The sequence below is a fragment of the Cavia porcellus genome, unplaced genomic scaffold (assembly GCF_034190915.1).
Source record: "Cavia porcellus strain 051 isolate PalLab524CR breed Dunkin Hartley unplaced genomic scaffold, mCavPor4.1 scaffold_18, whole genome shotgun sequence".
NCBI lineage: Eukaryota > Metazoa > Chordata > Mammalia > Rodentia > Caviidae > Cavia > Cavia porcellus.
Window position 1 is genome coordinate 70,570,969 of NW_026947501.1, and position 140,019 is coordinate 70,710,987.

Here is a 140,019-nt window from a genome sequence, read left to right on the forward strand (position 1 = left end):
TTTAGGTGCACACGAGGCTTCTACTATCCTGGAAGATTCTGTCCCCTTGTCCGGGTAGCAAAAGCACAGACACTAATTTTCTAACGTTTCTTAAGCTATGCAGATGGATTGCAAACATCAGGCAAAAGAGGGGAGGGTGCAGGACAGGCAGCACACACCCAGGAGGCTGAGGCAGGAGGGTACCCGTGAGTCCAAGGCCAACCTGAACAACATAGTGAGAACCTGTCTCAAGAAATAAAAAATCTTAATGTAACCAAAGGCCAGCTGCCCCTGCGGGACTGAGAGCAAAGCCGTGCTCAGGACCCCGTGCCCAGCATCAGGAGGACAGGGCAGCCTTGCTCCCCTCACCTGGGGCTCCGTGCAACCTCAAAGTTCATGGGATGTCATCCTTCTCTTCCTGAGATCTACCTTGAGCAGAAAATTTTCAAGTCTCTGGAATGAGCGACCTCCAAAGAGTGGGCAAAAAGTGACTCAGTGACCCCAGCCTGACCACGAATACACACTGCAAAGATGCCACTATAGGGACCGAGGCTGGGCCGAGGCCCAGCTCAGCAGACAGCAGACGGCAGGAGCCTGGGTCCGGCATCATCAGCAAACCACACCACTGACCCACAGGTCTCCAACTTCTGTGCCCGACAATCAGCACCATCTTCCTCAGCTCTGGCTGGCAAGGTTGGAGTCCTTCTCTCTCTTCCCTGGGGCCAAAGGCTTCTCCTACATCTAAGCGGGTTTGTTTGCACACAGAGCATGAGGGAGAGGCCAGAGCTGCCTTCCCGAGGCACAAAGGGCTGAGCAGGGAACGCCTTTCCCCATGGTCTGCAGGAACTCAAAAAAAAGTCTCAAAAGCTCCCAGAGGCCAACAGCTGGGAACTGTGTGGGCCACCACCCACTTGGGGGGATTCCAGGTGGATTCTGTGTTGTTTCTACTGATACATAATTTTGCAGCTGCTGTCTTTAGGCAGACAGATTTAGAACCTTTTATAGGTCATTTCCTCAGGCTACATCACCTCAAACATAAACGCAGTGTCCGGCAGTGACAGGGGAATGAAACGCCCCACCTACTATACTTCTGTACAAGTTTGTCTTGTCTAAAATTGAAGACTGAATTTCAGGAACAGCGGAGGTTAGGAGCAGAATTTATTTACTGAGAGAAAGGAAGCTTCTGTCTGAGAGACAGAAGGGGTCCCGAGCGGGCTGCCAAAGACTCTGTCTTTTCCAGGGATTTTTATAGAGCAAACCATGAGGTGAGGTGGGTCTGCGGTGGCGAAAACCTAGGAACTTGAAAGGCAGGCAGGCATGAGGTGGGCCAGGATGTGGTCAGCAGTAAGGTTAACCTTTCAGGTAAAACTGACCAAATCAGGGCCAAATGAGGAAGTGAGTCCCTAGCAAGCCGGCATGCTCAGCGCAGAGAGTCTTCCTGTAGGTGAGGATTTCTCACATTGGTGTCCCTGATGCTTACACTTAGGGTGTGGCTGCGTTTGTTTTGCCTTTTGTCCTGAGATCTGGCCCTTAGCAGAGGTGTCTGTCTCCCCCACGGTTGCCAGGTGTCTGGGCATTTGCACTGGCTCCTTCCAGGGCCCAGCCCCATCTGACTGCCTGGAATATTTCCAGCTCACTCAGCTGCCTTTAACCGAGGATGAAGATGCCTCCAGTCCCTGTGACCTAAGCACGCAGGTTCCCATAGGTCAGAGCCTGCGGAGGGGCTCTCCTGGCTGACCCTGCCCAGGCCCGGGAGGGGGCGCTGACGAGGCAGATTCCCGGTCTCCTACAGTGTGCTTAGAAGGAAGCTCCCAACCACCCCACCCACCTCCACACCCTTTTATGTACCAGGAATCAAACTCAAGACCTCATGCTTGCCAGGCAGGCACTTATGCCCCTAGCTATATCCCCATCCCTCCTATATTTAATAAACCATGGAACCGTATCTTTTATCGTATATACACTTGCATAATTATTTCTTCAATACCCCATACACAGGCAGAAGTAAGCTCGCTGCTTAACATACTGAAAACCGCAAGCCGAATCACCGGCTAGAGAAGAGGAAATTACCATCCTCAGCGCCCATGCCACTGAACCTGGAAGCCGATGCATCGCTAACCCAGAAGAACGTTGAGCGCACCACGGCCCATAGACTGTCCCCCTCCCGCCGGGCCTCCCTTAAGCACCGCTCCAGACCCTTCTGCAGGCCGAGGTGAGACCAACCACTGGAGAAGGTTCCAGAATGCTTTCACCTTGCTCTCCGGCTGCAGAATTGGAGTGTTTAGTGTCAGCAGAAATGTGCTGGGTGTAGGGGACCCGTGCGCAGACAGTGGCCCTGGTCACCTCAGAGGTGATTTTGGTGGGGGTTTCCTAGAAGCCGACCTTCCTGGAGCTGTGTCACTGCCAGGCTAGATGACCCAGGCCCTGGCATCTCACCTGCCATCTTGGCCAGGCCAGGGTAAGAGTGGGCAGGATGGAAGCAGAGGGGGTGCCCAGGCTCCGCCAAGCCTGTGCGGAGACCACAGATGGCACCCGGCTGAGAGAGGTCACATTTTGAAAGAATCCGCTCATAACCAACCTCAGGAAATCCCCATCCGCTCACCGGTGCTCCCACAGACGCCCGCTAACAACATGATACTGAGGCCCCACTGGCAGCGCGGCTCAAAATCAGTAAAGCAGTTCGCTGTCATTCCCAGGTGCTCAACGGGGGGTGCAGATGTGAATAAAATCAAATTCTGCAATGCACAGCCCGGGCTGCTCCAGGAAACCAATGGCCCCAAGTCTGAGGGCAGAGACAGCCAGGCGCCTTGCACACAGGCACCAGGTGCAGAGCTGGGCTCCCGGAAGGGGGCGGGCTGCGCAGCACCAGCTCCCACGCAGGCAGACGCCCACGGAGAGCCCAGGTCTCCATGCACTCCGAGGGGCAGCTTGCCTGGCGTTTCACTCTCAGGGCCTCAGTGTCTTTCACTGTAAATTGGGCACGATAAGCCTCGTCTGCCACCTGCCCTCTGACACGGGGGTTCATTGGAGACCTCGGAGCAAAGCCCAGACAGCTCTGACAGGCTGTACTGAGGGGTGGCAGAGCCACTGGATGCAGAGGCCCAGCGCTGGTCCTATCATCCCACCCAGAAGCGCAAGAAACAGAGGGACCAGGATGCAGGGCCTGTGGCAATCCTCCTGCCTCAGCCTCCCAAGTGCTGGGATCACAGACATGCGCCACCACACCCGGCTTTGAGAGTTCAGTGGAACCATCCAACTTCTCAAGGTCAGCCTATGGCCAAGGGGAGGTCAAGGTCAACAGTGGCTGTAGGTCGCTCAGGGTCACCTGGTGGTGGCAGCTGAGGCATGGCTGGACCGGATGTCGAATCCTCCCTGCTCCAGGAAAGCACGCTAGAGGTTCGGGACACAGGGACTTGACCGGCGGGTGTCAGGGCGGACCCAGAGGCAGACCTGAGTCACAATGAGAGCCCGGCGCGGTGGTTAAATTCCCGCCACCTGCCTAAGGCCCAGACGCTCCATCTGGACTCAGAATTCAGCACCACGAACAGCGGCCGCTTGGACCCCGGCGCCCTCTGGTGGCCGTAATGAGAGAGGGCAGGAGGTGAGGCGGGGTTCAAGCCCCCATGCAAAGGGTGGGGATCAACCTCCAACCTGGGGAAGATGCGGAGGGACAACTGGTCTTCCCCGAGGGGGCACCTACCCCTGAAACGCTCCGACTGGCCGGACCCGAGTCTCTGCGTCCCCAGCTCTGAGGATGGTGGACAGTGCCAGGCTCACTTCACCTCCCTGTTCTCTCCTCTCACCTTGCTCTCCTCCCTGGAGGGTTTTTTGTTTTATTTTGTTTTTGTCTTTTTGACACAGGGTCTCACAATGCAGCTTAGGTTGGCCTTGAGCTCACTGGTCCCGAACTTGCAATGACCCTCCTGTCTCAGCCTCCCGAGTGCTGAGACTACAGGCGTGCACCACCATGCTTAGTGAATCTGGAGGTTTTGAAGGAAAATCACCCTCTGGGTCCTCTCTAGACCCAGAGCCTCTGCACACCCCTGAGCCCCCTGAGCAGCACCAGCTCCTGGCACCTGCCTGCACGAGTCCCCACACTCCTGGTGCCTCAGTGACACTGCAGGAAGAAGGTGCACAAGGAAAGGTCGGCCAGGCCCAGTCAGTGCAGCCAGTAGGTGCTGGTGTCCATGGCAGAGCCCTGGGAGACCCCTGCCCTGCGGACGCCAGGTTACAGAAGACCTGGCTCTGCTCAGGCTCATGGCTGGGGTAGAAAGTTCCCCTTTCCAACCCACAGTGCGGAACCCAGCAGTAGCGCTTTGCCAACACAGAGGAACCCAAACCTGGACGTAAACCTCACACCTCATAGGAGCAGCTTTCCAGGTAGTCCACAGACTGACACGTAAAATCTACAATTGACGCTTAAACATCTCAGGGGCAGGTGTGGTGGCACCTACGAATAACCCTAGCACTTGGGAGGAGGCTGAGGCAGGAGGGTCTCTGTGAGTTTGAGGCCAGCCTGAATGAGGTAGTGAGACCTTGTCTCAAAAAACCAAAAAAAAAAAAAAAATAGTCCCACATAAGCCCATCAAAAGATGTTCAACAATTTTAGCCATGAGAGAAATGCAAATTAGAATCATAATGAGAACCCCCACAGCTGCAGGAATGCCTAGAAGTTATACCCTGTGGCTTCAGGTGACACCCACATCACCTGGTCTACTGGGGCAGCACCGAGTTCCCAAAAGTGCAGCTGTGACCTTGTGCCCAACCTTTGGGCTCCAAGTGGACAAGCAGGAGGGACCGGCCAGGTGATACTGCAGAGGAGCCTTTAAAGAGGGACAAAACCAGTCTCCCGCACCCAGGGGGCAGGAGGCCACGAGGCTGTTGTATCTTGTCACCATAGAGGCTGCTTGTCACCATAGCGCAAGTGTATCTTGTCACCATAGCACAAGATGCAGCTGGTGTTGCAGCAGAAAGGGCAGGCAAGGCCTGGGTGACCGAGTGGGGGGGGATCACTCAGCTCCTGCGCCCCCACTGTCCCCTACTGGCAAAATGAGGCTCCTCCCCCACAGAGAGCCCTTTCCAGTCCTCCTCAAGGTCCAGGAAGTTTCCATTCATAATCCCAAAGGGCCGAAGGGCCATTACTGCCAGCCGGCCACCTCCAGTGCGGCCCACAGCGAGAACAAAGGCACTGAGGTGTATCTACGGTTGTGGGGAGCCGAGGGGTCCTAAGTCCAGCTGGGGTGAAGGCCTGGAACAAAGGATTCAACCCAGGGCAGAACCCAGATTTTATTCATTTATGAAGAGGGCAGTGGCTTGGGGATGAGTGACCGTGAGAGTGACGGAGATCACTTCTGCAAGATGCAGAGAGGCCACCAGAGACCAGTCTGCACAGCACAGCTCCAGACAGTACTGGGGCCCATGCTTCAGGCTGGTGTGTGACCCCTTCTGCCCTGGGGAGTCACAGCCTCTTCTTTTGAGACTCTGTCCAGCCCACAGCTTGGAGCTTGGTTCTCCCTCCCACCTGGCTCACACAGGCTTTTGCAGAGTCACGGGTGGGGAAACTGCCCTGTCCCTTGCTTCAAAGACTCCACACTAGCACCTGGCCAGACTAACTTGTACTGAGGGGATCAGAAGTCCTGGCCAGCTCCCAGCAGTACATGGAGATGGGGCCAGGTTTAGCCAGGATGGAGAGAATTGTTCTCTCCAGGTGTCCCCCACACCCCACCTTCCCAGAGTGCACATCGGTCATTTACCCCTTGCTACTTACGCGCCCACCCAGCTGACCCCTCTCACGCCAGTTTCCCCAAGAGCTGCCAGGCTGCCCCCTGCCCTTCAGGAACCGTGTCCCCATGTCCTTCCTCACAGGCACTGCACCTTCTCCTCTGGGCACCTCCCAGAACCGCTGCTCTGCCTCCTCCAGGGGCTCCAGGACCACCAGGACAGCCAGGCTTTCCAGGACCCGGGGGTCACTTCAGTTCTAGGCTCACAGCCCTGGGTAAGAAGCGGCTCTCTGGAAGAACCAGGGACATCTTGACAGCCAGATCTGGGAAGCGGCAGGTGTGGCCATCGGCAGAGGAGCAGGGACTGAGGGGGTGGTGCTCACACGCTGTGCGGCACTGCTCTGCCATGAAGGGGGTGACCCCGAGTCACGTGTAGGGAAACGGATGCACCTGGAGGCCACAGGCTGTGACATAAGTGAGACACAGGCCTCAGTGTCACAGGGCTGCATAACTGCTACCATGTGGTCCAGGTCAGGATGGCAGCAGGTCCCCTGGGCAAAGAGAAGGGGACAGCTGGCATGGGGGCCACTCAAGCAGGGGGAGCTCCTCACCCCACCTGCAAAGCAGCACTGCTTCCCACTTGGCTGCCCTGAGTGCGAATGCACCGTCACCCCAGCGGGCAAGGTGGCCAATCCAGGAGCCTGGGACCTGGCCCCAGGTCTTCCACCAGGCTGCAGCCCGGATGCCACTGGGACTGCTGGGGCCCCACCACGGCGGCTCCAAGGTCCCCACGGCTTCCTCCAGAGTAAGAGCCGTTGGGTGGGGCCCAGCGTCACTAGGCCAAGGTGACGGAGGTACAGTGCAGGCCTGGGCCACACCACGCACTGCCTGAAAGCTGTTAAGGCTAGGCCCCAACCAGAGACACCAGGGGTCAAGCCAAGGTCACAGGACCAAAGGATTGGAGGAGGAGTCAGGTCTCGACCTCCCTCCCCGCAGGGCAGGCGGGGCTTCTTCAGAGGGAGGAAGCTGCCATCAGTGAAGGCCGCTGCCACCCCGGGCAAGTGGGCTACTCACATCAAGAGCAGCGGGCACAGGGTGGCCTGGACCCTCTGTGGTGGCACAGATGATGAGGCCAGCTCCCCTCAGCGACTCTGGCCACTCCCTGGTCTGATTGGGACAGTAAGTGGACAGTATGGCAAAGTTACCTCGGAGCAAGCAAAGTTAGAAGTTTGCCGAGGTTTCTGAGTTACCCTGTGAGAGGAGCTAGTGGAACGGGTCAGGCTGTGGTCTGTGATGCACTCTCCCGGATCAATCCACTGCCTCAACAAAATAAAGTTGATTTCTTGCCAGGCATCTCTGTAATCCCAGCACTCAGGAGGCTGAGGCAGGAGGATCTCTACAAATTTGAGGCCAGCCTGGCCTGGACTACATAGTGAATTCAAAGCCAGCCTGGGCTATGCAGCAAGACCCTGTCTCAACACAAAATAAAGAAAGCAAGCTCATTTCTCTCCGCTACAGAGTCGTCCCACAGGGCTCCGTGGAAGCCTACTCCCAAAGCAGCAGGAGTGGCAGAGGGGCGGCGCCTGGGCAGCACCAACCCTGCACACACTCTATTGGCCCCGTGGCCATGGTCACGCAGAGGCGGCTGGGAAGTGTAGTCCAGCCCTGAGCCTGGCTAGCGACGGGCACAGGGATGGATCCGCCCGGTGCACGTGGTCTGCCCGGGCCTGTCCCTCGAGGCTGGACCCCGTGGCTGCAGGCACCGTGGCCCCCGGCTGCCTCCCCGGGGGAGTTTCACACTCCCGTCCCGCTCCCTGCTGTCCTCGGTCGGGGGGCGGACACTGAGGCGCCCGCCCGCACCATCTCGTGCCCAGGTCCCCGATTTTTCTTGCTCGCTTTTATTTCACGGGCAGTGTTCGCAGTACAGGCCTCGCTCGCGGGGACTCGGTGCCCGGCCACCGCCCGCCGGGAAGCACGGCCGAGGCCGACGCAGCGGCAGCACCCGGCGCCTGAGGAGCGGAGGGCGGACTCCGCGGGCCGCGGCGGGGTCACAGAGCCGGGGCGGGGCCGCAGCCGGAAGTCGCCGCGCGCATGGCGCCCCTGCGCTGGCTGCCGCTGCTCCTCGGGGCCCTGCTGCTGCGGGGGTCCCGGGCCGCGGGCCCCATCCGGGCCTTCGTGGTGCCGCACAGCCACATGGACGTGGGCTGGGTGTACACCGTGCAGGTGGGTCCGGGCTCCCCCCAGTGGCGGGCCGGCGAGTGGCGGACTCCGCGCTGGGGTCCCTCCCTGCCTCCGAGACTTAGTTTACCTCCGCGGGGCGGCGCGCTGGTTGGGTGGGGTCTTGCATGGGAGGGTGGGCGGGGCTGAGGGCCCCTGTGGGGTGGACAGGGGAACCCAGTTCAAAGCTGCAACCGGCTGACGGGTGGGTCCCCGCCTCCCCCTCCCAAAAACAGGTTTGGTGTGGGCCTGTGGTCACCTCATGATTCTGCGCGGGGCCTTAAGCCAGGGGCTCTGGTCCCCGAGCCTCAGTTCTCAGTCAGGAATCCCTGCCCAACTCCCAGGGCGCCTGCGTGGTCCTTAAGTGGTCGACCTGGGACTCAGCCCAGGCTGCTGGGGCCCAGAAGGAGCCGAGCTGGGGTTGGGGGCAGCGTCTCGGCCATCAAGCCTGTGACCCACACCAGTAGGGGTTTCCCAGGGGAACCCCTGAGCTCTGAGGAGCGCAGTCTCCCTGCTGCCATAGCCCTGAAGCGTCCCTGGTCTCCTGCCCCAGGGCCTTTTGCACAAGACCTGCCGCCCCAGTCTAACTCACCCAGTCTGTGCCAGTGTGGCCCTTCCCACAGACCCCTCCCTTATGGCCCTCTGTAGCACTTGTCACCCTCCAACAGCCCACGAGTTTTACCTGCTGGCTTCCTGATCCCGTGTTTTCCCTGGGGCTCCATCTGCACCCACTGATTGAATGAATGAATGAATGAGGGACACTGGATGTCTTTCCCCAGGCCTCTGTGTGCGTATTTTTTGGGTGAGACAAGACATCCCTAAGAAAATCCATAAAGCTCTTCCTGTTTACGATGGACAGAATCACTTCACAAAAAACACCCATCAGTGAGCAGTGGCGTCTCTTTAATTTTTTGTCTTTCATTTCTGAGACTTGGTTTTCCTCGGTAGTCCAGGCTGGCCTTGAACACACAGTAGTCCTGCCTCAGCCTCCCCAGTGCTGGGGTGGCAGGTGTGCATCCCTACTCCCAGCCTTGGTGCTGAGTGTCAACTCGGTCCTGGGTGCCCTGGCGGGCTGTGGAGAGCCCCCAGGTGCAGTGGAGCCCCCTGAAGACTAAGGGGGTGTGCTCTGCCCAGAGCTCCTGGCTCCCGGAAGACGAGACCAAGGCCCAAAGAGGTTGCACCCTTGCTGCGGCCACCGAGGTCCAGCCTGGGCTCCTGCCCTTTCCACCCCATCCTCCGTGCGTGCTCTCTGCTGGCAGTGGGGCAGCCCCGTGCCTGGGGGTGGGGTGGGTCCGGGGCCAACTGCAGCCCCTCAGGGACACCCAGGACGCCAAGGCCCCCGAAGCACGTGCTGGGAGTCTCGTGGACAGGTTGTGGGATGTAGGGGACCAGCCCTTCACAGCCGCCTCTGGGGCCTGCAGAGCTTGGGGATCCTGAGCTGACGCCCCCGGCCTTGGTGTGACCCCCAGGAGAGCATGCGGGCCTACGCAGCCAACGTCTACACGTCCGTGGTGGCGGAGCTGGCGCAGGGGCAGCGGCGGCGGTTCATCGCTGTGGAGCAGGAGTTCTTCCGGCTGTGGTGGGACCAGGTGGCCTCTGGGCAGCAGAAAGCACAGGTACGCAGTGCCGGGGACATGGCTTGCCAGGGCCCTGGGCAGCCCAGGCTCACAGTGCCGGGGCAGGGCTAGTGTCCCTCCCTGGCCGGCCTGCCTCACGCCCTGTCCCCTCCCTGCACCAGACCCTGTAGCCCTCGGCAAGGATTGAGCAGGGTGGAGTACCTGGTGCCTGGCACTGGGTCCTGTCTGTCACCGTGGGTGGCTGTGAGCAGGGTAGGGAGTCCCCTTCTCTGAGACGCCTCCCGGGTTCCAAGCCCCATAAACATGGCACTGTGCAAATCTCAGGAGCCGGGCCCCTCGCGTGTGTGGAGGCCCAGCAACTTCTACAGGCGGCAGAGCTAAGGTGGCAGTGGTGGCACCATGTGCCGGGTCCCATCAGGGAGGGGAACCTCCTGCAGCAGCCCGGGGGTCGGGCCTGGTGGGCTGCAGCCAGCTTCCTTTGTCTGGCTTAGGAACAGCACCCTGGGTGTGCAGAGCTGGGGTCCACAGGGAGGAGGAGACAAAGCTCCTGTGTGCATCCAGGGCAGGGACGAGGCCCCTTAGCTGTGTGGGTCACTCCTGCAGCTTTTGCCGGGTCTGAAATCGTTCCAGAATAAAAACTGCAGTTATCTCAGACACCGCCATGGGCCAGGCGCCTTCGGGGCGTTGGCCCCTGTGGACAGGTTGCCCAAATTTGTGGAATCAGCTGGTGCGGAGGTCAGTGGGGGCACTGCAGGCCCGGTCCCCGGCCCCAGCCTCGGCCTGGCCCGACCATGTGACCTGGCCGCCTTCTGTCTGCCCCCCACACTAAGGTCCATCAGCTCCTGGCCCAGGGCCGCCTGGAGTTTGTCCTCGGAGGCCAGGTGATGCATGATGAGGCTGTGACCCACCTCGATGACCAGATCCTGCAGCTCACAGGTTTGGCCCTGCCCAACACCCGGGATCTGCAGCAGGGAGAGGGGGACTCCAGCCCCCAAGTTCTGGGCTCTGTCTGTGTCTTATGGGGCCCTGGCAGGTGGGGACGGGCTCACAGGCTGAGCTTGCCTGGCTGAGGGAGCGGAGTGGAGGGTTAGGAGTGTCGGTCCCTGTGGCCCTTCCCAGGCCTATTTCCTGGTTCCTACCTCACAAGGCTGTTGCAAGGGTTAGACACCTCAAATAAAGCACTTTCAGTAGGATGTGCTGGTCCCTGTGAATCCTCAGAAATGTCACGTGGCTTCCTGTCACCCAGGTGCCGTGGCAGGCTAAGGAGGAGGCCTGGTGACACTCGGTCCCATTCTACAGCTGTGGAAACTGAGGCCAAAGAAACAAAGTGACTCTCGAGGGCCGATAGGAGGGCAGGACTCATGTCCAGACCTGTGCCAGCCACTATCCCCTCCTGTTGCCCTGGAATCTTCCTGCCCTTCAGCCTAAGTCTGGGCTTCAGACATCCTGGGCTCCCCACGCCAGCTGGAAGCTGGTGTAGACACAGCCCCTGTGTGTGCATGGCTTCTGCTGGCAGCACCAGGCTCATCCCCTATGCTCTGGGGCTGGGCCTGTGGCCCAAATGACAGGGGCCAGAAACAGCTGAAAAAGAAGTCAACTCCAGTCCTGTCCCACTGTCTCCGCGGCAGCACCCACACTGCCGAGGATATGGTTCTAGGGACCCCACTCTGGTCCCCACAGTTCCCATTGCTGCCCTGCACCGCATTCTACAAGGTCCCCAGGTGACTCACTTGTGTGTGCCCAGGCGTGGCAATTGGGCTAGGCAGGGGCTCCCAGCCTGGGATGCTCACAGGGGCCCACCTGCTGCCACATAGGGGCCTGCAGCGTGACAGCCAGAAGCCCAGGCAAATGCGGGGGTCCCTACCATGAGTGAGCTCTGAGACCTCATTTCTTTTCTTTTCTTTTTTGGTGGTGGGGGGTACCGGGGATCAAACTCACAACCTCTTGCTTGTGCCACAGAGCTAAATCTCCAGCCCTGAGCCTTCATTTCTAAAACCATCTGAGCTCACAGGGCCCTCAGAGGACAGACACTAGGGTCTCTTTCACCTTGCTGTAGGGACAAAGCAAACCATTATATCAGTCCTCAGGGCAGCCCCTGTGGTGGGGGACCTTAGAGATGTGTACAGGAGGAAACATCTGTTTCCTGAGACAGGCTCCTGCTGTGTAGCCCAGCCTGGCCTTGAATTGACTGGGTAGCCCAGGCTGGACTCCCAGTGACCCTCCTGACTCAGCCTCCCTAGTGCAGGGATTGTAAGTGTATACCACTGTACCCCGCTCTGTAGAGGACAGATCTGTGCCTCTCAGCCCCTCCCAGTGGCCAGCCCAGGCCTGTCCTGCTGTCGCCTGTGAGTGCTGCTAGTGGGTGGTGCCCTCAGCAGCCACACTTTACAGCAGAGGAAACTGAGGCCCAGAGACACAAGGATTAGAGCCCAGGTCTGCTTGGGTCCTACTGGCTCAGGGCACCCAGGACGGGGGAGACTCTGGTGCACTGGCCACCTTGCTGCCCCAGTCCTTCCTCTGTCCCTGGCTCACCTGTGGATGCTGCCAGCTTGGCTGCCCCAGCACTCAGGGCCTCTGCACTGGGGTCCTGAGCTGTCCATCTCTCCCTCCCCCCACCGCGATCCTGTAGTCACAGGGACGCCCAGCGGCATTTCTAGCCAGAGGTGACCCCCTTCCCGGCTGGTCATTCTGTGGTTAGAGGCAGGTTGTGGACAGTTGTTCTTGTACAGGAACTTTTGTTCCCTCCTAGCAGGAAGCTTCCCTGAATTCCGGAAGAGCAGCCCTGTCCCTGTCGCGTCCCTGTCCTGAGCTGGCCTGAGGCTGGGTACCTGCAGCCTGTGTGAAGCAAGTGAGAGGTTCAGACTGGGGCGAAGGGGACACCTGGTGCTGTCCCAATGGCCATCATCCTGCACTGTGGAACCCAAATCCGGTCCTACCTACAGCTTCCTCCTGCCCTCTGGGCCCCTCTGAGGCCTGGGCTGTTGGCCCCTGACCTCCCAAGAAGTCTCCCCGGCAGACCAAGCAAGAGCTCTGACAAGAGGGAGCAGGGCCCTGCAGCTCGGGGCAGCCGCAGTGTAATGGCCCCATCTCCCTGCCCTATGCCCTCCCCTCTGCCCACTGTGCTGGTTCTGCTGCCTAGCTGAGACCCGATGCAATGGCTCCAGCAAAGGGAGGATCCAGTCCTCTCTCCTGCTAGAGCCTGCAGGGGTGTGCCCAGGGGGTGGCCCCAGAATGGAACCCAGTCTTTTCTGTTCCCGTTCCTAATGGCCAGAATTTAGTCTCCAGCCTCTCATAACTTCTGTTCCAGCCTCATTGCGCAAGACTGAGTTACACGGTCTCTAATGGCTGCAGGGCAAGCTGGGAAGGGTAGTTCTACACTTCTGGGCATATCTTATTGGCTACAAGTTAGTCAACATGGCTTTATCTGCTGCAGGGAAAACTGGGAAATGTAGTTCCTCATTTCTGGGCATATCCTATTGGCTGGGGATTAGTCACATGGCTTTACCTGCTGCAGGTGAGGCTGGGAAGTGTAGTCCAGTGCTTTGCTCACTATCTGGTAGCCAGAATGGAGTTGTGACCTCTGTGGGCAGCATGAAAAACTGGAGAATGTGGTGTTTAGCTGGCATTTCCCCTGAGAAATAAGGGAAGCAGTTCATTTTTGTTTACCTGGAAAAACCAGTTGAGCATGAGGAAGTAAATCTACATAATTAGGTGAAGAATTCCTATTTGTTCTTAAATGGGGATTTGTAACTAAGGCATTATGTTTCAGTTACCCAAAGGAGAGGACTCCACTGGGGGTGCTTAGCAGTGCCCTGCATTAGTAACCTCTTCCTGCATTTGGCTGGAAGGTCGGAGAACCTGAGGAACAGTAATTGGAGTCTTGAGTTAGTTTACCGTTTCCCTAGTAAGATAAGAATAATTTAGAGGGTGCTTTGGGGGCCAGTTAGACAGATCCTAGACCCTCATGGTCACAAGATGGCTGCCACGGCTCCAGGCATCATATCGCCATACAGTTACATTCAAAGCAGTACAAAGAGGCAGAGAACCCTTCTTCTGAATCTTTTTATTTATGGTGGGACATTTTCCCCTGAAACCCAGCAGGGTTAATCCACACATTATTGCTATATCCACAGTCCATGCTCTTAAAAGATTCCTGAGGCACACTGGAATTGTAGAGTTTATTTGTGCCAAAGCAGTTCATGGGTCCGGCAGTGGTGTCAGGGACCTGTGGACTCTTATCATCGAAGGGCACTGGGCCTCCAGCTCCCCATGTCTCCGCTCTCCATTCTGCAGATGCAGCTCGCAGTTGCGTCTCTCTGGGGCTCTGAGGACAGCATTCAGGTTGGGACTTGGGAATCTCTAAGCGATGCCTCATTCCAGTCAGGTCTCCTTTTTCTCTGCAGCCTTGAGCCCAGGGCCTGGCTCATGTGGGGTGCCTAAGGGGTGAGGGCTGTGTGGCCACGTGCCTGCCTTCTTCCCTGAACTTAGCTTCCAACAGCAAACCCTTGGGGGCACAGTGTCTGTGGGGGCACATTCAGGAGGGGCTTGCTCAAGGCATTCTGGCTTTGGGGAAGTGGCCGCCCAGGGTAGGTGGGGCTCAGAGTCTGCTGTCTAGCTTGTGCACCAGGGGCTGTCTGGAGCCCTCTGGCCTCACTCTGCATTCTGCACAGCTGGGGTTCCCGGAAGAGGGGACCATGAGAAGGAGAAGCAACCATGGTGGCCCAGTCTCAGAGACGCAGGCCGGTGCTTGTGTCATCCAGCCTCATCCAGCCTCACCTCTGAGGGAAACACAGTAATTCCCAGGCAGCCTTGAACCACCAGAGCCTGGACCCCAGGCCTAAGCCCCACAGCAGCCTTCAGAGCCGTGCAGTGTCAGGGCCCTGATGGACCCTGTCCTTGGCTTGCTGCCACCCAGATGGACCCCGAGGACCCTCAGAACCTGGTAAATTATCTGCTACAAGTGCTTCACCACAACTAAGACCTAAAAGTGGAGGACATCGTGGCACAGGCCTATAAATTCAGGAAGCTGAGGTGGGAGGATTGCTGCGAGTTTGGGGTCAGCCTGAACCGTATAGCAAGATCCTATTTACAAAAAATATAGGGGCTGGGGATTTAGCTGAGTGGCATAAGCACCTGCCTTGCAAGCAGGCAGTCGTGAGTTCGATCCCCGGTACTGATAAAAAAAGAAAAAAAAATAAATAGAGAGAGAGAGAGCTGGGTGTGGTGGCGCACACCTGTAATCCCAGCACTGGGGAGGCTGAGGCAGGGAGGATGGTTGTGAGTTCGAGACCAGCCTGGCCTACAAAGTGAGCTCAAGGCCAGCCTGAACTGCATAGAAAGACCTGTCTCAAAAAACAAAAATTTTTTTTTGTTGGAGCCTCATGTCTGCCACCTGTGCCCCCTCAGCCTGGCAGCAGGCACTCGGCCTGCTGGGGTGCATAGTGTGTGGGCAAGGAGGGAAGGCACTACCTGGCACCAGTGAGCCCCTGTCCCTGCAGAAGGACACGGCTTCCTGTATGAAACATTCGGGATCCGGCCGCGCTTCTCCTGGCACGTGGATCCCTTCGGTGCCTCAGCCACGACGCCCACGCTGTTCGCCCTGGCAGGCTTCCATGCCCACCTCATCTCCCGCATCGACTATGATCTCAAGGATGCCATGCAGAAGGCCCAGGTGCGCAGGGCTCGGGGAGACACCAGAGGGGACTTCAGTGCCACTTCAGGGGGACCCATCTTAGTGGCCTCCTGCTGCCATGCTCACCTCTGTGAGGGCTCTGCTTTCAAAGGTGGTCACAGCCTCAGGGCCTGGGTGTCTTCTCAGTGAGTTCTGTTTGCACCATAAACTCGGGAGGAATTATAGTTCAGCCCATTTCACAGATGGGAAGATTGAGGTCTGAAGCATGAAGTATTCTGCCCAGACCCCCTAGAGGGCAGCAGTAGAGGGGGGTAACCCAGAATTGGCTTGGGGCACCACTGAACACTGAGTGCACTTCCCATTGGGCTCATTTCACCTGCAAATGGCCCAGAGGAGGCTGGGCAGGCCAGGGAGGCGTGGGGGGCCAAGGGGGAGGGAAGCCAGGACCTCATCCCAACCCCACCCTGTCCCCTCGGGCCTGCAGGGCCTGCAGTTCATGTGGCGAGGGTCGCCGTCCCTGTCCACGCAGCAGCAGATCTTCACGCATGTCATGGACCAGTTCAGCTACTGCACGCCCGCCCACCTGCCCTTCTCCAACAGGTGCGTCCCTGGCCGGCCCTGGCCTGGCCCTGTCCCGTCCTGGAGGAGACCTGAGCCAGAGCCCATCAGTGGCCAGGGCAGGACCCCGGCTGGTGAATGGGACATGCAGGACTCCAGCGCTGGGGTACCCTGGTCCGATGGAGGGTTATTTGGATTTTTGATTTGTTCTGTGGCAGAGTCTCACTGTGTGGTTCAGGCTGGCCTTGAGCTTGCTGTGATCTTCCTGCCTCAGCCTCCGAGTGCTGGTGTTGCAAGTATGTGCCGCCCCCAGGCCCAACGTCGGCTATTTAAGAATGCGGATTTACTCCCGAGAACATGCATCCCGGCCTGACTGGTGCTTGGCTGCCCTGGGCATCCCCACGGCAAGGAAGCCAGGCAGACCAGAGTGGGTCCATGGCGGACGTTCCCGCCCTAAACAGGGCCCCAGCACGCCAGCCCATAGGGTGGCACCTGCTCTTAGGGCACAAAGCTGGGGCTCACCAAAGCGAATCCCTGGTGACAGAGGAGAGAGGAGCCCTGATGCATGGCCCAGTTTGTCTTCCCCGTCACTCCAAAAACCCTCAGGGAGGGCCTCCGAATGTCTTGTCTTACAGGAGGAGAAACTGAGGCATGGCAACCCACCCAGGGCCCATGGCTGGTGAGATCGAAGCTAGCATTTGGTCCTAGCTGTCATCTGTCAGCCTCACTTCCGGGCCACACCAGGCTGCCATTTCTGGAGATGCTTGGCCCTGGGTTCAGATCCAGCTCGGAGGAGAAGAGCAGGCCGGGGTGGGGAGCAGGACACAGGCAGGAACTTACAGCCACCCCTGCCTGCTGGTCTCCCACGAGAGCCATGCAGAAGGTGACCCAGGACTGGGCTCTGAACAGGGTCCATACCCCGAGCCCTGTCCTTGGGGCCCAGGGCACCCCAAGCCAAACTGGAGCCTGAGGCAAAGGGGAGATGTGCTGGTCCTGAGCTGTCTTTACCTAAAACTCATGATAATGTAGTGACCATTGATTTTTATGCTTATTTTGTTTTTTTCATATTGCATTAAAATGTTATCTGTCAGGTGAGTACCAAGGTTCATACCTATATTACCAGCACTGTGGGAGGCTGAGGCAGGACAGCCAGATAGATAGACAGACGGACAGATTGTTTATGTGGACCTCTGAGATTTGCGGTGCCCCCTTGAGTTTTGTCCCCAGCCTACTCGGCTCCTGAGGCCGTAGCCAGCGGGCAACTAGTGTGACCCGAAGGAGCAGGGCCATCAAGGTGGGGAGCAGGAACTGCTGGCTCCAGTGGCCCCTAGAATGACCCAGGCGTGGAGGATGCTGTGACCCCCGTGTAAACAGGGTGCTGGGTTTGGAGTCTGCATATCTGAGTGCTGCCCCCCACCTCCCCTCTTCTCCTGCAGGTCTGGCTTTTACTGGAACGGCGTGGCTGTCTTCCCAGAGCCTCCCCCAGATGGGGTATACCCCAACATGAGCGAGCCCGTCACCCCGGCCAATGTGGAGCTCTATGCCCAGGTCCTGGTGGCGAACGTGAAGCAGCGGGCTGCCTGGTTCCGGACGCCCCATGTGCTCTGGCCCTGGGTAAGCCAAGTGGGTCCCCGGCCACCACTCACAAGGCCCCGGCAGCTCTGTCTCCCTCCCTGCCAGGGGAGGCAGATGTGGCTGGGGTCCTGTTTTGCATTTGAGGGGATGGGGGTCAGAGAAGTCAGGAACCATCCTGAGGACACACGGCTATGCAGCAGGGTGGCTCAGAAGGGATGGCATCAGGACTGACTGAAAAGGGCTTGGGGTCAGGAAGTGTGAGTCAGGCTGTGACCTTCACAATGTCACCAGGCACGGTGGTGCACACCTGTCATCCCAGCACTCGGGAGGGTGAAGCAGGAGGATCACTGCGAGTCTGAAGCCAACCTGGGCCCTGTAGTGCATACAAGGCCATCCTGAGCTGTAGAGTGAGCCCTGATCTCAAAACACAAATTTAAAAATCCCACATTGTTAGTTAGCAGATTGGTAACACAGGTATCCTGACCGCCTCCAGAGACCTGGGGGAGCCCACTGGCACCATGGACCCCCTGGGGGGGCTGGACGGGGGCAGCACTGACCATCCTGACCCACTGGGGGCTCCCGTGTCCCCCTGCAGGGCTGTGACAAGCAGTTCTTCAACGCCTCGGTGCAGTTCGCCAACATGGACCCGCTGCTGGACCACATCAACAGCCGAGCCGCTGAGCTGGGTGTGACGGCTGAGTATGCCACGCTGGACGACTACTTCCGTGCCCTGCACGAGCTCAATGTCACCTGGGGCGTCCGAAACCACCAGGACTTCCTGCCCTATGCCTCAGGTTCGGCCTCTGGATGGGGTGCAAGACTGCTCCCCTCTGGGCTCTTCCTGGGGTGCTCAGGCCTGGCACTGGGCCGGCTGCCTAATAGTTCCTCCCTGCCGGGCGAGTCCCGGAGCTGCGGCCACACAGGTGGCAACTGTCCTGCTGCTTTGTCCTTTGGGTCATCATACATGCTAAATGGGACAGGAAAAGCCCAGAGGAAGGCCCTGCACGTGGAGCCTTATAATTACGCTGTCGTCCATGGGCCCTGGAGCTAGGCTGGCCAAGGCCACCCACTCTGTGCTCTGGAGGTGCCTCCAGGCCTGCTGGCATTGAGGGCATGGGGGACAGGGCATGAGCACCAGCCCCAGGCCTGCCCACCTCCGACACCTGTGCCCCCTGCCCTGGCAGCCCTGCCTCTCTGCCCTCTGCACCCCACCCCAGGCTGCCTATGGCTGTCACAGCCAGCGCAGAACCATCTGTCTTTGTTGCAGAAGACATCACAGCCCCAGAGGGTCCTGCCCCCCTGGGCACAGATGGGGACAGTGCTGGCTGGCTCGCCCCCAGCCAGGACAGCCCAGGGACATGGGTGCAGCCACCTCCCAGGCTGCTCTGCCAGCACCTGTGGGTGCCCCACTGGAGGCCACCTTAAAGACAGGCAGGGAAGGAGCCACATGGCTGTGGCCATCCCCATCCGATGGGAGTGCTGGGGCCAAGGTTCACCAGGGCAACAGGACAGGAAGGCCTGGCTGGGACAGTGACTCCCAGCACCCTGGGGTTGGGTCACAGCTCTTCTCAGTCCAGGCTGTGGCTGTGGCAAGCCACACACCTGTGGGCTGGGTTTCTGCTGTGAGGGGGTTCTGGGGGGATGGGGGAGACCCCCCATGGGAAGGCTTGACATTGTCTCCTTCCTTCCCCCTCTGTGGGGCTCACCGCTAGGCCTTGGACTGTAAGACTGTGTGGCCCTCAAGGACCTTTGTTTTAGTGGGAGTGACTGCAGGGTGGGAGGCATAGTGTGGGCGTGGTTACCATCAGGCAGGAGAGATGTGGTTGTGGTTATCTGGTGGGTGTGGCTATTTCCATGTGGGTGTGGTTATGCCCCCAGTGGGCGGGGGCTTTGGCATGTGGGCGTGGTTACAGTTAAGTGGGATGATTGGCATGGGTGTTACTGGTGGGAGGGTTTGTTGTGGGCGTGGCTATTGGTGGGAGGAGTTTTCTGTGGCCGTGGATTCTGAAGCTGGAGTTGTGTCCTGCAGTGTACAGTGGGGCATTAGAGGTAGGCAGGACTGTGTTCAGGTGGGCCTAGTGATACTGCCATTAGACCTTGGGCCTTGGGGTTGCCTGACTTGGAAGCCCAACCCCACCAGTCACTCAGTTTGCCCAGGGAGATGTGGGGAGCCCTGTCTATCTGCTCCCACAACCTGTGGCCAACTTTTATGGCCTAGCCCAGGCCCTGTGGGCCCAAAACAGAGAGCAGAGGCACAGGCCTGCCCCAAGCAGGGAGTTGCCCAGCCCCACCGCACCTTGCCCCTAGCCTTCCCCTCTCTGCAAAGATTATGACCACCAGTCCCATCCACTCCCCGAGATGTTTCTGCTGCAGTGCAAGCCTGTCCCTGAGTCACCTGGGTCGGAGTCTCAGACTCCCCATCTTGTCTCTTAGAACAGCAGCAGGCTTGGACGGGCTTCTACGCATCCCGCAGCACCCTCAAGGGACTGGCACGGCAAGCCAGCGCCTTGCTGTACGCAGGGGAGTCCATGTTCACACGCTACATGTGGCCGGCACCCCGAGGGACTCTGGACCCCACTTGGGCACTGCAGCAACTGCAGCAGCTGCGCTGGGCTGTCTCTGAGGTAATGCCACATGTCTGGACTGCAGAGGGGCAGGGGATCTGCTGTGCTGTGGGCCTCCCACCCTGCCCTAGCAAGTCCTTTTGGCCCCAAGTTCTAGCACCCCGTTTTACAGATGGGAAGACTGAGGTTCCTTTGGTCACGAGCCTGGTTCATGGCGAGGCCGGGCCTAGGTCTGGTGGCGCCTAGCCAGTGGCTTCATTGATCTCTGCAACTGATTTTCTCTAAAGGAATAAAGGATAGGGTTGGGTGGCATCGGGGTCTGATGGGCCTGCCTGGGTCCAGGTCTCAGCTCACCTGTGTGACCTCGGGAATAGGGCCTTCCCTCTCCCAGCCCTGATTCCCTCCCCAGATGATGAAAGCGACTCCCTCCTCCCAGAGCAGAGGCCACGGGGTGCATTAGTCTTGTCCCACTCGTCGAGGTGGCTGCATGGGGTCCAGTAGTCCTGAAAGCCATTTCCACTGGGGAATGAACTCCCAAGAGGTCCCATGAGCTGGCCCCACCAAGAAGTGGCCACTTTTAGTCACCGAAGGGAATTTCCACAGGACCTGTCTTTTGTTTGGGCGGGGATAGGCGGACTGAAGTCTATCAGAGGGAGCAGTGGGCCAAGGTGGCTTCCCCAGAGCCTCAGTTTCCCCTTCTGCAAGATAATCTGGCCCTGGCCCCACTCCTTAGAGAAGGTGGAGCTGGTGCTGCAGGGAGGTCCCGGAGGGGAGTCTGGGTCCTTTCCAGATGTCACCAAGTAGGTGACATCAGCAGAGGCTGCACAAGGTCCTTGGCCACTCTGGCCTCAGTTTCCTGTTCGGCGAAGGAGAGGGACACACAGCTTCTCATGGGCTCGGTCCTGATCCACTTCTTCCCTGCGCTGGTGCACAGGTCCAGCACCACGATGCCATCACTGGCACCGAGTCCCCCAAGGTGAGCAACATGTACGTGGAGCACCTGGCCATGGGCACACGGGGGGTGCACAAGCTGATGGCCTCCATCACCCAGGACAGTGCCCAACACGTGGCCCTGGGGTCTGACTCAGGTAAGCCACCTGTGGGAGCTTGCAGCCTGTTCTCAGGAGGGAGCCCCAAGGGCCAGGGAGGAGACCACAGGCCAGCACTTCACACTGCAAGATCCCCGTCCTTGTGAGCTCCTGCCAGTGGCGTAACCTTGGTAACTCCAGAGCTGTCACCCTCTATGCCCTCATCCGTGCACCTAGAGGGGTTGAGATTACAGTCAGAGCCAGAAGAGACGGCAAGCACGTTTGGAGCATTGACCAAGCTCAGAATACTCTGCATGGAGGATTTAATTCACTGCCTTGCAAAAAGTCTCTGTAGGAGCCGATGTGGTAGCACAGGCCTGTGAACCCAGCTCTCAGGAGGGTGAGGCAGGAGGGCCACCTTGAGTTGGAGGCCAGCCTGGATTATAAAAACCAAACAGGACAAGAGCTATTATTATCCTCATCTTACAGCTGAGCGAGCAGAGCGGGGCTTTTCTCCTAACTCACACCCTCAGGTCAGGAAAGGAGCGGTGTTTGAACCTGTGACCCTGTGCTGCCCTGCTAGTGTCCCCAGGCCTGGCATCTGGGTCTCTCCTGAGCTTAGGTGGGGCACAGATCATAACCAGGCAACCTGCCCCTTTGGGGATTCATGTGTATAGTGACAATGCTGCCAGCTTTCTGCAGCCGGGATTCCGGAACCCAGAAAATCCTGGGTGGACCGAGTGACTTGGTCTCCCTACACGAGTGTGAGATTGTGCTGTGTGCAGGGTACCTGTTTATTATTTTGTTCTGTGGTGCTAGAGGCTGAACCTAGGGCCTTGGCACTGAGTTACATCCCTAGTCCTGTCCAGGCAGAGCTCACACTTCGAATCCTCCTGCCTCAGCCTCCCACAGTGCAAGGATTATAGGTGTGTGCCACCACTGTCTGTTGGTCATGTACTTCTTGATGACCTCCCGGGCAAGGGAACATTTCTGGTCTCAGTTTTCTCATCCTAAAGGGCAGGTGGGGAGAAGACATGTGAGGTCACAGGGACCCCAGCATCCCACCTCAGGACCTGCCCCAAGCAGACGAACTGTGCTGCATGGCTGAGCACTGCCAACCTGCTGCCCTCACCCGCTGCTCTCCTGCCTCGGTCTCCCTTGTATGGAGAGGTACCCGCAGGTGTCAGTGGGTCAGTGCCTCAGGGAAGGGCTGTGCACTGTGCATAGGTACAAGGCCCGAAGGACACCTTGCGTCTGTCTACAACCCGCTGGCCTGGACCGTCACCACCATCATCACCCTGACTGTCAGCTTCTCTAGAGCCAGCGTCACTGACGAATCAGGCCGCCTCGTGCCCGCACAGGTACGGGCGGGGCTCCCGCTGTGGAGAGGCCTGGAGCCCTTCAGGGGTCTGTAATGCAGAAGCGGGTGGGGTGAGCCCATGCAGCTCTCTCTGCAGCACCCAAACTTCCAGAGCTGGGTGGTCCACGCCCTGCCTTCCCCTGCCTGGGCCGGCTCAGGTTCCAGAGGGGATCCAGGAGTCCCTGGGCTGACGCCATTCTGTCATGCAGCAAACACTGCTGAACGCCATTCTGGGCTGGCCCTGGGGTGGGTGCTGGGTTTTCTCTCGGGTGCAGGGTCTCAGCATGGTGCCCAGTGACCTCTTCCACCCCTCCCAGCCAGACGCCTCGGACTGGCAGAAGTCAGGAGGGCCAACAGGAAACAGTTCCTCCAGGGGACACTTGAGGCTGGGGGAGGGCTGGCTCTGCCGATAGGAAGTGCTCCCCAAGCTGTACATGTGGGTCTCTGGTTCCAGAAAAGTTCAGATCTGGAGCGGGTGTGGTGTGCACATCTGCAGCACATCTGCAATCCCAGCACTCAAGAGCTGAGGCAGGAGGGTCACCATGAGTTGCAGGCCAGCCTGGGCTATATCACTTCTAGGGGTAAAGGAGACTGAGGGAGCTGGGACTGAGTTGGAGAGGCCTTGGGAACTCACTAGCCAGCCATCTTTGGGACGGAGAAGGGTTCTCCAAAGGCAAAGTGTGTTATGGGGTCCTGGAAGAGAACCAACAACCAGAAAGGGGTGTGGGGAGGGGCGAGGGGTGCAGTCAAGAGCCAGAAGGACACCTCTGCCTTGTGGGTGGTCAGCACCCTGTGTAGGCAGCGGTACAGGCCAGGGCTCCTGAGTGAGCTTCCGGCACTGAGGTCCAGCGTCCACTCTGTCCTGCTGCCTCTGCAGATCCAGAGGTCCACCAGGGACCCCTCTGCCTATGACCTGCTGATCCTGGTCACCATCCCAGGCCTTAGCTACCGGCACTACAGTGTCCAGCCCACGACAGGGACCCGGGCAGCTGCCACCATGGCCAGCACTGTCTGGTTTGGCCGCAGGCAGCGACACACCAGCAGGGGGAACAGGCGCCTGGTGACTGTGGTGAACAACTGCTACACGGTGCTGCTGGACCCAGACACCAACCTGCTGCACAGCGTCCAGGAGAGGTGAGGTTCGGCCCTTGCTGGCTCTGAGGCCGAGGGCCTGGGGTGGCCCCTAGCCCCCCAGTGTGAGGAAGGACTGAGTGGAGTGAAGCCCTTCTTGCCCTCTGGTCTCAGCTCAAAGAGGGCAGGCCAGGGCCAAAAAGCCCTCTTAGCCCATCTCCAGAGCCGTCCAGAGACAGGGTGGTGTCGAGGGCTCACCCTGGAGAAAGTTGGTATCCAACTCTCCAGGCTTAGAGAAACGTAGAAACATGATGTCTTCAGAACAGAAAGGGGCCAGAGTCATCTGTTCCTACCCCCTCACAGTCTCCCCATCCATCCACCCATCCGTCCATCCACCTGCACATCCATCCGTCTTCCCTTCTACCCACTCATCCGTCACCTTCCCGTTCACCCCTCCCTCTGTTCCATCCATCTGCCAACCCACTCACTCGCCCATCTACTCACTTAACCTGTCCATCCTCCCATATCCCTGCCACAACCCATGCAGCTCTTGAGTTCTTGGGGTAAAGGACCACAAAGAGAGGAGGAAATAAAGAAGAGATGAAAACTGACGTCAGGTGGAGCCTTCTTTCCTGATGGGAGGAGAGGAACTGCTCACCCACTGCAGCACGTTTATCTGTACACTCAGGAGGCTGATGTCACCTTCAGCCCCACTGCTTAGCAACTTGTTTGCCTGGCTGGCCTGGCCTTTGGAGCTGGAACAGCTTGTTTAGGTGGCTTGTTTTAGACTGTCTGTGTCTTCAGGGTTGCCCTTGCTTTAGCCCCACACATGTGATGAGTCTTGAGTTTCCCTTCACCCATCTCCTCACCCATATATGCACCCACCCGTACACCCACCTCTCCAGCCAGCAGCCCACCCACCATCTGTTCATTTGTGGATTCATTCAGCAGCTGTTTGTGGACAGCATCGAGGGCAGCTGACTGCGGGAAAGGGCCCCCAGAGGCTGTGGACCCAGTCCTGCCCTTCCTCTGGCCATGCCCAGTGCTTTTGTCCTCAGCCTCAGCTGCTCTGCAGAACACACATGGTGTCTTCCCTGAGTGGGCTCTCGATGGCTGGACACATGTGGCAGTCCAGAGTGAGGGACAGGAAAGGCGAGCAAGGAGATGGACGAGGCGGGGGAGGCCTTAGTGCTGGGGTTAGGACCCAGGCCCAGGGTGCTGTACACAGTTTGCACCCACAGAGCTCCTCATCAGGGCCCAGCCAGGGCCCTTCCTGGGATGGGCGGGGGGAGGAGCGCACAGCGAGAATGGAGTAGGGCCAGCGGGCCAGACACCTCACCAGCCTGGGAAAGGGCATCTGCGTCTGCTCCTTCACTGCCCAGCGCCCACTCTGCCAGTGCCTTGCAGGCCCAGCCCTCGCTGTCCCCTCTGCCAGGCCACACCCTCACCACACTGGCTAGAAGCAGTGACTTCCCTGTCACAGACACGGGACCTAGCACCCACAGCTTAACCAAGGAGAAGTTCATTTGGCTCATGGTTGGGGTCCAGACCACAGTCAGCTGCTCCAAGGCAGGAACATCCTGGTGGAGGAAAGCTGCTCGTGGCACAGCAGGCAGGAAGCAGAGGATGGGAGGAATAGAGGATAAGAATTCACCTTCCAGGTCATGCCCTAGTGACACTACCCAGCAGCCCCTTCTGCAGCATGTTCACCCTGAGCTCACATGGACAGGTCCACTGTCCATGGCCACTGCAGCAGCCAGATGGAAGCCGGTCTTTCCTCTCCTGTCACATCAGGGACTCAGCCGGCCCCCTGTTCCTTTCCTACCCAGCTGTGGCCCACAGAAATCCCCACGTGGGTCTGGCGTGGTCCAGTTGCTTGTCCTCCCCCACAGTAAGGCCAACCCAGAAACCAACAGCAGCGGCAGGTGTGTCTTTTGCTACCTTTACACCCAGCCTGCTGTGGTGGTGCAGGCCTGTAGCCCCAGCACCCTGGGAGGCTGAGGCAGGAGGACTGCAAGTTCCAGCCCATCCTGAGCAACTCAGCAAGACTGTCTCAAAAAATAAAAATGAGGATGTGGCTCAGTGTAGAGGCCTTGGGTTCAAATCCCCAGTACCAAAAACTCAGCACTCTGCATCTAGAAGGCTCTGGGGTGCCTGCTCCCTCCCCCCAGGGCCATCAGTGCACGATGGGACACAAGGCTGGTCTGGGGTCCCCCAGGCCTGTTGCTCCTGTCTGGGGCTCCCTGCAGGGCAGTTCTTCACCTCTGGCTCACAGCCGCCCCCAGGGGGAGCAGATGCCACTCTTGTCCCAGGTCACAGGACTGGTGCCTGCGAGACCTCGTCCAGGGTGTCCGAGATGCCGCATTTCTTCTCTTCCTGTAGACAAAGCAACCGGACAGTGCGCATGAGCCAGGAGTTCCTGGAGTACCACGCCAATGGGGACGCCACGCGGGGCCCTATTTCGGACAACTACCTGTTCGCGCCCAATGAGACGGCTGTGCCTGCCTGGGAGGCTGTGGGACTGGAGGTGGTGGCAGGAGAGCTGGTGACCGAGATCCGGCAGCGCTTCTACAGGTGCCTGGGGCCCCGAGGCTCACACCTGCGGGGCCTCCTCACTCCCGGGCAGTTGTTGCTTTGGGAGAATTTGCTGGAGCGGAAGCAAATTGCTCTAGGCTCCACGCGTGTTTACGAGGGTCCTGCCGGTCATCAGCAAGAGGGGTTCATGTTCTCACACCAATGGCCCGGGCCAGGCGTAGTATGCCGTGGTCTCAGAGACCTGCATGCTCTTGCTGTGCTTTTGTGTCCCTGGCTGTGCCATTGTCCTCTGTCCTGTGCCCAGAAAGGCTTCCTGGCTGCCTGCCCTTCCTCATACAGGAAGGAAGGAGAGCAGACAGAGCCTCCCGAGGCTCCTGAAACCTCACTCCCCCAACCGACCTTCTCCTTCAGGGATGCCACGGCCCAGGCTTACACATACGCCATTCACTCCCGACTGGCCCACGTGTCCCAAGGCCCTGGGGCAGAGCTGCTGTGCCACCGCATAGAACAGGAATACCGAGTGGGGCCCCTCGAGCTGAACCGCGAGGCCGTCCTGAGGACCAGCAGTGATCTGGACAGCCAGCAGGTCCTCTACTCAGACAACAACGGCTACCAGATGCATCGGAGGCCCTACAGGGCCTATGAGAGCAACACCATTGCGCGGGTATGCCCTGTGGCCTGCGCTGAGCTCTGGGCTGCTTTTCCTGTTCCCCCTGCTCCTTGTGATCCTAGGGATAGAACCCAGGACCATCATGCTGAGCTGAGCTATATCCTCAGGCCATTTCTCACTTTTAAATTTTGAGACTGAGTCTCACTAAGTTTTCCTGGCTAGGCTTGAATTTGGAATCCTCCTGCCTCAGCCTTCCAGAATGCTGGCTTTTCAGGTGTGAGCCATCACGCCTGGCTTGTCTGCATCTTTAACATCGGGTCTTAGGAGTAGAAACCTCTTTTAAAGCCACTTTGCTACATGCCTGTGCACCTGGGTCCGACTGGCATTGGGGTCCTAGTGCTGCCAGATAAGAATCCATGGTTTGTGCCTCAGTTTCCCTTTCTGTAAAGGAAGTGTTTTATCAGAGAGCCACTGTGAGGGTGGATGCAGTGAGGTGGGTCAAACACCGAGCTAGAGCCAGGCCTAGGCCCGCAGGAGCTCAACCCCGGTGTGAGTCTCAGGGACTAGGATTACCCCACGGCCTGTGCTGGCGACCTCTCTGTGCCCATAGAACTACTACCCCATGGTGCAATCGGCCTTCATCGAGGACAGCAGGAGCAGGCTGGTGCTGCTCTCGGAGAGGGCGCATGGTGTCTCCAGCCCGGGTAGCGGGCAGGTGGAGGTAAGTGGGCTGCTCTTGTCCTCAGCCACCCCCGACACGGCACGGCGGCCAGCTGCAGAGCCCTCCATCCCCCTCCCTAGGTCATGCTCCATCGGCGCCTGTGGAACAACCTGGCCTGGGACCTGAACTACAACCTCACGCTGAACGACACCTCCATCGTCCACCCCGTGCTCTGGCTGCTGCTGGGGTCCCAGGCGGTCACCACTGCCCTGCACCCACAGAGCGCGCTAGCGCTACAGCACAGGCCGGTGGTGCTGCTCAGAGAGCTGCCGGGACGTGGGACTCGCGCCAAGGGTACTTGGTGCAGCGGCTGGCTGCCTGCCCGGACCATGGGAGCCCTTGGGATCCGGGTGGGGGTGGGACAGGAAAGGCCTCGGTGTGCAAGCTGGGTCTGTCTGGATCTGTCCACGCTGTCACCAGGTACTTCTAGTCTGTGGTCCAACTGCAAGGTGGAAACTGACCACCTTGCAGTTACCCACCTTCCTCTCGCTTGGCCCCGCCCCCTGACGGCTCATCCACCTCCCAGTGGTGGCACCAGGGGCTGGTAACTAAGCCTCAATGTATGGCACTCCGGATGCAGAAAAGAAACCAAGCCCGGTGGGGTGATGCACACCTGCAATCTCAGCACTCAGGAGGCTGAGGCAGGGGAATCCCCTGGGCTACATAGCAGCAAGTTCAAGACCAGTCTCAAAAAGATCCCAACCAAAGCACCCAAAAGAGTCTCCCAGGGAAGGACTCATATGGATCCTGTTTGGGTCCAGTCTGAGAGCCTGGGCCATCTGTGTGGCCAGGGGAACTATGAGCCATGGCAGCCCCTGCTGGGTGGAGTGGAACTGAGGAGCTGGGAGTGGGCACCAAAGCAGGGAGGAGCTCACTGTGGGACCCTGCACGGGTGGCGCACCCTCCAGGTTTTGTATCCCTGTGGCTCTTAAGCTCAGTGACCTTAGCAGGAATGGGAGACAGCAGCAGTGAGGGCTGAGGAACACACAGCCAGGGCCTGAGTGGGTCTATGGCTGGGCATGCATGGGACTATCAGGAGAGGCGGGTGGGACAGAGGGCCCAGCAGGGAGCCTACAGGCCACAGGCAGTGCCACTTAAGCCCCTCACCACCCCCTGCCCTGCAGGACCTGCCTCAAGGCCCCAGGCCCCCCAACAGCAAGCCGCTGTGACGCTGCCCCCAAACCTGCACCTGCAGATCCTGAGCATCCCTGGCTGGAACTACAGCTCGAGCCACAGCGAGCACATGCGGGCACTGCGGACCAGTGAGGCACCGGGGCCTGGGCCCCTCCAGTGCTCCCTCCCTGGCCATAGACAGATAATGGGGGGAGGGACACTTCAGCCTTGTCACGGCTCTGCCCCCTTATCAGGACAACAGGGAGACAGTAGTGGGCGCCGGGATGAGCCGTCACTCAGCTGGGCAAGGTGGCCCTGCCCAGGACTGGCCACACTGTCCCCCTCGCCATGAGCTTCCTCGGGCAACCACATCCTGCCAATCCCTGGGAGCTGCACTGGGGTTATAGGCGGAGGCCCTCTGCCTAGGGCACACAGCTGTGCTCCCTCCCATGGGCAGGGCACAGTCCCCCAGCCCTGGCTTGCTGCCTGTCCAGGGGGGTCCCATCCCCTGCTGCTCAGGGCCATTGGGAATATGGGTGGAGTCACATGCCAGGCAGGGACCAGAGGCCCTCAGGGTGTTGGAGCAGAGCAGGTTCTCACTGCCGCCTCCTGTCCCCAAAGGCCACCGAGGGCAGGCCCAAGCAGACCTGCGCCGTGTCCTGCTGCGGCTCCACCACCTGTACGAGGCAGGGGAGGACCCAGTGCTGTCACAGCCGGTGACAGTGAATCTGGAGGTGAGCTGTACCCCCACCACCCCACCAGGAACACAGCACACCCGGTGGTGAACCCCTAGTGTCCAGCTGCCCAGGTCCCTGTGCCAGAGGGCCCTGGGCCAGTTTGAAAATGACAGCACCTTCTCCAGGCTCTAGGCTGGGACTCCCAGTCGCTGGACCAGCCACCCAACTGATTTAGTCTCTGCTCTGCGGGGACCCCAGAGGCTTGAGGAGCTCTGCTGCCCCTCTTTGTCCTTGCAGGCCGTGCTGCGGGGGCTGGGGGCCGTGGCGGCGGTGCAGGAGCGCTCGCTCACAGGGACCTGGGACGTGCACACCATGCAGCGCTGGAGCTGGAGGACGAAGCCTGGCCGCCAAACAGGTTAGGGGCCCTCCCCTCATGCTGGACAGAGCAGACTGCATTGGCCTCATAGTCTGTGGGCTCTGAGGATGGACTCTTTGTGCTCCCCAGGCCGCCCTGCCTCCCACTCATGGCCGCCCAGCAACCACAAGGTCACTGTCCACCCCAAAGAAATCCTCACGTTCTTTGTCCACTTCCGACAGCAGTGAGCTTCCAGCAGATGGGCTAGGTGGGGAGGAGAGGCTGCTGGAGGGGGCCGCTGGTGTTTTGCTCTCTTGTGATTTTTGAAATAAAAAGGATGTGGATTCCTTCCCCCATGTGAGAGCCATGCCTCCCCTCTTCTCGAATCAGTGTTCTTTTCCTTTCCTTCTCTCCCCTGAGTTAATAGCGCTTGAACTCAGGTCCTTCACCGTGTGCTCCATCCCCAGCCCTCTGCTCTTTTTTATTTTGAGACAGGAACTTGAAATATAGCCCAGGCTGAGCTTGAATTCAGACTTCTCCCACATTGGCACCTCTGACTTTTGGGGACTTGGGGGGGGGCATTTAATATAGCCTGAATTTTTAATAGCATCTTAGGAAACCAGAAACACCAAGAGCTGGGCATGGTGGTGCACACCTGTAATCCTAGCACACAGGAGGCTGAGGCGGGAAGATTGTTGCAAATTTGAGACTAGCCTGAGCTACAAAGTGAGCTCAAGCCCAGCCTGAACGACACAGCGAGACCCTGTCTCAAAAAGACAAAACAAAAAAACCAAGAATAAAGTCACACACAGACACAAGCACTTTGAGGTTGGACATGTCCTGAGGTCATGTGTCACACACCATACCCAACTTCATGTGTCCAGGACCCACTGGTGGGTACTTGCCTGCTACACATGGGGAATAGTTACTCACGCAAAATCCCCCCATTGGGTGAGCTTCTTGGTAACAGGAATGCACATTTTGTAAAAGGCATCTGTGTTCACACATGCTAGTGGGAAGCTGTGTCCCCACTGAATTACTTCCTGTGTTCCTAAAGTGCACAGGAAGGGCTGGGGTGTGGCTGACTGGTAGGCCAGTCTGGATCCCCACAGCTCGAGGCCACACTGTGCTACATGGTGAGTTCAAGGCCAACCTGACCTGGGTAGTGAGGCCTTACCTCAAAAAAGTAGCTAGGAACCCACGGGCCCTCACCCTGCCCTGCCTGCTTCCTCCCAGCCGGTGCGGCTGCCCGGTAAGCATTCCCTGACACAGCCCGGAGCAGTAAAACTCCACATCCAAGCTGCGTTTTTTTCTATAAAAAAAAGATCTTTGCACTCAGCTAATTCACTGGTGCTGCTTTTCATCACACGCTGTCACCTCGGGCATCTATAAAGCATAGATGTTTCAGAACAATGAACTTTTGTCTGCGGGATCAGACTGCATGGAAATGCACAGATAGCCTCTGGGAATCACAAAATGCAGCAGATGTTTTGTTTTTTAATTTTTTTTTTTTGTGGCAGAGACCCTCGGCCCTGAACCCCTGCTAAGCCCTGCCTCTCACCGTGAACTCGTGCCCACCACGGTGCTCTCGCCACTGTCCACAACAGCTGTGAGGTCCACCCCTGCAGTCCTGCACTCCACCAATGGAGCTGGGGAGGAGTCGCTGTGCGGCAGCCCTGGGCCTCTGCCCCTACTCTCCTGGCTGTGTTGATGTCCTGAGTGGACTAAAAACATGCTTGGCAAATTCTGCTAAGCAAATAACGATGGCCAGGGATTCAGCTCAGCAGCATAAGCACCTGCCTGGTAAGCACAAGGTTGAGAGTTCAATCCCCAGTACCAAAAAAAAAAAAAAAAAAAAGTCATGATGCTACCCCATATGTTTGCACATGACTGTAATTCCAGCACACAGGAGGCTGAGGCAGGAAGATCACCGTGAGTCCAAAGTCAGCCTGTACTACATGAGTTCAAGGCCAGCCTGAACTACACAGTGAGACCCCTGTCTCGAAACAACAACAAAAGATGAAGCTGGCAGCCGTGACAGTGTGACTGTTGGTGCCTCAGAGAAGCCAGGACATTCATCTACACAACAGCTGTGCCCATATGCAGCATAGCATCACAGGAATCCAAAAGTGAAAACGGCCCAGTGTCCATGGGTGGAGACATGGCTACATGTACCGTGGAATACTACTGAGCCATCAAAAGGAAAGGTACCTTGTTACCTGCTATGGCATGGGTGGACCTGGAGACAGCCAGACACTCAGGCCACTGATGTCCAGGACAGGCAGAGTTATGGGGACAGAGGACCATGTGATCTACTGCTGGGTAGCAGAGAGTGGAGTGATGGCATTGAGATGGTTTTCTTTTGGGGATGATGAAGTCACTTTTTTGAGACAGCATCTCACTATGCAGTTCAGGCTGCCTTGAGCTCACTTTGTAGCCTAGGCTGGTTTTGAACTTGCAATGATCCTCCTGCCTCAGCATCCCAGCTGGGATTACAGGCCTGAGTCACCACTCCTGGTAACAAGACCATTTTGGAATCAGGTAGTAAGAGGCATGCCAAACCATATGCTTTTAAAGATGGACTCTGAATTCCATCTCAGTTTTAAAGACTCTTTAGACAGTAAATTGAGATATGGGGAAATTACACGGCACCTGAGGCTGAAGCAAAGTCCATCCACCCAGGAAAGGACAAATGTGGAAAGTACGCTTGTTACTGCTTTTTGTTCCTGTAACAAATACCTGAGGGGAAGCAACTTAGTAAGAGAAAAGTGTGGTACAAAATGATAGTTATCAGAATGGCTTCAGGATAAGAATGGTTATGTGAGAAATAGGACAGTAGTCAAAATCAAAAAGGAGGCACTTGTGTCAGCCCTACTGAGCCATAACTACAGCCAGAGCCAGGAGATACGGCACACACCTGCATGCTCAGCTCTTCAGGAGGCTGAGGCAGGAGAATCAAAAGTCTGAGCCCTGAGATTGGGGCAAGGCAGGCTGGCTGGAGGTGGGCGTGGCCTGACGTCAGAGAGTCCCAGCACGGTACCACGCAGCTCCATGTCTTCTGCTCCTCTGGAGAGCACTAGAGCAGGCTGTCAGCCTGAGGAGTGGCCGACACGAAAGGAAGTCCCACTGAGTTCTCCACGGCCACTGCGTTCTGTCACACACACTGCAGGACGCACGTCCTTCCTTGTCTTGCCCCCAAACTCCTCCCTTCCTTTTCCTTTAATGCATGGAAAGCTACTATTTGCCATCATCTTGACCAACTATTTGCAAAGGACAGAAAGAACCTAGGAGTCACTAGAAGGAGACTTGAGCACCCCAAAGCCAGTCTCAGTGGCACACACCTATAATCCCAGCACGTGGAGGCTGAGGTGGGCCTGAGGACTGTCAGGAGTTCTAGACCACAGGAAGTACACAGACCCTGTTTCAAAAACAAGAAAAAAAAGAAGAAAGGGAGAAGACATTAATGGATTGAGGTTAAGAAATTAAATAGAAAATACATAGAGTAAACCATATGAAGTAGAAAGGAGATAATGAAGGGAAACTAAAATCAAAGCAACCCAGTGCTAGCGATGGGGCATGTAATGAACAGTGGACACTAGTCACCTCGGCGGGCGTGGTGGCGCACTCCTGTAACCCCAGCACTTGGGAGGCTGAGGCAGGCAGATTACTGCAAATTCTAGACCAGCCTGGGCTACAAAGTGAGCTCAAGGTCAGCCTGAACCTCACATCCAGACCCTGTCTCAAAAAACAGAGCCTGCACCTAGCTGGGCAGGGCCGAGCTCACCCCAGGGAAAGGCCAGTGCTTTACAGCTCATCCACAGGGTGGGAACCACTTGTCCTCACCTCCTTTTCAAACTGACTTTTTTAGAGTACATTTAGGTTTGTTCCAATATTGAGCAGAAGCATAGAGCTCACGCACACGCAGGCGAACACACAACATCAACACCCTTGAGCCCCAGGGGTGCATTTCTTACAGCTAGTGAGACTGCCCTGCTTTAATCTTATTAGTCTCAGCCTCAGGGTTTGCCGCATCACAAGGTGGTGTCACCGCCCTGCCATCTGACACTCCCTCCGGGCCAAACCCTGGTCTCCTCCTGTCTCCATCCTCCCTTTTCCAGGTCCTAAACTGGAACCTTGCGGGAGCCGCACAGATTGGCTTCTTTCACCATGTAATGTCCAGATTAGCTTCTCCCATGTCTTCTCCCGTGACTCATATTCCACTGTCTGGATGGCTGAAGTTGAGCCCTCTCCCCTACAAGAGGTAAGCTGCTTCTGCATCTTATCAATTATGAGAAAAGCTGCTATAAATACTGAGGTGAATGAGGTGAGGTTTCTGTGTAGGTTCAGCGCAACGGGACAAATTTCAAGAAATGTGATCACTGTTACATGCAGCTGAGTTAGAAAAACATTATAGGTGTTCAGACAGCTCTGGGCCCTCAAAGGAAGCAACACAGAAGCCCAGGTAGCTAGGGGCTGGGGATTTAGCTCAGCGGCGTAAGCGCTTTCCTTGCAAGTGTGCAGTTGTGACTTCGATCCCTGGTACTGATAAAAAAAAATGAAAAAGAAGCCCAGGTACTGATAAGATTATATCTAAAAGATGAGAAGTATAAAACAAAAGAGGCCTTTATTCTGAGAATGCGGACAGAGAAAACTAAAACAAACCCGACCACTGGAGTCCGGCTTCCTCTCTGGCGGACACGTGCATGGTGGGTATGTAAGTAGCCTCAGTTTGGGGTGGAACCTAAAGGGGCATCAGGGATTCACAGGTAGCCCTTTGGTCTTGGTTTGGCGCCATAGGTAAATTCCTAGGGGGCAGGGAAGATGTCACAGGTAAATTCTTAGGGGTGGGGGAGATAGGAGCTCCTTGGTTCCGCCTCTAAGACTTCACCAGCTACAGTGTCCTGTCTGGGCCAAAACCCTTTCATATACCCTCTTATGGTTATTATTATGAAAAGGGGCAAAGATTTCTCTCTTTACTTCCTGCTGGCAGAGGGCACTGTAATGGAGTCTAGGGGAGTCAATGGGATGACGGCTGATGCCCAGGTAGACGCTGGTGCCAGGTGTTTTAGCCAGAACAACTTCACTGGTGAATGCACGTATGTCAGACTGGAAAAACAAAGAGTCATAATGTTATGAGGACACATGGCACTGTCATATTTAGGGACCCAGGTGAGGTAGAGGGAAAGGTGCCTTTGATTTAGACATGTCATTATATCAGGATGACATTGAGGTAGGATCATTATCATGGTGAGGTAGAATTCTGAAAAATAAGTGTGAGGTTAGAAGGAGTGAAATTATGAGAGGTGATGACTCCCCCATCTGAAAGGGTAAAAGTTAGGAGGGTAGGTGTATAAAACTTGTCTCCAGTCCAGGAGTTGAACTGGAAAAAATAAAGGGAGCAAGGAAGGCAGTGGCTGTACCAGTATAGGGAAGGTAAGGGCTTAGCCTTTCAGGGATGTCACGTTTAACCAGACAGCTGAGGGTAGAAAGAACTGCATAGTCATCACATAGAACATTATGGAGATTATCTTACTCATGATGTGGGAGTCTCTAGGAAGAGTAAGTTGTCATGAGTAAGATGTCAAGAGTCTTGCTATAAAAATGATCATTAATAGAACATAAGAAATTAGGAACCAAAGTGGATAACAAAACATGACTTAGCCTGTTAACTGTGGCTGCGAGGCTTTCATGAAACAGAGATGGGTGGGCCACAGAAGATGAGATGAACACTCAGAATGATCAGATTTAGGGCTGGGAGGGCATCCCTTAGCCTGAGTGATGTGAAATCAGGATGGCAGTCCAGCAACTTTGACTGCTGTAGGGGTAGCCAAGTAGACCAGATGGGGGCCACTCCACCTTGGGTGTAGTCCTGTGGATTTAGAACATTTGAGATAAATTAGATCTCCTAGGGATAGGGGAGGATCTGGTTTGGCCTCTCCAGAGGGCTGTGGAAGGCAGAGATCAGCATGTTTTTGCAACAGGTGTCAGAGGAAGGAGAGGACTGGGACATAGTCAGTAAGGGGAGGGAGATTTTGGGGAGTAGGAAGATTGTGGAGTAAGAATGGCCTGCCGTAAATAAGTTCAAAAGGACTTTAGAAAGTAGGAGCCCGGGGGAGTGCCCTGAGCTTGGCTAAGGCTAAGGGCAAAAGTTGAGGCCAAGGTTGGTGTAGTTCTAAAGAGAGCTTTGTAAGGTGTGTCTTTATGAGGCCATTTGCCTTTTCCACTTTGCCTGAGGATTGCGATGGTATGGGATGTGTAAGCTCGAGGATACCTGTTGAGTGATCTGAGAAATAAAGGTGGGACCATTATCTGACTGAATACTCTGAGGTAGACCAAACCTTGGAATGATTTCTTGTAATATGACTTTGGTAACTACATCTATCTGCCAGTCCTGACAATGGGTGTGTAGACCCTGTATCCACGACTAGCAAGGAAATTAAGAAGACTGGCTGAGTGGCGTATGGCTAACATGTGGGATGGAGAACATAATAAGAGGTCATCTATATATTGAAGAAGAACACTAGGTTTGAGATCGAGTTCTGTGAGGTCAGTAGCAAGAGCCTGACTAAAGAAGTGGGGACTATCCCTGAACCCCTGGGGGAGTACTGTCCAAGTAAGTTATTGAGACCTGAGAGTGTCTGGGTCAGTCCATGTAAACGCAAAGAGGTTCTGGCAATCAGGGTGTGGGGGATAGTGAAGAAGGCATCTTTAAGATCTATAACTGTAAATTGAGTAGTGGAGGGAGGGATATGAGAGAGCATGGTATAAGGATTTGGCACCACTGGGTGAGTGGGGGTAACAGCACTGTTAATTACCCTAAGGTCCTGTACCAGGTGATAGGACCCATCAGTCTTGAGTACCAGGAGAATGGGAGTATTGTGGGGTGAATGGGTAGGTTTAAGAAAACCATTGTCTAAAAGGTGCTTAATTATGGGTTTAAGTCCCCTTAAATGTTGGGGAGCTATGGGGTATAGGGGGACGCAGAGAAAAACTGAAGGATCCCTGAGACAGATTAAAACAGGTGTGGCATGTGTAGCCAGAGTAGGATTGGATGTGTCCCAAATTAGGGGGTCAACCAGAGAAGGAGGAAGGGGAGGGAATGGCTTTGCGACACATTGTGAGGCTGTTTGGAGGATTAGGACTTTGGGGAGAGAGAAAGTCAAGGAAAAATTAAGCTTTTGAAGAAGATCTCTACCTAAAAGGAGTGTGGGACATGTTGGAATAACTAGGAAGTTATGGATAAAGAAGAGTCTGGATGAAATTGCTGTCCGCAGCCCAGTTTGCAAAGGCTCGGTAGGCTGGCCGTCAATGCCCACAACAGAAATCAAGGACTTACTACAAAGTCCTGAAATTTCAGGAAGTATACTATAAGTTGCCCCCATATCTACAAGCAGAGATATTATCTTACCTGAGACCTCCAGTGAGACTCGGGGCTCCAACAAGGTTACCAGAGTGGGGCTGTGAGCCCCGAGCCCCGTCAATCTTCCGCATCAACTCCGAGCAGATCAGTCAGTGATGAATCTGGCACTGACTGAGTCTCCTGTGAGGGCAAGGAGTTAGAAGATGGCTTACTCGCTCGCTGGCTGCTAGGACAGTCACTCTTCCAATGGCCCTTAAGGTTGCAGTAAGGACATGGTCCTAAAGGAATGCCAGGGCTGGGGCAATCTTTTGTCCAGTGTCCTTGTTTGCTGCATTTAAAGCACGGTCTGGGCAGGACTCGGGCAGCCACACCTTGTTTTGGATTTCTTGTCCTGGGAGCCCCGAGTGCCACTGCTAAGAGATCAGACTGATATTTAGCAAACTTTAATTTTTGATCTTGCTTTTCCTCTTTTTGAATTTTTTCTCTGTTGTTGAAGACATGGAAAGCTAATTTAAGTAGATCCCATTGCAGAGTTTGAGGGCCATGTTCAACCTTTTGTAATTTTGCACGAATATCAGGAGCAGACTGGGAAATAAAATAAAAGTTAACAACAATTATCCCTTCATGAGAGTCTGGGTTCACATTAGTAAACTTAATTAAGGTTTCTCGAAGCCAATTTAGGAACACAGCTGGGTTTTCATTAGCCTCCTGGACCTGTTCTGAAAGGTTGTTATAGTTAGTATGTTTGTGAGCAATCTTATTAAGGCCCACAATCAGACACTCAATCATTTTATGTAATTTTGTCAAACCTTCACCGTTTTGATAGTTGCGATTAGGATCTTATTCTTGCATAGCTGCAGGCCCAGGGTCATTATCAGCAGTATTCCCCTTATGTCTGAGATCAGCTTCTTCTCAAGCTGCTTGCCACAGCTGACTTTGCTCTTGTGAGCTGAGAGTGGTATGTAGAATCACAAACATCCTTAAAATGTAAATCATAAGGGTCAACAGAGAAGCTACCTAATTTATGGGTAATCTGAGATAAGTCAGAAAGGGAGAAAGACACACACACACACACACACACACACACACACACATATATATATATATATATATATATATATATATATATTTGGTCTTTTTTGAGACGGGGTCTTGCTATGCAGTTCAGGCAGGCCTTGAGCTCACTTTGTAGCCCAGGCTGGTCTCCAACTCACAAGGATCCTCCCACCTCATCCCCGAGTACTGGGATTACAGGCATGAGCCACCATGCTGGCAAGGCACATGTATATTAACAAGTCCCTTGGGGCCAGCTTGCTTCCGAAGTGGTAGCAGAGATTGAGGAGAAGATTGAAGAGTAGATGGCCATTGGGCAGCCCTCCGTCTGGTAGACGCGTGTGAGCAATCATCTGTAGAGCGGCTACAGAGCAGTTGCCAGTTAACATAGGATGAGGAAACAGGCAGTTGGCGCCTCACTGTGTGCCTTGCAGCGATGAAATTGCTGTCCGCAGCACAGTGAACCATCATGTGGTACGCAATAGGGTGGCTGTTGCTGATCACAAGAGGAGCCACAAGGGGCGGCCATTGACCGTGAGAACCGTCCCAAGATGGCGGCACCCTGTCACGTGGTGGAGGGCCACAACATGGCAACCGTTCCCGGTGCAAGCTGGAACAGTCACGCGGCTTGCCAGAAGGAAACAGTGACCCAGACCTAGTATGGTGGACTGGAGGTGAGAATGCTGTAGGGGACAGAGAATTCTCAGAACAATAAGAAGTCGGAGACTGCGAGGAAGTGCTAACAGAGGGATTGGAGCTGCTGAGAGAGTTGTGGGCTCCGGGAGATGGAGGGGAAAATGATTGAACAGCAGGAGATAACTGCCACACAGAGGGATTAGAGCTGCCAGGAGAATTAGGGTGAGGGAGGGGAAGATGATCTCATGGCAGGAGGTAATGGCGAGCAACGATTTTGGGGGTAGGTGGGCGGTGGCCAATAAAAAACTGGGGGTATTTCATCTAGCAGATCATGAGGGCAGGGGGGGAGAGTTTGCGGCGCAACAAAGTTAGCTAAAAGTACCTGGGCAGGGGAACAAGATTTAATGAGAGAGGGGTGTGTTCTCAGAGCAAGGAAAGCTTGTACATAAGGGATCTCTGTTAACTTGTCACCGGCCTGGCAGAAATCATACAGATTTTTGAGAAAATTGGGGTCGGACATCCCCTCTCTGGGCCAAGGGTTGCCAATAAGTGGGTAGGTTGGCCAAACCTCCTGGCAGTAAAAAGTTAATCATTTAGTTTTTATGATGCTTTTAATCTTAAGAGTATGTGCATTGGAAATTAGGTATTGTAAAGGCGTTTTTTAGGAATTAGAAAAAATGTTTCCCATGATTAATTCAGTCAAGAAATGAGCTGTGGTCCGGAGGGCGAGCCATCACTCGTCCTGTGGCACCAAACAGTGGTTAGGGTCCAAAAACTGGTATATTCCAGTCATCACTGAGAGATTTACCAGTGGAGTCCACATGGGGTCAGTAACAGTTCTGCCTGTGAGAGCCTAAAGCTCTGAGGGACGTGAGGGTCTTACAGTATGGGCAGTCCAGAAAACTCTGTCTTGGGCTATCCAAACCCAAAGGATGTGAGAGATTTTCGAGTGTGGATGCACATTGCCCAGAAAGACCCTGCCCTGGGCTGTCTTAAGGAGGTGAGAGTGTCACGAACCCATAGAAAGTCGGGAGAAAACCTGCCTGGGGCTGAGCCCAGCATCAAAGAATTCTCCAGAGTTTGCTCACCTGAGATTAATTGGGCTGGTATTGTGTGCAAGCGGTTGGTGATAAGTCAAGCAGGTCCCAGGAGAGGAAAAGCAGAGAATTAACCAAGGATGTAATCCGGTTCGTGAATTGGCTGGGGACTCAACTGGGTGTGTCCCAGGAATCAATCACCTGCCCATCAAGTCACGGCACCAAATGATAAGATTATATCCAAAAGATGAGAAGCATAAAACAAAAGAGGCCTTTATTCTGAGAACTTGTAGAGAGAAAACCAAAACAACCCCGACTGCTGGAGTCTGGCTTTCTCTCAGGTGGACACTTGGCGTGGGGGTATGTAAGTAGCCTCAGTTTGGGGTGGAACCTAAAGGGGCATCAGGGATGCACGCGTAGCCCATTGGTCTTGGTTTGGCGCCATAGGTAAATTCCTAAGGGGAGGGGGCTGGGGATTTAGCTCAGCGGCATAAGCGCCTGCCTTGGAAGCAGGCAGTCATGAGTTCGATCCCTGGTACCAGTAAAAAGGAAAAAGACAAAAAAAAAAATTCCTAGGGGGCGGGGAAGATGTCACAGGTAAATTCCTAGGGGTGGGGGAAGATAGGAGCTCCACCGGCTACAGTGTCCTATCTGGGCCAAAACCCTTTCAGGTACTTCGCAATTAAGGGAGACAACAAACACCTCCCACTTTAGGCCAGATCTCAAGACAAAAGACAAAATAAATACAGCCACACCTCAAGGACTGATATGCTAAATATCCATCACCTTGAGGAAGCCAAAAGTCACTAATCCAACCCATTACAGGCAAAGGCGGGTTCCTGTTTGCCACAGGACTTGCTTCTCTATTGGGTCCCGATTGAATCAATCTTTCCTGAGCAGTTACAATCTTACTGGTTGATCATAATTCTGTCCCATCTCATGCCCACCTTGCAAGGTCCCATTCTTCCCCACTTTGGATCTGCCACACCTCGTGGTTTTGTTCTATAAAAGACCCTAGAAAAGGCGCTGGTGATTTAGCTCAGTGGCATAAGTACCTGCCTTGCAAGGGAGTGGTCATGAATTCTGAAAGAGTTTTTGCCCAGACAGGACACTGTTGCTGGTAAACCATGAGGCGGAACCAAGGAGCTCCATCTCCCCCACCCCTTAGGAATTTACCTATGGCACCAAAGACCAATGGGCTACCTGTGCATCCCTAATGCCCTCTTAGGTTCCACCCCAAATCTAGGCTACTTATATGCCTCCACTCCACGTGTTCCACGGAGAGATTGTCAACCCTAGGGGGAGATGCCGTGCCCCAGGGTGTCGGGGGTGTCTCTCCCCACATTCTCAAAATAAAGGTCATTTATATTTCATACTTCTTATCTTTTCAGCCACCGCCAGTCCCCCACAGTTCTATCATATGGTTCCCTGACCAGGAACGGCAGATGAGAGACTCCTGGGGCTTTTTCCCAGTTTGAGTCCCCTGCCATGCAGGACCAGGACCAGACTGCATCCTGCATTAATTCCTCACTTCTACACTCGGGAGCTGTAAACTTGTTGCTGCCGGTTTGCAAACAACACCAACCCAATTTACCCCAGGTGAGCAACCCCCTGGAGATTGCCGCTGGGCCAGGCCCCAGGGGGGTTTTCTCCCCCTTTCCATGGGTTCCCAAGTGATGGTCTCATGTCCTTAGATAGCCCAAGACAGCATCTTTCTTGGCCAATCTGTGTCCACACTCGGAGACTCTCACATCCTTTGGGTTCAGATAGCCCAAGGCAGAGTCTTCCTGGTCCAGCCTATGTCCACACTGAAAGACTCTCATGTCCTTCAGAGCTTTTTAAGTTCTCACGGGCAGAGTTGTTATTAAACCCATGAGAAATCCACTCATATATTGGTGACGGCCAATTATTATGAATTTTGGAACCATATAATATACCGATCAGTCTATAAGTAAAGAGTGACAACTTACTCTTAGCAGACCACAGTCTGTTGCCTCATCTGGCTATAACTCCGTGGGCTAGACCTCACACCAGATTTTATCTTGGGGACCACTTCCTGTCCCTCCCCCAGAAAACCACACCTATCTATGGCTTTTCACACCTATGACAAGTTTACAAATCTCTCTATCTTTAAGCCTTTGTTTTGAGCATGTGTCCTTTCCCGCCAGCATCCCTGTCCCTATTGTTTCCTTGCCGCCTCCTCCCCTCTCCCCCCGCTGTGTGTGCCATCCCATTCCCCTCCGAGATAGGAAATGAGCCCAAACAGTGTTGAAAGATATGGGTGGCTACTTTAACCTCTCAAACACGTTCCAGCCCAAACAGTGTTGGGAGATACTATTGCTTTAGGCTTTCACACCGCCCCCCAACTCGTGCGTAGTATCTTGGCTCTCATGCCGTGCTCCAGGTCCACGCGGGTTGGCTTTAATGCTGCACCCTAATCTGCACACCCCGCGAGCAGTTTCAGCTCCATGTAGCGGCTCAACTCCCCGTCAGTCCACCAGCGTGTAAGGTCCCAGCTTCAAGCCACGTCCCAAATCTGCCACCCAGCTCCGCCCCCCATGTGCCACTGCCGACACCAGCACCACCTCCACCTTGCACGTTTCTGGGGCCTAGTCCTAGCCCACCCCACGTGCTACGTCCTGGCGCTCGCCCCACCTTCACTCTACATGCGCCACCCCAACATTGGCGCCCCGCCTGCCCTAAGCACCCCACCCACTCTGCATGTTCCACCTGTGCGCTGTGTGCCAGAGAGATCCCAGCCCCCACCCCCAAGCACGGGTACAGCTCTGTCTGCAGGTGCACTCTGTCTGCCAGCGCACAGACCGGTGCAGCAGACAATTGTGATCTGCTGTTCGTGTTTTCAGATATAAAGTTCAGATTGTTTCTGCTGCTTTTTTTGTGTTCCAGCCATGACAAATGTTTTCTTTTAGATCCACATATACACTTAGAGATGTTTAACAACTATAATTAAAAATAATTATAAATTCGTTTTGCTGGGAACTACTAGCTCTTTTCCAAAACAAGGGTTATATAATATATGCAAAACAGCAAAACCAGCACTGCGACAGAAGCTAAACTCAGAAGCTAAACTTAAACCTTTTCCCAGCCTATCTGCCTGCCCTGGCTCAGCCCTCCACTGAGCCATAATTAACTATATTCAACTGATATTAAATAACACCATAGCTGATTTCTCTCATAAATAAAACAGTAAAAAATTAATTAAACAGGCCATCCTCTAAAAATCAGATGCAGATGGCATTAGACATTTTAATAACAAAGATACTCATATATATGACATAAATAACATGTCAGTTCCTAAAATTCTCTGGACCTGTCCTCCTTATGTGAAGTCATTACTAAAATTTAAAATACCCTGTTGATTATATTTGACTCCCACATACTTACTTAATTCTACAGATACTTTCTACTGTAGTCCAAATTCCAAACAAAAAGGCAAACTTGACCTTCCAACCTCATAGAGACCTTAATATGGTTTTTCGTGTTTTCAACAACAGAGATAACCATAACACTTGTGACACTTGGAGTTCTGAGACAGGTAAATCGACACAAGGTGGAGCTGCCTGGGCCCCCCATGGACCATGCCTCAAATGCAGCAGAAGACATTGGGCAAGAGAGTGCCCCATCCTGGCGTTCTTTGAGACCTTACCCCAGGGCTACTGGACTGTCCTAGCCACCAGAGAGAGGGTAAGTCATCCTAACTTCCAGCCCTCACAGCAAATGCCAACACTGCCAGATTCATCACCGACAGATCTGCTTAAACTTGCTGCTGAAGACTGACGGGGCTCAGGGCCAACAACAGCCCCCTTTATGGGTGTCCGTCTCAGCGTCCAAGTCCCACTAAAAGTCTCAGGTAAGACATTCTCTATACTTGTGGACATAGAGGCCATATGTACAGAGTTCTTCCTGAGTTTTCAGGCCACTATATTAATTCCTCAAATCTCTAGCAGGTATTAAAAGACAACCTATGCCATTTACAAACAGGGCCTATTTCATGCAGGTCCCAGTCCTAAATCTTAAAATGCTTTTTAGGGGCTGGGGATGTAGTTCAGCGGCATAAGCACCTGCCTTGCAAGCAGGCAATCGTGAGTTCGATCTCTGGTACCGATAAAAACGAAAAAGACAAAAAAATAAAATAAAATGCTTTTCATTTCCTTGTGTTTATACAGATTGACTTAGACACACTGAGGCCTCAACAGCTTACACCTGTTATCGCTAGTATACCTCTCCTCAGTGATATAAGACCACCCCCTTCTTTTCTTATTCACCAATTTCTCAGGCAACTCTGGTCAAGACTGGCAGATAAATTTTGCCTTCTCACTTTGTTTATACTTTTTCAGGATACATAAAAGCCTTCCACACAACCAGGGAAATTGCTGATATACTTGCTAAAGTTCTGTTACAGAAAATCATTCCACGTACTACAACCAGGTTACAGCGACCCATACCTGATATTCTTGGCAACCTCAACAGTGATCAAAGTTGCTAGACTGCCATTCTGGTTTTGCATCACTCAGGCCCTAGATCTAACCATCCTGTTGCCTACTCTCTGCCTTACCAAGGCCTCATAGCTACGACTCTCAGGCTGTCATGTTTTGTTATCCAATTTGGTTTCTAATTTCTTATTCTTTTTACAGCAGGACTCTTAACAGTATTTCCTAAAGACTCCAACATCATCCATACCAGAGACAAGTTTTACCCAACTACCCTTTTAACTTTTATGCTTTCAGATGGGAGAGTAATCACCTCTCATAACTTCACTCCTCCTAACCCCACATTTAATTGTCATTTAATTTTACCTTACCGTGGAAATGTTTCTACCTCAACATAGTCTATAATGACATGTCTAAATCAAAGGCACCTTTCCTTCTACCTCACCTGGGTCCTTAAATATGACAATGCCATGCCTCCTCATAACACCTTATCTCTTTGTTTTTCCAGTCTAACATACATACATTCACCAGTGAAGCTGTCCTGACTAAAACACCTGGCACCAGCTTCTACTTGGGAATCAACTGTCATCCTGTTGACTCCCCTCGACCCCAGTACATCGCCCTCTTCCAGCAGGAAGCAGTTAAAGAGAGAAATATTTGCCCCTTTTCATAATAATAACCATAAGACAGTATATGAAAGAGTTTTGGCCCAGACAGGACACTGTAGCTGGTAAAGCCTCAGGCAGAACCAAGAAGCTGCATCTCCCCCACCCCTAGGAATTTACCTATGGTGCCAAACCAAGACCAAAGGGCTACCTGTGCATCCCTGATGCCCCTTTAGGTTCCACCCCAAACCTAGGCTACTTATATGCCTCCATTCCACGTGTTCCACGGAGAGATTGCCAACCCCAGGGGGAGATGCCGCGCCCCAGGCGGTCGGGGGTGTCTTTCCCCGCATTCTCAAAATAAAGGTCATTTATATTTCACTCTTATCTTTTCAGCCGCCGCCAGTCCCCCACAGTTCTATCAAGTTCAATTCCTGGTACCAGTTTAAAAAAAAAAAAAAGTCCCTAGAAAAGACAGTCTTTGGCAAACCAATGGGGACCCCTTGTCTCTCTTAGATATAAGCTTTCCTTCTCTCAATAAATATATTCTGTGCCTAACTTCTGGTGTTGCTAAAACTCATTCCACTGGGTCACATTAGGAGTCTGTCCAGTTTTATAAGGAATGATCTGTCTTCCACAGAGGCTGTGCAGTTTAACTTTCCCCCTCCAGAGGAGTGGGAGCCTCTACTGCGTCTCTTCCTCACTGGGTCTGTGCTGTGTACACTGAATGTGTGAACAGGCGTGTACTGGTATCTCACTGCTGTTCTAGCCATTTATTTTTATCCATGCAAGAAAATTATGAGGGGGTTGTATCTGATGGACCAGGAAAGCCCAAATGTCTTTTCGTTCTTAACAACAACCAAAATACATAGAATCTGGAAAGACCTAAATAAGAGACATGCACTAGTGAAGAACCTTACTACATGCCAATAACCCCAGCTGCAGGATGCTGAGGCAGAAAATGACAATTCAGAGCCCAGCCTGTTCAGTTTAGCAACCATGTGTCAAAATCAAAAATGTACAAACGGCTGGGAGCAGTGCAGGCGTGCAGGCCTGTGACCCAGCACTCCAGAGGCCAAGGTAGGATCACTGAGTTCAAGGCCAGCCTGGGCTATGGAGAGAGATCGTGTCTCAACTCTCTCTCCTTCTCTGTGTCTGTCTGTCTGTTTCTCTCTCTCTCTCTCTCTCTCTCTCTCTCTCACACACACACACACACACACACACACACACACACACACACACGCGCGCGCGCGCGCCAAGGATTTAGCTGTATAGTGGGGAAGGACATGCTTGTGCTTTACATATGTTCCTGCTCGTTGGTTACAAAGCATTCTCATGACTTATCTTTTTTGTGGGTATTTGGCTATTATTTCTTTCAATCCTTAAATCTGCCATATCCAAATCTGTGACTTATACCCCACTAACTGGAAAACAACTTTGTAATCTAGATTCTGAAATATTTATGGCTAGTTAGTGACTGGGTTAACAGAAACTTAACATTTTTCCTTAAAGTTCTGTGTTGAGGACCAGGGATGTGGCTCAGTGGTACAGTGCCCGTCTGGCAAAAAATAAAGTAATTTTTGTGCTGAGTGGATGTGAAAACAAACTTACTCAGTTCCATAAAGGGACGCAGAGCTGAATCAGTCCCACCAGCGCCCTCAATCCCTAGAAGGATGCAAAGAAGCAGGTCACAGGGCTGGGGTGCAGGGCGCTGGGGAAGCCTCAGCTGGAGTCCTTGCATAGCCGGGAAGAGGGGATAGGAAAAGGAAAGAGCGCAGAGGGGGAGGGGAGAGGAAGCCATCGTCCTGAAGACTGCTGAGGACAGTTCCTCCCAACACCCAACTGAGCTCGGAGCCTACGGGGTCCTCCGGAGGCACCCGACACGGCCTTGCACCTAAACCCTAATTTTTAAAAATTCATTCATTTATTTTTGGTACTGGGAATCGAACTGGGGAACTCGCAGTTGGCAGGCAGGCGCTGTGCAGCCGAACTGTACCCCGGCCTCGGGCCTATACCTAGAAACGCGGGAGCCGGGCCGGGTGCAAAAACAGAGCCCGGACACAGCTGACTGCAGCCCGCCAAGGCCACGAGGGGCGGGCTGCCGAGGGAGGGGCCGCGGCGGGAGCTCGAGGCCTCTGTCCCGGTGTTCCCTAAGTCCTCTCTTGCAGGACAGGAGACCCCTGAAAACGTGAGCTTCGTCCACGGAAACCCAGAACGAGGGCAGCAGCAGAGCAGCCACCCGCACCCTATGCACAACTACAGGAACGGGCGCGGACAGAGCGCGCTCCCGCAGCACCGCCCACCGCCTCGTTTGCGCTTGCGCAGCCCCAGGGCACGGCCCACCGCGCTCCTTTAAGTGTGCGCGCGCCAGCGCCTGGCAACGCGACCGTAAAGCGAAGCCAAACCGAGTCGTAAAAGCGGCTGCAACGCGCAGAACGCTGCTTGACGCCCAGGACACCATTTTGTTCGGCGCTTTGCTGCTCGCCAGTCGCCCTCCCGCGCTGTTCTCTTCGGAAAAAAGTTGGGAGGAGCGCGCAAGTCCGCTGAGGCCGTCGCGGGGCCCTGTGGCTGAGCGCGGCGAGCGTCCGTCCTGCCCCCGCAGACGTCGGAAGCGGCGGCGCGATGCGGCCCCTGGACGCCGTGGAGCTGGCGGAGCCCGAGGAGGTGGAGGTGCTGGAGCCCGAGGAGGACTTCGAGCAGTTCCTGCTGCCCGTCATCCACGAGATGCGCGAGGACATCGCGGCGCTGACGCGCGAGCGCGGGCGGGCGCAGGCGCGCGAGCGCGGCAAGCTGTGGGAGATGGACAATCTGCTCATCCAGATCAAGACGCAAGTGGAGGCCTCGGAGGAGAGCGCGCTCAACCACCTGCAGAGCGCGGCCGACGGCGCGCAGGCCCGGCCGGCGCCGCGGGGCGACAAGGCCGAGGAGAAGGCCCAAGAGATGGCGAAGATGGCCGAGATGCTGGTGCAGCTGGTACGGCGGATAGAGAAGGGCGAGTCGTCGTGAGGGAGCCGGCGGTAAGTGCGGCCGGAAGGGCAGGGCAGGGCAGGGCGGGCGGGCGGCTCACGGCACCCGGAAGGAGGGGCGCACGTGGCCGGGGAGGCTGAGGCGGGAGGGTCGCCGCGGAGTCCAGGCCCTGCTCAGAAACACGAAAGTCAGGACGCGCTGGGGTGGGGAGGGAGGAAGAGAAGGCGCTCAGCTTTTCACCCGGGAGGCGACCCGCCACCGAAATGGTGTTTCACGTTGGCAGTTTTGAAAAATTAGAGTCATGTTTTGACTGGGCACGCGTTTGGTTGTAACCCAAGGGCGCAGCCAGTGGGATTCATTATAGGATCATAAACTTGGCCGGGGATTTAGCTCAGCGGCATTAGCGCCTGCCTGGCAAGCGTGAGGTCGTGAGTTGGATCCCCGGTGCAAAAAAAAAAATCATAAACGCGTGCGGAGGTGCACTCCGACATCCCAGTACTCGGGAGGCTGAGGCTGGAGGATCCCTACGAGTTGTAGGCCAGCCTGGGCCACGAACTGGATCCCTGTCAGAAAAAAAGCAAATAATAACAGTAAACCTAAATGTTACCGATGGAGCAAAACCAGAAGGTGTAGCATTACGGTGGGAGCGTGGGGGGTATGGAAAGAGAATTGTCATGGGAGGTCTTTGGAAGATCCCAGATTCTTCTGGAAGATGGAAATGAGCCAGATACCCCTAGAAGGGGCGGCCTTCTACCGGTCGGGTGGGTTGTTTCCCCGCGGGGCCTGATCCCTGCTAACAGCTCTCTCTCCCCCGGTAGGTTTCCAGCCAATGGATTCTGGTCAAGCGATGGAGATTGGCTGACGCCCTGGAGAAGCTGAAACCAGAGAGCCTTTTGTTTTCCCTTTTCCTCTGTCTCCACTCTGTCCTCACTTACACTACGTTTCTGCTATGATCTGTGGCTGATGACCTCAATTTGAGTTTTGACAGTTAGATGTTTTTGTTTGGGGAAGTTACTTTTGTTTGGAAACGCTCTCACATACAGAATTAGGACCTAGATTGTAAGCTCTTGCGGCAGTCACATTGGTTTCTGGGCTTCGGTTGTTCTAAATTTTTGAGATGCTTTGCCTTCTCGTGTGACTTGAGAGCTCCCTGGAACTTTGGGTCTGTCATGCGTGAGTCTCAGAGGCCGTTGGTGCAGCGCAGCTCCGGAGTCGAGGGGCTTCGCTCTTTCTCAAGACTACTCTTCGAAGCAGCTGCCTAGGAAGGGACCAGACTTGAGCTGGGTACACCCACGGGCCTGAGTGGAGAGGAGTGGCGGACCTGAAGGAGAAGTGGGGGGTGGTGTTTGTACTGGGGACTTTCATTTCTGTGTGAGACCAAAGGAGGAGAGACGTATTTTGTTCACAAATTTAAATTCTGTGTGCTGCACCATCTGATGTGACCTGTCTGGAGAGTTTGTTTGGACAACCTGACCCAGCGCTGGTTCCATGGAAGCTAGCCTAGGAGAAGAGGTCCTGACCTTCTGGACAAGTCAAAGTACTGGGGGGGATTCTGGGCATCAACAGAAGCTATTTGCAAAGGTCTTTGAGGGGCTGCAGGAAAAAAGCATGGGGCTGGCTCCGAGGGTCAGCCAGGCCGCATCTTCACAATTCCTGTGTTATCCAGCAGTCAGTTAATTTGAGTAGCAGGCCTGATGAGTATTTGAGGTCAAAACCCTACCATGTTTAAAAAGACAAACTTAACCATGTTAATAAAAGTATTCATTTGCTTGAAAAAGACAAAAGTAGGAAGTTGTTAATGAGTTGTTTTGTTACTGGGGATTGAACTCACGAAGCTTTGCCTGCAGTTGCATAACACCACTGAGCTAAATCTGCGCCCTTGGGTTTAAGGCTGTACCTTTTCTCCTTGACTGTCCTGTCTGCTGAGGAGGGGAGCTGCCCTCACCCTGCAGAAGGCTCCCCACCCCCGCCCAATCTGGGGAGCCCCACTGGCCAGGGCAGAGCCTGGGCATCAGTGCAGGGAGGGACCCAGTGTGGTCCAGGTCCCACCTTCTGAGAGCCCAAGCACCTTCAGACTTTCACATGGGGGCTCCACTTGCAGTTCGAATCAGAGGCCTTGTTCTCTCCACAGGGATTGTACTAGGGTGGGATTACTTGTGGGGCCTGCTGTGCTGGGGAATCGTGTGAAGGGCACTTGCCTCGGCAGCACGTGGACTTGTGTAGCTCCTGCGCAAAGGTGGCACCTACATTGGTGCTTTAGAAAACATAGGGACTGGGGCTGGGGATTTAGCTCAGCGGCATAAGCACTTGCCTTGCAAGCAGGCGGTCATGAGTTCAATCCCCAGTACCGATTAAAAAAAAAAAAACATAGGGACTCTGGCTTATTATGGTAAACGATGCATTGGCACGAATACCCCAAGTACTCGGCTTGAAACGCGTCCCATCATCCTGCACTGCTTGAAATTGTGGGTCACCCTTGGGAGGCACCGACACCAACAAGAATGAAGGCTGGAGTCCCCAGGGGCTGGGGGCAATGGGCACATGCAGATGTGCCCTACTGAGCTGCACCCTTCCTGTGTGTCCAGCGCCAGGACCCTGTTTCCTCCACTGGGGGCAGGTCTGCTCCAGAGGGCCCTGCATTGGCTGAGGCTTCTTAGTCTGTTTGCCCTGTCTCCTGAGTGCCCAGCAGGCCCACTCCCGCCACTATGGATCCCTAAAAATTGCCCTGCATTCAGTTTTCACCTTGGCCTGCTTCCTGAGCAGCTGAGATGGTAGAAACACAGGCTGTGGGAAGCCGTGTGCCACAAGCTGCTGGGACCACTGTGACCTAGGGAACACGGAGAGGGCCTGGAAAGCTTCACAGAACAAGGAGTTGGTGAGCTGGCCTTGGAAGGTGAGTACTGCTTTAAAGCTCTGGAAGAATCAGTTTGCTAGCCAGTCATAGTAACATGCTCATAATCCCAGCACTTGGAGGCTGAAGCAGAAAGATCTCTTGGGTTCCAAAGCAACCTGAACTACACAAAAAGACGGGGAGGGCGGGGGGCTGGTAGCCAGGCTGAGCACCACGCTCTACATCCTTAGGAAGGAATATAAACTGGGCATGGTAGCACACATCTATGATCCCAGCACTCAAAAGGCTGAGGCAGGTGAATTGGCATGAGTTCGTGGCCAACCTGGGCTACATAGTTCAAACCCAGCCTGGACTACACGGTGGACTCTGTCTCAACCAAATTAACAAAAAAAAATTTCTAAAAGGTTTTGTAACTAAGAAGAGGCGAGATTCTGGTAAAGCTGGGACCCAAGAGCAGAGTAATGGCAGGAGCTTTACCAGGGGCAGGGAAAGGACAGGATCTTGGCTGCTCACGCGGCTTCTTAGTCCAGGTGCCTGCTGGACAGGGATGGACTGCAAAGGGGGGGGTTCTGTTTCCTGGGGTGAACCAGACTCTGGGGACCCCCACTTTTTGCTCCCTTTATTAGGGCACATGTGGAGACAGAGACGCCACCCCTCCATCCTACTCCTTCACCTGTAGGATCTCTGCAGCGCCCGGAGAGAATCAGCATTTTCAGCAGAAATGGCCTTTAGGTCCCCAAGAGACACCAATACCACACAACCCTCACAGCAGAGGTGCTGTCCATAGCCAGCAGGTGGCGGGGCAATAAGCTGTGTCCAGCTGTGACCCTCAAAGTCATTTTCAAGTCAGTGTGGGGTTAGGGAGCTGGAGGATTCGTGCGGGGTTTCCTCAATAGCATTGAATAAGGGGCTTGGCTGAGTGGAGGGAGGAAACTCCATGCCTCGATGTCCCCATTTTTCATATATATATATATTTGTTCTTGGTTTGTTTTTTTGTTTGTTTTGCTACTGGGGGTTGAAATCATAACCTCGTGCTTACCAGGCAGGTGCTTACGCCACTGAGCTAAATCCCCAGCCCCGTCTCCATTTCTCTATTTGTGTTTTCACCATGTTAAACTAAATGCTCAGTACCATACTTTAAGTCTTAGATAATGAGGTGCAGTTTTGTGTTGTTTTTTGGTACAATACTGAGAATTAAACCCAGGGCCATACCACCAAGCTAGCTCCCCAGTCCTTTTTACGATGTTATCAATGCTGAGATGTACAAGCTATTTTAATGCAGAGAAAATTTTAAAACTTATCTCCAAAACTAAGCATATTCTTTTTTTTATTTAAAGAGAAAAAAAATAAAGCAGTAAAAGAGTACAAATAATACAGAATTTCAAGGAAAAAAATACAGTAAGATATCACTAATTAATAGGTTACATATTGTCATCTTTGAAATAGTTGTCCAAATTATAAAATTAAAGCATGTAAAGTGAACATTCATACAATGAGATTGCAGACAGTGCCGATCAATGATCCAACAAAAGTTCAGTAATAGGGATTTTCATCCTACACACTCAAACATACATGCAGTTATATCCCTTAGACCACCTTCCTTTCTTCTCTTTTTAATAACAATTACACTTTTTGGGTTTTTTTACTCCCACAATTCTTATTATTTTTTTAGAGAGAATAAAACCTAACATGGCTAAACAAAACAGTTGGTTAGAACAAAAGGATGGGCATAGTACATGATGTAAAAATAGAATATCAGGTGATCTAAAATGGTTACCAAAAAACTAAGCATATTCTAACACAGCTCAAAGATGAGAGCAGCAGACACTCCCGTTCCCATGGCCAGAAGGCTGCAAACCTGATGAGCTCTGGCATTCAGGTGCCAGCTGCGAGATAAGTGTAGTCTGGCCAGGAAGAAATGTTTCTGTTGCTTCCGAGTCCCAGGGAGGTATCAGTGCAAGGACACCACTGCCCAGTCTCAGACAATGCTCGATTCTTCCTCTCCACTGTACAATAATAACCTCGTTTAGTTGCTGTTGTTGTAAGACTAATTCTACCTGGCAATTAATGGCAAAGATGTGTAATCAACCGGAATGCATTATGTTATCTGCCATTTGTACTTCCTTTTGGAAATATACATAAAATGATTGGAAAGCTCCAGTCACTGGTAGTGATTTGGAGCTGAGGTTCCGGTCAGCCTGAGAGCATAGTAAAGCAGCCTTCTAAAGTTCCTCGGGGGCCGTGTCTGCTGCAGTCTGGTCCGGGATTCCGCATTAGAGAGAGGGTCTCTCTAAGTGCCTAAGCTGTCTAGGCTGGGCCCAGATTTTCAATTTTCAATCCTCCTACCTCAGCCTCCTGAGTACTGGGGTTATAGACTTGTGCCACCACACCCTTCGTGCTTTTGGGTTTTTTTTTTTTTTTTTTTTTTTTTTTGGTATCTGGGATTGAACTCACAACTTCATGCTTGCCAGGCAGGTGCTCATGCTGCTGAGCCAAATCTCCAGGCCCCTTCATGCTTTATTAATACTGCATTCGGTTTGAAAAGGAACTTTTGATGAAACATTCCCATGTGGAGAATATGGCGCGGAATGAAGCTGTGGTGTGGCCCGTATTTGTTACTGCAGTTTCAATATGGTCTGCCATGCATGGGAGCAAAGGAGGAAGCTGGCTTTTGTTTCTCTTCCTCCTGAAGCACGTACCCGGCAGTGCACCTGGGGGGTGACAACGGAGGATCAGTTCTGAGCATGGCGTTTGCTGACTGTGGGTTAGGCTTCTTTTTTTTTTTTTTTTTTTTTTTTTTTTTTAAATAAATCCTTTTATTGGACACAGTAGTGAGTGGTTTTTTTTGTTTTTTTGTTTTGTTTTGTTTTGTTTTTTAATCGGTACCGGGGATCGAACTCACGACTGCCTTGCTTGCAAGGCAGGTACTTATGCCACTGAGCTAAATCCCCAGCCCCGGGTTAGGCTTCTTTCCTGTGCTGCCAGGCTCCAAAGGACAGAGGGGCTGGAGACACCCCATGTGGCTGGGAGTCAGGGTGCAGTTTCCAGGTGACATCCAGAGCCCCGACTTCACAGACATGGAGGCCGGAGCTGCAGCTGGCTGTCAGGTTCATTCGCATAAAAACAAATGCTGACCATCAGTTCTCAGAATTTTTATGACCTGGCCCAGAAAGGAAAGCTAAATACACTTTTTTCAGAATGGAAACAACACCTGGATTGTGGCTGTTGTCTAAGTGGTGATCGTACCTTCTGGGTTAGGTGTTCAAGGGCCCATAGTAGCCAGGCATAGTGGCCCACCCCTGTCATCTCAGCACTCAGGAGGCTGAGGCAGGAGGATGGCCATGAGCTCAATGGTACCCTGGCCTAAATAGAGAGACCTTGTCTCCAATAAGAAAGACAAACGCACGTGCGCGCGCACACACACACACACATACACACACACACACGCATGCACAAACAAAAATGGACTGTAGCAGTGGGAGGGAGGGAGGTTTGATCCACAGGAGGGCAGCAGAGAAAGGGCCTCCAGAAGCAGGTGGTTAGCTGCCCATCCCCTGACATCAGAAACCAGACTGTTGTGCAGTCAACAAGCTTTCTCTGTGTCCAGCAAGTTTGACCTTGAGAAAAGTTTTTTCAGAGCTGTGACTGGCACCGGGGACTTCTCGCAGGCCATCATGGGGTGAGACAGTGGATTTGATGAACAGAGTGCTTGCGAGACTGGATCTGATATTTGTAGGGTGCTTAGAACAGCGCCTGGCCTTGGGGAGCTACCTCAGTGTTTGCTACATGCCAGTGAAGCTCTCTGGGAAACAGACAGGACGATCAAAAGTTGGAGCCAGGCTGGCCAGTTTAGAAAGACCTTTTCTCAAAATACAAAGCTGACATGAGGCATCTAGGTAAAAATTATCCGAAGCAGGTGGAGCACAGGGGACCCAGGAGACAAGTGAACCTGTGGAGCTCAGAGGATGCAGTCTCTGGCCGATGGAGGCACAGGAAGCAGCAGCTCAGGGTTTCATAGAGTGACAGCCAGCCGCTGAGGCAGCCACAGCAGCCTGGGGTGGTGACTTCCAGGCAGGCTGGGAAGGAGTGGCCGGATGTGGAGAAGCCCGCTTGTTTGGGAAGTTCCAAGGCACCGTTAGTCACCAGAGACACCTCTGCAGGCCGGTGAGTCCAGGATGAGCCGTCACCGGCAGGCAGAGACTCGATGCCTGGTCCGTGTGTGACTGCTGTGAGCACTGACGCAGGGCCCTCACTGAGGTGGCCAGTGGGGAAAGCAGGGAGAACTGGGCTCCCTGGAACCGAGGGATGAAGGAGGGGTACGCAGTGTGCCTACATGCGGATGTGATTCAGTGCAAAGGCCCTGCCTGGGTTCAGTTCCCACTACAATGTTTAATGGTCCTAGCCGGGAGTTGTGGCCACACATGTAATCCCAGCACTTGGAGGCTGAGGCAGGAGGATGGTTGTAAGTTCAAGACCAACCTGGGCTACAAAGTGAGCTCAAGGGCAGCCTGAACTGCATACATAGCAAGACCTTGCCTCAAAAAAAAAAAAAAAAAAATTGATGGTCCTCAAATCTGTCAGGCCATTGACTCAGCAGTCTCATTTCTGGGGGTCCAGAAAGAAGAGAGGGGCAGGTAGGCAGCAGTCAGCAGGTTTTCTGTCAAGCAGCCCCTAAAGCTACACACCCTGTCCAGGTGTGCTGGCTGTCATGGGTCACAGTTGCTGAGGGCCAGCACCCCATGCACTCTATTTGTGGTCCTTGCCCCTCCCCCAGGCAGTGTCTTGGTCACATGGGGATGAGACTCTGGGGCTGTCCTCCCTGAGAACAAGACCCCCCCACACTGTCCCCTCCCTCCTCCTCAGGACCCAACAGGCGCCCGCGGAGACTTCTCCCAGATCCCTATACCAGGGAGAGCTGTGCACAGCCCTCCTCTGCCCCAGTGCAGCCTTCGGGGAGCAGGATTCCAGCCCTGGCTCCAGGACCCCTGTGATGCCACGGGAGGGGCTCCTCAGCACCAGATGCCTGCAAAAAAATGCAGAGCTCAGGAACCCAAATGCACAGAGCAGGGCCAGTGTGTGTGTGTGTGGGGGGGGGCATAAGGGAGCCAGTTGCCTGGCGCTGGGGCAGAGGCGCACTCCCAGTGTGGTGGGATTCACATTCTGGAGGTGAAATCTTATTTTTTTTCTGGTACTAGGGATTGAAGCCAGGGCACTGAACGTTCTAGACAGGAGCTCTGGTGCTAAGCTATATCCCTGGCCCCATCCCACCCCCTTATATTTTTGGACCCAGCCCTGCCAAGTTGCCAAGCTGGTCTTGAACTTAGGGTCCTCCTGCCTCAATCTCCCAGAGAGTGTGGATTAGGGCCTCTGTGCAGGGCTCAGGGGTGAGACGTTATGTTTGAACATTGGTGGTGCAGTCAGGGATTGCAAAGAGAACAATTACATACAGGACACAGAACTTACAGTATTTTATGATGGTCACTCAGAGTTAAATACAAGAAAGGGGGCTGTGGATTTAGCTCAGCAGCATAAGCACCTGCCTTGCAAGCAGGCAGTCATGAGTTCGATCCCTGGTACCGATAAAAAAAAAAAAAAGATAAATAAATAAATACTTCTAAAGTATCCACAACACTAAAGACCTAAGAAACCCAGCCAAGGGCCTGTATCTCACAGTAATGTCCACCATGAGTCCAGCTGAAGACCTAGAACCCATGACAATGTCTCCCATGAGTCCAAATAGAGGCCTGGAGCCCAGGACAATGACTCATGCAAATGTATTTCACGGATCTGTGCTGGGAAGGCCCAAAGCCAGCAGTGGAAGCTAGAAAATCAGTGCCAGCGGGGTGAAGGATCTGTGCCAAGATATGACACTCAAAATAAGGACCAGGGCTCCCCTGAAAGATAGCACAACCACCCTCAGGGACAAGGTCCCAAACTTCTCTGATGATGACAACAGCTGAGTTCATATCATGGGAGCCAGCATGACGAGCTCCTCCAGGAGAACCAACAGCCCCAAACAGCAGCACTGAGGACCCACAGTGCCACGCTCTACCTTGACACATCTCCTTTTATGCTGGCAGCAGTCCTCGGGCCATCCACATGCAGCACCACACTGATTTAATTCAGCTCGTGTTAAATTGACCACCAGTGTTTTATCCATAATAATTGGTTATTTCAATGCTGTTAGCCAATAAAATCCCTCTTTGGGCCAGAGTCAGGCCAGTGCTGTTGTATTAGAGACCTGGAGCATTGTGTGGAAGGGGAGGAAAGTGGGGGAGGGGAGGGAAGAGGAGGATAGGGGATGGGGACTAAGAGACAGAGAGAGGTGAGAGTTGATGCTACAGCTTTAATCCAGGTTCTGCAGGCTGGAAACCCAGCGGACTTCTTGTGTCACAATCTGGAGCAGGGTGCCTTCTGTCCTCTCTCTCAGGACCCTCACCTGATAAGACGAGGTCCACCCACACGAGGGTCAGTCAACTGTTTCCCTTAATCTGCTGCTAAACACACTGCTCAGCATCTTAGCTGAGGTTGGAGCTGCTAAAACTCTGCAAGCGCCCATGGGCTTGGACCAGGCCCCTGCGCTAAGCCCAACAGCCCAGACCTACACAGAGCTTGGCTGTGGTAACTAAGCTTGGCCTGGAGAGTCTCTGATTGTTCTGCAGGCCACCCACACCTGCACCTCGCCCACCTCAAGGCCTCATCTCAGAGGAAAGGGATCTACTGTCACTGGTTCCTAGGAAATAGATCTCATGCCAGGCCATGTCACTGGCCCACAGTGTCCCAGGAGCAAGTAGAGGACAGAGCCAGGTCACAGCGGAGTCCATCTGAGTGTTTCCAAGAGGTCAGGCTGCCCATGTGGTCAGTGTCTTTCTGAGCTCCTGCTCAGGGGAAGGCATCTGTATGGCCGTGGAAGCCAAGGCCACACTGCAACAGCTGCGAGCCAAGAAGTGTGAGACTGCGGCAGCCACCAGAAGCTGCGGAGAGGCGGCTATGCAACCTCGGGGAAACCAACCAGCTTAAAGCTGCCCTCACATCGACCGGAAACAGTTGTCCTCACCCACATGCTTGTAACATAGCTGCTGCTTCTCCGACATCACTTCCAGGCTTCAGGAAGGAAGGAGGAATGGACTGAGGGGCTACAGGGCCAGCCTCCCGCACCCCCAGTGAGGTATCCTCTGGCTACTGGTCATGAGTGGGCCGGGCAGCAGCCCCTGCGCTCCCAGCTACACAGTCATGGCCCCAAGGCCCTGGAAAACTGATTTCCTCAGCTTTCTCAGCCTCTCCGCTGCCCTCACCACCAAATATTTGTCTGAGACCTGAGGGAGGAGGAAACCGGTTTTGGGATGTGTTTGAGCAGGAGCCTTGGAGTCTGCTTCCCCGCTTGGGGGGGAGGGGCTCTTCCTGCTTCCCTAACCTGGCCCTGTGGAGACCTGGAGGCTCACAGCCGTTCCCCAGGCTGCTGCACCACCTGGACCTCTGGGTCTCCAGCTGGGCGGGACAGAGCAGGGAAGAGGCGGCAGGGAGGAAGGCTGGGCCCTTGCTGGCTGGGACCTATACCTGGGGAGTGACCTGTGTGATAGCTCACACCCCGGAATAAAACCCAAGGAAGCAAGAAATTAAAATTTGGGGAGCAAAGGCTTTATTTTAGGCAAGGGCTGGCGACACAATCCCCGGGAGCCAATTTGGAGACTGCGCACCTAACAGCTAAAAGTCAGGGCTTTTATCTTGTAAAACTGCAAACAGCTGCTGGTCTCACAATGCAAGGAGGGGGGCTGGGGCGCACTACAGAACAGGAACGGATTATATTGAGAAGAGCAAAGTTCAGATAAGGGTTGGGCTAACCAGTCTCCTGCATACAAGCAAGTTTAGATTGGGCAAACATCTTCTTTCCCTCAGCAGAGAATAGAGAAGCCTAGCAGTAATTAACAACCCCTGTTAGCTTATTTTAGCACCACATCTGTTATTTGTAGAGGGCAACAATGGTTAACATATCAGTTAGGTAAGATTTTACAATTTTTACAGAGGAGAGCATTTCTCACAGAACAGCACATTTTATTACAGATAGCCGGATGAGGGGTAGGGGAGGGGGTTGCAGGAAACTGATACCTAAGGCTTTTACAGCTTTCTCGGGAAATTGAAACTTAACCTAGAAAGATAGGAAGGGAGGGAGGGGGCTGAGCAGCGCATACAGAACAGGAATGAGGCACAATGGTTAGAACCAGGCTATAACAACCTGGAGCGTGGGGAGGACAGAGGCCCGAGAGGCCTGGTGCCAGGGCACTTCGGAGAGGGACAGTGCAGTCCACCGTGGAAGTGTCTCAGGGTGGAAAAGGCCCGGGGAGGCCCCAAAGAATGGCCCACGTGCACTTCGCAGCTGCAGGGGGACCCTCACAGGGTGCTGGTGCTGCTGCTTCTCACCAGGTCCGGGCTCCAGCTGACCTAGATGGGCGAGAGCAAAGCTCACAGCGTTTCTACCTGGGAGGGGGTGGGGCAGATTTGGGACAGGGTCTCACTGTGTAGCGCAAGCTGGCCTCAAACTCTCAGCAATGTTCCTCCTCAGCCTCTTTTTTTTTTTTTTTTTCATTTTTATCGGTACCAGGGATCGAACTCACGACTGCCTGCTTGCAAGGCAGGCACTTATTCCGCTGAGCTAAATCCCAGCCCCCCTCCTCAGCCTCTTGAACACTGGGTTCACAGCATGCGCCAACACACCTGGCAGGGTTTGCCTTTTGGAGGCCCTTTTGGCAGCTGGCATGAGTGATGGATGAGGCACTGAGGCAGGAGGCCCAGATGCCAGGGTCTGATCTTCCAGCATGCCCACCATGCATCTCCCACCCAGCGCTCTGGGGAGTAACTGGAGCCAGACACCAGGGGCCCGGCATCTCCAGACTCCAGAGGACAGAGATGTGTCTTTCAGGGAGGCCGGGCCAGAGGAGCCTGCCTGCCGCACTGCATGCCAAAGCTTTCTCAAAAATGTCCAGCTCTCCCTGGGTCAGCCTCACTGGAGACCTTTCTGGCCTCCCCAGTGGCTTGGTGTTGGGGTGGCCACGTCAGAAGTGAGGGAACAACATCCCACATCCTGCCCATTCTTGAAGTGAGGACCTGAATGCTGGTTAACAAGCAGGTATCTTGTCACTCCGATTTGCTGTCTGGCCTTTTGGTACTGGGCACAAAGGTCCCTGTGCCCAGGTACCTGGACACCAGACTGGTAGCTAGGGACAGCAGGTACCAGAGCTCTGGCCGTCAGGCTGGAAACCCTGCCCAGCACACAGCCCAGCAAGAGCGCAGAGCTGCTTCTTCCTCAGGCTCCTGGTTTCGGTGGCCTGCGGGGACAGTCGCAGGTGGTTCTGGTGAGAGCTCTCTGCCCTGCAGTACCTTCCCTGTGTCTGCCCTGCAGCCAACCAGAGCCCCGTCCCCAGCTCCCTTTGAGCCTCTGGCATTGGGAAAATCCACTCCAGCACCCCACCCAGTTCTGCCACCCTGTACTGCTTCCTGGTCCCCAGACCCCATGGCATCTCACTGCTGGGCCCAGGGACCCTGGGTGCCCACACTTGGAGGATGGGGAGGAAAACGGCTCCCAGGTGTCCAGGGACAGAGCTGTGACTCACAAGCTCCTGTGGGGAAGGATCCGGCTTTGGAGGTCAGTGTAAGCCCGACCTGGTCACCTTTTAATACAGTACAGGCTGTCTGGGAAATGAGCTCCTGCCCTGCTCCAGTGGGTGGGTCAGAGGGCAAAGGTCGAGCAGGTCATGCACTTTGACCTGGCATTTCTGCCGGGTCCACTCTACCAGCACCAAGAGGAGACCCTAAATGGGCCACTGTGGTTTCTGCTAGTGCTTGAAAGCAAAAACTTGGGAAAAGACCCATTTCTAACTAAATTCTCTGCTAAAGAGGAAGTGTGGGGATCTCCAACGGGAATCATCACTGGCTGCTATGGACCCTCAGGGCCACCAGTCCCCACTTCCCCCGAGGCAGGCCCCTGGAGGCCACACCCCACCTGTCCACATTCCCCAGTGAGGTCTCTGGGACCATTTAAAAGTATCAGAGGCCAGGATGTAGCTCAGTGGCACAGTACCTGCCTGGCAAGGGCAAGATCATGAATTTAATAAATAATAAAAAATACCAGTGCGGAGAGTCCTGAAACGAATTAAACTAGAACCGGCATTTGACCCGATGTGTACTTAGGGAAATGAAGGCAGCAGACTGGAGAGGCCTAAATGGGGCCCCACGGCTGGTTAACCTCCCTCCATGCTTTTTCGGTAGAGGCCCCAGGGACCCTGGGGAGCTGGGCTACTGACTGGAGGACAGCACTCTGGGAGAGGCTGGGGCAGGAGTGGAACCCAGAACCTGGCCCTGCAAGCCCTACAAGGCTGTTCCTGCTGGGGCGAGGACTGGAGGGGTCAGCTGCTCCTTCAAGTAAGCAGGCTGGTCTGAAGAGGGGTGACCCGTGCCCCCCACAACACATCATCCCCTGAGCAGACATTTCCTCAGCCCCAGCCTTGGATGCCTGCCCATTGTGAGCCCAAGGAGAGGCCAGCCAGCTCACTCATGACTCACTTAGCAAACCCTCAGCAAGTCCACTCATGCAGAGACACTACACTCTCTCCCCCGAGGGGAGGACCCTGTGACTCAGCTGTGACCCCCACACAGGCAGGAATGCAGTGTGGCTCTGAGGAGGCTGAGGCTGGGGAAAGCTGGCCAGTCCCACCCTCTGTGTCAACAGGGCTGGCCTCATAAAGCCGCAGGGGCCGCCCGGACCACATTTCCTCCTCAGCCCAGCCAGGCAGCAGAGCCCCACCATGACGGAGCTGGAGACGGCCATGGGCCTGGTCATCAACGTCTTCGCCCGCTATGCGGCCGGGGAGGGCAGCAAGCAGAGCCTGACCAAGAGCGAGCTGAAGGTGCTGATGGAGAAGGAGCTTCCGGGCTTCCTGCAGGTGAGGCTCAGCTGGGACGGGGACGGACAGGGATCAAGCTGAGTCCCAGCAGATCTGTACCCTGGCATCCCCCGCAGGGCCTGCTGGGTGTGGGCAGAATGGAGTGCAAGGCACCCTGAGCCATCTGGTGGCACCGTCCCTCTCCAGGGCTGCTGTCCACTTCCTGCTGCCTGCTGCCCAGGCCCTTTGTTGCCGGTATTAGTGTGAACAGCAGGAATAGGACAGGGAGGACCCACGGTAGCAATGCTGGTCCAGAGCCAGCAGCCTCTGTGGGGACCTCCGAGAAGGCAGGGACTCACAGGCCTGGAGCTCGGTCTCTAAGGAGCAGCCTGCCTCGCCCTGGAGCCTGGCAGGTCTGAACAGAGGCCTGCCCTGTCCTTTCCGGATCCAGATCCTTCCGGCCCCACCTGCCTCCCCTCCCCCTCCCTTCCCCTCCTGCTCGGCCCCTGCCCTGCCCCTACCTACCCCTCCCCGCCACTGCTCTATCACCTGTGCTCCCAGGTCTCTGAGCACCGCCTGTGGGTAACAGCGAAGCCCCACCACTCAGCCCGAAGAAGCCTTTCAGGGACCCACAGCACCTCAGAACGCTGGGGTTCTGGTTACCAAATATGAATGCAGGGAAGACATTTTTCTTTTTGAGACAGGGTCTCACTATGTAGTTTCTCCTGCCTCGGCCTTTCAAAGGCTGGGATTATAGGCATGGACTCCCAGCCTGGCTCCTTTTGTTTTGAGACAAAGTCTTGCCTGAGCCTCCTGCTTCAGCCTCCAAAAGGGCTGGGATTATAGGGGTGCACCACCACCCCAGTCACCATTTGCTATTGTTTGGGATTTGATGTTAACACATGAATTCTTTTTTTTTGTCTTTTTCCTTTTTATTGGTACCAGGGATTGAGCTCACGACTGCCTGCTTGCAAGGCAGGCGCTTATGCTGCTGAGCTAAATTCCCAGCCCCTAACACATGAATTCTTTTTTTTTTTTTTTTTGTCTTTTTCCTTTTTTATCGGAAACGGGGATCGAACTCACGACCACACACCTGCAGGGCAGGTGCTTATGCCACTGAGCTAAATCCCCAGCCCCAACACATGAATTCTTAAACCCATGCTCATCGGACACACCCTCTCCAGATGGGAATTTGCCCATGGGGTGTGAGTGTCTTGATAAGCATCTAATTTGAGGATTTAATACCAAGACATTAGGTCAGTGACAGCCATGCAGGTGTTGGGGGAGGGGAGAGGTTTTTTTTTGTTTTGTTTTGTTTTGAGAAAGGGTCAAGTTTTGTAGCCCATTGGCCTCAAATTCCAGGCCATCCTCCTGCCTCAGCCTCCTGAGTCCTGAGATCACAGGCATGATTGCCACTCCCGAGTTGCAGAGAACAGTTTTGAGGACCAGCGCCCAAGTCAAGGAGTCTCTAAGCTGGGTTCTGTCAGAATCCCCTGGGGCCACTGCGGTGCCCTTTTCCAGCCCTGCCTCCTAGTGACCCTGAAGCCTGGCAGGGTCACAGAAAGCCCCAGAGCCACATCTCCCTGGGAGTGGGGAGCCCAGCTCAGCACAGCCCAGGCCAGGCTGCCCGCACGGGCCTGGCTGTAGGCAGTGGCAGGCTGGTCTGGTGCTGATTCCCAGTGCCCCTCACTACCAAGCTCACCCACTGTGGGGAACACCTTGGGGTACACAGCCGCAGCCCCAAGCACAGGCGGCCCTCCAGTGTCCAGCTCGGCGCCCAGCGCCCCCTGCTGCCAATGAGTGGAGCTGCACTCTGGTGAGGCCTGGATTCCGGGCGATGGCCAGGAGCCCCAGGCTTTCAGGGAGCTCAAGGGCCTGAGCCTCTCCAAGAAGACTGAGTGGCCCACAGACAGGAAGAGCAAGCTTTCTGCATTCCCTCCAAGCCTGGGGTCACCCCTCCTCCCCGTGTGACCCCTGGCAGGTCCCTGGGGCCCTCGGAGCCTGGCCCTGAGCCTGTGACAGCAGCACAGGCCAGTCCCAGGCTGTGTCCCTCTAGCCGCGGGGCCTGGCGGAGGCTGAGTCCTGCCTGACATCATTGCTGCTGACCCCGGGCCTCTCTCTAGAGTGCAAAGGACAAGGACACTGTGGACAAGCTGCTCAAGGACCTGGACGCCAACGGAGACGCTGAGGTGGACTTCAACGAGTTCATCGTGTTTGTGGCTGCACTCACGTCTGCCTGTCACAGCTACTTCGTGAAGGCAGGGCCTGTGTGAGGCCAGGGCTCAGACCCCTGGCCCGGCGCCCTGCTGCTGATTCTGTGACGTCCCCTGATGAATAAACACCTGTGGAATGACCCCAGTCTCAGAGGCATTGTTCATCTCCTTCCCATCTCGGGGTGCAGCTGGCATTGCCACAGCTACCCCAGTCCCTGCCTCCTGTCTGCCGTGCGGTGACATGTGCGCCCCAAACCCTGTGTCACTGAGACAGTGAAGCCTGGTCTGTGACCTGCTCCGCACACGTCTGTGGATGGTGGCAGAGGGCCTCTTTCTTCCCTGCCTCCCCATCTCCCTGCCCTGTGAGCTGTCTTCTACTTTGCTTTGTGTTAATGCTGAGGGTCTTCCCTGGAAGAGTGCCAGCGGGATCATTGGGTCCTGGGTGTGTGCTTCATTTTCATGACCTCCCCAGCCGCCGTGAGGTTCACCAGCTGAATTCCTTATTCCGTTACTCACCGCCTGCTGGGCAGAGGGAGGGATGGCTCAGGGTCACCCCGGAAGGTCCACTCCTGCCCTCCCCAGGGCAGAGCCCAGGCCCCATCCCTGGGAAGTCACCAGCCAGTAACAGCTGCTGCAGGGGACAGAAGGGATCCCCAGGGATACACAGACTCCCACCCACACTTTGAGTCACAGGCTCCTCTGTCGACCCATCTGTCCCAGGCCGCACCAGGTTTCTAACAGTAACACATCATATGATACAATAGGACTAGGACTTCTGCTACAGAAGACACGAGGTGGGCAGATGTGAGAGGGATGAACGGCAGCCAGGGATTAGACCGGCCACTCCCCCACTCCACAGTCTTATGGCACGAATTTCAGGAAGCCACCAAAGTTAGTCAAGGAGGTGGCCGGCACGAGGTCAGTAACCAGACCTGGTTGGGGCTCCTGGTTTGTTCTTCTGTTTTTGTCCCAAATGCTGGGGTTACAGGTGTGTGCCACCACACCCAGTGAGAATTCTTAAACATGGTGAAAACTCATAACTTTTAAAAATATATATATTTTATTCATAGATAAAAAGAAAGAACAAGAAAAAGTACAACAATATTTGACAATACATCAGGGGTAACAATGGTACATGCATTAAATCTCCTGACTTCATAGTTACCTTTGTAACCGTTTCGGAGAGGCAGCGGTGCCCCCCACCCCTAGAACTCTATCTTGTCAATCAAAACCCTAAAGCTCCCTTCCCTCCAGTCCTGAGTTGACCCCTATTTTACTTTTTGTCCTGTGAACCTGTCCTCTAGGAATCTCCTGTGGGTGGAGGCATGGAATCTGTCCTTTGTGACTGGCCTATTTCATTCAGCATAGTATCTCCAGACCCCCAGGCCCATCTGTATTGCAACAGGGATCAAAATTCCCTTCCTTTTTTGGCTGAATAACATTCCACTGTGTGCGTAGGCCTCATTTGTTGATCCATGTGTCTGTTTTCAAACCAAATATTTAACCCGCTACATATTCCTCCCTTGTCCTGCCTGGGAAAACAAGTAGCTCTCTTTTCCCACTTGAACCTCTAGATGGCTGCCTTTCTGATGTCTTCCAGCTGGGCAGCCACCTCCTGAGACCCAGGCTCTTCCGGGCCGCTGGCGCCACCTGCTGCTGCTCTACAGAACTGCTCCTCGGGCCGCGCTCTGGAGGAGGCCAGAATGAGCTGGGGCTGCAGGCAGCTCTGTGCTTGGACAGGGCGGGAGGACTCTTCCCCAGAGTCCCTTGCTCGTGAGGTGGTCAAGGAGAAGCTGGTTCCCACTAGCTTTTGGACAGAGCCTTCAGTTCCTTGCTAATGGGCTTCTCCATCAAGCTGGTTATGCAGAAAGCAGCTGGTTTTCCCTGGAGCAGGTGCTTGGAGAGAAGGGAGTACCCTGCTACCTCTATGAACTGGTCTTCGAGTCACAAACGACCATATCATCCTTCCCTAAGCAAACTGCTAAGCCCGGTACACACTCGACAGGAGGGAAAAACCGAGTAGAGATAAAGGGGGTGGAGATCACCGGGATCCTCCTGGAGGCCAGCTGGCAGCCAGTCTCCTCTCTGACCACCAGGGCTTTGGTCCTCCGAATCGCAAGCCACACTTGCTCCTATCCAAGCTTCCCAAAGATTATTTTATTTCATTTTATTTACTTTTGGTACCGAGGATCGAACTCATGACCTCAAGCTTGCAAGGCAGGCACTTGTGCAGCAGAGCTAAATCCCCGGCCCCCAAAGGTTATTTTAAAAAATAACACGTGTAGTTTTATGTATTAAAATGCTTTTGAAGCATCAACTTCAAGTATAGAATTTGGTTCCCTAGTTAGGTCTCATCAGACACAGATGAGGTTCCCCAGCACAGTCCCTTAAATTCAGCTCCTAGAGTGCAATTCTTCTTGACCTGTAGACCTCGGAAACTAAACAAGTTATCTGTCCCACGCATCCACCGGACACTTGTGGCCAGCTGTAGAGTAACTGATACAGATGTTCTTGTTTTCAGAATTAGGGGAAATGGGAAGTAGAAAGAACTCACTGGTCCAAAGGAATGCTGGGATCCAATCTCTGGGCTTAGGAATAATTCTCTTCACTTCCACTTTCTGGGATCTTGGTTCCGGATCATACTTCTATATTAGCACTCCACCACTATGCAGCAAAATACCCTAGAAAAGCAACCTAAGGACATAATTTTTTTTCTTATGGTTACATAGGTTTCAGTTCATGGTCAGTTGATTCCATTAATTTTAGGCTTGTGTTGAGGTGGACATGGTGGAAGGGCATGGTGGAAGAAAACCACTCATCCCATGGCAACTAGGAAGCAGAGAGTGTGAAAGAGCTAGAGAGGAAGGGGCTAAGGACAAGACTGACCCTTGGAAAGCACGCTGTCAGTGACCTTCCTATACCGATTAGGCCCCATCTCCTTATAGCTTAATAAAGTTAGGACCCTCACCAGCCAATCAGTCCATCAAAGCCCATCAGATGACAGCCAGGGCTTCACCAGGATGAACCTTTTCGGAGACACTGTGGATCCTAACTTAACACTTCCTTTTTCATGAAAGGCATTTGTTGATGGGTTATTTTCTCAGTCTACTTTTGTAGAGGTTTGAGGAGTCTAAGTGGAGAGTGGCAGCACACACCTATAGCCCCAGCACTCAGGAGGCAGAAACAGGAGGATCCTTGCAAATTTGAGGCCAGCCTGGGCCACATAGTGAGATCCTGTCTCAAAAAAAAAAAAAAAAAAAAAAAAAAAAAAGAATAAATGAAAGAGAGAAAGAAAGAATTTGAGGAGCCTGAAGGCCTTTCCTTTCGTACCGTGTGTCTCTTTTAGTGCACACTGCAGTGTTTGTGCCAATATAGTTATCTTTATTTTTAACATAGTTATATTTATTTTTATCGGTAACAGGGATCGAACTCACAACCGCCTGTTTGCAAGGTAGGTGCTTATGCCGCTGAACTAAATCCCCAACCCAAATATAGTTATCTTTAAAACTTAGTTTTCTGTCCATTTCTTTGAGGGTTCATTCAATTGGCCTAATTGTGTGGCATTAGGGGACATGGCTTTTGATGCTTCTGAAATTTTCTTTTTTCTTCAAAAATTTTCAAGGATTTTACCTCAACCTTCATCTTCACGTATTTACAAGTACCTTGGATATGATTCTAGCTTAGATGGTATTTTGAAATTTTCATCATTTGCAGTCTGAAGAAGCTGCGAGTTTTCAAAGTCACCAGGATCATACCTGGGTTTGGTCTGCTTTTTTTGCCCTTTGGCAAAAAACGGAGGGCAAGAAACGGAGAGGCAACGAGTCCTGCATAGGTGGGTACCATGCTCTTTATCTTGATCTAGACAAGGGTTGCATGGCTATGTAAAAAAGCATATGCACACCTAGGGCTTATGTACTTTATTGGATTTCTATTACACTTTTTTCAGAGATCCGTGCCCCAGCGTAGGAACAGGCAAACAATCGCTTGCCCGAACACGCTGCGGGACCGGAAACAGGGGAAGCGCATGCGCCTGCGCGCGGCGGCCGGAAGCGGACGGTCTGGGAGCGGAAGCTCTACGCACCCAGGGCGGCAGGTGCGCACCTGCGTCGGAAGCGGGGTGTGCGCGGGCGGGGCCGCGGGTGCACGGCGCCGGAAGCGGAGCTATGGACGGTCGCTTGGAGGGCGGAGGGCCGCCGCTCGAGTTGTCGGCGGACGAGGCCGAACCGCAGGCCGCTGCGTGGAGCGGGGACAGTGGCAACGTGTCGCAGAGCCACAGCAGCGCCTCGGGGCCATGGGAGGACGAGGGCGCCGAGGACGGCGCTCCCGGCCGCGACCTGCCGTTGCTGCGCCGTGCCGCCGCGGGCTACGCCGCCTGCTTGCTGCCCGGGCCCGGGGCGCGGCCCGAGGTGGAGGCCCTGGATGCCAGCCTCGAAGACCTTCTGGCCAGGGTGGATGAGTTCGTGGGCATGCTGGAGATGATTCGCGGCGACTCGTCGCACGTCGTCAGCGAGGGCGTGCCCCGCATCCACGCGCGAGCCGCGGAGATGAGGCGCATCTACGGCCGCATCGACAAGCTGGAGGCCTTCGTGCGCATGGTGGGCGGCCGCGTGGCTCGCATGGAGGAGCAGGTGGCCAGAGCCGAGGCCGAGCTGGGGGCCTTGCCCCGGGCCTTCCGGAAGCTGCTGCACACCTTCAGCGCGCCCGGACTGTTCGCCAGGTCCCCCGCGCGGACCCCGCACCCTGGCTACGAGCCGCCGGTGCTGTTCCGGACCGAAGACCACTTCCCGTGCTGCGGCGACCGGCCCCCGCTCTGACCGGCCGGCGCCAGGCGCGGGGGACCCCAGGGGAGCTCTCAGCGCACTGTGAATTAAAGTCCTCCCGAGGCACTTGTGCTTTGGAGTACGGCATTTTCAAAATTGATTTTCTTAGCACTGTCTCTCTCAGTGTGTTGATTATTTCACGTAGAAAGTAGAGACTCGCTTATGTCTTCCAGTTCCACTCGGAAAGCTGCGTGAATGGTGCACGCACCTATGCCTCAGCTACGAGGATTACTTGAGCCCCAGGAGTTCGAGTCCAAGCTGGACAAAGTTGTTAACATCTGTCTCCAAAAGTACAGACGACAAAGATTCAGTGGAAGCCAAGGTGGTCGTGGGGGACTGGGGAGCAAAATGAATGAGGTTACCTGTATATTGTGCTGCAACTCTTTTATTTTTATGAATTTTACTACTTAACTAACAGTATTACCCTTTCAGGATTTATATATTTATATAGCCGCGAAAAAAATGAACCATTAAAGCCTTATTACTATTCAATCCTAATAGTGATTCGTTTTTCTATCTCCTATCTTTAGTAGAGATGGTACCTTATTTAGTGTTTAACTTTACATAGCATACATTGTTTGTTTGTTTTTTTCTTTTTTTTTTCTCATTTTCACAGGAGTAGAACATTGTTTTTTAATTTTACCCCAAACATACATTGTATCTTTCTTTTCTTTAGAATGTTTTACTATGTAATTCAAGTTGGTCTTAAACTCACTGTGTTGTGAGGCTGGGGATTTAGCTCAGCAGCATAAGTGCCTGCCTTGCAAGTGTGCTGTCCTGAGTTTGATCCCCGGTACCGATAAGAACAACAAAAAACAAAACAAAAAAAACCTCACTGTGTTGTCCCAGGCTGGTCTCAAACTCAGAGATCCTCCTGCCTCAGCTTCCCTGTGCCCAGCTCACAGCATGCACTGTAAGTGGAAAAAATTAAGACAGTTTTTGAGGAAATACATTGTTTCTTTGCAATGAAGTCTGAAGTTGTGTTTGTAAGACTGACCACAGCTTCCATTTATTCATAACAAGTCCATATATATATGATTGTCAGTGTTTGATTTGTAATTTAAGCATCAAACTTTTTAATTTCATAGGAAAGTTTTCCTTTTGAAAGTTTATTTATTCCCCTTATTTGAAAAGGGAGCATATTCCTCATGATTTTAGTGGTGGGAATAAAAGAAAAGTGGGTTGGGAGTACCTCCTTTGGAAAAAAGCTGAAGGATGCCAGGCACGGGGGTACATTCCCATAATCTCAGCTATTTGGGAGGCTGAGGCAGAAAGATGGTAAATTCAAGACCAAGCTGGAGAATTTAGTCAGAGCCTGTCCAAAAAAAAAGAACAGGTTAGTGGTAGAAGCCTGGTAAGACCTTGGAGTCAATCCCGGTATCACTGAGAAGAAAAGGCTAACATGGAAACTCGCCTTAGCTGCTGTTCCCTAGACTGTATTCCTTTCACACGCGTGTGCCTGAGTGGTGTACGCTGTCAGTGTGCAGCCCTCCAAGGTCCCTTGCAGATGTGAGAGATGTTGCTGTGTTCAGGTCGGTTTTACAGGGCCGTCGTCCCAGACACCGGGCTTCAAATAAGCACTCGGGTTAGGTGGTTTTATATCAGTCCCTGTCTTTCAAGTTGAAGGAAGAGAGCGAATTCTCGCTTATTCTGTGTATTACAAACATTGTCCCAACACAGTCTTGCCCATGGCTTTCGTGGACCGTCAGTTCATTTTTTGGTACAGGTTTTCAGTGTTCAGGCTGGCCTCAAACTTGTGGCAGTCCTCCTGCCTCAGCCTCCCAAGTGCATTTCCATGCCCAGTTCATGGAGTTTCTATGCCATACATTTATGTTTGTCCAAGTGCTTTTAAAAATAAAAGGTTTTTTGGTGCCGGCTCTGGTGGGACAGGCATTGCACCTCTGAGCCACGTCCCCAGCTTCTTCCCCAAGTGATTGCTAAATTTAGAAGCTGAGAGAACAGGAAACCTACATTTACTATTTAGCAACTTCTGGGAACTACTGTAAGTAATTAGTACACTCCTTCGATGTTCAGAGAATGTGAAAATGTCCTACATAAAGCTTTTGCTAAAACAATTCACAGTTTTCTTTTTTAAGTTTCGAGACAAGGTCTTGTGCAGAACAGTCTGGATCACTCGGTGACTACGCCATGAGACCTGTCTGCTCACACAGCGCACACCCGCCCACCCTTCTGAGTGTCACCTCGGAGTGTCATCTGGGGTGACCGTCGCCATCGACCTCCCAAGGTGCTATCCAAGGGTGGGGGTCTCCGAGCCCAGCCTCCTGACGTGCTGGGGCTCTTGTTGAGCTCCGTGGCCACAGCAACAGGAGGCAGTCGACCCAGTGCACGGTAATAAAGCTCAGGACAAAGCATGGCTCTGCCTGTCGCCCCCCCATGCCCTAGCAGCGAGGTGCAGGGAGTACACGTCTGTTCAGGGACCAGAGACCTCCTTGTGGACACGGGTAGTCAGGACTCCATCAGCCCGAGGACAGGGCTGCAAAGTGAGCTCCGCCTGGCTTCGGAGACCCCAGATCTCCCAGGGAACCAAGCTCCTGGGACCCTCAGGCCCTGTGGTCCTGCAGTGCTGTGCACGGCCACTGGGGGGCAGCGTGGCACCACGGGTGACTGGTGTCGGGCTGCACCCCGCGCCTAGCGCCCCCCAAAACCCTGCGTTGCTAACGCAAACAGCCGGTGCCGGTGCCGCGGCTGGAGCTCAGGGCTGCGCTGGGCTCTGACAGCCGCTACCTTGGATTTGGTAATTTTATTTAATTTTTTTTATTTTTTTTATTTTTTTTTTTTTTTTGGTCTTTTTCGTTTTTATCAGTACCGGGGATCGAACTCACGACTGCCTGCTTGCAAGGCAGGCGCTTATGCCGCTGAGCTAAATCCCCAGCCCCGGATTTGGTAATTTTAAATCTTTGTTCCACAGACAGCTATGGGGGTGCCGCCTGTCATCCCGGTACTCTGGGAGGCCAAGGCAGGAGGATCGAAAGTGCGAGCTCAACGCCCAACAGGAATGGGACCTTGTCTCAAAATGTAAGGATAAAAATAAAAAAGAGACATATGGAGACATATCCCAGTGCAAAGGCCCTGGGTTCACTCCTCAGTATTGCCGACAAGTAAACAACAGTGATGTTTGTTTCCACTCTGGGGAGGGCAGAGTGGATCCCTGTGGGCCTGGCCACTCAGGTGGCTGCAGGGCGGGCAGCGGGGCCGGTTCTGCTGGGCTTGGCGGCCTCCTGCTGTCCCCTTGCACAGCTTTCTCAGGGTCTGCTTGGGGCCGTGAGCTGCACTTTACAATGGGGCATGGCAGCGCAACCCTGTCCTTTTAGTACTCAGGAGGCTGAGGCAGGAGGATCTTGGAGAGTTTAAGACCAGCGTGGGCTACAAAGTGAGCTCAAGGCCAGCCTGAACTGCATAAGGAGACTCCATCTCAAAAAAGACAAAAAAAAAGAGAATTGATCCACAGAATTATTGCTCTCCAGATTTGTAGTTGACTTTTCTTTTCTGCTGTTTGTTGAAATAGGGTTTTGCAGTGTAATCTTGGCTGGCCTTACAATCACTGTGGAATCCAAGCTGGCCTCAAGCTCCTGGTAACCCTCATGCCTCAGCCTACCTAGTGCACTACCACACCTGACCCTAACATATATTTCTCAATCACTCCATCTCTCCTGTTTGCCTCTGAGCCCTCCAGAGCTGCAGCAGGATGGGTTCCTCTCCCAGGTACCTACAGCCTATAACCCTAGGCAAACACCATTGTGCAATATGTGTTGCTCAACTATGCCAAAAATCACCCACATGACCTCAGGACCTTTGCACCTGCTGCTCCCCTGGGGCCTGGAATTCTAACCCCACCCCCACATATAACAAGCTGTCCTCCATGTAGATCCTTCTGGTCTGGGGGTGAATAATCCCTTCCCAGCTGGGCTGCCCTGCTGCCCCCATCTGGCACCCACACAATTCCCTCCTAGGCCCACATCAGCAGTTATGTGCCTGTTGCCATGACAGTGGGGTCCCCTAAGCAGAACAGGTCCTGCTCCACTGATGTAAAGAGGGCACTGAGCTCCCAGTACTCTGGTCTACACAGAAATATCCTGTCTCAAAACCAAAATAGCAAGATGCGGTGGCACACGCCTATAATCCTAGCATTTGGGAGCTGAGGCAAGAGGATCACTGTGAGTATAAAGCCAACCTGGGCTACATAGTAAGTTCAGGGCCAGCTTGAATTACATGGGGAGATCCTGCCTCAAAAAACAAAATACAAAACAAAAACCATAAAATATAAACGTCTGAGAGTGTAGCCCTGTGGTTCAATCCCTCAGGACAAAATCAAGCAGCGTAGGCCAGGACGTAGCTCAGGGCACAGTGCCTGCCTGGCGAGCACAAGGTCCTGAGTTCAATTCCTGGAACAAAACAAAGTATAACCCATTAACAGAAAGAAAGAAAGAAAGAGGGAAATAGAAAAGAGAGACAGACAGACAGAGTGTGTCCTAAAACAAGAGGCTGCCTCTGGTGCTTTCTGGTGTGTTCTTTATGTTTTTCTGTCCTTTCCTGCTGTCTACAATAAACACACACTGTGTTGGTAACATGAAAAATGAAGAAGCCTGGAATGCTCTCAGGATAAAGCAAAACCCCTGCCTCGCTTGCTGAGAGCTATTTTATTTAGAGATGTTTTATTTTGATTGTTTTTGTTATGTTGTGTTCTCTTTTTTGAGATAGGGTCTTCTTCTGTTCCCAGGCTGGCCTCAAACCTGGATGGACCCTCCTGCCTAGCCTCCCCAGTGAGCTACACAGGTGAAAGCCGGCCTGAGCCATGTGTGAGCCTCAGCGGGGGGAGCGGGGGCGGGGGGGGGACATCCTTTTGCTGTCTGTCGGGGATCACAAGGCGATAATTCTGTGTGTTCTTGAAGAGAATGATTTCCCTCCGGCAGTGGCCCTTCGGTGGCCCGGATGCTTTCCCCACTGCAGGTGGGGCCCTGCCGCCTATCTGGGTCCCCAAGTCCTGCTGCACCCGCTGTTCTCAGGCCCCAAGGCCTCTGCTCAAAGCAGATAAGCCGCAGCCAGCAGGGAATATCTGCTTTGAATTTGTCTTTCAAAACCAGCTCTCTGGTCTGCATGTTACAGAGAACAACACACTCCGAATGGCTCAAGATGGCCAGTGAGCCAGGCCTAGTGTGCATGGGTTCACCCCAGCATTTGGGAGGCTGAGGCAGGAGGATTGCCATGAGTTTCAGGCCAGTCTGAGCTACTCAGGAGACCCTGTCTCAAAACAAAATAAAAGCCATCGGCAGAGAGCCACCATGCCCAGTCCTCACCCTGGAGAGGCAGAATGGGCAACTCGCTGGTGTGGAGTCCAGGCTGGTCCCAGGTGGGGAGGCTGAGGCAGGAATGAGCATGGATGTGGATGGTGTGGGTGGGGGCTATGATTTCCAGTGCCCAGGTCTGAGCAGGGACTCTGAGGGAGGAAGCCACGGCCTAGGGTCCCCAGCCCCTGCTGGCCAAGCCAGCCTGACCGGGCTGCCTGTGCCCAGTTCTGCAGGACCCATGGGTGCTTGTGGGTTTTGTGGGAGGCTCCGGAATGAAAGGACGGGGAACCTCAGCCAAGGGAAAAGGGCCCTAGACTTCCAAGGTTCCCCCGTGTGCCCAGGGACACCGGAGACAGCCAGGCGAGGCTGTCCAGCGCAGGGGGCTCCAAAGTTGTGGAGCAGGGAGACCCTTTTGCTGGCTGTCCTGCCTACTGGATGCCCACTGAGGAACCCGATGGTCAAGGCCAGCTGGCACATGGCCGGGCTGGGGGGTTTAGGTGTCACCCACCCGGCTGACAACCTTGAGCAGCTGTTAGCCTCTTTGTTCTGGCTTGTTTTCAGTGATGGGGTCTCTTGTGGAGCCCAGGCTGGCCCCAAATTCACAGGGATTCTCCTGCCTCAGCCTCCTGAGTGCCGGGATTGTCAGCACTGTATGTCACGACGTCCAGGGTGGCACTTTCAATATTTAGTTCATTAAACTGACTGTTTTCCCGGTCACCTGGGACCAGAATGTGGCAGGAACAAGTGCTCACAGGGACAAGGACCAGCCCTTTCCCATGTGCTAAGCACCCACGGGCAGGAGCTCACAGGGCAGCCAGTGTCCCACTTATCTCCCGGCAGCGCAGACACAATCAGGAAACTGCATCGGGACTGCACCCTTTCCTAGGTGGGCTGCCCTCCTCCCCTGAGGACTCTGACCACATGGAGAACTGTGACCACCCTGCCTCAGCCTCCTGCCACTGGCACCGAGTGCCCAGACTGAGGAGAGTACGGGTAGGCTGAGCGACAGTTCAGAGTCCCCAGGTCACTCCCCACTGGAGCACTTCCTCTAGGGCAGGAAAAAAACTTAATCACCAGAACGACTTTATCTCAGACTTGGAAACGGAACAAAAGCTAACAGCTGTGAACTGCACACTGATAGTCACCATATGACTTTGGGGGTTTTTGTTTTGTTTTGTTTTGTTTGGCATCAGAGATGGAACTCACCACCTTGCGTGTGCCAGGCAAGGGCTGTACCAATAAGCTATATCCCCAGCCCTGTTTTTGTTTTTTGAGACAAGGCCTCATAGCCTGACCTCACACTCCCTGTGGTCCTCCCGCCTCAGCCTCCTGAGTGCTGATTATAAGCCTGAGCCACCACACTTGGCCTCCCTAAGTTAGTTTACAGAAAGCATATTTTAAATATTTGAAGCTGGGCACAGTGATATACACTGTAATCCCAGTTACACAAGGTGGGGAAAAGGGAGGATCAGAAATTCAAGGCCGGCCTGGGCAATTTAGCAAATCTCAGTATCTCAGTATCAGTTAGGTGGCACGTGCCTGTAACGTGGGCACTCGGGAAGCTGAGGCAGGGCTATGGGTTCCAGGCCAGTGTGGGCTACATAGTGAATTCAGGACCAGCCTGAACTGCATGGCAAACCCTGTCTCAAAAGCAATGTAAACGAAATAAACAGTCCAGTATGTCTTCCTGTGGAGCTTGCCTAGCCCTACTCGGTCCTGTAAAGGGAGAAAGGTACACTGGGCTCACGTACCTCCAGGTGGTTCTTGAGGCTTGGCCTTGAATCCACTGCAGTCCCCTGCCTCGTCCTCCTGAGCCCTGGAAGCACAGGTGTGCACCACCACACCTGGCAACTTTCCTGTCAGCATCCCTGAGTCCACCACCCCGAGCATCCCTGGGTCTCCCGTTCCGTGGTCTCTCTCTTCCCCTCCTCTCCTGAGCCTCACCCCACTGGGCCTTCCCGGCAGACACAGCCTTCCTGTGCCCAGAACCTTGAAGCTGTAGCCACCCCCACCCCCACAGCCATTGTGCTTTGGTTTTCTGAGCCCTAATGAGTGCATTTAGCTTAGCAGAGCCACACCAAGGCCTGCAGACATGTGTGACAGAGAGGGCCTGGCAGCCACCCAGGCTGGCACCAGGCTGCCCGGGAGCCAGTGTGACCCACCCTGGGCAGGCACAGCCGTGCTGTCTAAGCCTTCCAGGCACAGTCTGGGTCCACTGCATAGATTGGAAGACTGAGGCCCAAGGAGGCTGGGGCAGGAGGATCTCCAGGAGTTCAAGGTCAGCCTAGGGTCCTTAATGACTTCACAGCAGCCTGGACTGCTTAGCTCAAAAAAACAAAGGAACAAACAAATGATAAGGCCGAGAACCGGGAAGGACTGGGTCCTGGGCGGGGCAGTGAGCAGTGGGACAGGAATGCAGATCCTCTCCGGCCCCTGTGGACATCAGCTCCCAGAAGCAGGGCCCAGGCCAGCCACCCCTCCCACTGCTCAGCTGTCACCAGACAGGGTCTGCCCATGCTGATCTGTTGCCCTGGGTGACCGGCCCAGTCCTCATGTCCTGCCAGACCAGAACGAGGTGCCCTCAGGGCCAGAGTGAAGAGGGGGCACGTCTCTCCCATGCCTGTCAGCCAGCCAGGTGGCTCCACCCAGCTGGGGTCAGCAGCTGTCACCAGCCACCCTGCACAGTGCCCGCTGGGTGACAGGGACGCCTACCCCTGTGGAGCAGCCTCAGCAAGGACCCACCTCCCACCCAGACCTGGAGGCTGGGGAGGGGTGAGACTACTGCATGGAATGGGCAGTCTCCACGGCCAGGCTGTGTGGCCTCTGAGGGTTGCTTCACCTCTGGACCACAGCTGGCTTCATCCCAGAGAAGCTGCCCATGCAGCACTGACCTTCCGCATACCAGGGATGCAGCTATGGTGGGACAGGGACAGGGAGCCCTGGGAGCCTACAGCCCCAGCTGCTTCTGCTGCGTCTAGGGATGGTGCCTGGGGACGGGGACAGTGCCGAGCAGTGCCTTGGGGCACTGGGCTGCCTGGAGGGGCAGAGCCCAAGCCGAGGCTGGTGCTGGCCTGGGAGGGAGGCTCTGCTCAGAATGGCCTTTCCTTGTCCCTAGGGTGGGGACAGGGTGACAAACAGCAGTGTCAGCCCACACTCCCCAGTATGTCCAGCAGCTTCAGGGGAGTCTCCCACCTGTCAGGAGCCGGTTCAGCTGCAGAAACGCCCATGGGTGCCAGTGGGGACAACAGCTGCCCAAGCTCAGGGCTGCGCTCCTGCTGAAAGTGAAGAAAAAAAAGCAGGCGTGGTGGTGCACAGCCGTGATGCCCGCACTCGGGAGGCTGAGGCAGGAGGGCAGCCCTGAGTTCAGCCTAGGGCACACAGGGGGTTCAAGGCCAGGACAGAGAGACCCTGTCTCCAAAAGACTGCAAATGAATAAAAGGGGGAAAGCCAGACCACTACCAAACATGTAAGATAATCCCAGACGGCCCCAGCTGGACCCCTGTGTGCTATGGACTTCCTGCGTGCTGGCGGGCAGTGTTGGGCGTGTCTCTGTCCAGAGGGTGAATCACTCTGGATCCAGTTGCACATGGAATTTGCATTCAGCTCTTTGCATTTAACCTGAGACTCCAGACTTTTTTCTTTTTGTGTTAGACTGAAACCAGGGCCTTCCCACTGAGCTGTAGCCAGCTCTTTTACTTTTTATTGTGAGGCAGCGTCTCCCAAAGTGCCTAAGCTTCCCAGGTGGTGTCAAGCACATGATCCTCCTGCCTCAGCCTCCCAGAGTGCTGGCATGACAGGCGTGTGCCACCAGGCCCATTACTGTTCCTTTCTGATCACAGGATTGACACGAGGTTGTTGTGAAAAGCAAGCCACACACTTATGGAAATGTGGAACACAGAAAGCCCGGAGGAAAGGAAAGTGACAGTGACCTCACTGTCCGCCCAGGGTGGAGGGGTATGGACAGGCAGGGACAGGAACGGTGCTGGCCCTGGCCCGGGCTCAGCCCCTGCACGGGCTCCTCCTCAGCTGGGCCTCGGTTTATGTAAGAGGAGCCGTCAGGGCTCCAGAGCACGGCAGAAGAGAGAATGGGTGGCAGGCCAGCAGGCCACACCTGTGCGGCTGCCACTGTCGCAGGGCTGTCCTGTCCTGCCCTGTCCTGTCCCGGGCCCGGTCGCTGCCCTTCGGCCGGCCGGCTCTCCCTGGCTGGGTCTGTGATTTCCACTGCCGCCTCCGCCCGCCTGGTTGTGTTTAATCCTCTGGCTCTGGGAATCAGGACTCGGGCACAGGTGGCCTCCTTCAGCTCCAGAGCCCGCAGAGCTGCAGTGCTTCCCTTTCCCTTTTCTTTTTCCTCCCTGAGGTAGGGTCCTGCAGTGCAACCCAGGCTGGCCTCCACCCTGCCTCAGCCTCCGGAGGACACCAGGCCTAGTGACACCCAGGCTCTTCATCAGACTTTGGTTTTGTTCTGGGGGCTGGTGACCTTGGCACTGATTGTTCTTCCCCCCCAGACGCATGTCTTTTTGCAAATGGATACCCTGGCATCTAGGCCTTTAACGGCACAGGGCCAGGCCTGGGCCAGGGTGGGTGGCGGGATGCCCATCTACATACTGCCTCCCTGCCTGGCCCAGCTGTCCACCACGATAGCTGTGCGCATTTCCAGGGGTGACATGTGGAGCCCTCACTGCACCCCAACACCAAACTGCATCAGGAGTCAGGATCCCATATCAGCGTGGCTCACTGTCCCAGAGCAGTGGCCTGTACACAGGGCTGGTGGGGGCAGCAGCAGGTGACCCAGCTGGGCCCTGTCTCTTAGGTCATATAGTCACTCACCAACCACACTCAGCTGTGAGCCGGGGCAGTCAGGCTCTGAGGCTGGCTGCTTCTCCCTACCTGGGCCTCATTTTTCCAATGAAAGTGCACTGGCCAGCCCAGCAGTGGGTGCAGGGTGGAGCTGGGGACAGAGTCAGCCCTTGCCTGCCACCGCCTGCACCCTAGCGAGGGACACAGGAGAGGGACAGGCGGAGTGATTTCACAGGGGAACGCTCATGGCCTTGATGACTGCTGAATGACCCTGCCCAGGGTCTGCAGGGAAGCAGGGCCCAGGGCGCCCAGTCCTCTCACAGGTCACTCTGACCTCACCTTCCTTGTGAGTGTACGGCAGGCTCTGTGACCTTCAACTTAGACATGAAGACACTCAGGCACAGAGAGGTCACACTCTGGGACAACAGGACAGCCCAAAGGAAGTGCCCTGGCCTCAGCAGCATCATCGACATCCTTACCCGAGGTAGGATGGGACACGTGGCAGGACCACTCCCAGGGTGGGGGCTGGCAGTGAAGCAGGCAAGAGGCTGTCACCCCTGGGGGGCTGCAGGGACCGCCCCAAGAGGCTCACCGAAGAAGGCGAGAGTCAGGCAGAGGTGTGGGGGCATTCGAGGAGCAGTGCTAGCAGGGGCACAGGGCACAGAGGGGCCGGGCAGCCTGGGGCAGCCCAGCCAGGACTGGGGGGCGGAGGTGGGGCTGGAGTGTTAGAGTTGGTTAGGGCTGGGGTGACCCAATGGCTCCATCTCAGGTTTCAGAACCTCGAGCTGGGCATGGTGGTGCACACACTCAGGAGGCTGAGACAGGGGGATTGCCACAAGTTTGAGACCGGCCTGGGCTATCTGTGGAGACTGTCCTAAACACAACACAGCAATGGGAAATAAGACCCTTCACCTTAACTGCACCAACAGTCCCTTTGCCGCATCAGGTCCATCTCTTCACAGCTTCTGAGGACTCAGAGGCACTCCCCTTTGAAGAGCCTTGTTCTTTATCATCAACCATCTGCACCCAGCGCCTGTCCCATGATTGCCTTCCAGGGACCCCAAGCAGAGATCCCCCAGCTAATCCTCCTTTCCAAGTCCCCTCCACGAATCCAGGTCTCAGCAGGCACTGATGGGTCTGGATTCCAATCCTGCCTTGTGGGCTGGGGTGTGGTGGGGACCCCTCAGGGATACAGCACTTGCCATATGTGCAAGGCCCCGAGTTCCAGCACAAGGAAAAAAACCTTGCCACTTACTGCCCTAAGTCTTGGGTGACTTGCTGGTCTTTTTCAGAGTCTGAATTTGCTCATCTGATGAAAGAGGGGGAGGGCCCAAGGGATCCCATGTGCAGGTTAGCGCCTCAGTGAGCGCCTAGGAGGCACCCAGCAACGAGGGCGGAGGTCCAGGTGCCGGGGCTTCTAGCTTTCCGTGGAAAATCTTAAGGATCATAAACACCAGCTCTGCCCTCACACTGTGCTGCCTGCCTTCTCCAGGCTAAAAGGAGTTTGTTTTGGCTGTTTGTTTCCTGGATGCAAAGCAGCAGCCTATGGCGCTGGCTGACAACTGTCCCAGCAGACTCTGTGGCTACTGCTGCCCCAGGGTAGAATTTGAGGGTGGCTCATAGGGGGCCCTCCAGAGAAGCCCCTTCCCCTCCAAAGCTGGACGTTGGCAGGTCACTGCCAGCCGTGGGCTGACCGGGTCAGGCGGTTTGGAGGCAGAAATTCCAGCCAGCCGCAGAAGGTCCCCCGCGTGGGGCGAGACCTCCACTGAGCAGCTTGTGTTCCTTCACCTTGAAGTCCCCTGGACCACCGCAGCACGTGTGCAGAGATGCCCAGCAGGAGCCTTTTTTTTGTGTATCGGCAGATGGGCAGCACGGAGGGCTCCTTCTCAGGGACCAGCTACCTCCAGCCCCCAGGGGAGCTGCCCAGTCTTTACCACCTCCTACATCTTCTCCCCCACACTCCCCTCCAACTGGCACTGACCACCCCCCGCCCCGTGGCGGCCCATTCCCGCCACCAGAAACACTGGGGACAAGCCAGTGGCAGGAGTTCAGGAGCACTCTGCACTTGGATGGTCCATGCCAAAGAAGCAGGGGTGGGAGGAGCCAGGGAGCGGGAGAAGACAGGGATGGGCGGAGCCAAGGAGTGGAGGACCCATGCGTGGGATGGGAGGACCGAAGGGACTGGAGGACTCAGGAGATGGGAGGATCCTTGTGAGTAGAGAAGCCCTGTTGGTGGGAGGAGCCAGGAGGTTGGAGGTGGGGAAATGGGTGCAGTCTATGAGTGCAAAGCACGGCAAGGAGAGTGGGGCCAGGGAACGGGAGGAACCCTATGGGGGGAGGAGCCCTGTGGGGGAAGGAGCCCTGTGGGGTGAGGAGCCCTGTGGGGGAGGAGCCCTGTGGGGGAGGAGCCCTGTGGGGGGAGGAGCCCTGTGGGGGAGGAGCCCTGTGGGGGAGGAGCCCTGTGGGGGAGGAGCCCTGTGGGGGGAGGAGCCCTGTGGGGGAGGGGCCCCGCGGGTGGGAGGCGGTGGGTTCTGTGGAGGATATCTAATTTGGGAGTCTCTGGTCTGGGCTCTCCTCCAGCCCTACCACTACCTGCCTGTGTAACCTTGGGCAAGGTCACGATTTCTCGTGCTCCTGTAAAATCATAGCAGCCATGGCACTCATGGGTGGCGAGGACGGGGCAGGTGAACCCATGTGGGATCGCAGACGCCCTGGGCACAGGCGTGCACTGCCCAGCTAGGTGCTCTTATTCTCCTGAAGGCCTCTGCGGCTCCTTCAGGCAACAGCAGAAGTGAATTCTAGAACAGGGACAGGGACCTCCCCGCCCCCTTGCAAAAAAGGAAGGAGGCTTAAAAAAGAACTGAACTCTGGTAGCATTTTTCCCAGTAGCAAAAACCAGAACCTGAGTGACCACCAACAGAAGAACAGAAAATCAAAGCAAGGTGACCAAACAGTGGAGTTTGGTCCTGTGACAGCGTAGAGGCCTTGGGGGTGAGCTTTGAGGACCTAGCCAGACATGAAGGATCCACCTCCAGGAGGTCCCTCGTGCAGTCAAGTTCGAGGAACAGAAAGAGCAGGGCAGCTTCTAGAACCTGGGGAGAGAAAGGGGGCACTCCTCTCAGGGGAGCAGAATTTCAGTTCTGCAAGATGAAAAATCATAGAGATGTTGGCAGCAAAGCGTGTTAAACGCTGGTGAGCTGGGCAGGCAAAAGTGATCATAGCAGTGAGCTTTATGTTTTGTGCGTCTTGACACAAAACATTGGAAAGAACTAGGGGGGTGTGGTGGCGCATACCTGTACTTCCGGCTCTCAGGGAGGCAGGAGGATCACTATAAGTTTAGAGCCAGCCTGAGCTTCATAGTGAGTCACTGTTTTAAACAAACAAGAAAAAAGAAAAGAAACCAAGTTTTCCAGGTGCCCTTCCCGGGAAGGCTGAAGGCAGGCTTCAGATCCCTACGGGAATGACTCCCAGCCTGGGGTAACCTTTCTGACTGCAACTGTGGCCTGGGTATGCTCCCCCTCGCTGGGCTTTGAGTCTTGGGGTGTGGGAAAGGCCACGGCATCCCACGGACTGGGATGACAGGCGTGTGGCACCACATCTGGCTCAGCGCATACTTTTTGAGGCTGAAAGTAAGACCAGGCAGCTTAGGCTGCTCCACATCTGGTGAGAAAAGCTGTCTGCTTCCTGTTACAGAGAAAGCATCCTGGCTGGAGCTGGTGCTCCGGGGCCCCATGACGCGCAGGAAACCAGCGAGGTTCCAGAGGTTGGGGCTACTCTTAGAATAGCTCTGCTCATGGCAACTTAGGGTTGCATGAGAACCCCAATTAATCCCTTCCTGGGCCAGCACCCGGTGACTGAGCCAGACTCGCAACCAGGCTCCAACTCCTTAAGGTACTCCATCCCCCAACAGGGATTTGTTTGTTTGTTTTTGTCTTTTTCATTTTTATCAGTACCAGGGATCGAACTCAGGACCGCCTGCTTGCAAGGCAGGTGCTTATGCCGCTGAGCTAAATTCCCAGCCCTCCAACAGGGATTTCAACACATGAACCACTGGGGGCACTGAAGTTTCAGCTGGACCACAGCGATGGCATGAATGGGCAGAATTTCCACTCAAGGCGACGTTGAGGGCTGGGTTATGAGAGCCTAGGCCTTCATGGCCTGTGATATCTGGGCAGACCAGCTCAGCAACGTCCCTGGGCTGACCAAGGGGGCCTGAGGGACAGGCCAGCACGCTACTGCTCCATGAGGAGGCCAGGGCCCCAACAGGCTCTGTCACCTGCCTCTGGCTGAGGGCTTTGTGCCAACAGGCTCCAGACTTCTAATGATGACACAGCAACATAAGTATACTGTACAGTTCGATGCACATCAGTGACAGCCATTTCCCTGTAAACACCCTGGTACCAGGAGCTGCTAGGAGCAATTGTTGGAGCCCAACTGGGGCTGTGAATCCTTGGCGCCCTCTGAGTCACTGCCACCTTCCTGCTTCCCCAGCATGCAGCTTCCTAAAATCACCAAGCTGCCATGGTCCCAAATGCACAAGGCTGGAGGTGATGGCACCCGCACATGCCGTGGCTTTGAGATCTCCACAAGGGTCTCAGGTAAGGGAGGGCCCCATCTCCTCGATAAACTCCTTCCTGTCCAGAGGGGTTCCTCTCAGCTCTGGAGACCTGCAACTGTCTAAAGTGGAAAGAGCCTGGCGTGGGAGTACAAGCCTGTCATCCCAATTCTCGGGAGACTGAGGCAGGAGGATTGCCATGGGGTACATAGTGAGTTTAAACCCAGCCTGAACTACATAGCGAGTCCTTGTCTCAGAAAAATAATGAATGATGAAGTGGAATGAATGAGTGAAGGGAAAGGATGACAAGGTGAACCAGTGACTTGTCTGAACCACCTCATGTCTCTGAGCCTCAGCGCCTCCTCTAGGAGGTGGGGACGTCTGGGTGGGGTGCACTGGAGTTCGCCCAAGTTCTTGATACAGTACCTGTCCATCATAGGTGCTCAGGAAAAGCAGCTGCTGCTAACAGCACAGAAACCCCAGCCCTCCCGGGGGCCAGGCCCGGGATCTGCCACCTGTACAAGGCCCAGCTCTCTAAGAGATGGGTGTGGTTTACTGGTGAAGCATTCCCAAGATTCATGTTTGGAGGACTTGGGAACCAGCGCAGCGAGGCTCAGAAGGGGGTCCCAGAGAGGGCTCCTCCTGCCTACTGGGGAGGATGGAACCAGGAGGTGGGACGTGGACGAACAGTGTGACCTTCGGACTCCGTCCAGTTCCTGTCCTTCCTTCTATGGCTCTCCTGCTCACTCTCCTCCCTGGCTGCTGTGAGGTGAGCCACTCTCCTCCACCATCTTCTCCGTCCTGCTGTTTCTGCTGCACTCCAGGCCTAGACGCAATGCCGTCAGCCCACCATGGCCTAAACCTCTGCAAACGTGAGCCAGGCTAAAATCCCTCCTCCGTTACGTTTTCCCCAACTGTCCGGTCTCAGCATTGGGGAGCTGCTCACACCGTAGGTGACTTGAGGCCTTGCAGATGCAGAGCCCGAGGCTCAGTCACTCCCGTGGGCTGACCAGAGTGTGGCTCTTGCCAGCTTCACAGGGGCTGAGTTGCTAGGTGTTGGGAGCCTGCCGTATTCCCCATGAGAATATAGCCACAAGATGGCGTCCGCCTACCGCCTCGCTGCTCCCCCGCCCATCGTGTGCCCAAGATGGCGCACACATCCTGCTTCCTGGTTCTTGCTCGGCTTACTGTCCCCGCCATATATGGTAATGATTGATTGCTTCCTTGTTGCAGCTCAATCGCCTGTCCCCACGTGTAATCCCATGATTGGATAACATTAGCTATATAAGCCCAAGTATAGGAAGTGCCCGACGCGCACAACACGTAGGAAGCCGTCAAGGATGGACGTGTATTGAGGTTGTAGCCCAGTCAATAAAGGAGCCTGCAGAGACAAAGTGTTTGTGTGCCTCATTCTGCGGGACAGACGCGGTGCCAGACAGCTAGGCATCCAGGGCAGGAGCCACCAAAGGGCAAGCGCCTCCGGGGCCTAGCCCTTCCTGCTGCCCTGCTCCCCACTGTAGGAGCGAACTCCTGGGTGCTGGCCTGGCCCAGTGGGTATTTTGGTCCCAGATTTGATCTGGCATCCAAGAAGCCTGAGACCTCAAACTTCACCAAGGTTGAGAGCTTTGAATTCACTTCAGCATGAGACACGTTGCCTGAGCTCAAGCTAAAGTTACTGAAGATATAAATGAATTTTTCCCTAGCACACCTGCCATCAGGCCTCATTTCCCACCAGAAATCCCACACTCCTTGCCTACCACCCAAGGCCTAATTTGATCTCTTCCTGGCAGTTCCTCCTCCAGTGGCCCTTCTAGCCATGCCCAAGGGCTTTCAGTTCCTCACTGCACGGTGACCTTCCTGCCTCAGGACCTTTACACATGCTGTTCTTATGTCTGACACATTTTCTTTCCTGGTCATGAAGAGCTGAGTCTTTCTCATGGTCCAAGCCTCAACCTTAATGTCAGTGAAGTTTACTGACCTCATAGCGACTTGCATTTCCCATTTGCTTCTTTTCCTAGCAATCCTGCCGTTAGTAATGACACTTTTAAATTTTGTAGTGGGTTCCCAAACTTATTCTATATTCCTTGGAGACACTGTCACTTCATTTTTCAGTGCCAACCAGAGTTGGGCATAGTGCCTGCTGCACCTGCCAGATGTTTGTGGAATGCTGGGAGAGAAGGAAGCGCAGAAGAAAGGCTGATTCAGAGCCGATCTTGTTTCTTAGTCCTAGCGCAAACCAGCTGAACCAGGAAGTGACTTCAGTTCCCTAAGCCTCAGTTTCCTCCTCTGCAAAATGAAGGTAAATAGCTCCTCCCACATGGGGTGTGGTGGTGCACCCAGGCAGCTGAGGATCACTGTGAGTCCGAGGCCAGCCTGGGCTACCAGCGAGGCCCAGCTCAAAAACAAAAGGAAAGACCAGAAGCCCAGTCCCTGCCTTCCAGGGAAGATCCAAGAGGCCCCTGGGGTTTGTAGGAGCAGGGGAGGTGGAGTGAGGTAGGTGGGGGAGGGTAAGGGGTTCGAAAATAACCTAGATGTGCTCTGTGCCTGTGTATTAGCCCAAAACACTCAGCACTGAATGCAGAAAAACAGGAGACACACCTGTACCCCAGTTCTCGGGAGGTGCCGGGCTACACAGCAAGACCCTGGCTCAATAAAATAAAAATGCAGGAGCATCATAGGTGTCGCGGACTGAATTTTGTGCCCCCCATAAAGATGTGCTGAAGTCTTAATCCCCAGAACATTACGATGCAACCTTTTGTTTGTTTGTTTCTCTGAGAAAGAGTCTGGCTACTGTTATAACCTAAGGCCCCCTAACTATCGCGCAGTCTCCAAATTGGCTCCTGGAGGCTGTGTCACCAGGCCTGAAAATAAAGCCTTTGCTTCCCAAATTTTAATTTCTTGCTTCCTTGGATTTTATACCGGGGTCCGAGTTATCACATTTAGGGGCTCAGTCCGGGATGGGAGCAAGACCCCAGACCCATTTCTGAACATCTGAAAGTAAGTACTCTGGAGGGTTTGTTTGGGCCATAGTCAATTTGTAATTTGGAGGGGACGCCCTCAATTTGGCAGTGGGCACCTCCCGAGGACAGAGTCAGTTGGTTTTCTGTGACTCTGCCCTGGGTGGGGAACCGCTCCGTTAGAAGGGGACGCCCTTAATTTGGGGAGTGAAACCTCCCGAGGACAGAGTCAATTGGTTTTTGCCATTTGTGACTCTGCCCCGTGTGGGGAACCGCTCCGTTGGTTAATTTGTTAATTCCTCCAGATTCCAAAATTTGACTAATTTTTGAGCAAAGGCCATTTTTCTGCAGCTTGTCTTGTTTTTTATGTCTGTTTGTGTGTCCATTTGTTCTAATTGTTCTCCTTTTGGTTACCCCAAATCTAACAGAACATTCTCTCCTAGGGACCCCTTCTACGAGCCCAAAATGGACAAAGGGTTTTAGATACTTATGTTCAGAGTTTTTGTACTTTAGAATTGGTTGCCTGTTTAAGTTTGTTACTAACTTAGGGGCTCGCTGCCCATTTCTGTTGCAGGATCCATATGGCTTATTAGATTCAAGGTTCATAATAAGAAAAATTATTTCCTTTAGCTCACCAAACTGTGCACAAAGCACCCTTTGTTTGTGTCTTTAATGTTGTGGCGCCTTGTTTAATATGTTAGTCCTCAATTGATTGCTTGTGACCTCGGCATGCCTTTTAAAAGGAGTATTTTTCTCTCTGGTTAAAATGTAAACATGTGCACATATATATGTAGATTTATGGTTATTAAGAATCATATCAACTTTACCAAGTAAAAACCAGATCGTACTATATTTGAGCCAGTTAAAAGGTTACAGTTTTGTTTTTAAAATACAGCATTTTTATGTGGTAAAAAGACATAAAATAATTAAGTATGTTTTAGACTACTGAAAGGTGTTTTGTCTTCAAGTAAAAATGTCTGGCTGTGCCAGAATGTGGAAAAAGATAAAAGCTTAACTTGGGGGGGGGTATATTAAAAGTTGTAAAAAGCTCAAGAGGATATAAGTTTTGTTTGTCTTGGTTTATAGTACTGCAAATAATAGGTTTGACAAAAGTAAATGGGTTCAGAATTTGACAGTATTAGATCAGTTTTGGTAGAAGTATTCATAAGATTGTACTTTGCTGCAAAATGTTTCCATTAAAATGAGATTATAGGTGATACTAGAGATAAGATACAAGTTCTTACATGTGCTGTGAACATCTGGGAGATTATGCAGCACAATTTTGTTACCTATGAAAAAGCCCATTTTTGTTAAGAATATAATTTCAGTAAAATGATGGCCTGCCACGTGACACCCTTGGACAAAAAGCGGTGTGCCATCCAAATGAAGCTGGCTCTCTGATCTGGAATGCCAAAACCATGTTCTCCTTTTGTCCCACCCCGATTGGACATCCAGAGGTAAGGAGGTTTCCCCAGTATCGCCAGTTGTTCTCCTTGCAACTCAATCGGCCCCACATGTTAGACAAAAATTGCAAAGGTTTGAGAGGTTTGAGGAAATGCCCCTCAGCCAGTTAATAGAGATAGCACAGAAGGTCTTTGAGAACTAGAAAATTTACAAAAGCTACCAACAAAAAGATAACCAAGGCGTTAGAATTGCTCTGTGAGAGAAAATTTTTTTGGTCTTTTTTGTTTTTACCAGTACCAGGGATCAAACTCATGACTGCCTGCTTGCAAGGCAGGCGCTTATGCGAAAATTAAAAAAAAAAAAAACAGATGAGAGTTTCTGGGGCGTTTGGATGCTGTAGGCTAAATTTTACTGAAAAGCTCGCCTCTATATGACTCCTGTAAGGGAGAAACTCAAAACACTGAACTGGACTGATAAATGTGAACAGGCCTTCCAGCAGCTCAAGCAGGCCTTGACAGAGGCCCCAGCCCTGGGACTCCCTGACGTTACCAAGCCGTTCACCTTGCTCATAGATAAACTCAGGGGCATTGACAAAGGAGTCCTAACTCAGGACATTGGCCCTTGGAAGAGGCCTATAGCCTACCTCTTCAAAAGACCTGATCCAGTGACAGGAGTATGGCCCCCTTGCCTAAGAATACTAGCTACTGTGACAATGTTACTTAAGGAGGCAAAGAAACTCGCTTTAGGCAAGTGATTTCTGTGGTAACCTCTCACAGCTTAGAGACTCTTATCAAAACCCCTCCTGAAAAACAGGCTCTCGAACGCCAGAATTCTACACTGTCAAGCCCTGCTTCTAGACCCAGAGTCAGTGATATTCAAGACTTCTTCAGCTTTAAACCCAGCCACCCTTATGCCTGATGATGACCTGGAGGAACAAAGGACACCTCTCCATGAGTGTGCTGACATCGTTGAACTGCAGCAGAACCTACGGGCTGATCTTACCGACCAGCTTTTGGGAAATGCCAACAACTATTTCATCAATGGAAGCAGCTTCATCCAGAACGGCAAATGAGTGGCCAGGGCAGCAGTGACCACCGAAAAGGAGGTACTCTGGGTTAAGTGGGTAGAGCCTGGCACCTCTGCCCAAAAGGCGGAGCTTGTTGCTTGACTGAGAGGCTAAAACTAGCCTCGGGAAGGAGGGTAAACATTTTAACTGACAGTAGATATGCTTTTGCTACTTACTGTACATGTACATGGAGCCATCTAATCAGAGCAAGGTCTCTTAACCTCAGCTGGGACTAAGATTAAAAATGATCCACAGATTCTAGACTTGCTGGCAGATGTCTGGCTGCCTCAGTGAGTTGCTATTATTCATTACAAGGCTCACCAGACAGGAGATGACACTGTCACCTTAGGAAACAGTTTGGCAGATCAAGCCGCTGGAAAAATAGCAACCACATCAGAGGAGCCAACCAAGAAAGTAACTGCTCTGATGCTAGTCCCTCCAACCTTGTCAGAACCAGTCTACACAAAGAAAGACCTACAGTTAGCATCTCAACTTGGAGTAAAGTCCCCCATCCCCGGGGGCTGATACCAGTTACCTGATAAACAAGTACTGTTACTGGAGGCACTAGGGTGGGAGCTGTTACACCTTGCAGAATTGTTCAGAACTCAGTATTTTATTCCAAAACTCTGCAAACTGACCCCCTCTTTGAGCTCCAGATGCCCACAGTGCTTGTTAGTCAACTCAGCCAAGAGCTCTGCACGGGAGACCACCCGACATCAAGGAATTGTTCCAGGAGAACATTGGGAAGTAGACTTCATGGCATGGTAAAACTTAATTTACAGGGACACCGCTATTTCTTGGTATTAATAGACACTTTTACTGGCTGGGAGGAGGCTTTCCCTACTAAGTCTGAGTCAGCCTTAGTGGTAGTTAAAAGGCTATTGCATGAGGTCATACCTTGATTTGGCCTCCCACTATCAATGGGGTCCGACAATGGCCTGGCTTTCATAGCCCAAGTCACCCAAAAGTTAGCCCAGGCATTTAAGATTAATTAAAACTCGACTGTGCCTATCAGCCACAAAGCTCAGGGCAAGTAGAACGTATGAACCAAAGTCTCAAGGACATTTTAGCTAAGCTGTCTTCAAAAACTAGCGATAATTGGGTGATCCTTCTTCCCTTTGCACTGGTAAGAGCTAGATGTACCCCATATGTTTCTGGAATTTCCCCCTTTAAAGCCATGTTGGGAGGCCCCTGCCATTAATTCCAAGATTGTCAGAAGACAAATTAGCTGAAATTACTCATTGAGATCTTAAGTCCCTGTAGACACTCCAACCTGTGTTGGCCTCGATCTACCAGCTATTTAGACAAAAACACCTGGACCCACTTTCAGAGACACCTCTGAAGGCCCCAAGGACTCCAGTCTTGGTGCAATGTCACCACCGCGACTCCCTCGAACCCCGCTGGGAAGGACCTTTCACCGTGGTGCTCAGTACCCCCACTGCCATCAAGGTAGCAGGAAAAACTGCGTGGATTCACTACACTCACGTAAAGCCACTAGAAACAGCGGACAACGAGGCACATACTCAGTGGACTACACAGCAGACTGGTAACCCCTTAAAGTTAAAAATTGACTAAAGCATAGTTAGATTATGCTGGTCATGAACTGTTTTAGCTTGCTTGCTTTGATTTTAATAACATTGATGCCGACCTTGCGCGGCGGCTTTGGTCCCCCTGTAAGCAAAGAACAATTGTTAAGATCTTTATGTGGGAGCTCCTGTGATTGTGGAGGGGGCTATATTACTAAAAGTAAAGACACCAACTGGGGGGAATTGTATACATACAGACTTCGGACAGATTATGGGGACAAGTTAACATTCCTTGTTGCTATACCCTCAGTTACAGGGGGTTTGACTAAAAGGTGGATGTAAATGATAAAGCCCCACGTGATACCTAACAAAGGCAGCCAGCGAGGGCCATGCCCTCAGAATTGTTCTTAGTATTCAGAGATGCATTCCTCCTGCTATGACTCTGTACAAGAATGCACAGGCATAGATAGCAAAACTTACTTCACTGCTGAGCTTATGAGGACATGGGCTGGAAGAGTTAGAGGTGATTGGCCCACCAATCTGACAGTGATAGGAAGTTCAAAGTATGGTCAAGCCTCATGTCTCAACATGGTTGATAAATCAGTGTGCTGGAGCAGGGTGGCCCCTATACATGTGTCTGATAGGGGCAGGCCGCAAGATAAGATCAGAAAACTCTGGTGGTTGAGGAACGAGTCAAGTTGCTAATAAAAATAAGCTGCCTAAATCGCGGGGAGTTGGTCTGGATGCTCAAACTTATGATATTCTAGAGGCCACTCATAAAGCCTTAAATGCTTCCAACCCAACTTTGGCTGAAGAATCGCTGGTTATGCATGGCACAGGGCTCCCCCATGCCCCTGCCATCCCCAGCAGTGTTTCTCTGGCTACACTGGAGAAACAAGATTACTTAAATTGTGGTGCTGGTCCCCCCTTTAGAGTACAACCAGTAGGCTTCAAGGACTCTCTCTGTCTCCAAGGAGGTTTTCATAACGATACCTCCAACATTGACAGTGGAGTTCGTTACATTTACTAATTGTAGTTCCATAGTTAACCAGACTACCTCCTTTATCCTGCCAAAGGACAAGTATTTATTTGTGGAGGAAATATGGCCTATACTTTCCTCCCAACTAACTGGACAGGGATATGTATAACAGCTGTCCTGTTGCCTGATATAGAGATCCTACCCGGGGATGAGCCTGTCCCCATTCCTAGTTTAGATTACATCACAGGCCACTCAAAGAGGGCAATTCAATTTATTCCTTATTGGTAGGCCTAGAGATATCAGGAGCCTTAGGTAGGGGGGCAGCAGGAATAGGGGTTTCTGTCCAACCTTCCAACCAGATTGTTAGTGATGTGCAGGCATTATCTAGTACCATTCAGGTCATTCAAGACCAAATAGACTCATTGGCTAAAGTAGTTCTCCAAAACAGAAGGGGACTAGATCTCCTAACAGCAGAACAAGTAGAGATCTGTGTGGCATTGCAGGAAAGATGCTGCTTTTAATTGACTCCTTAGCTGAAGTAGCTCTCCAAAATCGCAGAGGGCTAGACCTCCTGTTAGCTGAAAAAGGACTATGCTTGGCTTTAGGAGAGCAATGCTGCCTGTATGCTAATAAGTCTGGGGTGGTAAAACAAAATTTAGCTAAACTGGAAAAAGGCATACAAGAAAGAAAAAGACTAAGGCGAGAAACTCTGGATGGGCAGAACAAGTGTTCTCCTTCCCATCGTGGATGACAAACATAATAGTGGTCATCTTGTTATGATTCTAGTGTTAGTTACTTTAGGTCCCTGCATAGTAAATAGGCTAACTGCATATATCAGGCGTCAGATGCAGAGCATAAAATTAATGATGGTTAAACAACAAAGTATAAACTTGTCCCCCAAGATCTTTAGGTCAAAGATTTGACCTCAGTCACAACATCAGAGGGGAATGTTATAACCTAAGTCCCCCTAACTATCGTGCAGTCTCCAAATTGGCTCCTGGAGGCTGTGTCACCAGGCCTGAAAATAAAGCCTTTGCTTTCCAAATTTTAATTTCTTGCTTCCTTGGATTTTATACCGGGGTCCAAGTTATCACACTATGTAGCCCAGCTTGGCTCAGACTCACAGTGATCCTCCTGCTTCAGCCTGCCAAGTGCTGGGATGACAGCCAGGGGCCACCACACCGGGCGGGAAGTGGGCCTCTGCAGACATCATCAATCAAGATGTGGACAGTCCTCCGAGGGTCTGCATCTGGGTCATGTGGGGCCAGCAAGCAGCCCAGGGCTGGCCTGGCAGTGCTTGTGGAACTGAGGTGGAGGGGGAAAGGGTCACTTTGCTGTCCCCCTTGGTGGCCGGGAACTGCCCCAAGATGTGCCCAGGGAAGGAAGACAAGAAACCTGCCTGGCCAAGGCTTGTGACTCAGAGGGCAGGATCTGGCTCCCCTGAAACCCAGGAGGGATGAGCTGAGATTCTGCATCCTGTCCCCTTCCGTCCCTCTGGGGTCCTTTCTCCAAGTCAGCAGTGGGGCAGAGAAAAGGTGCAGCCTCCATCTCCTTGCCTCAGGCCTTCCTGGGTCAGGGGGGGAGGGGGGGTGTGTCCTCTGCTGCCCAGGCCTGCTGGTGACCTTTGCCTGCCTGCTGGGCTCATGGGTGGATTAAAGTTGTTTCCAGCCCCAGGCACTTGCGGCACAGAAGTGTAGATCGCACCTCCTCCGGATGGTTTTGGGTGTCACTAAGGAGTCTGAGGCCAAGGTTAGGAGGTTGGAGTGTGCTCAGTGTGCCACCTCCTCCTCCCACCGGGAGCCTGCTATGATCCCCACCAGATCTGCGAGGGGGAGGGTTTCCCTGAACACAGGCAGGGGTTTCACAAACTGAACAGACACTTTAAGAAAGGAGCCTGGAGGCTCACACAATTTCAGCATCCAGGAGGCTGAAGCACAACAATTGCCACAGGTTTGGTGCTATCTTGGGCGACACAGTGAGTTCAAGGCCAGGTGTAACTACATTAAGAGATGCTGTCTTGGAAAGCAAAACAAAATAAATCAAAAAGAAATAGTATTTAAACTTGGTGTGGGGGCAGTGGCAGTGGCCTCAGGAGGATCACTTGAATCTAGGAGTTTGGGACCATTCTGATCTAGGTAGTGAAACCTCATTTCAGGAAAGAAAGCCTGATGGGGAGAGGAAGAAAAGAGAATTAAGTTTGCTACAGGTGTATGCTTTCACGGGTTCTATTGCAGAGGTACGGTATCTCAGAGAGAGGGAGTAACTCGAAGGAAGTCGCACAGCTTCAGGTCTTGTAGCAAATGCCAGGTGCAACAGACCCTACACCTGGAGCAGCCTCACAGGACAGTCACCAGGCCTGCAGCCAGGCAGCTAGGGAGGAAACGTCCTCAAACAGAGTCATGGGGAAGAGACCCTGACCTGGAGGCCACAACCTAGGCCCAGAAGGGGGAGGAGGCAGGGGCTGGGGCCCGGACCGAGACTTCTTCAGCAGCCTAGGGAGTGACAGAGTGGAGGGACAAGAAGAGGGGACCAGACAGGATGGTGGGCAGCAGGAGAGAGGCTGGTGCAGATGCTGGCATTTCCTGGGTGTTGGGCCCCTGTGGAGTGCACGGTGGATTCACTCACCCGTGCACCAGGACCCTGAGACTGAAAACCTCAACCCACTCAGTTCACAGATGAAGGAAGCAGACCACCCAGCCACTGAGCCTCAGGCTGGATGGCGGCCAGAGATGTCGCAGAGTTTTCCGTGGAGTGGGGTGGAGGCTTAGCAGCAAGGGCAAAGCTGTAAGCTCTTGGAATGAGCTTGGAAGGATAATGAAGAGATTTAAATTGGGTGTGGGGGCACATGCCTGTATCCCCAACATTTGGGAGGCTGAGGCAGGAGGATTGCTGAGAATCCAAGGCCAGTCGAATATACAAGAGTGCCCAGTCTCATAAAAACCAAAGAGGAAGAGAAAGAAGAGGAGGAGGAACAGGGAGGAGGGGGAAGGAGGGTCAAGGGAAGAGGGGAGGGGAGAGGAGGACAGCAGGGATTTAGATTCCCTGTGTTCCTGGGGACCACACACTGCTGCTTTGGCCCTGACAAGGCCTGCAGGGAGGAGGGGCTTTTCAGCCCCATGTCCCATACACCCTGCAACAGGAGCCCATGGAGGTTGGGCAGTGATTCGGGGTCAGCACTGAAGCCTGGCTTTGCCTCTCCAGGCCCCTGGAGAAGGGCTGCCAGAAGGGCTGCAGCAGGGGTGAGGCCTGGGGACAGCAAGGGAAGGTGACCACAGAGGCTGGAGGCCAGGCCACCTGGCCTCCGTGGCTACCTGCCCTGGAATGGAATGCAAGTTCACCTCCTGCATGAGGGTGTGTTCAGGGAGGCCTCGGGCTTCAGTGGCTGCGGATCCAACCCAGGCATCATTCCTCTGGAAGGTGACTCAGGTTGGACTGTGATGAAACCAGGTGACCCAGTTGCAAAGATGGGGCTGGGATGACTTCTTGGCATTGCCTAGCACTGCAGCCTGGGGCGAGATGGGCAAGGTGGTGACTCCAGCTGCGGAGGAGGTGACCTCTGCCCTGTGGCCACTGTGGGCGTCAAGGACGCCCTGATCCATGTGCCCAGAGTGGAGCTGTTACTGTCGATAGGCAGGAAGGCTTGAATGTTCTCTTTTTTCTGCTGTGCGGCAGACTGAGCCCAGCCAGTGCTTTGGTACTGAGCCTCATCTCCAGCCTGTTTTATATTTTATTTTCAGACAGGGTCTGGTCAAATCGCTAAATTGCCCCAGGTTGGGCTCAAACTTGCCATCCTCCTGTCTGGGCTTCCTGGAGCACTGGGATTTCAGGCGTGGGCCACCATGCCTGGCTCGAACACATGCTCTTGGCTGCTGTGTGTGACAGATCCCTCTCAGCCTGGGTTCTCCAGGCCGCCCCTACTGGGCTTTTAGACCATCCAGGTTGCAGGGGACCGGAGCTAATGCCTTCTCTGTCACTGCCTTGTTGGGCACAGGGTTGCAGAGCTGCAGCAGGTGCTTCTGCGGATGGAGAAATGAACCAAATGACCTCAGGTGCACATGGAAATGAAGAGTTCTGTGTGTGTGTGTGTGTGTGTTTTGTTTTGTTTGACACAGGGTCTCCCTATGTAATTCAGGCTGGCCTTGAACTTATGTTGATCGTCTTGCCTCAGCCGCTGGAGTGCTGGGATTGTAGGCCTGCACCACCACATCCAGGCTCTGGAATGATTTCTTTGTAGCAAGTGCAGCAGAGAAGGAGTTCAGCTTTCATGGAGTCCTCTGGGCTCCCCTGTAACCCTCCAGGGATCTCAGTCCAGGCTGAGAGAGCTGTTGCTCTCCTGAGTTGAAGTCAGTAACCTGTCCCCAGGGGCTTTTACTCAAGGTGGTGGGTGGGGCAGCTACCCCCAACCCTGGTGGGCCCTGGGTAGGGGTGACCTGGACAAGGCCTTGCCTGCTCTCCTAGTAACAAGAAAACCACCTACAAGCCAGAAACAGATGACATCTGTGAGCAAGGCCCGAAACAGGGTGGCAGCAATTGTGTCCCAGAAGGTGACTGCTCTGAATGGGGCACTGGGGAAGGTGTCCTTGGTAGGTGACATTGTAGCTGAGCCTAAAAGAAGAGGGAGCCCACAATGCAAAGATCTGGAGATCGAATGCTGTGGAAAGAGGACTCCCACAAGTGCAAAGGTCCTGGGGGGAGTCTATCTGTTGAGATTTTTATCAAAATAACTGAAAAACTGGGGCTTTAGCTAAGGAAGCAAGTAATCTAGACACCATCCTCTGTAACCTTTCTTGCCACCTCCAGATCCTTCTTAATCCCTCCTCAGTTTACCTCTTTGGCCCAGAAACCTTCAGGTTCTACCAGTTTGTGGCCTATAAAAAGTGCCCTGCAGCTGTCAGCCACACCCATGTGGTGGTGGCCACCGAGTGCCTCCTGATGCCCAGGACAGCCAGGCTGTGCCCTTCATCATATACAGCTGTGGAGGCCAAGGATGGCCGACCTTGTAGTACCACTGGGGGTCACCTGTCACCCTGAGGAGTGAATGGACCACACCAAGACCCTAGATGCCTGTTAACTGACAGCAGTGAACCAGAGAGCAACTCCAAGTCCCCAGTCCCTCCTCCTCCCGTGTGCTTCCCTCGTTTCCAGGCCAGTGATAGTTTCCAAATCTACTGGTCTTGCTTATGATAGATTATGCGTCATACTTCACTAGTTGACATCTGAGGTTTTTTTTTTGACATCTGAGTTTTAAGAAACTAGACTATGTTCTGTTCTGGTTTGCTTTGTTCTGTTCTCTTTTGTTTTATTCTCTTTAACATAAAATTAAAAATAAAAGGAAACTCGACTGTGGAACTCATTGGCCCATGTAGAATATATTCAAAATTTATTTTATTTTATTTATTTATTTTGTCTTTTTCATTTTTATCGGTACCAGGGATCGAACTCATGACTGCCTGCTTGCAAGGCAAGCGCTTATGCCGCTGAGCTAAATCCCCAACCCCTCAAAATTTAAAACCAGAAAAAATTCAGTGGCAGAACAGGTTATTACTATTGCTTGTGTTTTGGGTGTTTTTTTTTTTTTTGGTAGAGGGAATCAAACTCAGAACCTTGCACTTGCTAGGCAGCACTTATGCCGCTGAGCTGTGTCCCTGGCCTTGTTTGTGTTTTTTTGGAGACAGGGGCTCACTACATGTTTCAGGCTGACTTTGAACTGACTATGGAGCCCAGCTGGCCTAGAATTCACAGCAACCCTCCTGCCTCATCCTCCTGCATACCGGGATTATACCTGTGTGCCACCAATGCAGCCAGTGGTTTTTATTTTTTATTTTTATCAGAGTTGTGAAGAAAGCAGTTGTCCTCTCCTGTGCCCCTCTTTATCATGCCACACTGTGGCCCACAAATCAGATATGACTCTTCTGCTTCCCACTTCAGTACCAGTCCTTTCCAGGGACGCCAGGTGACAATCTCCTGGCTTTCTTGCCCATTTATTACATGCCCTGTGGCATGTAATAAAGTATTGTTCTCCTCACTTAGAACAACTCCTGGGCCCAAAAATATTTACATTTTACCAATGTACGTCTGTTGTCAAGAGAAGGAAATATTTATATGTTCAAATAAATTAGCTCCTGACAAAGTGGAAGATCAATAAACTGCGACCATGTGGGGCTATGCGGTAGTCCACAGTGCTCGAGGTACACTGTTACTAGTTCAAACGTGGGCAGTCACATGTCCTTTCGTAATATACAGGCGACGGTACTACCGTCAATGTGGCAAAAAAATATATATTAATATTGGCCCATCTTCTGCTTCTCTCACGTTTTGGGGAATCGTCTTCTTGGTGTGAAATCCGGAGTCTGGGGAACCTCAGAATCAGCAGACGCCCACCCCTCTGCCCCCCATATTGGTCCTCGCCGCCTTCCGGAGTGCGCTCTCCGGGGACGCCCTGCATGGTCCCAAGCCAGGCCGAGAACAGCGCCGGAAGACGCGGGCGAAGGAACGCGCGGTGGCTGCTGATGCGCCGCGTTCACCTCGGGTGAACCCCGGACCCCGCAAGTGACAGCGAGCCGGGCAGGAGGGCAGAGAATCGGCGTCAGGGCCCGGCCGGGGTGCAGGGAGTCCTGCAGCCCGGTGGGCCATCATTGTCTCCGCCGAAACCCTGGCTCCCTTCCAGTGCGCGGGGCACAGTCGCGCTTCACCCCGGGGTCCTCGGGAAGCACAGCGGCGGAGAGCCCGGGAAGCGCGGGTGGCGTTCGGTCCTCGCCGGGCGCCCCCATCCGGCACCCGGGCCGCGCTCTGCTGCGCGCAGCGGCCCTACAGCGCGGCACCGGTCCTGAGCAGCCTCGCTGCGCCCAGCGCGCACCCAGCGAGTCGGCCGGGCCGGGGCCCCACGGTGACCCCGGCAGGCCGCCCGGGACCGAGCTCGCCGCCCCGGAAGCCCAAGCTCCCCAGCGCCCCCGCGCTCTCCGCGGTGCGCCTCGTCACCCGGGTCGGGGCGGCAGTCTGGGCGGGCGAGTGGGCGTGAGGGGACTGATGAAAAGGTTAGCGCACGCTTTCGGCGCCCACTTCCGGCTCTCGCAGAACGGCTTTGAATTTTTTTGTGCTTACTTAATAACTTTAAAATGCCGTGTCACACTGCTGTAGAGCGTCTGCTAGGTTGCTTTCCTTTTTTAAATTTAAGTCTTTCTTTTCATGCGCCCACGCCCACTGCCACCACCCCAGGACGCCGCGAGGACGGGTGCGCACAGGTGGGGGACGGGGGCCAGGCCGGGCCGCAGCAGCCCCGAGCGTCCCCGCCCCCGCGCGCACCGCCCGGCTGGAGGGCGTGGCCGGGCCGCGCTGATGTAATCCCGCGCCTGGGCGGAAGGATATGGAACGCGGCCTGGTTGGCGGGGCTCTGAGGCCAGTTGCCAGGTAACGGAGAGGAGCGGCCGCGCAGCACCGCCTCTTGCCCTCCGCCGAGTGGCGCCGGGGCCGCCGCTGCTTTACGTCAGGCGCAAGCCAGGGCCGTCCGGCGCTCGGCAGCCGCCCGCAGCCCCGAGCGCGAGCTGAGGCGCCCGCCCGCGGTGCCCGGCAGCCTCGTCAGGTAAGGCGGCGGGGGCGGGCGCGGGCGCAGGCTAGGGGGCGTCCCGGGACAGGGGGCGCGGGGCAGGGGGCGGGGCGGCGCGCGCGCGCGGCGAGCTCCGGGCGGCCTGAGGGAGGCTGGGCCGCGTCCAGCCCCGCGCAGACCTGGGCGGCCTGGGGCTCCGGCCTGGGGCCCGGCGTAAGGCACGGCGCGGGGCGGCCGGCGTCTGTGCACCCCGAGGCCGCGCCCGCGACCGTGGCGGTCGCGCGCCGGTGATGAGTACGCATAAAGGGCCGGACCGGTCCTGCGCGGGCACCGCCGTGGCACGGACCCCCGGGGCTGCGGTGGGCGGGGGCCGCGGTGGGTCTGGCTGTCGGTGCCCAGTGCCCCCAGTTCCCCGCTTTGTCCTCGGGGGCCCAGAGGGGGCGCCGCGGGGCGGGGCGGCGGTGCTGAGTGGCGGGCGCGCAGGCCTATGGCGCGGCCGGGCGGGCGGGGCGGCGCAAGGTTTGGCGAAGGTTACGGCCGCGGGCCGGAGTGACAGGCCACAAAGTCATCGACGCCGGCCTCGGAGCCCCTGCCTGGCCCGGCTGTTGCAGGTGTCCTGGGCCGCGAGCGCCCGCGGATTCCGGCTGCAGCGTGAAGAGCCGGTCGCCTCTGCAATCTTTCTGTCGTCCTGCTGTGTGGCCCGCAGCGTGCGGTACGCAGAATGACAGGGCTGGGGAGCTCTTGGGAGCGGAGGAGACCCCCCCACCCAAACGACAGAACCCGCTGGGTTCTTTTCTTCCCTTTCACTTTCTTTCAGTTTTTTCTGTGCGCAAGCTCTAAAGACTTAAGCCAGTAGAGGGGAGAAGGATACGCGACTCCGGGGTCAATTCAATAAATGTGATGGGTCTTGGCCATCATCATCACTGAGATTGCTTGCTTTACCTCACCACCCAAGTTCCTAAGAATGAGTTTCTACACTTTTGCGGTTTAGCTTGTTTAAAAAATGGCAGAAGGTTGAGGAGGAGGCGGGGACAAGCGGTTTTGATAAAAGGTGGCTCTGGGAAAAAAGGCTATTATCCAGTGAAAACCCCAAGCTAGAATTCTGTGCACTGTTAGATCCGTTCAGAATACTTCGACTGTTTCATAGACTCCGAATTTAAAGGAAGAAAAATACTTGTCACTGCATCTTGAAGGTCAAATATTCACATGTCAGTTATTTTGGACTGAACCATTCTTAAATAGGCCGTAGGATCTTTACTTCATTTCTTTATGTCAAAAATTCTTTCTGAAACTGTGCCTTTTGAGTTTCTATAGGCTGGACTCCTTGTGTTTAATGTATTTTATGTCTGACAGGCAAGTGAGGCACGTGGGTAATCCCACCTACCAGGGAGGGTGGCAAGTCTGAGCCCAGCATGGCTGATTTAGGGAGACCTTGTCTTAAAATAAAACTAAAAGTTAAAAAAAGAAAGGTTAAAAAATGCAGGTGGTGAGTGCCTGTAATGCTTACACTCAGGGGCCAAGCAGGAGAATGACCTGGGCTACAGAGTCCGTTCAAGGCCCACCTGGGCTACATTTCAAAGAAACAACACATCTCCAAAAAACCAAACCCATATATCCTAGAGTCAGCTATCATGCTTGATAAATAATGACTTTTCAGTAAATAAAAAAAGGTGTTTACAAAGAAAGTTTACTCCTTTAATTTGGGGTCTTATGGTTTTTATGTAAGTCTTTTTTTTTTTAAACAGTTGCTATGTAGCCCAGACTGGCTTGGAAGTCACCAAAATTCTCCTGCTTTAGCCTTTAAGTGCTGAGATTACTGGCATGCACCACCACTCCCAGCATAGTATGTCCTGCCTTTTTGGTGCAGATAAGAGGGATGGACTGCAGCGTCTTGTTTTACATTGTGTCTGTCCTGGTTACTGAGGCTGGGGACCTTGAGAGAGCTCCTTCTGTGATAACCAGATTGTTCTCAGATCTGCCTCCCTGCACTGTTCCATCAGGCTTTTCCTCCCCTGCCAGGGCTCCTCCTGAGGCTGTAAACATTGCTCAGAGGGAGTTCTCCTGACTGGCCTCCTGTGTTACTCACTGTTCTTCTTGTGAGACAAAATGCCCATCACCCAAAGTTAAAGGAGGAGAGGTTTGTTAACTCACAGTTTGTAGAGGTTTCAGTCCATATTTGGCTGGCTCCAAGGTGGGGTGGCATATGACAGATGGATTGAATAGGATGGAGCTGGGGATTTAGCTCAGCGGCATAAGCGCCTGCCTTACAAGCAGGCAGTCGTGAGTTCGGTCCCCGGTACTGATAAAAAGGAAAAAGACCAAAACAAAACAAAACAAAAAAAACCCACACAGATGGATTGAAGAGGAGAAACTGTTCATGGCAAGAAGGTAGCAAAACAGCAAGGATTGACCACAGCTCTTCCTGTCCGTTCTTGTTTTGTTTTGTTTTTTGTCTTTTTCCTTTTTATCGGTACCGGGGATCGAACTCACGACTGGCTGCTTGCAAGGCAGGCGCTTATGCCGCTGAGCTAAATCTCCAGCCCCATCTTCCTGTCCATTCTGTTTTTATCCAGGCTGTTTAGGGCAGGTGGCATTCACACCCTATCCTAGCGCCATCCATCCTAGCATTGCATCATGGTTCAGTTCAGGCTTTACATACTCTAGATCCAGCCATCTCTGCTTGAGGCTTGGAAAGCATCTGGACACAAGGCATAACACCCCCCTTTCCTCAGTCCTGGACTCTCTTTTCTGTTGCCCAAGTTAATTCCCTACATCTACGCCAGAGATTCTCAGTGCTGCTCTGTGTGTGGGGCCTGAGGGGTTGGGCACCTGTGCTGCTCAGGCCGTGGGAACACTCCTACAGATATGGCCACCTCACTGCATCCCCTGCCCTCTTAGCAAGCAGTGTGGGAACTTCTGGGGCCACGCTGAGATGCTTGCTGCAGCTCTTACCACCTCTGTTCCTGTCAGTTGAGGCTGCTGGCCACACCTACCACTGTCTACTCCCTTTACTCTGGAGTGTCCTTTCTACTCTTATCAGAATCTAAAAGAGCTGGTTGAAATCCTGCTTCTTCTACTTCTGTAATCGGATGTTCAGAAGTTGACTCCTCTGTGCCATGCTTGCCTCCACTCAAGTATTTTTCTTTTAAGACTTTTATTTTATTTGCATGGAGGCCTTTACTGGAGTCCCCCCCCCCCCATTTGCTTGTTTGTTTTTAGTACTGGAAATCTAACTCATGACCTTGAGTCTGCCAGGCAGTCACTGCCACTAAACTGTATCTCCAGCTCCTTTGCTGGATTTTAAATTTTGAGATGGTCTTGTTGTTTGGTCCTGGCTGACCTCAAAGTTGCAGCAATCTTCCTGGCTCGGCCTTTATAGAGTGCTGAAATTATAGGGATATGAAGGCTTTAGATTTTAAATTTTTTGTAGAAGCCAGGCATGGTGGCGCATGCCTATAATCCTAGCACTGGGGAGGCTGAGGCAGGAGGATTGCTGCAAATTTGAGGTCAGCCTGAATTACTTCACAAGACCCTGTTTCACAAAAAAAAAGTTTGGGGTTGGCAGGGAGGAGAAAGAAATTTTACTGGTGGTAGATTGCTTCTAGTGTGCATGATAAGTCTTTACGTAGTACTCATTAGCCTTAAATTTGATTGGGTTAACTCAGCACACTTCAGAGTCTAGTTTCATCAGGAAGAGAGCAAGGTCAGAAGAGTTTTCTGAAAACATCTGTAGCTTTATAGCTCAGAGCAGCACACAGGATGCAGTAGTGGCCGTATTGAGCTATCAGGTGGGGTGGGTACAGAGAATATTAGACATTGGTTAAGTTGCTTGACTGTGCCTTGTTTTTGCCGTACTGCAGACTGAGCCCCTGGCCTTTGCTCCAAGTTACATTCCTAGCCCTTTGAAAATTTGTTTCCAGTGGGTTTCACTAGGTGATAACTTGCCCAGGGTGCACTTGAACGTTTGATCCTCCTGCCTCAGCCTCCACAGCACTGGGATTGTAAGTATGAGCCGCCACCTGGCTGTGTGTGTGTGCTGGTATGTTATGCCACTGTTCATAGGTTTCTTTCTGGCATGTGTGGATGAAGACAGAATTATCCCTTCTTTTTGACTGCACTAGGGTTCTTTCATTAATCTCACGCTGTGTTGGAGAAGGCCAAGCATGAGCTTGATGACAGTGGCCCTGAATTTTTCTGAAGATAGGGCATCTGCCGGTGTCGAGGTATGGATAGAATTTTTGTATGTATCTCCTAACACAGTGGGGAAATCAAAGTTCATTTCATGTGTGTGTTATTTTTCAGCAAAGAAATGTTTTCACTTTAATCTTAACATCTTGTAATTATTCACAAAGGAATTGGGTTTCTCTAGTATTTGGAATGCATGGTGAAAATATTTCTGACATCCTCAAAACTTCTCAGTCTCGAGGCTTTCTCCATGTCCTTCTGTTTCTTTCTTTTTTGTCTTTTTGAGACAGTTTCACTGTGTAGCTCTGGCTGGCCTTGAATTAACTTTCTTCCTTTCTCTTTTTTTTTGGTACTAGGGATTGAACTCAATGACCTTGGGACTGCCAGATAGGTGCTGTGCCACTGAGCTATATCCCTGGCTCTCTTTTTCCCTCCTTCTTTTTTTCTTTTTCTTTTTCATTCATTCATTCATTTTTTTTTTTTTTTTTTTTGATACTGGGGATTGAACTCAACCTCACACTTACTAGGCAAGCGCTTGACCTGTTGAGCTGCCTCCCTCCTTCCTTCCTTTGTTTCTTTTTTTTCTCTTTTCTCCCTCCCTCCCTCCTTCTCTGCCTTCTTCCTTTCTGCCTGTCTTTGACAGGGTCTCATTGTGCGGTCCAGGTCTTACTACATAGCTCAGGCTGGCATCACACTAGCAACAATCCTGCCTCAGCTCTGGCCGCATCTTCTGTTTTGTCAGCTGTTATAATAATTTGAAACCTCAAAAGTGACATCTAAAATGGGTATAGTGGTGCACACCTATAATCCCAGCACTCATATGGCTGAGACAGGACGAGTGTCGTGAGTTCAAGGTCAGTTTGGGCAAAATACTTGCATTCCAGGGCCAGCCTGAGCTACATAGTGAGACCCTGTCTCAAAAGACCAAAACAAAACACCAAAGTAAATAAAATGACGTTTGTTGCTTCTAAAATAATACGGGATCTGGATGTGGTGGTGTGCACCTGTAAGCCCAGAGCAGAGGGGAGCCAAGGCAGAAGGATCACAAATTCAAGTCCTGCCAGGGCAGGTACCAGACTCTGCCTCATAGTAGAGGCATTCTCTCCCTACAGTGACATAACATATTGAGGGCTGTTTAACTTACATTGGCTACAGTCACAATTATCAGTGTTTTTCATCCCTGGAAATTACGTAATCCTGGGAGGCTAAGGCCAAAGGATCAGAAGTGGCAGTTCAGCATTGGCAGTTTAGCAAGACCCCATCTTAAATAAAAAAGGGAGGTGCCTCTGTATGAAGGCCTGTGTTCAATCTGGTTATCCCCTCTGCATTGCATATTACTAATAAATCTCCTGACACCTACTTGAAGCTGTTAATGTTGTTAGTATCTGTATTAGGAATGAAAGGCAGCTGGGCTTGGTAACCTGGGCCACACAGTGAGACCTAGGCTACATAGTGAGTTGAGGCTGGAGGCCAGGCTTGACTACAAAGTGATACCCTGTCACAATACAAAACGAAATGAAAGGCGTTAGGACAGTTAGAGGATTAATAATTGTAAAAAATGCTTGAGATAATGTTGTACCTTGTGTGTGCGCAACTAGAGTGGTGAGAGGTCTGAGAATACATGTGCTGTATGTATGTGTAGCTTTCTAGTGACAGTAAGAGAACCCGGGCACTCCAGAACACATCTGTAGTTTCTGTGGTGTGGAGAGTCGCTAAGTAAATATTTAACTAAAGTACGTTACCTCTGTGGATGAGAAACACATGGAGGTAAATACGTTTAAAGGCATATGGCTCCGTGTATTCTATATTTTGGTAACATGGTAATAGGGAAAGGTAGAAAAAGTAGGGAAAGATTTCTTTTCCCTTTAACCAGGAGTTTGTGTTTCACTCTATTGCAAGTTCCAAAGCACCTTTGGAATCTTAATAGCTCGTGCATAACTATTGCATAATTTTAATAACTAGTGCATAACTATTTCAAAATTGTTTGCCCAGTTTGGAGACTTAGTCAAACACTTTGTTTGTTTGTTTGCCTTTTTTTTTTTCTGTTCCTCCTTTACCAGCCTTTTGTTGGATAGCATTTTACTTCTTACTATTACTAACATTTTCCTTGGAGGTCTTGAAAGTTGAGATTCAATAAACACATTAATTCCTTTTTTGTTGTTATTTGCTACTTTAAAAAAAAAAATGATTTTAGGAATTAAACCCAAGCGTGCTTTACCACTGACCTACAATTCCAGCCCTTTAAACTGTTTGTTTGTTTTGACATTGAGATGGTCTCATTGATTTCCAGACTGGCCCAAAACTTCTGATCCTTCTGCCTTCCCCTCCTGAGCAGCTGTACTGTTGCCTTTAACTACCTTGTTTGTGCTTATGTTTGTATAAACATTGCAGTTTAGGTTAAATCTGTGAAAAGATGTTTGCTCCTGGACTAGCTTTGTGTTACTGTCATAAAATGCCTGAGGCAGGCTGCTTACAAAGCAGAGAGTGTTTCTGGCTCTGTTTGGGAGGTTCCAGTTCAATTTGGGGCATTCTCGTGCAGGGTCACAGACATCATCAGTTCCTCCTGAAGTGCGCATAAGAACAAGCACCACATTTCAAATCAGGAAGCACAGAGAGAAGGAGCCAAGCTTGCTCCTTCTGTAATGGCTTCTTAGGTGAGCGACCTCAGTCCCATGCAGGATGCCTAGTGACTTGAGGACCAGCTCTTAAATGTTTTACTGCCTACCGTGACAGCCACCCTGAGGATCAAGCTTCTAAACGTGGATCCTTGGGTTCGTTCAAGCCATACTCTGGCCCTGAAGTGCTTGTGTCCATCTCACCACGCAGAGTGTGATCCTTCTGTTCCGGCACTCCCAGAATCTTACTGTTTCAACCCTGCTGCCCTGTAAGTTCGTATTCTCCTCTGACTCAAGCCTCCCTGCAGATCAGCCCCTGTAGAGTGGAGAGCTTGGAGTGACACAGTCACCACTGCACTAGAGCAGCCAATACAGATTGGGTACTTCCAACATAAAACTGGGCCAGGCGCAGAGCGGACATTCCTGTTCCTACAGGGAGGAAAGAGAAGTAGAAAGGAACAGTCACCAAAGTGGGACCCAGACAGACCTTAAATTCCAGCTCCCAGGCAGGCATCCATGCACACAGCAGGAGAGGCGAGTGAGCCCCTCACCCATCGCAGCCGCACCCTGGGTCTTGGCTTGGTCTCAGGTGATGGTGAAGGCCCTTCTCCAGGACATTGCATTGCTGGCTGAATAGCCTTCCTGGGCTCTCTGCTGTGGTATGGTTTACCGGGATGTTTTGGCAGTTAAAAAGCTTGTTTTAGCTGTGGTGGTTGCATACTTGTAATCCCAGCATCCTGGAGGCTGAGGCAGGAGCATAACCATGAGTTTGAGGCCAGCCTGGGCTACAGAATGACACCCTGTCTCACAAAATCAAAAAATCCCTAAAAACAAAAACAAAAAAACCTATTTAAAAACATACAGGTGAAAGAAATCTAAAGGTGTAGCAAATTATAAGATGAAAAGCAAATGTCCCTCAACCAGATCTCTCCCCATCCTGTACTCATTCTCCTTTGACAACCACTGGTAAGTTTCTTGGATATCGGAGGGAAGAAGCCAGTCCTGTGTGTTTAAAAGTGGGACCCTGGCCCAGAGCTTTGTGTCCTTATTCACACAAATGCTAGGGTTGCTATCTGCCGTGGTTTCTGGTTCAGACAGCTCTGTTTTATAAGCAGGTCTGCTTCACTGTGTTCTCCCTGAAAGTGACCTGCTGCACTGTGTGCGTGTGGCAGAACTTATGGAGCCAGCTGGTTGGGCCAGCTCCTCCCGGCTTTATCATCTCACAGTGATGCAGGGACCGTTGTGGTGTGCAGATCTTGATGAACTCTGATTAATAACTAACTTACTTTCAGGAAAATTTTTAAAAATAGCCAATACATTTTTAACGTCTCTGAATTATTATGCACCATGTTTAGACCTTTTCATGTTTCTCTGTTTTAATCATGTTAGACATGAGGCTGGATAGTGTCTGAGTAGTAACATAATTTCACAGTGTTAAGGAAGCACAGCTGCTTCATTGGTAGTCACTGTAGGGCCCCTGGTGTGGCTTAGTGGTCCTCCTGTCTCAGTCACTGTCATTCTGCCCAGGGCCTCACCAACTGTGTGCCCAGTGCCGTAAAAACTTGACGGAAAAGCATGTAAAGGAAGCACCTGATCACTGGCTTGCTAATCCTGTTTTGCGTAATGACTATAAACCATTTAGTGTGTCCACTTGGGGACCCTGTAGGGAATGCCTTAGGAAACAGTGCGTTTTAAGGCTGCTGGGCATGCTGGTGCATACCTGTAACCTTAGCACGGAGAGGCTGAGGGAAGAGCACTGCCACAAGCTCCAGGCTACCCGGGCTATGTAGTGAGTTAAGGGCAGCTTGAGTAGTAAGACCTTGTCTCAACCCCACCCCCAAAAAAACTTAATTTGAAACCCATAGAGAATCTGTGTAACTTTTTTGATCTGCATTGTATCAGAAATGTTAATAGGCTTTAAAATTTAGAAGAGGCTTCCAGAAAATTAGCCATTAATTAAAAGTTGGTGCTATGTTGGGGCGGATCTTTCTTGTCTGTCTATCTGCCTTTCCTTTTTTTAAAAATTGGTACCTGGGATTGAACTCATGACTGCACACTTGCAAGGGAGGTGCTTATGCTGCTGATCTAAATCCCCATCCCTTTTTTTTTTTTTTGGTATTGGGGATCAACTCCTGATCTTGTGCTTTCCAGGGAGGTACTTATGCCATTAAGCTAAATCCCTGGCCCTTGTCTGTCTGTCTTGGACAGGGTCTTGCTATGTACTTCAACCTGGTCTTGGACTCAGTATGTAATCCAGGCTGGCCTCAAACTTTGAGCTTCTCCTGCACCAGGGTCCCAAGTGTTGGGCTTACACATTTGAGCCATCAGGCCTAGTAAGAGACTCTTTCTTCCTCCCAGAACTGAGGCACTTCTGACTTGCCCACATTTAGGTAGTTTTATTTACTTACCTGTGTTTCTTTTCTTTTTTTTTTTCTTTTGGCAGTACTGGGAATCGAATCCAGGACCTTGTGCAGTGCATACTAGGCAAGCCCCATACTAAAACATAACCAGCCTGTTCTTATTTTTCTTTCTTTCTTTCTTTCTTTTTTTTTATTTAGCTTTGTGAGATCCAATGTTCTTATTTCTTTAAGGTGTATTTAATTTGCAGCTTAGGGCATCAGATGCAGTTTTGCAGATAAGGTACTGCTGTATCTCTGCTGAGACCTCACTTTACAAAATAAAGTAAAACAAACTGTAAGCATATTATTGGTAAGTCAGGAATGAAAATAAAATTTGTTCATCTGTCAGGTTCAGTTGGACAAGGGATCTGTTAGTATTTTGCTTTTACCTTTCAATGCTGGGGTTGAACCAAAGCTTGCTATCTACATCCCCAGCCCTTTTATTTATTTATTTTTTAAGACAGAGTCTTGCTAAATTAGCCCGACTAGGTTCAAATTTGGGATTTTCCTATCTCAGGCTCCTATAGTGCTAAGATTACAGGTGGATGCCATCATGCCTGGCTTCAGTGGGAATATTTTTATGCTTCATTTAGTTAAAAGTGGTTGGAGCCAGGCATGGTGGCACACACCTGTAATCCCAGCATTCAAGAGACCGAGGCAGGAGAGTTGTTGTGAGTTTGAGGCCAGTCTGGGCTACAAAGTGAGTTTACGGCCAGCCCGAGCTCCATAGCAAAACCTTGTCTCAAAAAGACCAGGGAAAAAAGTATAGCTAGAAATCTTGGTGACATGAGAGGGTTAGGACTCTTAGAAGTAGCTGCAGAAAATGGTGGGGTGGGGGCAGTGAACTACACCCAGCTAACAGTCCTCCCTCTGGGTATGTGTCCGAGACTTTAGGTAAAACGTTTCAATTAAGCTTCTCGCAGCCCTGTGAGAGGTGGTTTTAGTTGGCTTTCTTTCTATCACTGTAGCAGATACCTGAGAAAATCAGCTTAGAAATGTCTTTTGGCTCACCATTTGGGGGGTTTGGTCCATGGCCTTTTGGCCCTATTTTCGGGTCTCCAGGGAAGGGGCCCATCACATGGAGAGCATGTGAAGGAAAAACCACTCACTTCAGGGCTGGGAGGCAAAAAAGAGAAGAGAAGGGCTGGAGTCCCTTGACCCACTGACTTCCTCTAGGTCCCACCTCCTAAAAGGTGCATCCCTCTCCATAGTGCCATGCTGGGTCCAGACCTTCCATGTGGGCTTCCGGGGCATTAACGGTTCTGACTGCAGTAGTGCTGTTGTTACCATTTAACAGATGAGGAGATTTGAACTTGAGGTCTTGCAAACACCACTGTTCAGTCACAGATGACCCGTGACAGAACTTGGGCAAGACCCCTGTCCTTGCAGCACACTGTCAGGTCCCTTCTACTGCCTGTTCTTCCTAGAGGTTCATCCATTTACTGTACATGTGTTGACTGCCTACAGTGTGCAAGACACAGGTGCCCAGGCAAGTTGGACATACAGATTTACTGGGGGAATTGCCTGGAAGTGTAAAGATGGGGAGTGGAGTGTGTAAGGAAAGCCTTCCTGCTCTGCCTTGGCCTGGTTTCTGAAAGGAGAGCAAAAGGTTGGGTGTGGGCTGCCTTAGATTGCACTGTGGTCAGGGAGAGCTGTGGCCAAGCCGGCTGAATTCCCACACTGAAGCTACACATCTGCGGCAGACTGGAAGGTGGGACTAATCCCCTCCTCTGCTCCAGCCCAAGTGGAGGGTGCCGTGGGTGGGTGGGGGGAGCGCGTGGCTTAGTGTCACTGCTGTCCAAACTCTAAATGTATATGGACAGGGGATTGCCAGGACTCAGCTCCACACAGCAGCTTCCCTGGAAGGCTGATCTAGCCATGGCACCCTCGTGGCTGCCACCTAGGCACTTCTGGCCTGGGGAGGGAGGAGGATGCTACTGCAGACAAGGACGTAGTGCCCATGCCAAGGGAAAAACCGTGCTGCAGAGAAAGCAAAGCAGAAGATGGGTGTTTTTTTACAGGTGGACAGGGAAAGGCTGTCAGCCTGGGGGAGAGACCCGAAGGAGTGAGGGAGCCCACCGTGGGGCTACCCGCGGTGAACAGACACTCCTTTCTGGAAGAGCTCTACAGGTGAACTAAGCAACTTGGTTTGGTCTGCCTGCCTATGGGGTGGAGGAGTGGTGGAGTGCGGAGTTGCTCTTGGCTGACCTATGCACCGTCCCAGCATGGGTGGCGAAGTGAGAGTTCAGAGAAGCTTCGTTATAGTCACAGGTGTGAGATGCGGTGCAGATCCTGAGCTGTCTAGCAGCTCGCTGGCATTGTGGGTAGGAGCAGAGCAGTCCCCACTGAGGGTGAGCCAGGACCGCTGACATCCGAGGACTGTAGGAGGCTTTGGGACTGTGACACGTGGCTCATCTACACCGGGAAGTGCTGTGTCATACCCCCTGATCTCAGAGGCTTAGCTGAAAAAAATGGAATGTGTCTCAGTAATTTTTTACTTTGGTTATATTTTCAGTGATATTTTGGATAGTTTGGGTTAAGTAAACTGTGGTTAAAATTAATTTCCCAGGTTTTTTATTTTTTTAATTCTTTAATTTTTTTCTTGTTTTTTATTTTTTTAGACAGATTTCTGTAGTCCAGGCTGGCTTTGAACTCATGGGGCCCCTTCTGCCTCAGTCTCCAGGTGTGCACCACGTTTGTTAATATTTGTAGTAGATTGCTAAACTACCTCATTTTGCCCTTACAGGCACTGGAGGAATGAGGCACATACACAAGGAGGGCCCCAGTGATGGAGCTGAGACTTGGAAAGGGGGGAATGTGGCCACGTGGGGGGATGGTGGCTGTGGGCTGTGCACCCATGGGTGTTGCTAGGGCTTCTCTAGAACTTGGGTAAAAGGAAAGCGTCCAAGAGACACTGGGCCTGAGTGATGTGTTACAGAACTCGGTTTACTTAGAGACTTGCACAAGGCGGGGAGACAGCTCTGCCCAGGTGGTGAACCTGGACGTGCATGCCGCAGCCAGCTGTTGGTTGTTGCTGACAGCTCTAAGGTCTCCATCACTGGTCTGTGCTATTTTTTTTGTCTTTTTTTCATTTTTATCGGTACCGGGGATTGAACTCACGACTGCCTGCTTGCAAGGCAGGTGCTTATGCCGCTGAGCTAAATCTCCAGCCCCATGTGCTATTTTTTTTTTTTTTTAAGTGAGTCTCATTCAGTCTGTTGATAGAAAACTACTGCAGCCTGTTTGGGCAGTAGCCATGCAGTGGAACAGCACACATTTAAAGGGTTCCCGCAGTAACCAAGGGGGTGACGCTTGTGGGCTTTGAAGCTTGGTCACAGAGCCCCTCACCTTGTGGTCTCTACCTTCCTCCTCCTGGTCCCGAGCTCTTTGGGTGCCATCCTTTGTTTGGTCAGGTGCCTTGCTCGGGCTTGGCTGCCAGTGGAGCTATTTTTGCTTCTTTCGCATAAATTTTCAGTTGGGTTTCCTGGCTTCCTTCTTGCTCTCGGGGTTACTGCAGCTAACCTTGCTTGGTACCCAGCCATCTTCCGTTCTGATTTCATGGGCATGAGGGACAGACTTTGGTCGTTTGTTGACAAGTTAGTCTGAGAACTTGCTGATGCATCCTCTAAGCGTTCTGATATGACGATAGGTATATTAGTACAGTTTCAGCAAATACTTTTCCCCTTCAGACATTATACTTCTGTTGTTGTTTTGACCTTGTTTCGACAAGGTCTTAATTTGTAGTTCAGCCTGGTTTTGAACTCTCGGCAGTCCTCCTGTCTCACCCTCCTAAGTGCTGGGATTATAGGGATGCACCACCATACCCAACCTTTTTGTTTTGTGTTTTGAGATACAGTCTCTCTATGTAGTTTATTTGTTTGTTTATTTATTTTGATACTGGGGATCCAACTCACAACTTTGCACTTGCCAGGCAGGTGCTTATGCCACTGAGCTAAATCCCTAACCCTTCCTATGTAGTTTGGCTTGGTCTTGAACTCATTCTGTAGCCCAGGCTGGCTTCAAACTTGCCCTTAGCTTTAAGTCAGATTTCTGCTCAGCTCAGTGTATAGACAGGCATTTTAGAGATGTTGCTCTGGGGACTGTCTGATCCTTGGCCCCTTCCTGTCCGGCTCTTACCCTGTGGCCTGCTCCTGGGTCACCATGAAGTGCTGTGCCACACCCTTGTACTGTGTTGCTTCTGCTTTGGAGTCAGCCTGCTATGGACTGAACTCCCAGCAACTGAGAGCTACATTAAACCTCCCTCTGACTGCTTATGTATGTATTTAGAGACAGGGTTTCACTGTACAGTTTAGGCTGGCCTGGAAATCAAGATGATCCTTGTGCCTTAGCCTTCTGTGTGCCAGGGTTAGAGGTATGTGCTAGAGAGTCCAAAGGACATTATACATTTTTCCTTTGAATTTCATTGCTCTGTTTGGAAAAAAAAAAAAAAAAACGCACATGGAAGAGTGTCTCTGATAGTTTTGGGTATGTGCGATGTCGGTGGAAACTGAACCCCTAAGAGGGCGCCTTACATGAGTCTTGCCCAGGACAGGCAGACGATGACACTGACATCAGAAAGGATCCAGTAGCACTGTGCAGTTTGCCATTGACTCGAGTAGGGTCAGGGTAGGTCTCCTCTTCTGTCTTGGGTTCTGACCTGCAGTCATGGCTGAGAAAATATGGTAGATGCAGAGAAAGGCTTTGCTGAGTCCTTTAAAATCATATGAAGGGAGGCCTCTCAGCTGAACGCAGGACTGACAGTGGGACAGAAAGGTCAGCTGGGGTACCCGGTGGGCCTGACTTAACCGCACGGGACACTGCACACATGTCTAGGTGTCCCAGGCTGTCTGCTGGGGATTGGTGTGGCTGCGTGTCTGGTGTTCCTTGCAGAAGCCGGGGCACAGGCGTGGCAAGGAGGGGCTGTGTTTGTGCCTGCCACGCGCAGTTGCTTTTTGTGCGCTTGGTAGGATCAGAGCAGCCGTGTCAGGTGTGCCTCTGAGCACCGAGATGGTATGCTTCTGTTTTTGAGTTGGGGTCTCATTATGTGGTTCAGGCTGGCTTTGAGTTCACTATGGTTTTCTTTCTTTTTTTTTTTTTTTTTGTCTTTTTCCTTTTTATTGGTACCAGGGATCGAACTCACGACTGCCGTCTTGCAAGGCAGGCGCTTATGCCACTGAGCTAAATCCCCAGCCCCCTTTTTGGTGTTTTTGAGACAGGGTCTCCCTGTGTGGTTCAGGCTGGTCTTGACCTTACTTTGTAGCCTACGTGGGTCTTGAATTTCAAGTGTTCTCCTGCCTCAGCCTCCCAAAGTGCTGGGATTACAGGCAAACAAGATCAGTGAGGGTGTGCTTCTGATGGTGACATGCCTCATTTCTCTCCCCTCCCCATTCCAGCATACTTAAGAAATGTAAAAGTTGCTGGAGAAAATGCATTTTCAGATCTCTGTAGGGGAGAGAGTGGCTGTGTTTGTCCCCTGAGGCTACTGTAGCAAAAGTCCACAGATTAGTAGCTTATAGCAACAGCAGTTCATTTTCTGGGGGCCAGAAATCCAACACAGCACCCACAGAGTTAGTTCCTTCTGATTTAAAGATACTCTGTTTTGTTTTGTTTTTGTACTGTGGAATCAAACTTGTGATCTTGTGCTTGCCAGGCAGGTGCTTACACTGCTGAGCTAAAGTCCCAGCCCAGAGTTGGTTCCTTCTGAAGATTTTGAGGGAGAGCCTGGTCTGTGCCTGTGTTACTTTTTTTGTTGCTGAGACACAATACCCAACATCCACAGATTAAAGGAGGAGAGGAGAGGGGGATTGTGGTTCACAGTTTGTAGCTGGCTGGCTCCAAGGCAGGCAGGGATTGTGGCAGAAGGGCCTGGTGGAGATCAGCTCCAGGCGGGGAACCAGGAAGCAGAGAGCTAGCAGTCCAGGGGGAGGGAGGGAGATAAACCCTTTTGGGCAACATCCCAGTGACTCTCCCCAGACTTTCCCTCCCAATATCACACCTGGCTGTAAACCCATCAGTGGATTAACAGTTCAGAGAATCACACTCCGTAAACCAGCATCTCCCTAAACCCCCAGCCGTAGTCAAGCATGGTGGGCATGCCTTTCTTTAATCCCAGTACTTGCTAGGCTAAGGAAGGGGACTCATCAGGCGACCCATAGGGAGTTCAAGGCCAGCCTGCACTGCAGAGCCAGACACTGTCTCAAAAACAATCAGCACCACCTGTGAGCGCTTAAGGCCTTGGTGAACATCTAGCCATAAATCCTAGCTTCCAGTGGTCACTGTAGGTCTTCAGCTTGTGCTGCATTGGCCCCATCTCTGCCTCGCTCTTCCTTCAAGGCATCTGATTTCATCTTAATTTGATTCCGTATGCACAGCCCCCGTTTTCAAGTAAAGTTATATTTAGAGGTGATAGAGCAGGCCTTGGGTGGACCTTTTGGGTGGACATAGTTTGATTCATACAAGTTGCCGAAGTAGGGGTAAGCTATGCATATTAACTTCAAATTCGTATCTTTTTTTCAGAACTGGGTCTGTCAGAAGAGTTGGTTTTTTAAAAAAAAGTCAAACCAAACCAAACCTCAGCGTCTGCTAGAAAGTAGGCATTTGGCACCTTTGCACAGGGGGTATGGTAGTATCATAGCCAGTGAGGTTTATCTGGGCATGATTGTTGCTAGTTGAAAGGAGGCATTTGGTCACAAAGCCAGACTAGTGGAAAGCATCGTTTTAGAGTATATAACTATTAGAAGGCTCATATAAAGATTAAATTTTGTTGGGCGTGGTGGCGCATGCCTGTAATCCCAGCACTCAGAAGGCTAAAGCAGGAGGATCATTTCAAGTTTGAGAACAGCCTGGGCTACAAAGTAAGCGTAAGGCCAGCCTGAACTGCAGAACTGAGCAAAGTTTTCAGCCCTTTTTATTTCTTATTTTGAGTCTAGATCTCACTGAGTTGCCTAGGCTGACCTTGAACTGGTAATCCTCCTACTTCAGCCTCCCCAGTACAAGTATGTGCCATAACACCTAGCAAAATTGTTTCCTTTTTTCATTGGCACTGTGTGTGTGTGTGTCTGTGTGTGTGTGTGTGTGTGTGTGTGTGTTTTATCATAAGGAATTTGTACCTGTACATGATATCTTGTTGTTTCCACTTTTTCATTCTATTTTTTTTTCTTTCTGTCCCTGTTTTTCTTTTCCTTTTCTCCCTTCCCTTGTTCCCCTTCTCATTTGAACATTTTCTTCCCATTTCCCAATACCGGTTAAACATTTTGGTCCTTATACTTTCAGTCTCTCACACCAGAGAAGCAGTGTGGTATTTACATGTGTGTCTGATTTACTTCATGTGAAACTGTGGTCTCAGGTGCAATCCATTCAGTTAGAAATGCCTCAAGCTGATCTTTTTTATGGCTTAGTAGCCCTCCATAGTATAGAAAACTACGTCTTAGCTATTCATCAGTTGATTGGGCATAGGGGCTGTTTCCAAGGTTCAGCTGTAACTGTGCTTCTGTAAACATGGGTGTGCCTGTATTGCTGTGGTGTGATGCTTTTAATTCTTTCAGGATGATACCAAGAAGAGCCATAACCCTGTGTTGAATGGAACCTCTAGTTTTTGTTTTAGTTTTTTTGGGGAGTGTCTCACTACGCAGTTCAGGCTGGCCTTGAACTCACAGCAGTCCTCCTATCTCAACCTCCTGAGTGTTGGGATTATAGGCATGCACCACTATGCCTGGCTAGTTTTAGTGTTTTGAGGAATTTCCACACTGATCTCCACAGTGGTTAGTGGAGAAGAGTTCCTTTTTCCCCACAGCCTCTCCAGCATTTATCGGTTGATTTCTTGATAATAGCCATTGTTTCTGGGAGATGGAATCTGAGCGTTGTTTAAATTTGCATCTCTCAAATGACCAAGGGTGTTGGACTATTTTTTGTATATTTTTTGGCATTTCTACTACTTCATTTGAGAAGTATGTGTTCATTTTAGATGCCCATTTTTGGATTGGATCTTTTTTTTTTTTTTAATCCATTTCAAAGAGAAAAAAAAATAAAACAATTTGAAAACATGTCATGTTAGGTGTCCACTTTTTAGATTGGGTCTTTAAATTTGGAGGGAATCTGTGTGTGTGTGTGTGTGTGTGTGTATTCTGTGTGGAACAGCTGGGAAAATGTTTTTTCTTTTTTTTTTGTCTTTTTCCTTTTTATCGGTACCAGGGATCGAACTCACGACTGCCTGCTTGCCAGGCAGGCGCTTATGCCGCTGAACTAAACCCCTAGCCCCCAAAATGTTTTTTCTCACTCTGAAGTTGTCTCTTCACTCTTAGTGGTTTTTTTTTTTGTTTGTTTTGTTTTGTTTTTTTTTGCTGTGCAAGTGCTGTTTAATAAGATGAGATCCTATTTGTTGATTCCTTGTGGTTTTTCCTGTGTGAGCAAGGACCATATTTTGGTCATGAGTCTTTGCCTGCATCAGTGTCTCAGGAGTTCTATCTATTCTATCATCCAGCACAGTTAGTGTTTCTGTTGCATAAAATTTCTTTCTTATATACCTGGTTTTTGTTTTGAGATTATTTGTTTGGGTTTCCCTGTGCTTTATTTTCCTCCTGATGCCATCTGAGTCTGTAACTGAGAATTTGGGGAATCAGCCTTCTGCTTACATGTGTTGGATCCTGTAAGAAAGTGAAGCAGAGCCGGCAGGAATGTCACACAGGACAGTTTGGGGGGCTTTTCAGTCGTTGCTGAGGGGATGCAGGGCCAGGTCCTGTGGAAGGTTAGTGATGGGGTGCAATTGAGAGCCTACTGGGAAGGTAGGTGAGGCCGCCCGAGTGCTGTGGAAGGTGGTGGAGTCAGGTAGAAGCACCAGCAGGGTGATGAGGATTTGTGCTATAGGATATTCTGTATTTGTCTTAGTCTGTAGAGCTTAAAGTTGAGCAGCTGGGTGCTGAACCCTAACATGGAGAGGTCCCCAGTTCCCTGAGTTTTGATGTTTCTCAAAGAATTTCTTGTGGTCTGCTGGCCCCTCTGCCTTGCAGCTGTGGTGGGTGGAGTAGGCTTTGGGACAGGGTTGCCAGCCAGCCGGCAGTGTGTTTCTCTCCCGGTCCTCCCCCAGGACATAAAGGCAAAGCGGGACACTGCAGCAACACGGTACAGTACAGTGACAGTTCAGGTGCAGAGCACGGTCAGTAAGTTGGTGACGTACAGGTGACAGAAGAGTGAGATTGATCTGTAAAGTTCTTGTTAGTACATTTGCCTTGCGTGGTTACACTCGCCGTGAGGAGTTGTACATGTGCCAAACATGTCTTTACTCTGTACTGGCCCTCCTTCTTCCATTTCTTTTTCTTTCTTTCTTTTTTTTTTTTTTAGTACCAGGGATTGAACTCATGACCTGATGCTTGCCAGGCAGGCGCTTGTGCCACTGAGCTAAATCCCAGGCCCCATCCCTCCATTTCTTGGTTCCTTCCCTTTTGCAAAATGTCTGTCTCCATGTTTCCTATTATATATTTTTGGTTTTGCTTTTTATTTATACTTCAGGTTTTTCTTAGAAAACAAACCATGAGTATTTAAGCCTGTGTGTCAGATTTATTTCACCTAACATTATGGTACGTGTTTTCCTATAGATGACTGAAACTTTTCCTTTATGGCAGAACAGTGCTCTGTTGTGTGTGAATACCTCATTTTTTTTACCCATTCTTCTATTAAGAGATGTGTGGACCACTTCTGATATTTAGCTTCCGTGAGCCATGTGATGTCTTTAACTCTGTGGAAGTTACTTGGAGTGGAAAGAGCTAGGTCAAGTGGAAGTTCCAGTTTTACTTTTCTTTGTGGAGTCTCCATACTGATTTCTTCTCCACTCTGATTTCTGGTTGTATCAGTTTACATTCCCACTGAGGTAAAAGGGTTCCTTTTTCTCTGCAGCCTCTTCAGCACTAGTTATTTGATTTCTTGATGACAGTCATTCTTCCTAGATGAAGATGGAATCTCAGTGTTGTTTTAATTTGTATTCATTTATGTCTAGAGATGTTGCATTTTTTCATAGAAGAGTGAAATTAATTGGCATAAGGGTCTGGTGTTGTAGCTCAGTGGTACAGTGTCTGCGTGGCAAGTGTAAAGCCCTGAGTTCGACTACTGGCACCAAAACAAAAACTGGCGTAAGGTTCTCTTGGGGAAGGAAAGAATGGCAGAGTGGTGTAGGAAGGGTCATAGTTAAATGTGAATGTATGTGTGTGTGTGGATACTCTTGTACAAATGGGGCCCTGCTAGCTTAAGTTCAGTGAAAATACTGTGAATAGTTGGAAATGTTGGGCTGAGAGAACTAGGCAAGAGAGATTTATAGACGGAATGTTTTGGATGAATTACAAAGACTTTTGACATTGTCAGACACAGTCAACAAACACTTGAAACACAAGTATTTAAAGCTGTATAACACAGGGGACTAGGGTACAGCGCAGTGGTGCATTGCTTGCCTGGCAAGTGCAAGGTCCTGAGTTTGATTCCCAGTACACACACACACACACACACACACAGAAAGCTGGGTGAGTGGTGCACTGTTGTAATCCCAACACTCGGGAGGCTGAGACAGGAGGATTATTGTAAGGTGGAGACCAGCCTGGGCTACAAAGTGAGCTCAAGGCCAGCCTGAACCGCATAGTGAGACCCTGTCTCAAAAAAGACCACAAACAAACAAACAAAAAACCTATGTAATACAAATGTAGGTTAAAGATACTATTGTAGTAACTGGTAGTTGTTATACCTCAAAGATCTATTTTGATAAGATTACCCTAATCTATTAAACATTTCAAATGATTTTAACTTCTTCATTCTTAGGGTTGTCAAATTTCATTTTCACTTTAGTAAAATACTTTTTTTAAAGTAAATTACGTTGTACTAATCTCAAAATCAAATATTTCACATAAAGAGCTTGACTGGAATCTGTAAGAAAGATGTAATTAAAAATACACACATATTTTTTCGTTTTTTTTTTGGAGACAGGTTTTCACTGTGCAGTTCAGGCTGGCCTTGAACTCACTGTGTAGCCCAGGCTGGCCTCGAACTTGCAGTGATCCTCCTGCCTCAGCCTCCCGGGTACTAGGATTACAGGCGTGAGCCACTATGTGCAGCAGCCAACTGTATATTTAACACGAATCATTGGGGAGCTAAAGTTTAGGTTTTGTGTTTGTGTAGCTAACTGCTTGCCCTCCGTGTTTAGTCTTTCTGGACCATGCTGTGTGTGTTTGGATTGCCAGTCTGCCAAGGGTTCTTTTGCTCAGTTCAGGGTAGAAATCACAACAGGCAAAGTATAACTCGTTTGGGTTTTATTCACCCTCAGTCTTTTTGTTACCAGTTCTTAGTGTTACCAGTACTGTCTTGGTCTCTCCTGCTCAGTGTGCAATAGAAATTATGAAGGTGTTAGCTGTCTCATCCAAGGGAGGCTTTCCTGAGGCTCGTGTATGGACAGAGTTGCAGACCAACCTCCTGTGGGCTGTGGGGAAGGTTACTGCACAGCGAGGTGGTATAAACAGGCTTGTTCAGCTGTCACATGCGATCACAGGGTTTCTGCATACCTCATGTCATTCTTTGCTGCTGGCACCAGCATCTGCACTTACACAGGGATGTTGTCTTTATCCTTGTTTGGTTCATTTGTGCTCAGTTCTGCAAAGATGGTGGAGATACTGACTGCCCCCTCCTCAGGAAAAGCACGTATTGGTCATGGTCAGGTCTGCTGTACAGGCCAGGGTTGCAAGGGATTTTGCAGGGGAGCCAGTACTCCGGTCCGGAACCTGGTCATTGCTCTCAGCAGTTCTTTAAAGCACCTAGTGCTGATTGTCTGGACTAATATAGTGAAAACTTGTCTCAAAAACAAAACATCAACAACAATGAATAACCACCCCAGCCTCTGTTTGCTTTTTCAGTCTTGGGAAAGTCAAGGTCCGAGGACCTAAAGTGATTGCGTCTTGCTTATAACTTGGGCCTTGGGGAAGCTGACCGCGTTTCACAGTTTGTTCCTAGGAAGCAGAAGCAGTCCATAAATAAGCAGAGAAGCCCATGAATGGCTGCTGCTGCCACTGGCCTCCTCCTCCTCCTTCTCCTCCTCCTCCTCTTCCTCCTCCTTGGGAGGGCCCAGGTGTATTAAAAGTGTGAAGTCTTGAACAAACCTGTTGGTGTTGCTGCGAAAAATAGCGGTCCATCTTTCAAATGCTGATACTGTGTCTATAAGTAGCGTCCTCGAAACAAAAGAATTATACCAGTTCCCTAGGAGCCACATTTAAAGAAGAGTCAGTATATAAAACATAGGATTACTGGATGAAGGTTACTGGTTGAAAAACAAGAAATGTACTTTAATCCTATACTGAGTTCTCCAGTGTTCTTTCTTTTTGTACAAATAGAGATTTCCATTTGGACCCTTTAAAATTCTTAACTAGTAGGATTTGAGTTCATGAATGTATAGCATTTTTATATTGAGTTAGATATAGTTACCTGTTTTATTTGGTGGTTTTTTTTTTTTGGTCTTTTTCATTTTTATCGGTACTGGGGATCCAACTCACTACCACCTGCTTGCAAGGCAGGTGCTTGTGCCGCTGAGCTAAATCCCCAGCCCCTTTTTTTGAGTTATTTTGTTGTTGTTTTGCTCTTTGTTTTTTTTTTTTAATTGGGAATTAAACTCAGGACCTTGTGTTTGCCAGGCAGGTGCTATACCACTGAGCTAAATTCCTGCCCCCCACCTTTTTTTTGTACTAGGTATTGAACTCATGACCACATGACCACATGCCTGCCAGGCCAGCGCTTATGCTGCTGAGCTAAATCCTTGGCCCCCCCCCTTGTTTTGGTTTGTTTTTTGAGGCAGGTCTTGCTCTGTGGTTTAGGTTGGTCTAATGATATAGCCCAGGCTGTCTCCAGTTTATGGTAATCCTCTGGTCTCAGCTTCCTACATCCTGGGATTACAGGCATGTGGCATCATACAGGGCTTGATAAAATTACCTTTTATTGATAGATATTTAAACACTATTGATGTATTGCTCATCAGCTCAGTATTTTGGACAACTGTAACATGTTACTGCTTTAGGTACAGCTTTTTAGTTTTACCAGTTGGAGAATTTTAGCCTACTTCTTCCCCCACTCATTGAGCAAGGCGAGGTCACCTCTAGTTTTGAGTTTAGGATATTCTGCAATTGGAAGCAGCAAAATAGTCGTGCCCAGATTTTTTTTTTTTTTTTTGTCTTTTTCATTTTTATCGGTACCGGGGATCTAACTCATGACTGCCTGCTTGCAAGGCAGGTACTTATGCCGCTGAACTAAATCCCCAGCCCTGTGCCCAGATATTTTGATAAGGCACTGTATCACTTTGAAAAGTTACTTTGGCACACCGTGATCTAGTTTTCATGTGATAGGGTCCTCATGTTGGAGCTTTCCAAAAATGCTAAAAATCTACTTATTTTAAAATTTTTTTTCTAAAAACTTGCATATGGTTTTTGAAAATTTTGCAGTTTTCTCCTAGATTAGATTTCTAATTTAAATTTCTAAAATTTAGTTGTGTCATTGCTTTTCCAACAGTTTTATTTATTCATTTTGTTTACATTGAGATTTCATTCATTATTTTTCCAACAAACGCTTTTAAAATTTCATAAGAATGAACTTCGTTTGGTGTGTTTTGAGGTTTTGTTTGGTGGATGTTTTGTGATCTTTTTGGAAGGGGAGGAAAACAGCAATGTAGCTGTAAGTGGTCAAGGGTGTAGGGCCAACATGCATACCTTCTGAAGGCTCTCTGGGTGTTGTCACTTCTGTCTCTTTGTATGTGTGTGTTATTTCAGTTCATCTGTGCTCTAATGTTCCGTCTAGCCTTACCTGATGCTGGTTTTAGCAGTGTTAGACAGTAGGTGCGTCCTGCTGCGACTCTCGTATTTTGCCCTTGGACATGGTCGTCCTGGCAGGTGACCCCTGTGCCTGGGGAAGTGAGGTCAGTAAACTGGCTTTGACTTATGCGAGGTGAGAAACTCTGCCAGGAGGAAGCTCTCAAAGCACAAAGCTCATTCTGGCACAGATCTTACTTTCTGTGGCCCGTAGGTTAGTAGGATTCACGACGATGCCCATTTTTCTTGCCCTATGTCCAGAATGATCACACCAAGCGACTGCCCTGAGCATCCCTGCTAACACAGTGTGGACAGGTGACATAAGCAAGACACAGACCTTTGTGGGTTAAGCTGCTACAGTTTGAGGTGTTGTTTCTGCAACATAATGTACCCTGTTTCACTGCTCTTCCCAGAGTTTGCTCCGTGGCTCTTTACTCTGGTTGTTCACAATTCTCTTTTTGTCAGTAAACTTCATCAATTCTCATCCCATACATCTGACTTTGTCTTTGAACTTCCTGTGATTATTCCGAACTCTAATGAAATTTGGCCTGTTGAAATTTCAGTCTTGTTAAACACAAGGGTGAAGGTTTTCCAGTTCCTTCAAACAGGTCCTCTTTGCACATTGTATTATTTTAGAATACTTGGAATTAGCATCTCATCTTCTGAGGGAAGGCAAGGATATCTAGTATAGTCATGTGAGGACGGACATGTGAATTGGTGCAAGAACTAACAAGTGTTTGTTCAGTTCAAAATAGTCATTTGGTGGAGACGGGCAAAGACTTTTGTGTTGGGTATGGTGGCCCACACCTGTATATCTCAGTACTTGGGAGGCTGAGGCAGGGGCTCACTGAGTTCAAGGCTGGCCTGGGCAACATAATTCAAGGCTACCCTGAACTACATGGCAAGGGGCCAGGGCTGTGGCTCAGCAGCACAGCACCTACTTGGCAAGTTTGAGATTCTGAGTTTTAATTTCTGGTACCTGCCAAAAAAAAAAAAAAAAAAAAAAGGTTGTATGTTGGTACAGGCCTATAATTCTACTACTCTGAGAAGCCGAGACAGGAGGATTCTAAGTTTTGCCTAGCCTCAACAATTCCACAAATTTACAAAGATCCTGTCTCAAATTAAAAGAAACAGCTGGGAATGTAGCTCAAAAGGCCCTGGCTTTTGTCCCCTGTACCTGAAGAAAAAAATTTAATGGACCTGAACTACACAATGAGACCTTGTCTTCATCTACACACACACACACACACACAAAGGGTCAGTGTTAGCCAATAGAGCTTTTTAAAAATGATGCTTAACCATTTTTATTGTGGTAATACAAGTTATGATGGCATGTATATGTAGTAGATTGTATCAAATGTCTGTATAAATACCCTATGCCATAAAGATATGGAAATTTATAAACTCATACCCAAGTCCTATATAAGTAAGCTTTCTACCTGCTCGAACTCACCCTTCAGTATTCCTCTAGCAGGTGTCTGTCTCTGCAATCCCATACATTCCCTTTGTGTGTGCATTCCTGTAAATAGATCTTCCTTGTGCATCTTTTTTCGCTTGTTTGTTTTTATCGGTACCAGGGATCGAACTCACGACTGCCTGCTTGCAAGGCAGGCGCTTATGCCGCTGAGCTAAATCCCCGGCCCCCCTCATGCATTTTTATAACCCAGAAGTTCCCTAATGGGAAAAGAAGAGGATTGGAGCTGGAAGCTGTCACTTTTCAAACAAGTACTGAATCAGGCTTTAAATACAGGTTCATCTCACATTAGTTTTCCATAAAACTTACATTAATTACCCCAAAGATTCACCATGAATGTAACGAAGACTCTAGAATCGTCAGCTGCTTATATTTTCATTATGTTAATTTTGTGTAAGGAGTTTGTCCTCACTCATTTTCAATTCTCTTTTCTTTTTATTTGTTTGGTATTAGGAATTGAACTTAGGACCCTATGTCTGCCAGGCAGGGCACTGTGCTGCTGAGCTGTATCACTGGCTCTAACTCAGTTTCTTAATTAATGCGCATTAGTCACAGAGTAGTGGGCTTTGTTTTGGTATTCATACATGCACATAACATACTTCATTCATTTCTAGCCCTTTCACCCTCTCTGCCCTTCCTTTTTTTTATTTCTTCCTCTGTAATCATCTCCCTTCTGCTTCCACCCGCCCTGGTCCACCTGTAGGATCTGTGTGTGACACACATGAACTGTACTTCACACTAGTCAGCTGCATGCAGCTTTTCAGTGCTGACGGGTGGCTGAATTTTAATGGGTTTAAATGGCCATGTGATCAGTGGCCGCTGTATTGGGCAGTGGAGTGAGACTCGGAGCACATGGGTTGTCAGTGACAGAGGGAAACATCTAGAAACGCTGACGGGAGCTGTGGCAGGAGTTGTGTGCAGTAACACAGGTGCTGTTGTGAAGCGTGTAGAAAGAGACAGCTCTGTGTGTCTAGAGCATTGTTACAGAAGAGGTGAGGTTGGGGAGATGAGTGGACCTCTTCAAAGTGACTGCTTTTACAAACCCCTCTTCCTTAGAAGTAAGTGGTAGTGCTATCGCATTCATCGATTCGCTGAAAAAACACTGATTTCAGTTTAACTGACAGACTTAGAACTCTTGTGTCTTTGTTAATGGACGAACCACGCAGGGCAGATTGTGTCACTCTGAAAACATGCAAACTGGATAGCTGAATTAGTGCTTTCATTTTAAAATGGTCCATTTGTTATGCCAGTCCCAAGTCTGATCAGGAAGTCATGGCTCCTGGGCCCTGACTCCCCAGCCCTGTGGTGAACCTGGATGCAGGCTCCTGGGTGTTCTCCCTTGCAGCTCTCACTGACAGCTGGGAGGATAATCGATGGACCGCCAAGGCTGTTTTCCTCTGGACGGTCCTTAAGCAGGCCTGAACTGCCGTGCTGGACAGCAGAGCGCTGGTGTGTGCTGTTTGGGCCGCCCGTGACTTAGCCTGCGGGGATGGCACCGTGGTTGTCTGCCTGTAAAGCAGACAGAAACACGGGGCAGCACTGGGAACCATGCCTCTCTGTGATCTCCCTTTGCCCTCAGCCTGCTGGGGCTCACTGCAGTGTCACACTTGAACTTCGTAACAGAGAACTAAATAAAGTGTTCCGTAACAAGAGGAAGGGCTTGGATGTGGCTGTAACTAGATGATTCTATACTGAGGGCACTTCATTGTGTGTGATTTTTTTTTTAAAGATAAGGAAATTATTTTTGTTCCAAAAGACTTTAAAAAACTATCCAGATAATCAGGTGAAAGAGTCTGTAAGGTTAAGCAAATATAAGCAATTATGTAATAATGCTGTCCATTTACACAGCATTTTGTAAAATGCAAAGGCCACCAAGTGCATGGCTGGTTCTTCCAGCTTGCTCATTGCTTCTGAGAAGAGGAAGAGGAGAGAATGAGAGTGGGAGAGAGACAGAGGGAGAGAGAGGGGATGTGGGTGGGTTACTGTGTCTTACAGAGAAGACAAGACCCGGGAAGTGGCTGGCATGAGAGCCAGCTCTCACACAGCAGAGTGGGCTTGGCTGCTGCGTGGCGCACTTCTCTGCCTTCCCTGTTCGCTGCATGAGTGGCGACTCCTCTGCCAACTTCATGGGCTCTGGAGTAGCTATCTTACTTTATTTTTATGTCTTTAATGGGAACCACTTAAAACTGAAAGTAAAAAAGATCAATTCTAAAATAAGATAAAATACTGACTGTGGGGCTTTGTTTAATTAGTCATGATCCCTTTATTTAATTCAGTTTTGAATGGGGGGAAGAGTATGCTTTGAAGGTCTTTTTCCTTCAGCATGAGTATTTGAAGAAGGGAGTGCTGTTAAAAACAGAAAACTTGTGATAGTAGCTCTGTTTTGCTCTGTTGATTGGAGTGTATGTTCTCTGTCTCTGGATACTTTTTTTTTTGTTGTTTTTTGGTGCTGGGGATTGAACTCATGACCTCCAGCTTACCAGGCAGGCCTTCCAGCCCCATCTCTGGATACTTTTGCAGTGAAATCTACTTCGCTGCATACTATGATGCAGACATTTGAGGTTTTTGTTTGTGTTAGCATGGTATATATTTTCCCATCTTTTTATTTTTAACCCATTTCCATATTATATTTGAAGTTACAACATATAATTAGAGGTTGCTGTTTTAAAACCCAGCCTGGCCATCTCTTTTATTTGGTGTGTTTAGGTCATTTATGGGATACATTATGATTGCTAATAGCTGTCTTACCAGAATTTGTTTTAGGTGAGTCACCACTTCCTATATGTAAGAACCTTGTATCATTACATTTTTCTACACCTGTCTTTATGTGACTGTTGTCGTATATTTTGCTTAAACATATGTTATAAACCACGTACTGTTATCATTTTTAAAGGATATTTAAATATTGAGATGAATGTAGTTACCATTTCTGGCTGTCTTTTTTTTTTTTTTTTAATTTTATTTTGAAAGTGGTAAAATACAACAGAACAAGACAGAATAAAGCCAACTAATATCATACAGTGAAATTGGTACAGAATTTCACAACAGATTACCGGGATAACAGAAATAGGTATTACAGTATATTTCGTTATCTTTATAATAGTTGTTCTTTCAATCACGTATATCAATATGAGATGAAATACAGAATATTATAGAACTTATCAAAACAGAATATTGAATAGAGCAGTACCATTAATCAGAATAGAGCAAAACAGTAATAAAATATTTGCCTTCAGTCCCCCTTATTTGCTATGGTCAACCTCCCAGGAGACGCTCAGATTTCTGGTTCCCATTTGCTAACGGGGGGGGGGGGGGGGAGTGGGATGTTTGACTCTAGGCTGTGCACCAGTAGGTTCACGGTTGCTTAGCAGGGAGGCAGGCTGGTTGTTTGGTTTCACAGCGTCCTAAGTTCCAACATGGCATGGGTCTCAGGAGATACTGGTGGTTCTCCACCATTTCTGGCTGTCTTTGTGGTCCACATTTTTTCTGGTATCATTTTGCTTCTTCCTGAAGGCTTCTTTCATGTGTTTTGTAGGCCACGTTTGCTGCTGCTGAATTCCTTCAGTTTTTACGTGCCTGAAGAATTCTGTTTCGATTGGTTCTGAAAGACATTTTTAATGAGCATAGTATTTGTGTGTGTGTTTAAAGTTTTTGCTCCATTATCTTCTCATTTGCATTATTTCCAATAAGAAATCTGACTTCGTCCTTTGTCACATTTAATTCTTCTTTTTTCTCTGGGTGTTTCTCTTTATCACAGACTTGAGTAATTTTTGTGTGGTGCATCCTTCTTTGTATGTCTTGTGCTTGGAGTTCATTGAACTGCTTGGATCTGTTTTAGTTTTTACCAGGTTTGGAAAATTTGGGGGAATAATTCCTCAAATATTTTTGTGCCCCTTTTACCCTTTAGGCATAAGTCACATATTTACTAGAGTTCTTAAAGTTGTTGCAGAACTCACTGATACTGTGTTAATTTCTAAAAATTACATTTCTCTTTGTGTATTTTTTTTCCCATTTGTAGTTTAGTGATCTTGTTTCTAATGCTTCAATTTGTCACTAATGTCAGCATTTGTATTTTTCATCTTGAACATTGTAGTTTTTGTCCCTAGATGTTTTATTTGACATCTTTTTTCTGTTTTTTGTTCGTTTGTTTGTTTTGTTTTTTGTTTTTGATACCAGGGATGGACTTATGACCTCACGCTTGCCAGGCAGGCTCTTAGGCTGCTGAGCTGAATCTCCACTCCCCCACACTTTTTTTTAAGACTAAGTCTTGCTAAACAGTAGTGCAGGCTGGTCTTGAACTCACTGTGCAGTTCACGATGGCCTTGAATTTGTGGTGATCCTTCTGGCTTAGCCTTGCAAGTACTGGGATTACAGGTATGTGCCTAGCTGATTTTACATCTTTTATAGTGTCTTCTACTCTCTTTTAAACATACAAAATATAGTTATAATATTGTTTCTGTGCTCTCTGCCAATTCTACTTTCTATGTCAGTTCTCAGTCTATTGTAAGTGAATTCTTCTCATTTCTACTCCCTGCTAATTTCTGAATTTTGCCATTTTTATGTTCTTATAAATAGACATGAGCTTTGTTCTGGGACCACAGTGAGATTAGCTGGAAGCAATGTGGTCTTTTGCAATCTTGGAAGATTTGTGAGGCAGGATCAGAGTGGTGGTTAGGCTTTCCTTGGGGTACTTTCCCATTGTACCCTGAATTGTGAGATTTTTCCAGCCTGGCTGAGGCACAGATGCCCTGAGCTGGGCATCAGACGCTGTTTTCTGCGGCCCTGATCACTAGTCCCTTCCATGCGCATTGCTGTTTGTACCCTTGGGGGCGCGCAGCACTCTGCAGTTGCAGACAGTTTCTCAGTCAGGGCCCTGGTCTCTGGTTCCCAGCCTTGGCTTCAGTCTCACGGTCACTGAATGGTAACCAACTGGACCACTGATTAATGTGTTACTTCCAGAATCAAATGGTGTTTAATTGGTGGGCTGTCTTGGAATCTGAGATCTGAACACCTGTGAAGTGATTGATAGAAAAATGTTTTAATTTTAAGAGTCAACCAGGAAATATGTGATAAAAATGACAGAGAATCTTAGTTTTAACTACCTTTAATAATTTAGGAAAGATAGTATAGTAGAAAGGATTTTTGAAAGTGTCAAAATACTTAGTGATGCATTAATCTAGTGACTTAGTCCTGTGATGGATAAAAAAATTGTTTTTTTATGTTTATTGTAGTAAATTTTACTCTGTACTTCTAGATAAAAAGCTCAAAGCCCAGTTGTATATCTTGTAAGGGAGAGTACTTATTTTTCTGATTTGATGCTTTTGCTAGTATATGGATCAATTCTCAAATCCTTTTTTTTTTTTTTTTTTTTTGCCTTTGGAGACTCACTATGCAGTTCAGGCTGGCCTTGAACTCACTTTATACCCAGGCTGGTCTTGAAGTCACAGCAGGCCTCCCGCCTCAGCCTCCTGAGTGCTGGGATTACAGGTGTGCACCACCACACCTGGCTTCAAATCCTCTTTGAAATCTACTGAAATTTATGAAAGAGCTGATGAGGTTTACTTTCTGCTGTGGTATCTAAGTGGTATGTTAAAATTCTGACATAAAGAATATGACTGAATAACCCCATTGTTGAGTTAGCTTTACCTTTTTATCCTATAATACTGGTGACTGAACTCATGTCTTTAATTTTATTTTAACATTTTTTTGTCTTTTTCCTTTTATCGGTACCAGGGATCGAACTCACGACTGGCCACTTGTAAGGCAGGCGCTTATGCCGCTGAGCTAAATCCCCACCCCTATGTCTTTAATTTTAATTTTTATTTTTAAACAAGGCCTTGTCTTCATTTTTGCAAAACGATGACAAATCCTAAAGCTTTTGGCTGTATGATAATTACCTGGATAAAAAATTTTTTTTCAAATCCATTTTATTTCAAAGAGAAAAGAAAAAAAATTTCAAAACATGTCTGGAAAAAAATTTAAAGGACTAATTTTTTAACCACTGTTTCAATAAAATTATTGTTCACCTGCTTATTTCTGTTATACGATACATATTTTTTTTCTGTCTTGAATCAGGATTTTTTTTGTAATATCTAAGCAATAGTGCTTTATTGAATAAAAAGATTAAGTGGATTCAAAATTGTCATGTAGAGTATTTTGAGAATACATTTCTGTAGATAAACATTATTGAGACACAGTCTTGCTGTGCAGGTTAGGCTGGCCTTAAACTCACTTTGTAGCCCAGGCAGTGATTCTCCTGCCTCAGCCTCCTGAGCAGCACTGGGCTTTTTTAGCTGTGAGCCACCATGCTCAACCTGTTATACAGTATGAACTCTGATGATTTGTTACCAAATTCTTTCAGTGTTCATGGCAACACAGTTTTACTCATCATGAGATAGCAAAATAAACCAGTGTAATTGAGCATAGGGCAGTTTTTTTTTTTGGTCTTTTTCGTTTTTATCGGTATCAGGGATCGAACGCACGACTGCCTGCTTGTAAGGCAGGCGCTTATGCCGCTGAGCTAAATCCCCAGCCCCATAGGGCAATTTTTAAAGCGAGTTTGTACCATCACTTAGTTTATTTTTTGGGTCCCGGAGATTCGATGTTGGACTCAGGGACTCACACAAATGCCCAGGCACTTGCTATATGCCCAACCCTCACTTAATTGAAAATGTCAGACATTTCAGGGGGAAAAAAGACACAAAAGACTTTTTTCGCTTTGTGGAAAGTCTAGCTTTGTGGTGCAGACTGGCCTTGAACTTACCATGTAACCCAGGCTGGCCTTGAACTTGAGGCATCTCAGCCTCCCAGATCCTGGGATTATTGATGTGTGCCACCATGTTTTGCTGACAGCAGAGACATTGTTTTTGGTACTGGGAGTCAAACTCAGGGCCTTGTGCTTGCTAGTGGATGCTGTTTCGCTGAGCTAAATTCCCAGCTCCCAGAGATATAAGAGGAACTGTTAAATTTTTTTCGAAAGATCACCAGTGGAATTTCTGTATAACACAGACCTTTTCCTCTCTCATTTTTGTAGGTTCTGCCCAAGTCTTACATTTGGCTTCAATGTGAAATGAAAGCAGAAGGTTCCATCCGCACGTGCGCTGATGTCTGGATGCTGATGTGCTGGCCATGCCTAGAGAGGGAAGCTCTGTCCTAGACAGCTGACTGTGGCCTGGTCAGCACTCCTCCTCCATGTCCAGCACCCCCTGCCGCTGCTGGAGTGAAGAACCCCTCCGCACTGCACCAGGACCTGCGCTGTGGGAAGCGCCCTGCCCGCTGAGGATGCCCGCCACCTAACTTCATGCACCTGTCTGTGCCCTCACCGTGGGTGCTTCGCCATCTGAGAGCTCCTCGAGTTCTTGTCCAGACCTTGCGTCTGCTTCTGACATGTCTCTGCTTCATGCTTTGGGCCCAGTGCAGACCTGGCTGGGACAAGAGCTGGAGAAATGTGGCATTGATGCCATGATCTATACGCGCTATGTCCTCAGTCTTCTGCTACATGACAGCTATGACTATGACCTGCAGGAACAGGTATTTACATGTTTTGTGAAAATGGATGATGATATCTCTCTAAATTTTTTTTTTTTTTTTGTGTGGTCTAGGCTGACCAGAAACTGTGGCAGTCCTCCTGCCTCAGCCTCCTGAGGGCAGGGATTGCAGGTGTGTGCCATCACGCCCATCTCTGTGTACATTCTTCTTTTTTCTTTTTTTTTTTCTTCCTGTGTACTTCCTTAAGAGTGATTTCATATCTTGAACAAGGCTAGTGTGCAAACGGTGTCTTATCAGTGACAAGATAGTATGCCGACTCTGTCACTGAACACACCACGGGGCTTCATGGCTGGGCTTGGGCTCTCTGTAGTGCTTAGCTGTGCCTCAACTCTGAAGCGTGTTGGGAGGCTAATAGGTGTGTGGCCTGCCGCCCTCGAGCAGCCTATTTGGAGGGCTGGTGTCTGTTCTTCAGGGAAGTCGCACGTCATACCGTCACTGATTTCCGACTGTTGGAAGGGTCCCCTCACGGGTAGTGTTGGGCTGCTCATTACTGCGGTGTGCGTTGGACTTTATTTTTTTTGAACATGGTGAGGAAATGGAACAAATCCAGGTTCTTGGAAAAGCTGAAACGGCTTCACTTTTTAAGAGAGCAACTTGACCTGCAGCTTGTGGGTCACGGTTACGACAATGCACATGTGGGCTCCCCTGAGCCCTGCACGTGAATCTCACATAAAATTTTCTGGTTTTCCAAAGCCCTTGGTGGAAAGAAGGGGGTGTTTTGTGGGTAGTTTGTTGTTTTAAACTCTTGTTCCCGACAGCGAGAGTAGGAACAGGGTTTCATTGGTAAAACTTGCTTTGCCTTTCAAACCCAGAAGAGCATGAGCCCTAGCGAAACACACAGAGGGTCCCCGCCACCAGCTGCTGTGGAGCTGTGCAGCACCACTGCACGGCTTCTCCCTGCTGCTGCCACTGCTGCCATAGCTGCTGCCACCACCGCCAGTGGCTCTGTGCATCCCCTGCATGGTGGTGCTGCCTGGGAGGGAGGGGTTGTTTTAATATATATTTTTTAAAGTATATGAAATAAAGACATCCAGCTGCTTTTATTTGTTTATTTATTTATTTATTTTTAGTTAGTACTGGGGATCGAACTCATGACCACGCGCTTGCAAGGCAGGCGCTTATGCTGCTGAGCTAAATCTCCAGCCCATGTTTTAATATTTTAATGTTTTTGTATTATAAAGGAAATTTTATTATTTACCTTAATAATTTCAGAAAGAGGAACAGATTAGCTCAGTCCAACATGATTATCAGTTGGCAAAATCCAGTGAAACAAGCATCTGATTGCTAAGGATTTAATTTAGATGCTTTTCTCAGCGATACAGCACCTCCCTGGCAAGTGTAAGGTCATGAGTTTGATTCCGGGTATAAAAAAAAAGTTGGGTGATTTTAATTCTTTGTCATCTGATATTTCCGACATAATCCAAAATAAGTGCTTCGTCTCCTTCTCTTTCCCTTTGATATAGCACTTGTCTTGCTTCATTATGGAGACACTTGGATTAAATTATTCTGCTCTGTTCCCAGGAAGTGAGCTGGGGTGGAGGTGCCTCCGCTTAGCTTCCATAACTCAGTTCTTTCCAGTAGAGGGTGAGCAGACCTGCTCTCTGGACAGGCTGTCCCTCCTGCCCCAGCTCTTCCCACACTGTGCCTCCCCCTGAGGTCAGCTCAAGTTGCTGCATCCCTGGTGCACGCTTTCCCTCATGGCCTCACCCTCCTTTTCTGAGTCAGTCTTGGGATAGAAGATGGCCAGGTTCAAGGCCATTGCTTCAGCTTCTTCTATACCTGCCACGGTGGCTAGATCACACTCAGAGTGTGTGAGCACTGCCAGGGCAGGTTTGGTGTGTGAATCTGGTGTGGGCTGTGCAGGATGAGGGTAGGGAGCAGGGTCCGTCAGACCTGGCTCTTGATTGAGACTGGAGATCTGAGCAGAGTTGTGCAGCCACCTCTGGTGTGTCACGTCCGTCCGCTGGCCATGGGGAGGCCTGGAGGCCTGCTGCACAGGTGCCTGGTGTGGCAGTAGTTTCCTCCACAGGCTCACTCCTGCTTTTTGCCCTGCTTCTTTACTTTGGTAAGTGTATACCTCATGAGGAATTCACCAGCTTACAGATTTTTTTTTTTTTTTTTGGGTCTCTTTCGTTTTTACCGGTACCGGGGATTGAACTCACACTGCCTGCTTGCAAGGCAGGCACTTACGCTGCTGAGCTAAATCCCCAGCCCCTCAGCTTACAGATTTTATAAACTTTGTAATGTGAACTTTTCTTCTCCATCCTTCGGAGGCCAGGTTGCATCTTGTAGAGCTTTTGCTGATGTTGCCCGATGGAAGTAGTGTCTTCTGCCAGCCCTCATCCTGTTTATCCTGCACAGCTTTGCACTCTGGTGCCTGAAATACACTCTTTTTCAGTGAAGTAGAACTTTCTTAGGGACAGAAGTCATATTCATCCTTTAAAAAAAAATTATATTGAAGTGTGTCTTTGAGCTCTGAGTGCATCATTGTAGAAATCAAGCTGGATTAATGTATATTTTTCCACAGTTCATTTTGGAATCATCCTGGTACAAACTGCTAAGTGGGACCCCCTTCTTCCTTCTGCATCCAGGGTCTTCCTGTGCTCTTTTAGCCCATCTGTAGAATATGCTCGAGATACTGTGGATCCTGTTAGTTTAGGTGCACTCCTTGAAGAACCATGTTCTGCTTGTTTCCCTGTACAGTTTATTTTGATCCTTACAAGAGGAGCTGCAAAAAGCAGACTCATCCTGGCTCCTCACATGTCTCCCCTCAATGTACAGATGGTCCCTGATTTACGATGGTAACAGCTTGGCAGTTTTTCTGCTTCATGACAGTGGGCATGCAGTGCACATTCAGGAGAAGCCAGAGTTCTGATCTTGAGCCTGCACTTCTGCTGGACTAGTCACGTGTGGTGTGCTGCTGTCTTGGTGCAGGGCAGTGGCAGTGAACCACAGCTGTCAGGTAGAAGCTGATGACCCTGGCATGCAGTGTCCCTAGTATCTGTAGTTAGTTTTAGTTCGGTGCTCCCTGCAGGCCTCAGGTCCAGTATGCTCAGGCTGTGTACACAGCTGCGAGTACCCATGCAGCCATGTTCAGTAAACCACACAGGGTGTTCTTGATTCAAATTTGCTAGGAAAAAAAAACCACACAGGGTGTCTGTCCCACACATGATTACAGATTGCCTTTGTTTCGGATGACCTTACCCAGCTGGTAAGGTGTTAGTAGGTGTTGTGAGCACGTTTAAGAGTAGACTAGGCCAAGCCCAGATGCCTAGTCTGCCAGGTGTATTAAGTACATTTTGACTTACGTGATAGGTTCATCAAGACACATCTGTTCTGACTTCAGCAAATTTTCACTCAATAGACACAATAACTTGTGTAGTATTGCCTACACCAAAGCGTTATTTTTGGATTAAATGTATTAAGTTAGTTTCATATTTGTAAGTTTGTATTTCAGAGCTCAAGGAGAGAAGCAGAAGTGTCTTCCCAGTACTTTCTGTGGCCTCAAAGCTTCCCAAGAGTCATCCTTGCTTGCAGGGAAAGAAGGTGCATGCATCAGTGTTCACTCTGACTCCGGAAAATGGCAGGAGCTGGTGGAGGACCGGGCACCGAGTACTTTATCTGTCATGGCAGCTTTCATGAAGAGTAAAGCTAGAGGACAGGAGCGCTTATAGGATGAAACCTGTGCTCCAGACCGCACATGCAGCTCAGTGGCACAGTGCCTGCCTGGCAAGCTCAGGTCCTGAGTTCCAATTGCTGATGCCCAAAACAACAAACAAACAAAACCACAAAAAAATCCCTCTACTCCCAGCCAGAGATTTGATAGTTTTCGTTTTAATAGCTCCTGATGTTTGTCCTGATGGACTACCAGACCCATAGCTTCCTGTTGTCCTCCTTTGAGACCCCTTGAGGTCCCTTCTTTCCTGCCAGTGTCACGCAGGGAAGAATGTGGGTGTGGAGTATGACTATCTGGGTTCTGACCCCACCTGCCCCACTGTCAAGCTCGGACAAACCATCACCTCTGTGCCTACCTGTTTGTTTTTAGGGTGTCTGTTCACCTCATATGCAGGCCTGGCGTTGCTAGGGTGAGAGATTGGGTTCTTCGTGTAGTTAAGAGAAGTCATAGGTTCCAAGCGTCAGTAGGTACTGCTAATACAGTTGGAGCCATGCATGCTGGCATACTCCGATGATCCCAGCACTCAGGAGGATCACTGTGAATTCAAGGCCAGCCTGGGCTCCAGAGCCCAGGTTTGGACCCTGTTTCAACCAAAAAAAAAAAAAAAAAAAAAAAAAATACAGCTGGAATGGTACCAGACTCAGAGTAATGTTAGTGACCTCTGTTATAATCGCCATTCATGCAAACTTTTTTTGGTATTGGAGATGGAACTCACAACCAAGCGCTTGCCAAGCATGCACTTATGCTGCTGAGCTAGAGCCCCAGCCCTCATGTAAACTTGTTTCAAATGGCCCTTTCCCCTGTTAGCTGCTGTTCTTGTAGCAAATGGGCAAACATTTATTAGAGGCAACTGTAACTGCTACTGCTGTATTTCCAACATTTTCTGGAACAATTACAAGTTAAAGTAGTTGATCTTGCTATGTATTCTAGTTGTGGGTCTAGCCACCCTGGTCTCTGATATTTCTGGGTGTAATCATTACCTGATGGTCTCTTGTAAAGGTGTTTTTCTAGACTAGAGACTTGACAGATTATGGTGGTAATTATACTTATTTCCTTGTGACGTGGTGGCTGGGTTAGTAATAAATTTTCGGAAGCTAAAGTAAAATCTTTTGATGATGGATAGGTAGGTAGATGGATGAATGAATGAGTGGATGGGTAGGTGGATAAATGGATGGTTGGATGAGTGGATGGGTAGGTGGATAAATGAATGGTTGGATGGATGGATGAGTGGATGGGTAGATAGATGGGTGAGTGGTTGGATGGATGGGTGGGTGGAATGATGGTTGGGAGAGAAGAACCTGCATTTGTTCACCAGAAGGTGTAACAGGAGGTGTGTGTGTGTGGGGGGGGGGTGTTCTCTTGAGTTTAAAAGAGAGATGTTTAGTACAAAAGAAATGAGAGTTGTATAATAAACTGTCCCAAAACTTTGTAACTCAAACGCACACCACACTAACTCAGACACACATACTACACTCATACATACTCCTATATGCTCTTTCTTTCTTCCTTTTATTTTTTTGAGACAAGGTCTCACTCTGTAGTGCAGGCTGGACTTGAATTTGATTTTGTAGCCCAGGCTGACTTTGAACACTCAGCAGTCCTCGTGCCTTAGCCAGAGTGCTGGGATTGTAGGCATGTGCTACTGTGGCTGGCTGCCCCTGTGTGTTCTTGAAATCCCTACTCATATTCTGTCACACCTGACAGATTCTGTACATCGGAATAGGGCAGGGCTCAGCTGGACAGTCCTTCTGTTCTCTGTGGCTTTTCCTCAGTCCCTCGCTGGCACTTAGCCTGCAGATAGCCTGACCTAGAGGCCTGAGGTAGTATCACTGACCTGGCCGACACTGTGGCAGCAGGGACTGTTGGCCAGGCCTCTTGTGTGGGTTAGGGCCAGACATACATGGGCTGCAAGCAAGCACCCCAGGGAGCTAGGTGGAAGCCTAAGGCCTTTCCTTTGGGAGCCAGGGGCTTGGGCTGGGGTGTCAGTCCTTTCTGTCTTGGTGAAAGAACTGCCACTTCCCTGAAACCAGCCAGAATAGAGGGCCTCTGTAGTTTGCCAGAGAGAAAAAAACAAAACCAGTACGGCCCTTACTTGGAGAAGTGGGACCTCTAACTTTCTGTGTTGCCTTTTTGTATGTTTTGTTTTGTTTTGTTTTGCTGCTGGAGATTGAACCCAGGGCCTTCACTCTGAACTATGTCCCCAATCCCTTTTTCGGTATGTTGAGACAAGGTCTCACTAACTTGCTGCTCATGCTGGCTCAAATTCCCAGTCCTTCCCCCTCAGCCTCCCAGAATGTTGGGGTTACAGCCATGTGCCACCACACTGGCAATATTGCTTTTGAGAGTGTAACAAACACAAAATTATCCCCAACCTAAAAGATCCTACCAAAGCTGTTAAGTATAAAGGATAGAAAAAACTTTTGATCAGTAACATAGGTCAGAGTATGACCTGATGGGAATGTTACTTAATTATTTATTTGTAGTACTGAGGGTCAAACTCAGGGGCATTTTGCCCTGAACTATATCTCTAGCACTTTTAAAATTTTTAGACAAGGCTGGTCCGATGGCAGTGGGTTATCAGAACTTACTAACGTTAGTGTCACTAAAGTTGGTATACCACCCCCCCACTGCTAAATTTGACTGGCTTAAAAAAAATTTTTTTTTAGACAAGGTTTTGCCAAAGTAATCAGGTGGCGTTAAACTTGTCCTCCTGTCTGAAATTCCCGAGTAGCTGGGATTATAGGTGTGTTCTACTACACCTGACTTATTTTTAAAGCCATCCATTGTATTGTGTACACTCTGGTGCCTGGAATAAATTCTGTGTTTGAAAAAAAATCTGGTTAGATACATGTAAATTACTAACAGCAACCTCTGTAGAGGGAGATTGCAACAGAACTTTTTTTTTGGTCTTTTTAACTTTCACATATTTGCATTTGCTTTATTAATACTTTTTTTTTTTTCATCAGTACTGGGGATCAAACTCACGACCGCCTGCTTGCAAGGCAGGTGCTTATGCCGCTGAGCTAAATCTCCAGCCCCTATTAATACTTTTTAATTAAATTAATCAGTAAAAGTTAAAAGTTCTTTTAGTCCATTTCTGAATCAGTAAATGTTAGAAGTTCTTTTAGTCCATTTCTGAATTGTTTTATGTGTTGCTTGAAGATAAAGCATAGTTTTATCATTCTAATTTTAGTATATGTGCTGCTGAAGTGAGCACAAAGCATAGTTTTAATAGTTTATGAGTTGGTAAATCTGAAAGCTGGAGACCTCTCCTTCAAGTCTTTGGAATAACCTTGAACAGTATTTAGATTAAATAGATTACATTTGGTTTTTATAAGAAAACTGATAAAAAAAAAAAACTGTTGCCATTAGGTTTAGACTACTTGCAGGAACACTTATGCTACAGAAAATGTATCAGCTTTTATGTCTTAAGGCATATGAAAATAATGTCAGAAGTTATTGCTGATGGGCACACAAACTTTTATCAATGTACTTCTCAAGATACTTAGATTTTTTATATATAAAAGATTTTTAAAGAGCAGAATATATTCAGAGAAAGAAAGCTATACTCTGAGTAAATATTTTTGTGAAATAAGGATATTGTGAATATAAATACTACTTTTTAGAAATTCATATTTCTGCTTTTTTACTCAAATAAAAAGGGTGCCAACACATTCCTGACCCCGTCAGGCACCAGGAACACCATGACCACTGAGGACACCTTGGGAGGGCTGCTGGTCTATAGTTTATGGGTCTGCAGCCACGCTGTGCTGGCAGAGCAGGGCTGACCACTAGAGAGACCCCGGGGGTGAGGTGGGCACTCCTAAAGGGAGGCAGAGGGCTTGGGTATCCGAGATCACAGTACAGGGAACCCCACAAAAGGCGGCGCTGAAGACCCAGTGTGCTGTGCTGGGGCTTTACATCTCAGTGCTGGAGACCAAGAAAGGCCTTCCCTGGCCCGTGGCAGTGCAGGGCAGTGCGGCATCATCATTAGCTGCAACAGAGAGGTCAGCAAGGAAGCCTCACTGCTGGCCAAAGCCTTAGAAAAAAGGTGGCTAGAGTTAGCCGGAAAGTGTGCTCGCCCGGCTGGAATGTCTCATCTGCTACAGTGGGTGGCTCTTCCCAGCAGCGTGTTGTCAGTGTGTTTGCCACTGAGACCTCCTCTCAGAATTTGGCCTTTAGGAGTCAGCCTGAAGGGGCCAGAGGGGCCGGAGGGGCAGGAGGGGCGGTGTTTGTGTAGCTGCAGATCCAGAAGTAGTGCTGGCCCCACCCGCTTTGTATCCTTACAGATTCTGCTCTGTCTCTCTCCCACCTCCTTTCTGCTTGGATTTGAACTCACCCCATGCAGAGTAGAGGCTGGTGACAGTGGGCTCATTTCTGGCATCATCTTTTCACACACTGCCTTAAGAAGCGTTCCTCATGTTCCCAGCAAAAACCACAATGTACTCATTTCTGACCGCCTTGGGGCTCTGAGCTGATCCTTGTGGCTGACTGCATTCAGCAGCAAGGGCCTGAGGAGGAGCTGCAAGAGTCCCATTCACACACGGAGACGCTCAGATGTGGCAGGTCCCTTTACTCTGGAGGCAAGCAGGAAGGCGTGGGAGGCGGGGGTGAGTGCGCTGAGCTCGAGGCCAACGTCAGCGATGCCAGCTGCGTTTTAGAATGTTGTGTTCTTTTCTTCCTCCAGTTCCCAGTCTCCTTTCGATAGAAGACAGATGAGAGTCAATCAAAACTGTAACCTTATGTTACCTTACAGTAGTGTGTAGAAAATACCTGGTGTAAATAGACTGTCACAATGGGAAGTTCTTTTGCACACCTGCTTTTGATTGTTAATACTTGTATTCTGGCAAGATAAGGGCTTTTGAAACCCACGTTTGATTTTTTTCAGTAACACTCTGGTGTGTGCCTCGTATTTGATGTCTGTGCATCAGTTGACTTTTAGCACAACATAGGAGACTAAAAAGATAAGTACAAGAGAAACATCTGGGATCCTTTATAAACTGTGCTCTTTTAAAATCTGATGATAGTTCAGTCCTGTTAGTTCATTGATAAATTATGACACATCAACACAACCCAGAAAGCCAGAAAAACCAGAACAAGTGAAAAGAGTGAGTGCAGAAAAGTACGTGTAGTATTGTGTTATGTTGATTTTATTGTGGACTTGCTCGTATTTCTTAGTGTGTTCAGTCTAGTGTTCACAAGGTAAAACAACACTTGTTTGCAAAACTTATGATGCTGTAAAGTCATTTTAACAGCTGTTTAAATCATAAATGATATCAAACTGCTTTATACATGTTCTCATTTTTGTCAAGTTAAAATAATCTCTATCTACACAAGTTTATAGCATGTATGTAGTTAAGTTCCTCAACCTATAATCCTAGCACTCAGGAGGCTGAGGCAGGAGGATCATTGCAAATTCGAGACCAGCCGGAGCTACAAAGTAAGCTCAAGGCCAGCCCAAACTGCAGAGTGAGACCCTGTCTCAAAAAGACAAAATAAATAAATAAACGGGCTGGGGATTTAGGTCAGTGGCACAAGCGCCTGCCTTGTGAGTGCAATCCCTGGTACCAAAAGGTGAAGTTCGTGCAGCATTTTTATACCTTAATACAAAGAAAGTTTTATTTATCACACTGCCTGTTTACTTCTTCGGTCGAGGAGCTTCCTCCCGACTTTCACTTGGAAGGGATTAACCTGCAGTGTAGTGACATATTACAGTACAGACATCGGAAGAAGACTCAGTTCTGTGACTGCGTCATTAGCATTTAATGTGCTTAACTCATTCTGGTTTCATTTACCGTGTGACAGTATCTATGTGAAGACAGAAAGATGAAGTTCTCAGTAAGTCCCCCTAATAGGACAGTTAGAGAGGAAAAGGAAGTCAGAGACATCCAGATCGGAAAGAAAGAGGGACTGTTTAGTCATTGTGGCTGTCTTGTACGTAGACAGCCTCAGTAGTTGGGCAACAAAAACAGTTCCATTTACAATAGTGTTAAAAAAATAAGGTATTTAG

The 140,019-nt window shown here is 51.2% G+C and overlaps 5 protein-coding genes across 15 annotated transcripts in view; all 5 read left to right on the forward strand.

Moving 5' to 3' along the window:
* The first annotated feature begins 7,402 nt into the window (after window positions 1–7,402).
* Window positions 7,403–47,066, forward strand: Man2b2 (mannosidase alpha class 2B member 2). 8 transcript variants are annotated; one of them, XR_010040886.1, is made up of 23 exons: window positions 7,403–7,922; window positions 9,386–9,532; window positions 10,324–10,429; window positions 14,992–15,164; window positions 15,610–15,725; window positions 17,120–17,297; window positions 17,854–18,052; window positions 19,692–19,882; window positions 20,757–20,910; window positions 22,078–22,211; window positions 23,088–23,344; window positions 25,664–25,855; window positions 26,228–26,480; window positions 27,037–27,147; window positions 27,228–27,441; window positions 28,272–28,409; window positions 28,882–28,994; window positions 29,235–29,352; window positions 30,813–31,095; window positions 31,195–31,499; window positions 33,411–33,553; window positions 40,770–43,083; window positions 46,603–47,066. XR_010040886.1 is itself a non-coding variant. In XM_063230206.1 (19 exons), the coding sequence occupies exons 1-19, from the start codon at window positions 7,791–7,793 to the stop codon at window positions 29,538–29,540; spliced, it is 3,024 nt and encodes a 1,007-aa protein (XP_063086276.1). In that variant the 5' UTR covers window positions 7,405–7,790; the 3' UTR covers window positions 29,541–29,648. The 8 variants fall into 8 exon arrangements, 1 of the variants encoding a protein (XP_063086276.1); XR_010040883.1 differs by lacking the exon at window positions 46,603–47,066 and adding an exon at window positions 38,191–38,379 and having other exon boundaries at window positions 40,770–44,992; XR_010040884.1 differs by lacking the exon at window positions 46,603–47,066 and having other exon boundaries at window positions 40,770–40,977; window positions 42,894–44,992.
* On the forward strand, window positions 47,046–49,185 carry LOC100733737 (MORF4 family-associated protein 1). The gene is made up of 2 exons (XM_003461847.5): window positions 47,046–47,451; window positions 48,220–49,185. Exon 1 carries the CDS (start codon window positions 47,057–47,059, stop codon window positions 47,438–47,440), a length of 384 nt encoding a protein of 127 aa, XP_003461895.2. The 5' UTR covers window positions 47,046–47,056; the 3' UTR covers window positions 47,441–47,451; window positions 48,220–49,185.
* Window positions 49,186–60,952: 11,767 nt separating this feature from the next.
* S100p (S100 calcium binding protein P) lies at window positions 60,953–63,482 on the forward strand. The gene is made up of 2 exons (XM_063230207.1): window positions 60,953–61,189; window positions 63,253–63,482. Exons 1-2 carry the CDS (start codon window positions 61,052–61,054, stop codon window positions 63,400–63,402), a joined length of 288 nt encoding a protein of 95 aa, XP_063086277.1. The 5' UTR covers window positions 60,953–61,051; the 3' UTR covers window positions 63,403–63,482.
* A 3,902-nt stretch (window positions 63,483–67,384) lies between these two features.
* Bloc1s4 (biogenesis of lysosomal organelles complex 1 subunit 4) lies at window positions 67,385–68,654 on the forward strand. The gene has a single exon (XM_004999870.4). The coding sequence runs from the start codon at window positions 67,506–67,508 to the stop codon at window positions 68,154–68,156; it is 651 nt and encodes a 216-aa protein (XP_004999927.1). The 5' UTR covers window positions 67,385–67,505; the 3' UTR covers window positions 68,157–68,654.
* Window positions 68,655–98,044: 29,390 nt separating this feature from the next.
* Kiaa0232 (KIAA0232 ortholog) overlaps window positions 98,045–140,019 on the forward strand; it is an 83,629-nt gene continuing 41,654 nt past the window's right edge. The window contains exons 1-2 of one of the 4 annotated variants that reach the window (XM_063230209.1): window positions 98,045–98,331; window positions 129,819–130,315. In XM_063230209.1, the coding sequence (XP_063086279.1) occupies window positions 130,172–130,315 (144 nt within the window). In that variant the 5' untranslated portion in view covers window positions 98,045–98,331; window positions 129,819–130,171. Of the gene's footprint in view, window positions 98,332–98,758; window positions 99,008–129,818; window positions 130,316–140,019 lie in introns of those variants that run through there. The other 3 variants (XM_063230212.1, XM_063230210.1, XM_063230213.1) reach the window with 3 other exon arrangements.

What these genes read in the sequence shown, in the direction of transcription:
- Bloc1s4 (XM_004999870.4), top strand. Translation starts at nt 67,506, where the DNA reads ATGGACGGTCGCTTGGAGGGCGGAGGGCCGCCGCTCGAGTTGTCGGCG.
- S100p (XM_063230207.1), top strand. Translation starts at nt 61,052, where the DNA reads ATGACGGAGCTGGAGACGGCCATGGGCCTGGTCATCAACGTCTTCGCC. An exon ending in AGCTTCCGGGCTTCCTGCAG is followed by an intron (nt 61,190 to 63,252) that starts GTGAGGCTCAGC and finishes GCCTCTCTCTAG; the next exon opens with AGTGCAAAGGACAAGGACAC.
- LOC100733737 (XM_003461847.5), top strand. Translation starts at nt 47,057, where the DNA reads ATGCGGCCCCTGGACGCCGTGGAGCTGGCGGAGCCCGAGGAGGTGGAG.
- Man2b2 (XM_063230206.1), top strand. Translation starts at nt 7,791, where the DNA reads ATGGCGCCCCTGCGCTGGCTGCCGCTGCTCCTCGGGGCCCTGCTGCTG. An exon ending in CCCATGTGCTCTGGCCCTGG is followed by an intron (nt 17,298 to 17,853) that starts GTAAGCCAAGTG and finishes GTCCCCCTGCAG; the next exon opens with GGCTGTGACAAGCAGTTCTT. An exon ending in CGGTGACAGTGAATCTGGAG is followed by an intron (nt 28,995 to 29,234) that starts GTGAGCTGTACC and finishes TTGTCCTTGCAG; the next exon opens with GCCGTGCTGCGGGGGCTGGG.